The 144179-nt window shown below is 32.6% G+C and overlaps 1 protein-coding gene across 1 annotated transcript; it reads right to left on the bottom strand.

The window, feature by feature from the left end:
• Window positions 1–22934: 22934 nt before the first annotated feature.
• Window positions 22935–106908, bottom strand: LOC137928809 (uncharacterized). Its single transcript, XM_068771793.1, has 7 exons — window positions 106690–106908; window positions 48471–48833; window positions 40078–40195; window positions 31354–31523; window positions 29214–29285; window positions 27818–27913; window positions 22935–24063 (listed from the first exon to the last, which is right to left on the bottom strand). The coding sequence occupies exons 1-6, from the start codon at window positions 106769–106771 to the stop codon at window positions 27840–27842; spliced, it is 879 nt and encodes a 292-aa protein (XP_068627894.1). The 5' UTR covers window positions 106772–106908; the 3' UTR covers window positions 22935–24063; window positions 27818–27839.
• Between the last annotated feature and the right edge of the window lie 37271 nt (window positions 106909–144179).

A 144179-nucleotide genomic window follows, 5' to 3' on the forward strand; every position in this document is an offset into this window, starting at 1 on the left:
TATCCCGACAAAACCTCAAGATTCTAAAATATTATTTGTTTCTTATATTATAAGAAATCTGTGAAATATAATGAAATAAACATCATAGTAAAGTGGATTACAACTTCATCACCATAATCTTGGTCAAAAGTCGTCTCCATAGACTTCTATAAAAGGTTGGAAGCAGTCAGCATCCACGGTTTTTCAATGACGTTCTACGCTGCGCTTGGTGGTCTGTACTCTTCACTTCGAGACCTTAAGGTCTCAGAGCCATCCGTTTTGCGTTCAATGTAGTCTGTCCACTGCCACTCCCATTAGCGAATCCGCTGTGTTATATCAGTAACATTAATTTGCCTACGGACCCTAGAATTAAAAAGCTTTTTTAAATAATAATAATTTTTTAAATAGGATTAAAAAGCTATATCATTGCTAACTTAATTAAAGTAAATTACCAACAGATTGACCTAGTCTGCGTATTATTTTCTTATATTTTTTTGCTTTGTGTGGTTTATTAGCAGCTGTTACAATATTACGCGCTTATCAATAGTTATTACAGTCATATATGAAAATCTATTTATTTATTATGCTCTTTTCATAATCATTTAATATTAACGCGGCTTGCTTAATGTAGAGCGTTTTTTACTAATATATTCATTGTATGAAGTATATAAATACGCTACAAATCCAGTTTAAGTATTGTAATAAAAAAATAATTAAAAAATTATGGTGTATAATCAAGGCTTTTCAAATATGTTTTGTTTATCAATAAAGATTGCTGCGATCAATGCATTTGTTATACAATGCTTTAAAACTTGGATGGTACGTCCCATGAAACTTCTCATTACTGGCTATGATATTTTTTTAATCATAAAAAAATTAAAAAGCATAATTCAATTTTGGAACACATACATCATAGCATTATGTATTACCGCGTTCATCGATCAGGTAATCTCGCATATGCAGCGAACTCATCCCGCGGGTGCTATAATAATAGCATCGCTAATTACAACATGAACCGATGTCATTGTTCGTAATCGTTAAAATGGAATGCCCTGCCCAGGAGAAATGGTACATCGAATTATTTTCATGATTTATATACAGAACGATTTGCTTTTGTTTATCACGAAAACAGAAACCCTTTTTTGCAAGTTTTAGCAGGTTTTTTATGCCTCCCCCCTTTATTGAGGGCCTTTTGTTATCCTATCTTATTTTTAGAACAAGAATATATTTTTAAAATCTTTCCTATTTTCATCTTCTCTCTCTCATCCTTCTTAATTTTTCTCTCTCTTCCTTCTACATCCTTTACGTTTTCTATCATTGTCACTCACTTACATTACATTCACAAATCGCCTACTATAACTACATTTCTTAAAATTTTAATCACATACATTTATTTTTCTTTGGTCCAATTTTATATTTTTTTGCAATTTTATTCGATATTATTATAACTTTTTAATTTTATATTTAACAATTTCTTCTTAATATGTTAAGTAACTATAATAATAATATGTTACAGTGTCCTCTTACACGGTTTCGTTACGTTTAATTACGTTACTTATTACCTTGTAACAATGCCGCAAGAATGTGTGGCGTCTCTCTTCTTCTACCAAAAGGGTAGTGATGCTCCTGCAGGCAAAACTCTTACCCATTTCCATTTCAAGAGCCATTCTAAGCTCTCCATACACGAATTGCAAGTAATTGCGTGGACCGCAGTCTGGTCCACCGCTGGATAACAGATGCACGAGGGACTTCCTATAACGTTTTTAGCAAGTTTGTTTGTTCTCGCACCTTCGTATTTTTGATTTAATTTATTTGATACTGTGATAGAAATTTGTAGGTAAAAATACGGCAGAAAATTTATGCATTGTACCTTAAAATGCGATTTTATAGCAAATGGCGATTTTTAAAGACAATTACAATACAAGTGACTAATTAAAATTAAACTAAGTTATATTTACATTTAATCGCAATTGAAAACTAATAATGTACAATAGAGTTGCTCAGTGGTAGAACACTGAGACTGGCGGTCGTAAGTCGCGGTTTCGATTCCTGTGATACAATCTTATATATTTCACGATTTATGCATTAAATATATAAGATTTCCACTTATCACGAACAAGTTTTCAAGAGATAGGCAGCAGCGTCCGTCGCGTACCATTATAGCACATTTCGATCGCAAACAAATCGACCTAGCGTGGGAATGATAGTATATCCTCCCATAGATATTTTTTGGGAAAAAAGGAGCCTACTGCCTGGGCTGAAATCGTGACGACGATTGTTCAATGTAGACAGATTACATGAAAAGTCTATATGTATTCTTAGTTATACAGGCATGCGTAAATATTTTCGAAGAAATATCTATATGTCCACATTACGCTTCCAATCAATTTTAACTGCTCAATAACTCGAGCATCATAAACTGATTACAATGTACAAGGTTTCGTAATATCGAAGATCTAAGAATGCCGAGCTATATCTCCTTCATCTCATTGTAATGCTCCATAAATCGGATTACACGGGAGAAAATCTGAGCAGTAATAATACTTGAAATAGAATGCTATTTCATAAAGATTCGTTTTGTGATAACGTACTTTAGGTACGGTGTTATTGCTACGCCCGATATGGAATTGCGAGAGATTTGTTTTTGTTTTATGGCAATTGTTATTTTACGTTTAATTTTAATTTTAAACATGATTTACTGAGATAAAAATGTTTGATACTTTTTTTAATAGTTCATGCAAATTTTAATCTTGTCAAATAATTCATTATTATTATGTCTGCTAATATACGCACACTGCAAGGTAAAAACCTTCTCCAAAGATTGCCACGAAGACCGATCTTCCGCTGCCCGCTTCTATCGACTTTCCTCGACCTTGATTATATCTTCGGTCTAACTAGGAGCTTACCCACGCAACGATTACTCGAAGAGTGTAAACGAAAAATAAGGTAAGTATAGTGAGAGGTAAGCAGTGATATCTCTAGAGCCTTCAAAAGGACTTAAGTTTACCAAGAATAAAAATAAGAAGGCTTTGATTCAGAGGAATTAGTAAATTGTTCTGTTTTTAAAATTTTCTTTCACAGGGAAAGAATTTTTAATCGCACAACGCGATGCACTTCGTCTTTCCTACTTGAATCGATGTGATTCTGAGAAGTATGTAGGATGAGAACATTGATAAACATTACGTATAAGTAAGAAAAGGACCAATATTTGGCCACTTCCGCACATGCAGTGGTAGTCGTGCAACAAAGTGCACCGTCCGCCAGCCCGCTGATAAATGCGCAAGCAGCAAACAATGCGAATTACACAACTACCACCGTTAAATCAGTCAACACGTGTTTCACCACTCCACGAGGCATCTTCAGGAGTTATGTTACACCGATTAGAGTCAAACATAGAGTGCACTCTGTGTGTGGTAGTTGTACACTATGTTGCACGACTACCACTGCATGTGCGGAAGTTGCTAAATATTGGTCCTTTTCTTACTTAGGATGGACTTTCACAAAATAATACCTGATTCCATTAAATATTACGTATAAGGTTAAAATGAGATATTAGTGTAAGCTTTTATTTTATAAAACTTGCTTATGATTATTAATAAGTATAACGGCGGAACTAACTGCAAACTGCTTGTTTCAACTCGATAAGCTAAAATTTTTTTTTATAAAAAGAGTATAAATTATTAAATAACATACTACTGAATCTTGGAAATATCATATGTTTGAGAAGCATACAAAACAAAAAAAGTGTTTGATGTCGTACCACTAAAATGAAATTTAATATGTACGACTACAATTACAATCATTCTCATCATCTTCAGTTCTAATTTTACTTAATTGAAATATCTTTATTAATTATGGCATATAAACATCAATGTAATAAATATTAAAAAGAACAACGGTAAGGTTAATTAGGTAACAATAATTAGAATTAATATTGGTACAGAACAAAGGCAGAACTGAAATGCATAAATCAAAAGCTTCTTATTTTAAACAAATTATTTTCAGCCGTTTTTCAGTACGCACAGTTAACACACTGAGCAACATTAATTTCCTTTAAAGGATGCCTTTTCCTCGGCTTAATCAAAAGTAAACAACGACTTTTAGAAAAACGCTGCAATCTCTGGCTTTTTATTCTAGACAATCGGATGGACTCGGGGCTCCGTAAATCCGCTTATAAGAGTGGAAATGTTCAGTTTTAACACTTCGAAGAAAAATTGAACCGTTAGTTTTTATAAAGTAAACTTATTGATTATTAGATTCAAAAACTTCAAATGGGTATAATAATGTTAATGTGTAGATCATTTACTATTAATTAATACATGGTACATCTTATAAATGATTTTTAAATCACCTCGTAATACATCTATAGTCTCTGAAATTACCTACGCAATGACAGTACTGAAATAAAAGAAAATATAGTACACACTAACATATAGTATAAACAGTGTAAAATATTTTTAGTCGCTACCAGCTGCTTAGAGATTTGATTTTCCATTCTATGCAAAGTATAAAATTATGAACGTATAAAATATATTTTTGTTTCTTTGATCCACTCGAATAAATGTTTTCTAAACACTAATTAAAATTTACCACTTATTTTAGAGATTTCCGTATGGGAAGTTAAAAGAAATATTTAGTCGTCATTTCTGCCTATAGACTGCAATGCATAATGTTACCCCGAAGATATTTATAGAGGATATACTATAATCGCCACGCTAGGCAGGCGGGTTGGCGACCGCAGTGTCATATCATGGTACGAAGAGAACGCTACTGCCCGTATTCTGGAAACTTGTTTGCAAATATGGAGAGCCTATGTAATTAATGTACAAAGTGTGAATTGTACAAGATTGTATACCGGGAATCAAACTAGCGGCTTCAAGTCATTTCTCTACCGCTGCGCTACCACTGCTCAATTCAATTCTATTTATTTATGATAATGTCAATATTTTCCTTAGATACTATATGAACTCTATTCTGTAAATAACACAGCAATTACACTAATGCGTTTTAATATTGACGTTTGCTTCTTCAATTAACACGAAGAAGGCCCTCAAATTTACAATTAAAATAAAATACATTTAAAAAACTTTTAAGTTAAACGGTTTTTTGATACCCATATTGTGGTGGTTGTGAAAAAATATGTACCTAGTCCGCCATATTGGAACGGCATCCATCTTGAATTTTAATTTTTGACATAATCATCGTATTGTATCATATTGAGGGGGTTAAGGAAAAATGTGTAATCCGCCATTTTGTATCGGCGGCCATCTTAGATTTATAATGTTATTGATTTTATTATATTGTATTGTCATCTAAATTAAATGTGTGTACCAAATTTCAGATTAATCTGACAACGGAAAGGTGGTTAAATTTCAATTTCTAATTTGGACCCAAACAAATAAATTCCGTACGGGTCGAACTAAATAAAACCGTTAAAAATAGTTGTTTAATATGAAATTTATTTGTAAATTTTGATATGGTTCCTGTTTTAAATATAATTAATTTTTATACATCAGTTATGTAAGACATCCAAAATGCAGAGAAAATTTACTAAAATAAACTTTCGCTTAAATAAGTTTTGCGTATACTTTTATAGTGCGAACAGCCAAGGAGTGGAACAACTTATCACCGTCATTGTTTTCAGACAATTATAACTTCGGAGTCTTTAAGACAAGAGTTAATAGGTTTCTTCTAGACAAGCATGTACCATCGTAGATTTCGTCATCGTTTAAAATCAGGTGAGACAGAGGTCAAATATATTAGGGGAACCGGGAAGTAATGACGTTTCTGTCGACATATTTTAAAGAAAAACCGATTGATTTTTGCATTGATAATTTGTATACTATATGGCAAAAGGTTGTGGATAACAAAAGTTATTATATTTTTGAATATAAGATCGTCACGATGACCTATCTTATGATGACGTATCCACAGACTACACCAGAGTTCCCCAAACTTTTTTGTGTCGTAGACCCCTTGCCATGTTTTTCCGTGTTGGGTAAACCCCCTACTTACCTGATATTGATTTCCTGTAAATTTCTTACTGTAGTGAAGTTTAGTGTTAAAAACTTAAAGTAAAAACACATGTTAATTTATACATTTATTAATTGAATTTAAATTTAAACTACTCAAAATAAAATTTTGTATCTGTTATGTAAAATATACGTAACATAATAATATTTTTTTACTTCATGGGTACTTTTATAAATAATGTAAATGTTTTGATATTATAAGACAGTATGATGTAAGTAAATAGGTACTATCAGTGTATGTGTTGAGATCCACTATCGTGGACCCCCATTTTCATTTCATGGACCCCCAAATTTTTTTTCGCTGACGTAGACCCCTTGCGGTTGTCATCCATGGGGTCGATAAAGACCACTATGGGAAACACTGATCTACACCTTACACTTTTCATATGCGTAAAATAGATTAATATAAACGCAGCAAGCTGTATATTTTATATAACACACATTTCACAAGAGAAGGACAAAAAAAAATATTTCAAATTAGATGTACTACTGTAGTCGCTTATCAAAATGGTGCTGACGGAAGAAAAGCACTGTCACAATGTTTTGTTTAACGCTTGGCAGTAAATGCTAAGCAAGCGCCGTTTTGCTCTACACAGTGTTAGTGTAAAAGTTCGATATCTGCAAGTTTATTTAATACTCTAGTATCGTGTTAGTAAAATAAAGATAAGAATATTTTTAAATCAAGAATATTTATTTTACTGTCGCCAACATAAGAAATTAGAAATCAAACAGTAATTAACGGATTTCTGGTAACAAAAGAGTTAGTCAGGCGTGATTAATATGGGAAATGCGTTGTCATATTCTATAGCTTCAATAGTTTCGCAAAAACTCTAACTAAAGAGCAAAGTCACCTAATACAAGTAAAAACGTTTTGTTTTAGAAGGAACTTTATACCTATATGAAATATTTGTATCAAAATGATATATTTTTATTATATGATTTTCTGTTTGACTATTTTTTAAAACAGTTATAATAATTGTAAATCTGTTGTAGAAAATGAATTATAGAAAATTTAAAATTGGAACAATCAAAGTACTGCGATATTAATATTTCGAAGAATTTTTTTTATTCCAGTCATATTCGGTCTTCTTCGGAGGAAGTACATTGATGCAAGAATTTTTATCTTCCTCTCTGTCGTGAACTCTTGTCAGAGTGGACGTGGTAGTGCCTTGGTTCTGATGCCCCAGCAGCTCTTGCCTTGGAGCTCGTAATATTAGTCAGAAAGAGAACATTCATTTACTGAGTTTTTACAGGAAATTCTTAAAAGATCTGTCCATCTTGTTGCAGAGCATCTACGAGATTATAATATTATACGTCACCATCACGGCAAGACCAATCTTTTTGTGAGGCCTCTGCCATGCAGTGAGAGTTCATCTGCTGAAGAGAGAGAGAGAGAGAGAGAGAAAACGTCATCGACTTTAACAATTTATAGATTATTCTACAAAATTTCAATCATATTAAAATTATAATTAAAGCTTTCCATATATCTAGTTATATGTAAACTATACGCGGACAAAAAAGTGATTGATCAAACATATGTTACGTTTAAGCGAGGTAGATCGTTAGTTGTTTGGATTCACCTTGTGGGTGAACAGTCCACTTTGTTATTATCATCGGAAGATTGTCAATCTTGGCCGCTTCATTCTGGTGTTATTGGAAATATATATGAGAGGCCGAAAGTTTTTCTAGTAACAACCACAAGCCGGTGAATCGACGACACATTCAAGATCGCGGGAAGCGCTGTGTCAATCATCGTGGTGATATTTGTGGGTGGGCTACGCCTTACAGTGGGCGTCCATTGACTGACACCAGGGGTGAGCAACCTTTTTAATCAACAAGATAATTTAATTTTTTTTTGGCGAGCCGCATATAGTGTAACAACATTAGAATAACAAAATATAAATTTTAATACAAGATAATAACGGTAAAACGATCTATATCTAACAGTGGATTTCCAAAAGTAAGGATGACGATACGGGAGTGTACAGTAAAACGATAGATGCCTACAAAAACGTGACTTAATTTAAAGAGCTTAGATAAATGTAACAAAATATATTTATGCAATATATGTAGTCTTAATTATATGTTAATACGATATATAATAATGTATATTTTCAGATGTATAATAGCGTGAATATTTCAATCAATACACTGTCGTGGGTATATCAGATGACCTGCCATTAAACATGTCGATGTAATCATTTGTCTCCAGTCATTCTCCCAGACCGTATATCTCGATCTAATGATGTGGAAGTGATATACACCGTCTCTTGATTCACCCCCTTCCTCCAATTTATCAATCGACGTAGATTTCAAATGTTGCGTGTTTTTTTACATTAATTTTGTAATCCATAGAAATAAATAAAATTGGAGTATCTGTTTGTAATATTAAAATAACAGCTTTTTACTATATGAACATGTTATTTAATATTTATACAGTACAAGTAATTTTTGCCTTTCTGTTGTAATCTCTGAAATAACTAATTTTCACAGGACTTATACTGTCAGGCAGCTGATGTATTAAGGAGTAACTCAAGCTACTTTTATTTGAGAAAAATTAAACAAAAATATCCATAATTTATTTGTTAAACTCCACGCGAACGAAGTCGCGGGTACAACTTGTATTAAGTATACCACTAATAAATGTAAATCATTAAAGAGGAATTGTGTTTTTTTATTTTTTCCAGTAGTGGTAAGAGCTTTTTAATTTTTCTTTTTTTCTACAGTATAATAACCCTTTTTGTGTGTTTATCAAAACATTATAAAGTGTTTCTTTTTTAATTTTCAATCATTTAAACATTCGAATATAAATAAAATTTAAATTGAAATGACCTGATTATGGGAAATGTAAAGTTTACTTGCCATCAAAAAATTTAATTTAAGTTATTAATCTATTTCTAATGATCCTCTATAAAGCGTCCACTTTAAAATATATATTGCACATCAATTTATTTTTCTTTTCAAATTCGGCAGGACAAAAACTCCAGCCAGTACAAAGTCTGCAGAGACAAAAAGAAGAAACCGATTTTTGTTAATACTATATTTTCCTATATTAAAATTATTTATAAATCTTTAAACCATTGATTTTGGATAGTGTGTAAGAATTTTTAATTGACAGTAAATAAATTATACATTCACAACATTAAACCTTTTTTATATATTTCTAATCTACCTGTATAAAATGTAATTTATAAATTTGATTGATAATCTATAATAGAATTAAAATATTGTAATTTTTCAAGAAGGAAAATTCGTACCTTGTCTAATAAAATGTCTAGAAGCTGTTAAATATCGATAAAAAAAAAGTTGAATTCCACAGCACCGTATTACTTACATCTAGTTGATAAATACCAAAGATATAAATCCATTAAAGTCATGTCCAGAATGTGTGATGAATGCGCTTGGCTTGCAAATTTAGCTTCACATGTGTTGCCCACATTATGTGTGGCAACGGCTTCGGTAGTTTGGAACAGTAAATCAACGTTTTTGTGTGCTTTATTAAACTCATATATGTACCCATATACTCAGGTAACGTAAGTGTTATCTAGTAAAAACAGAAGTATTATTATAACATTTAATATATTATTAAGTATTACATCAGAAGATTCAAATTAACATTGTGTTTTGATCAAAATGCATCTCCTTATGAACCTTGTTCACTGGGTATATGACAATTAATTTAATGCTCCCTTATTTTGTCATAATAAAAATTGGCGCATTATTTTTGTTTCTGTTATTGCTAATGATTTCACAAATACAAAGCTCATTTAAACGTATTGTAACGTACTGTGGGTTCTGACTCAAAATGAAACACCACTGGTTCACAAGGAGTCCTTTATTCACAAATCAGAAGAACATTTCGTATCACTTATCGTAGGTCTTAATCTTATAACTCGATAATACTGCTCCGTCGTCATGGGGAGTACACTTCTTTATACTATGGATGAGGTTCTAGTAAGTTCGAGATAGTACTCGGTTAGAATTTTCGAGATTTGTACACAAAAATTTATAAATAACTTCAAGGTCACGTGTGTTTACAATTCTTAGGGTTCAGTGTTTATTGTTAAGAGGGTTCTGTAACTCGTGCTGTGTAACAGTATTAATTGAAGGGAAAGAGGCCATGTGTGGAAAAATCGTGAATGAAAGAAAAGAGTATACAAGAAAATTTAAAGAATGAATGAAAATATAGTAGAAGAACTTTAAAAGAATGACAGAAGAGAACGCTAATGAAAAATGTACAGAAAACAAAAAACGAAAGTCCTGAAATAAATTCAAGATAGAGAAATTGATAAAGAAAGGCTTATCTGATTAACTATAAAGAGTATCAATAGATTTATGTGATACTGTAAGTGCGTAGTAAACAAAGTAATTAAGATACAAAAGTAATTTAATGTAAGTAGTAACATATAATATATTATATTTCATTACAGCTCATAGATACCCACTGCAAGGCATAGAACTCCCCTAAAGGTATAATAGTTAACAATATCAGTGTGATACTATGGTAGGTAGAGAACACTACTCCACGTCTCTTAGAAACTGTTTATTAGATGTGGCAATCTTATATAATTAAATATAGGATTGTATCTCGGGTATCGAACCCACGACATAAGAAATCTTTTATAGAATATAAAGTTTATTTATTAATTTTTGTTTGATGACGTTTATAATTTTATTTTATTATAATTTTGTGGTGCTTGATCCATTTGCATCGGCACTAAGTCCTTCAAGTACTATATTCTTTATTACACATAAATTTATTTCACTTCTTCTTAAGTGCCATCCTCTCACGAAGATCGGCGCCCATTAGGGTAATCTTAATTTTTGTTACCTGGTTCTGAAAAGCGAACAGGTGATCTATCCAAACCACTGGCGTAATTTTTTCAGACCAGATGTTTATCTTCTGCGCACACTTCGCTATTTGTGAATCTTACCATATGCTATAAGTTGCAGTAGTTTTTCTCATCTGTTATTATTGTATATAACACCTGATTTTGTCTTAATACTCCTTACCACTAAGTAAGAAAAGGATCAATATTTAGCCACTTCCGCACAACACGTCAAATCACTCAACACGTGTTTCACCCTTCCACGAGGCATCTTCAGGAGTTATGTTACACCGATTAGTGCCAAACACAGAGTCACTCTGTGTTTGGCACTAATCGGTGTAACACTTGACGGTGGCAGTTGTGTAGTTCGCATTATTTGCCGCATGCGCATTTGTTAGCGGGCTGGCGGGCGGTGCACTTTGTTGCACGACCACCACTGCATGTGCGGAAGTGGCTGAATATTGGTCCTTTTCTTACTTAGGATAGACTGCCGCAAGGTAACGCCTGATTCCAGCAAATACTCCTTACCACTGTTTCATTTTCATTTTTTTTTTAAATTTAGAAATCCTCAGTGCTCTCCTATAAACTCACATTTTGAAGGCTTCGATACTGTAATGGTACACTCATCAACGCTGTACAGGAGAACAGAAAAAAAACGTAATAGCGTGCTATTGACATTCGTAGCTCGATGTTCAAATATGTATTTACTTGCATACAATAAAAGAAAACAGTATAGCAACACATCTTACAACAAATTTATTGTGCCCTAGGAATCTAGGTGATTGTGGAAAGAAAGCTAAACCATAAAAATGTACGACTTAAAATTTAAATTATTACTGTCGATTTAAATGTTGATATAAACATAATGTTCGTGTTAAAGTAAATAAAGTATGTTCTACAAAGAAGCTCGGTAATCTCGATTTTTCGTCTTCATATTTTTACATAAAATTCATATAAAACCAATGTACACACATCAAATATAATCTTGCCAATTTGACATGCGTTTAAGGAGCGAACCATTAATGGCACTCGAACGGGAGGGTAGTCCTACTTTTTCTTTTCAGTTCATTACTCAATTTCGCCGGGTTATATTCTCGCCCGCTGTTTAAGTTTACACGTCACGTGGCGCTGTCAAAATTCTCATACGCTTTGATCGTGTTATTACGTGCGTCGTGCAAAACAAATGAGACATCTCGACGAAGATATGAAATCTTTTCGTACTGGATGGATCTTAGTTACTGATTTCATACGAAAACTTTTTTATAAATAGATATAAAAACGATATTGTTCTAGACTTTTTTATTATTCATTTATTTACAACCAATAAGCATGTCATTTACGACAGACCTAATAAAAAGGCTCAAGGTTGCCAAGAGAGCAATAGAGAAGACTTTGCTCGGTTTTTCGCTGCGAGATCAAATTCATAATGAGGCAATCCGTCAAAGAACCAATATTACCAACGTAGATCGATGCATTGCTCCTAAGTCTCAATAGGCGGGAACATCGCACGTGCAACCGAAGACCGTTGGGGTCGAAAGATTCTCCAGTGGCGATCACAAGCCGCGCAAGCGCAGCGCAAGACTGGTCATCGTGGTGATTTTTGGGAAAGGCCACCTTGTAGTAGGCGCCCACGGTAGACGCGGCGTGAGCAGGATCCCTACTTAGTAGACCAACGACATATTTAAGGTCGCCGGAAGTTGCTTAATGCATGCAGCGCTAGCCCAGTCACTTGAGATCTTTGGGGCAGGCCTAAGCTATACAATGGCTTCCATAGACTGAAAAAAAAGAAAAAGAAGTATGTCATCAGTAATATAAAATAACTGTTTACAGTACTTTTATATAACATGGAATAATATTATATATGTATTTCAAAACGGTGCAGTTTCTTATTCTGTACCATGCACAGGTCCGGCCATGAGGTGAATATTACTGCCAGCTGGGATAGGTTGGCTAAATATCTGCTCGAAACTCTTGATTCGGTAGGATAGCATGCAATTCGATTTTTTATTTTATGATTTATGATAATGAGTTTTAAGAAATTTCTCATCCTTATCCACCGCTGGCGAGTAGCGAGTCTGTTTTGCAAGATTCATTTTGGGCAATGCGTTGCGGAGCTTCACGATTTGATCACACCATCCCCGTTTCGCTATAAGAAGTCGGCCCACTACCACCCTCACACCCTGGAGTTTTCTTCGAGGCGTACCAAGAGTTTCGTATCAACGTTCCTGTTCCACACAGCCCGAGTATGCAAATATCAGCCGGTATCCTTTTTTCCTGAGAATTATAAACCCGGGCTATAATATATATCTTCAGGTTGCTAGTCATTAGCAACCTTCTGAGTCTGCACGTTTCATCTTCGATCATATCGTCACTTTTCATCATGGGAATTGATGGTCAAACGTCGAGAAAAAAGTGTTAAAAATATAATAATACTAGCTTATACCTAAATTTTATAACTATAAAAAAAGTTTTTTTTGTTACATACATTGTTAGGATGTAATAAGAAACATTTTATATTTTTCAATGGGCAAGAAAAACGTTGCCAATGTCCCTTCGAGAATGCATCCTAGGCTATTGTGTGTTATAAACAAAAGCAGTATCATCATTTAAAAACGTACAGGAACTTAGCGTTGATGGAATCTCTCAACTCAAGTCAATATATATGTATAATTAAAAAAATATGACTTTAGAAGTATTTTTTCAACTATTTTATACAAGTAGTATGTAATGATTTATCGTACAGAGAATTTGTTTGATTAAAATCTTAGTACGTCGTCTGGTTGACATTGACGTATATATAATATTTGACAACTAGATACAGGTGTTTAAATCAAATTAGTGGTTTTTATGAGGAGATAGATATAACTTGTACTATTCTTCGCATTTTTTTCATTAACGTCTTTCTATATAAATCTTCTTCGTATCATTACGAAAATATATAAAATAAAATTTGCTGACATAGCAAAAAGCGGTGTCTTTTCTAGAATTTTATTTCCGTGTACAGGTGAGTGCGTAAGCTTCGCTCACGTAGAAGTGGCTACCTCGCATGGAATGACAAATAAAGGGACGTATCACGTCTTGAAATGAAATATATCCATTCATAAACTAGTTTCCTTATATTGGCTCTGAGTTATGAAGATACAGTTTGAGCTATGGGAAGTATGTAAAACCAGATTTTCACTTATACATCAACGGTTTTTTTTTTCAATTGTGTAGCTGGAAGTATGAACAACGTAGCATGGACACTTGCTTGTTTAAAATGGTACATGACGAAAGGCAATGACGAAAGGTTTTAGAGTGGATCACAAGCTAGCTATATAACTTGATAATGATCCTGCAAAAGTACTTTTTTACAAGCTAGTACTACTTTACAAGCTTGTAGACGCGGAGTGGGCTCTACTAGGAGGATCGACAATATAGTCAAAGTCACGGGAAGTCGCTGATGCGAGCATCGCAAGACAGATTATTGTGATGTTCTTTGGAGGAATGTTTTGCAGTGGGTATCTTTGGGCTGACATAACATTGATAATGATGCTGCAAAAGTACTTTTTTACAAGCTAGTACTACTTTACAAACTAGTAGACGCGGAGTGGGCTCTACTAGGAGGATCGACAATATAGTCAAAGTCACGGGAAGTCGCTGATGCGAGCATCGCAAGACAGATTATTGTAATGTTCTTTGGAGGAATGTTTTGCTGTGGGTATATTTGGCCTGACATAACATTGATAATGATCCTGCTAAAGTATTTTTTTACAAGCTAGTACTACTTTACAAGCTAGTAGACGCGGAGTGGGCTCTACTAGGAGGATCGACAATATAGTCAAAGTCACGGGAAGTCGCTGATGCGAGCATCGCAAGACAGATTATTGTAATGTTCTTTGGAGGAATGTTTTGCAGTGGGTGTCTTTGGCCTGACATAACATTGATAATGATCCTGCTAAAGTACTTTTTTTTTTTTTTATTTAAAAGTTTCCATTAAACAAAATCTTTTATAGACACTATTTTAAGACGGTATCTGTAATTTGCAAATATTACGTCATTTTTGCACTTAATAAACTGATATAGCGTGAACTTTAACTTTATGTTACAATGTTTTCAGTGTAAATCGATCGGTTTAACTGGAGAACCAAATTTTATTTTCATCTATACACGAAATCGTTCTCTTCATGTTAAATGATTCATATCGACTAAAAATATATTTAGGAACACGTTTTTGACATAATTTATAGATGTCAAGTCAGATTAATGTTTGTATTTGGCTATAACGATAATTATCTTGTTGATTTATATATTTATTTATTTCAAGCACTGCTTATTATTTACAGATATTTTATAATATAGCACTATTTTAAATATTCGAGGTCATTGTTTATAGATTCAAAACTTTAAAGAGGTGAATGCATAGCTCATTTTCTCTCAATTAATATATGATATACTCTATCCAAAATCATTTTAGAAATAATAAAGAACACATTAATAGAATAATAATAACACGCGTTTTTAAAATTCTGGTGACAAGTTATTATTAATAATTATTGTTTATTCCTAGAAACTGCACGGCTAGAAATATATTGCCAGTTGCTATCCAATACAAATAATAAACTAATATTACTCATTACAGAGAAATCACTTTATACAGGCTGATTGCAAATAAGTGTAAAAGCTTTAAAAAATTTACTTACATATTGAGATAAATGGGCTATACATTCACCTGTTTGAAAAATTTACACCAATTGCCCTGTATTTATTTATTTACCATTTTTATACAATTTATGTATAACGGTAAACTTAATGCCGAAGGCTTTCCCTACAAGTTACCAAGGTAAGTGAAACAAGTAACATCATAAAATATATAAAAGTAAAATGATTAATAAGATAAGAAAAACACTTTGTGTTAATGGCTAATACTTACTATAATTAAAATAAATATACTATATTTTTTAAATATCTACATGTATACGAAATTTATTTTTATTATTATTTTCAACCTACGCCTACTACAAGGCATATTGCTAGGAAATTTAATAATAAATATATACATCTAATATATAAAATTCTCGTGTCACGGTGTTCGAACTTGAACTCCTCTGAAACGGCCTGAGAATCGGCTACTATCTATTTTCTATACCCATAAGTGATAAAGGTTGTTCACACTTAAATTTTATTTTTTTTTACGAAATTTTTTGTCTTTATTTTTTTATGATACAGCATACAAGAATACATACGACCATAAATTTTCACCCCTCTACGATCAACCCTTATTTTTTATTTGTAAATTAAAATATCATTTTTTTTTTGCAAAACAACGTTTGCGGGATCAGCTAGAAATTTATACAAATGTGACCATAAAAATGAAACCATTTTAGAATTTGGAATACGATAACGCGATTGTCTAATAATGTTTAGGGATAGATATAGGTGCAGTGGTACGCGGTGCGCTATAGGTAGAAGGCCACCTGCATGGTACACCAGCGAGCGGTGAAGACATAAATTACAAAGATAAATATCGAGGTAGCGTTATTACCGTGGTCATCAATCAGCTTATCTCGGCCGTGCATCGGTTGAAGTGCTCTCGCGAGAGTGATAACATTAACGACGCTCATTACCATGCGAGCTGGTGCCATTATTGTAATTGCTATAATCACATTTCCGGCGCTCTATGGAAAATTGTTTCTCATAACTAAATTGACTGAACATTTTTACTGAATTGTCTGAGAAGGCGACCCTACCTACGTAATCCAGTTGAAATACATATAACACCAATTCATATCTTATAACGTCCTATAGAAACAATGATACATACTTATATACCTATAATATAGTAACATTTTCTTTGATACGGTCATATTTACTTGCATAACTTTTAACCGAGAGATGTTATTGGATAAAAGAATATAATATGTTTATTACAGTGTCTTGCAGTATATCACAGTTCAGTTCAGCACAGAAAGGTATAGTACAGTACAGTAGAGTACGTTAGTTCAGTAGAGTAGAGTACAGTACAGTGTGGTACAGTGTGGTGCAGTTCATTGCAGTATAGTGACTGCATTTACAGCACAGTGCATTGCAGTACAAAACAATACAATCCAAAGTATTAACATTAAAAAAAAACATTACATTTAACCTAAATTTAACTGTAATTAAAGTTTATATTTGTTAGAAATATACCATCTATAATAGTCTAGCAACAGAACCGGTTGAACCGAAATTCAGATATAATCACGCATACTGAACGCATATTGTGGGACAATTCGTGCTGAGGTCCTTGAGGTGTTTTCACCTAGTGTCTATATGGAACGCCGCTTGTCTGTTTCTATTACTTCTATAGTAATAGAAACAGACAAGCGGCTTTCAAATCTAGTGATATAACACGTATAATATGAAATACCAAATTTAGTTATAAAAAGACCTTTTCTTTAGTACGACTATTATCCTAAGCGTTTAGGTGTAACAAATGGTATTAGCCGTAAATAAATACTGTTATGTAAGTGTAAGAATATACTCACTTTGTTGATAAGAAATAAATGTATGAGCTTAGTATTTAAACAAACAAATAAATATTATAGGACGGAATTTTTTTAGTCAATCTTAAATAAATATGAGATATAAGTTTCAAAAGTAAAGGTGAGGTGAGTAAAGTAAAATTCTCGCTGAGGCGGAGGACTGTACATAATTATAAGAGGAAGGATGAATCGCATTTGGTTGTGAGATATTTTCATTCGCTAGTTTTGTTATATTTTCTGTGAGTTAAGACTTAACTGGTTGCATGATGAATACATTACTAAAGCTCGCTTATATCATGTATTTCAGATTACTATCATGATATTTAGAACGTTTAAAAGTGAATTGTTTTTTAATTATCATTTTGCCGACTACTGTTGGACATAGAACTCTTCATATACAGAACTCTACATAGAACTCTACACAGCAGGATAGGTTTGAAATATCCTGTATCCAACATCTTGCAATGATCTTAACAGGTAGTCTGTGTAACGTTACACGTTAACGTCCCATAAATGTTTGTTAAAATTTTAGTCCAAAATATATACACGAGAAACATCTCATAAATCGCAATACAGCAAAAAATTGTTTAACCCTTCAAAGAACGGTACATCTCAAGTGGCGTGGGGTCGTGAAAGCGCGCTATTGGTTCAGCAGATCTTTGTTTTTATAACAGACATTCCAATGCGCTCGCGCACCAGCCACAGAAGTTTACATCATTGCCCGGGAAAAGGACCCTAGCCTCGGTCACGTTCACTAGCTAGATGACGTCTCACGCACCGACGCACTCTCTTTGTGTCGGTTGCGTTCACCAGCTATGTGACGTCTCCGCGCCGGGGCCAGTTCGAATTTACGTTATAAATTCACGTCCTGGTCCTTTTCATTCTCGGAGCATCATTTTTTTCACGCAAAAGCCTTTACATCGCCACGCATCCCAAAAGGGTGTGAATTTTATTCATAAAAAATAACCTACTATCATTGAGACGCTCCCTGCTCTCGACTTGCTGCCGCCTGACCAGTCCTGGGAGATCGTGCGGCTGGCTACCACCACCATCAGGGAAATACCGAGCTGCGATGTAAAATCAGACCAGCCCTTCTGCCCACTACCCATTTTAATTAAACATATATATTTTTCTACTGTTGCCGAGTTGCTGTTTTCTTTCACCTACCAACAACAGCTATATAAACGGTACATCTGTTCGCCCTTAGCGGTTTCCAATAAAAGCTTAAGATCGGAGAAACCATCTGTTCTGGGTTCTATGTAACCTGCTCACTGCTGCGTCGATTGTCTTGTTTACAAATATTCATGATTTGATCTCGTAAAGAAATCCCGAACATAGCTCTTAACATAGCTCGTTAAGTGACTTCTTCTTTTTAACCGATGCAAGGTATAGGTATCCACTAGGATTGATGGTTCTGCGCTGCCTGTTTCTAGCAACTTCCCCCACAACCTTAACTATGACGTCAGTCCACTTAGTGGAGAGCCTACTCTTTAGCCCCAACGGCTATCTCACTGCCACTTCAGATGTGCAATTCTTCGAGTTACGTCGGTAATTTTGGTTCAACATTTCTGATTCAATATAGCTACGAAACTCCATGTTTAACCCTCTCCATTGCTCTCTGGGTTAAGTGACTGCAAGCTTGCAAATAGGTTTTAGAGTGAAAGACCATTGTTTAATTATTAAAAAATATATAAATAAGGCGCCATGTGTTCATCGTCTATCAATATCATCAGTACCTTGTTTATAGTGTTTCTTATCAAGTCTTGATATTTCTGTAATGATGGATTTTCTTATGTCATAATTTTTTATGATTTGAAGTAGGTGCGATGTTATAGCTTTTTTTTCTTTTATACTTTCCTATTACATACGAACGTCTTTAACTGTAGGTTTATTTGATTGGCGCCGGGCGATGTTAGACTTTTTGGCTTTTATATGTGGATTCTAAATCCACGAGTTAATTTATAATAATAAATTTTTAATAAAAAATGTTAATATAATAATTAATTTATAATAAAAAATGCCAGATGTGACACCTGACGAATAGCATCAGTACTAACTGATATCTACTCACTTATCGGAAAAGGTATGCCTTTTCCCGCAAGACTATTTATCTGAATCGATATCACAATTGGAAGTGGATCGATTCGAGTAGCCTGTGAGTGTAGCACTACGTCGCACACGAGGGCAGCGCATTTTAAAATTGATTCTGTTGTTTTTTTTTAATTTTAATTTTTTTTTTAAATATGTTTATATATCTAGTCTATAAAGAACAATAGTGTCATGGAGCAGCAAAAAAGAAATTACTAAAACAATTTTAATCGTATATATTTTAATGTTGTATCATGGGTAAGCGAGTGTACATCACCGTGGAGTAGTAAGTCTACGAACCGTGAAACAAGTAACGATGCCGATTTATTTCGTATGCCGGCGGTCAGAGGTGGCTTGCTCAATAATTTAGTTGGGCAATTCGTCCAGGGAACGAAGCCAGGGTATATATTATTCAGTGATAAGTCCGAAACACACGGGCGGTGCTAATGCGTCCGAAAATGTTTTCTAATTCCAACGTTATACGGCTCCCGTTTGATTGATTAGCCGTATCCACGGTCGTTATGTTGAATACTTTATTTTTATATATTCAACAAAAGGTTTATTATGCCTGCATTCAACCAAGTATACAAAGAATAGATCTCATTAAAAATTATTGTGTATATTCGGAAATGTGTAGACCATAAATTGTTTCTCTTCCTTATTATGTTTTTCATAAAATAAAAGAAACGAACATAAATAGAAGACCATAGATAGACCATAAATAAATAAAAAAATCATCTTCTCTGTCTTTGATGGTTTCTCGATGAAAGTGATTCTTAATTAATTAAAAACAAAATAACAAGAATGAGTGGATAAAAAGGAAACGTCTATAAAAACTGTGATCTAAAAGTAAAGTGAATATTTAAAAAAAAAGTAAATTATTGGTTTATTCTTTGATATAAATTTCATCCACACTAAATTATTACTCGTCAAATAAAACGCATTTTTTCAATCCTTGAAATAGTTCGAATACTTTTTTTCCGGCTTACCTTACTGTGTCAAAACGGCATCCCCCATTGGCCTTTTCAGTTTTCTGAATGAGCAGAAATTGCACGTAATTAAATCAGGCGTATACAGTGGTTGCGAAACGATATGAGTCAACTTTTCAAATGCTGTTTTTTCCTAAAAATGAGTTACTTTGATACGAATCGAGACGCATCAAAGTTTGAAACACAAAACACCCTACAAAATGATTTTGATTGTGCCTAATATTTGGCTTCGAACTTTTGATAAACAGACGCTTGGAAAATATTGTAGACGGTCCTACCAACCTAGAAAAAAAATTATCTGCCTTCCCAATGTCCAGGTGTTTCTGGGAATTTAACTTCACTTTTGATCACTGTAGCATATAATATTGACTGGTTAAATAGCATTAGTCCGTGATGTATGTTGTATTCATTTTACTTTTAGAGAATATTAAATAACCTCGACTTGTTAGTTATTCTATAGTGCTTTATGAGTTTTGATATATTAATATAGTAGTTGGCTTATTATTTTGTTACATATAATTATTCATGTAACTAACATATTTGGTACTTGAAAAGCTGTTAACAATATACAGTTTTAAACTAGAAATAGTTAAAATTGGAGAGTCTGTTTGTAATATCTAAGTAACCGTGTTTACTACATGCATATGAATACGCTTACATTCGTTTAAAATTTTGTCTGTCTGACAATCTGTTTGTTCCAGCTAATCCCTGAAATGGCTGGATCGATCTTAACGGGACTTATACAGGCAGGTAACTTATGTAATAAGGAGTAATTTAACCTGTTTTTTTTAATTTTAAAAATAACCTTAAACAAAAAAACAAACCAAATATTTTCTGAAAAAAAATAATGCTATTTCCACCTATGTACTGGCTAACCAATATATCTCTAGAATTATACGGTAGAGAGAATTTAAATTAGGTAAACATATTATTTTCACCAAATAAAATATAAAGAATAATATAAAACTCCACTCGTGTGGTGGTTGATAGCATTCATTTAATAAATTAACATTTAAAAAAAATCTTTTAAAACAACCATAGCCAAAATACTTTTTTTGAGATTTTAAATATAACAAAGAATATATTTTAAGATGTAACAACAGAAAGCAACGAGAGACACTTTATGCGAAACGAAAGACGGAAGATTATTATATTTACAGCCTGGTCTATAAAAAGTTCCTGTCCTCAATATGATAGTGGCACGAAAGGTTTCAAAAACAAAGCCACAAAAACGTCTAAGTTATATGTCATACTCCATTCTCCGTCATACTTCTGAATCTTAAGGCTTCAGCGTCCTGTTCTGCTCACTAATACCTACCTGTTGCCACTTAAACTTGCTGATCCTCTGGTCTTTTTTCCAGTCTCTGCTGCCTTCTCAATGCGAGTCATTTGAACAGCCTCTCACTTATTCACAATCATATAATAGCCTTAATACAAATTGGGTTCATATCGAGGTTGGATTTTGCTAATATCGTGAGTCGTAGCCTTACCAGTCCACCAACACAAATTTTAATTTAAGCGTTCAAATGTCAAGATATAAATAGATTGTTGAGACAATTGAGTTTAATATACCAGCTGTTGAACTATTTACGTCTTATTTTTAATTATCATTATATTATTTAATCTTTTGTAATGTACGGTCTTTTTCTATTTTAAATTAATTAGGCGTCAATTCCAAGATCATCATCAACGTCCAGCCGTAGAACCTCCATTATTATACATAGGAGTCTCTGACAGATTTCTTATATAATCTGTTGAAAGTGGCATTCATCTAAAGTCTTTCGATGATCTCAATAAGTTAGTCTGTTGGCCTTGTGAGTGAACATCCTTCAACTGCCCCTGTCAGTCTGTGGTCTCCTCTAGAATACGTGGTCTATGTGATCTGCCTATTGCCACTTCAACCTACAAATATATGATAATAGATGTATTAAATAATAGATGGCAGCATCTATGTTGGTTTGTTGATTATTAAAATTATTAATAATTATCATTTACGTGGTCGATATTATTATCGATATTATTATCGACCACGTAAATGAGTACATATAAAAAATGAGTACATATAAATGTACCCATGATTTTTTTTAATTAAATTAATAAAAACAATTGTTGAATTTCTGGCCGGCTCTTCAACATATCAGCATTACGTGCTGTTAATAGATCACTATTTATAGTGTTAAAATTATTGACGATCAAAAAGCGATTCAATGCCTATATGAATATATTTTGAATTTCGATTTTTTTTTGGTTACTTTCGTTCTTTCGTTCGTTCTTTCGATCTCCGCATTTCTGGTACGATTTCGAATAGTAATGTCAAAAAAAACTCTTTCCTAGACTTTCGATAGCATCTTGTTTCAAAGACAAAGTTTAGATACTAAGAAAACACGATATTATAAAACACAGTACATTCATCATAAAAGTTTACAGTTTTAGCGTTCAACAAAACAACAAAGTATTTTCGTCGATGAGAAAAGTAGCGTTTAAATTTATAAGGATTTAAAATGAAACAAACAATACACAACGTCCGTTTTAATAATGTTAAGAATTTACCACAATAAAGTTTTTATTGGATCGTATCCATAAACGGCGGTATGCGCAGCGGATGCGGTCTTAATTATCTTTTACACAACAAAAATTAAAAAAAAATCTTACAGCTTAATTCATACAAATACGTTACAAATATTTACATGTGCCCTTATTCATAAATGTGGCGATGAAACTACTGTCAATGTATAATGCTCGAAGCGTTATCATATAACATTAAAAACGTAACAGAGCAAGTCAGACGTCGATTTATCGTACACTATAAAGGTCACCGAATAAGGGCATGATGATCCTTAATTTAGATTTACATAATATTGTCGATAAATTCATATAGAACCTTGACGCTTAAATGAAAGAACAAAGTAAATGCGATACCCTGTTAAAAATAGGGAGCATCCCTTTATAAATTATAAAAGAGTTCTTTAGTCTTTGTACATCATACGTATATTGACAGTAAATACTTTTTTTGTAATTAAAAACATACATTTCCTATACATATATATATTTAACGTGAATTTTAAGCTATTGCAAGAAATACGTTTTATAAACAATTTTTTTAATTAACTTTCTCTATAAACACTATATGTTAAATTTTAATAAAAATCATTAAGAATTTATTGCAATCCCTTACATGTAAGTGTTAGGCGTCGTTAAATTAAGAATGTTTTAAAAACGATTCAATAACAATTGTGACAATTTATAACTAATTTAAACACATTTTGCTATTTTATTGATAGTCAACCTTAGGCCAAAATATGCAAATTGTCTACCATATCAACATGCCTGTACACGATAATAAATATAGAGGACCGTATTTACAATTTCAATCTACCGTTAATTTCACGTTAAGAAAAATATTTTGAAATTTTTAAAAAATTCATACGTTAGAGCTGTACATATAAATTATTATATCTCTTAGATCAGATAATCCGCGTTTATTGTTTTTTTTTTTATCTCGTAACACACAGAAAGCCAAATACATCGACTATTTTGCTTCACTTTGTCCACAGGATAGTTCAAGGTGCATGTTAATATAACTTTGGATATTGTGACTAGACGGGATGCGATGCTTCCTCGAACTTCCGCACAGAGCGATGTTCTGTAACAAATAAACCAATTACGTATACATACATACGTGACTATATACTAAAATATGTCTTAGTAAATCAAGGTAATATTATGTATAAATAAAACTAAAAAATAATATTTTTTTCGTCACCTTCTTCCCTTTGATTTTAAAACAAATGTTTAGAGATGTTTCGAGTAAAATATTTGCCTTCTCTATCCAGTAGGTTCTAATTTCTTTTGCCATATTAATTTAAATCTATATACAGTATGAATGAAAATCGACACTAAAAGGTTTATTTGAGTGAATATATTGCTCATTTGCTAAATAATGAAAAATATACTAATTATTCACTTAAATAAACCATTTACGTATACATCTAATCTACTTGTATAAAGTGATCGTTCTGAAATATGCTACATTAGCCTATTTTTTCTATAGAAATGCTACCGAGCTCTAAACTTCTGGAATTAAAAAGCTTCTACACCTCATTCTAATCACTCATTACCAAGTGAACACTCGGAAATATGTTACGTTATTTCGTTTTCTACTGTAATTCAACCGGCCAATAATTTGTGCTAGCACGAATTTTCAAGAAATTTTCGAATAGAGTGAACCATAAAATAACTGATATATTCACTTTTGAAAAACTATTACATGATCAATTACCAATTGTGAGAATAAAACTAAAGAACAAATATTTTTCCACTGCTTCTGCTTTGATTTGCGAACTAATGTTGGGAGATGTTATTTTAGGTATAACTCATTTATCTTTTCAATTCAGTGTGGTTTAGTTTCCTTTGCCATTTTAATTGAATATATATATATATATATATATATATATAGATAAGAATATATATATATATTCTTCGCTTGGGAACGACTTTACCGATTTTATCGCCGCCTTTTTATAACTTTCCTAATACTTTGTTGGAGGTTTTTTTATGGAAAAAAGTTCGTTTGACTTCCAATGCAAATTGCATGCAGTAGTTCGAGCTATAGCTCCCTCGGGAGCAATCGAGCATCGCTACCTTAAAAAAAGATCTAAGACTAGGCGCCCTCTCCGTCTTGCCAGTTCAAACCTGCGGAATCTGCTAATGACATTTGGGCAGCAGTGACAGTCTGGTAAAAAAAGGCGATATATAAATTGCAAAGGCAGTCATCAATCTTAAAACTCTGTGTTCTTCACATAGAATTGTAAGCAGCTATTTATATTACAAAAGCATCAATATTATTTATTAATGCATTATAAAATAATTGAAAGTGTCGTATATAAGAGCATTTATTCATTTTATCTATTCATTCATATTAGTATCAACTTAGTATAATTTATAGTGACCGCTTTTATACCTTATGAGTGAAATGACAGAGGAACCCAATTTAAGATGAACTACAATTAGACTGAACTATCCTACTATGGAATCCTTCAACTTATGGCAGGAGTTCATGTAGAGACGAGTCAAGAGGCTGATTGTTAGTGATGCCTTTGCGAGCGCAAAGCTTCAAAGTTGGAACATCGGCGAATAGTTGCCAGTTTATCGGTACAAACTGCATTTTGGAGTGACAGCCGCGGAATAACACAAAATAATTATCCTATCTGCTTTTTTCTGTCGAACAATTAAATGAACGAATTTACGACATCCATATGCGGTTGAAATTCTTTTCAACCGTACTAAGCGTATTGCTAATACATTTATAGTGGGAACAATCAAGGAGTGGAACATTTTACCGGTGTCATTGTTTTCAGCTAGTGAGAGAGAGAGAGAGTGAGAGAAAGAGTGACAGGTTTTGTTCTAGGCAAGCATGTAACATCGCAGACCTTGCCATCGCTTAACATCAGGCGAGACAGAGGTCGAATTATTCGCCCTTGAAAGATTAAATAAAAAAACTCGGATGTTTATTTTTGTGGTCACTTTTAATTTTTTTATAATATTCATGATACGAGTAAAGCAGAGCAATTCATTTTCAAGCTTACTTACATTATTACCAAGTTAAAAACCCTTCGGACTATAATAGACAAAGTACTATTTAATTATAACAAACTTATCATTATTTATAGAAAAAATAGCTATTATAAATTATATTAATATTATAAATAGCTTATAGCTATTCTATTACCAATAATGTTACGATGAGAAAAATCTTTTTTTTTTTAATTTAAAAGTTAGAATTAATTATTCATATATAAAACATGACAATTCAGTCAGTTGGATGTTTATAAAAATAAAACTTTGCTTTTGTTTCGCACTGAAAATAATTTCTAGTTGAGCTTTAAAGAAGCTGGAGGAAGCTTTTAAAAACTTGCCTTTCGATTTCCTGGTTTTATTCTTGTCGAGAAAAATAAAATCTGTGTCAGCTTTATAAAAGTTTTATACTTTACTGGCTTATTTAGTATGCAAAATTATATTAGATGTTACGATGGCCTGATTCAATTTGAAGTTAATAGATGACATATTAAAGATATTAATGTTGAATATCTACATTATTTCATGATTTACAAATATAGTAAATAAAACCGTTGCAAAATTTTTTTCACTCATTAAGTAAAACAAACAAATTTAGATAATGTTATAGCAATCTTCAATCCTGTTATTCGTCAACCCAACTGGACCTATATACACTATGTTTTAACATTGATAAAATTCAAGCAATGAAAAAATGATAAATTGAGAGATATTATCTATATACAAATACATAACCTACGCAATTTATAGATATATCGATTACAAATATATAATAAATATACCAAATTAGTAAACTCCTACGTAACTTTAATAAATAAGGCCCTACTGGATAGCATTCAAAATTAGAATTAATCATAAAATTGCATCTAACAGCACACAGGAAAATTCAAATTATTAATGCACAAACACAAACGGGTTACGACTTAAGACGTAAATAATCTGAAGTTGGCTCAAGGTTTAATGAAGAAGAACCTGATGGGTGTTGCAATAAGAGAAAGAAAGACAAAACACGGTTTAGAAATAAGAACAAAGTTACAGAGGAGAAGGTTTAAGAGGCACGGAAGGGGACGGCCACGTTGACAGAAAGTTATTCGTGGTAAAAGCGTTTGCCGCAATATCTACCATGGGATCACATACAACAGGATCCTCGTTACACAAAACAGAGAGATGTGTAGAGGGTATTGGAGGAGGCCTAAAGTATCTCTATTGTCGAGGAAAATGTATATATACTATGTGATCACAAAAAGTGAAGTGAAATTGTCACTTAAACCTCACGAGTATTGGTAAAGCAGGTATTTTTTCCTAGGTTAGTAGTACTTACTGCCTATAATATTAACCAATTGTGAAAAGGTTTAATTATGCCCAAGTTACACGTATTTTTGTGAAATGTTTCAATTTTGCGATACACGCCAAGTCTGAATTGGTCAACATCGCAAAATTTTTTTTGGTAAAAAATCGTTACAATTTCTACTGATTAATATTAAAATTATTGTTCCGAAACCACTGTGTTTGCCTGGCACTGTATTTGGCTCCGTGCGACTCCTAGCTATTCAGCAAATTCAGAAGGCCAATACGGGAACGCAGGTTAATCGATTGTTATATATATATATATATATATGTGTGTGTGTGTGTGTGTAAGTGTGTGTGTATATTAATAATTAAGTAATTATTTAAATTTAATATACCAATATGTTAATAGGCTTTGTGAAATATGAACTGTTATAAGTCAAGAAAGGCGGCTGTGAAGAAAGTCATCGTTAGTACAAACAGGAATAAATAAGTACCATCTATATAAATTAAAATAAAACAAGTTAATACTATACCTTGTGAAATCGAACCGCATTCTCACTTGACAGACAATATCGACTGCGCCAAAGCAGGTAACAGAACTAAAGTTAACGCCATGTATGTGCTATGTCCTGAAAGGTGTTTAGAAAGGTAATTAATTTATACAATGTACACTGTGTCTATTGTCCTAATGCTACGTATATTACTACTATTTTTACTAGTTCAATATTCATTTCAAAATTTCATTTTAACTAATAATTCACGACTTTTAATCCATACTGGCTTTACTTTTGTAATTACTTAGTCATAACTTAATTTGTAGTAATACGCGTTAAAGTAATACAATATAAGATGAGACATATGGAAATTACATCCCTCTCTTTTTCTCTCAGGACGCATTCTTCTAACGTCAATTAACAATCTTCACTAGATATGTTCTTTTGTTTAATATATTATAATACTAAGTAAAATAAAATGTATCTCTAGAAAATATAGCTCCAATGTATTTGTGAATAATTCCTTGATCTTTCTCCATTTATTTTCTAATCAGGAAAGCAAGACATGCATTCCAGGTTATTAAAAAAAATGTTATACATTAGGTTAGTCACTGTTCATATTAAAATAAAATAACTCTCTTGTTTTAATATGCCATTATATTTATACATATGTCGTTTATTTTAACCAAAGTTTACTTGCAAAAACAAATTATGTTACTCGTGTTTTATCCGGCAAAATGTTAACAATCGCTTCTCGTTTTTTGATTTAGTTAAGTTTGATTTCTGTGAAGATAAATGAATTCTATATAACCATACAGTATATGTGTTGTAATGAAGATTTTATGTTATTTATTTACAAAATTATGCAGATGAACTTTAAATGCAATTTTTGATAATCATTTCCATTAATTGTAAATTATCTAAAGATATTATTACTTATACACTATTCATTAACGTTTAGATTTAACTTGTGATTACATAGTCATTATTACAATCACTGAACGTCCACCACTGGGCATAGGCTTTCACCATCGATTTCTAATAGGACCAGTGAGATATCACCTGCATCCAAGACCTTCTGAGTAAGTTGTGTCCTCTTTCTTGGTGGAAGTCGTACACTGCGCATGCTGGTCTTTGGTCTATCTGTTCTGCTCGTTATAAATCCCACTGTCATTTCAACTTGCTAATAATAATAACTTAGCGAGTTGTGTTTAGTTATTTACGTCTGACTACGGATTCTTCATTTCTGATTCTATCTCGTAGAGACTTCCAGAGCATAAACATGACTCATTAAGTGATTATTAACTTAGGAAAATGCGTGAATAGCCGGCTGTTAGTTTGTTACGTAAAATATGTTAAACTTAACATGCTGTTATATGAACCTTTTTATGTTTACAATATAATACAAGAATATTTAAGGCTTCAGAGTCCTTACCTTTAGATCCGACAGCCGCCGCCAGCTGCATATCAGCTGCTGTCGGCATCTCAGGTGTTGTGCTTATAGGTCCTAGTATAAAAGTAAAAAAAATTAAAAAAAGGCTTTTTAAGGAATGTAGAGACGGCTGTGTATTTATATATTAATGAATATTTTCACCTATTTTGAATATTTAAAATGCTTGAGATAGAAAATTTAACACACAAACAATAATATAAAGGTTGTTATGGGTTCTACTTAGATTTGGGCGGATTTGGAACTCTCTTAGTATAGTTCAATGATGCCATTATATGGAAGAACGATGCTATCTCATTTTTCTAAGATTTTTTTTTCTCATGACGTAATCGAGTGATCATTGTCAAAAGTCCTGAGTGTAATTAAGTGAATATATAAATAATTCTTAATGATCTATGTGCCAATTAATAGAAAAATAACTAAAATTGGCCATAATTACGATTTAATAGAAATTTTAAGGTGCAATGAACTACAAAAGGCGGCTGATAAAAGAGAATTTTAATTTTTTTTCTGTCTAATACACTGTTATTCGTATAATGTTCCGACATTGAGAAGCGCCGTGAATTATTTTCGAGTTCAAATTCCGCTCGACTAGCCGCCTTGTTGACTTTTCATTAAGGCCAGGAGCTTTGAAAAAGTGTTTGTGTTTTCCCTTACCCACTAATTTTCTATTAGAGGATTTTTTTTCTCTCGCATAAAACGAATTTAACGGAGCATAAAATTATTCAAGGCGGACGCAGCAGGAAATGTTCTATCTCTCCTCCTGTTTAGATAGCTGTGTACACGGCCAACGTTCTGATAAAAAGCTTAAATGGCCTTCGCAAATTATTCAGCAAATTGTTATTCTTGTGCCTTCCGAAAAAAATGTACACCCACCCTTCCCACGTCGCTGCTTTAATAACGCTATTCGACTTATAAAGCGGTTAGATTGCTTGTATTAAATAAATAAACATCTTTCTGTTTACTGTCAACGAGTTTTATCTAACACTCCAACGAATTATTTAACATTAAAAAGAGCGCAAAATTATGTTAACAAAGTGGATACAATTGTTTCATTGGCGAATGTTACACAAATATTCCCTTAACTTTTACAACCGTGGAATTTGAGGGAATTACAAAATGTATTTTTATGTTTTTTAATAGATGAAAAAAAAGTGTCTAAATCTTCACTTTATTCTTTACTGTATATATATTACGATAAAAAAGAGAGACAGTTTATAACGATGCTTAAAACGAAAGAGGTTTCTTTCTGCAGGCCTTTTTGTTAATATTAAACAAATTAATTAATGTAATACTTATTTTCAATAGGTCAAAATAATTTTTCTATTCATGTAAGTAAAGCATTGCTTGTGTCTGGCCAGTTTCAATACGATTAAAGAGGTGAAATTAAATGTAATTTAAATAAAATGAATAAAAATATTTCCCGTCTTTTTCCAACAGATTTTCTATATGTCAAGTTACGTGAATATGTGTCGAAAGAGACTGTAAAATACGGTACATTGTAATGTGTAGACCAACACAACTTCTCTTTATCACAATAACAAAATTTTCCTACCATTGACCGCTTTGACGATATATTTATTCTATATATGTAATGAAAATAAACTTAGAAGTCAAAATAAACTGAACATCAATGTCAGTTTAATATACATTAAGACAGTTAACAAAAAGATGGACATCTGCTCTACTATATTTCTTATGTATAAAAATCAAATGACACACAATATCAGTAGTAATAAATATATAACTATTAAATACATAATGAAATTACTTTTCCAAAAATATTAATTGTGAACACTGTACCACGAAAATCTGTGACAAATTTAAGAACTCAAGAATCATTTAACTTATAAAATAATACAATTTTCAAATGAAAACGTAACATTTTAATATAGTTTATTTATTTTAATCTATATAGAGTATGTATTAAAATATTTTAACTGGCTCCTTTTATTTATATCGGCGTGACCGCGAGGTAAAACCGCGTAATTGTATGTTTAGGTTAAAATTTATATGAATTTGTACTGTCAGTGCACATAACTAATTTTTATGGTTCAATATTTAAAAGGGCTGCATTTTTACGTCATAAATAATTTTAAAAATAAAACTACAATTCTATCCTCACCTGGATAATATATAGCTTCTTTCCTCACTGCGTATTTAGCTAACGGTATTCTAAGTGTACAAATAAATTCCGCAGGTGAAGGCAGATCTGCATCTTGCAGCGTCACCGACGCTACTGTGGAGTATCTTCCGTTTACCAGCTTCAGGTCATGTGTGACGCCATCCAGTCTCCTACAAGAATAAAAAAAATTACATCCACATTATTAGATTTTAATTCGACTTTATTAAATTTGGTACTAAACACGAGATGTAGACCGCATCGTTCTGTACCTATTGTAAATAACTTTAAAAGGTCAATGCCCAGAAGTGGACATCTATAGGCTGAAATCATGATGATGACATAAAATTAATGGTTAGGTTGGGTCAATCGTAGGATAGGCATTAGATTGGACTTCCAGGCTTATGCCCAGCGGTGGACATTCTATGACTGAAACGATAACGATGATAATTCAATTCTTTTGAAGATACTACATTAAAATACATTAATAAACACTATTTTACTCTTTAGACTCTCATTTAAAGTTATTTGTGTAAATGGGGTAATAATGTTTTGTAAGAAGTTCATTCAAAATGATTTTATTAGTTTTAATTTAGTTTCAAATGTTGGCGCCAGTTTTGGTTCGATGTACTCTCTTCCTCAACTTTACGGGGATTGCCCTAACGAAGCATAGGAACAAACCAGATGAGAATCAAGAACCAAATCGATTAGCAGTATTAAATGCAGTGTTTCCTATACGCACGACGAATTTTTACTCAACGATCTATCTCCCACAACTTATAATATTACAGATTGTTTAATGGAAATCAAAATATCATTGTATTTAAAGTATAACTGACCAAACAAATATCTCACATAAATGACAATAAATTATAATTCTGGTTATTTAGATAGGAACTACATGACGGCCAGTCTGCAGTTTTAACTACACTTGATAAGTTAAATAATTTTTGCTTTTAATTCTAATAAATTAAAATCCATATAATTATTCATACCATACAATAAAAATACTCATAGCATAAATTTTCAGACTATGTATATTGACTTACTTTGTATATATTACATTTATAATATACCACATAGATATATATATATATATATATGTAAGTGCCTATGTATGTTAATGTATATACATATATGTTTGTTTTGTACACGTTAACTATCCATTATTTATACCTATACTGCCTCCTTACTATAGTTGACTGTAAGAGATTACCTTGTGTGATAAAACCGCCCATTGTACTTTTTTATTTAAATGTATCTTAGCGTGTACAATAAAGAATATTTAATAGAAACAAAAAAAAAATATTGAATACATACTGTCAGGCCTTTTACATCACGAAACTTTTCTTTAAGAGATCATATAGGACTCGTATATAGTTCACACAAAAACCCCTTTCCGAATATACAAAATTGTATTAAATTACGCTGTTGAAGGTTCAATAAAAATATATGAATAATGTTAAATTGCATTCATATTGAAACTATGTTGTAACATGAAAATGTCCATTCAACTATGCAAAGTTCACTCAACTGTTAACTTCAGAGCAGTGATCTAAAGTGACCGTCGCTCTCTGACCTGATAAGCTACATATTTCTAGACTCTTAGTTTATATAATGGCCGCAAAATATACTATAACAATATGTCACAGTTGATATCCTTTCGTTATTGATAAAGAACTTTCTAGAATTTTTTTATAAAGACTTGCATTTGTTCTATATAAACAAGGCTATCAGGTGTTTTTCTTAAATCTTTGAACCTACTTTAAAGGAAAAGGAATCACGCCATAATGCTTAACATCTGAATCCAACAAAAGTCGCTTTCGTCTACGGTTTTATTGTAATACATTTATTTGCTTTACAAGAAAAAGATATATCCATATATATGATTATAATATAATACAATTTTAAAAACCGAACTGTAGTGTACGATACTATAATACTCTTCCAAGTATAGTCTGTGAATTAAGATATAATTAAATGAAAAAGTTTGTTAAACAAAAAATATTCAAATGTGGTTTTTAAGTCATTAAAAAACTTGGCAATGAATTGCTTTTCTACTCTATGAAGAACAGTGTAAAATCGACTACAAAAAACTGTCCGAGTTTGTTATGGATTATATTATACACACACACACACACACATAAACACACCCACACACATATATATATATATATTAGGGAGCGCGTTTAGAAGTCTAGACCTCTCGTTGAGTTACAAGCTGCTATTATTGCTCAATATGATTTATCATTGATTGTACCAAATTGGGTTATTCTGGTATTCTTTTTAATGATGAACACTGTAAATGACTCTTCCTTGCCTATTATTGAGCGTCAATGCCACTGCAAGGCACAGGTCTTCCCAAAAAATGCACCACGTAACACATAACATAATAATACCACAAGCGCCATACTTGGTATTGTGGAAAGCAGAGGACGCATCACAAAAGAGACAATCAAAATGTGATACATAAGTAAATCAAAGAAAACTAAACTAAGAAAATTGTACTGCATAGAAAAGTGAGAAAAATGAGGGTCGACATTTGAAAGGTATGTGGATAGTGATGAATAGTGTGAAAGAAAATGTGAAGTATTAAAGACGGAATAAAAACTAAAACTTTTAAAAAATAATACTCATAATAATAACGTCCTTGTCTATACTTACAGGACTTGAACGAGAGAAAAAAAAGCAGAGAACGCTTCTGCCCATCCTTTAAAAACTTATTTGTGAGCAGTGGCAATCTCATATAATTAATATACCAAGTGTCAATTAATTAAGTTTGGGTCCCGAGAATCGAAACTACGACCTACGATAGCAAGTCGCAATTCTTAAAGCTACCGCTGCTCAAAAAGAAATATTTACATTTAATATATCAAGTTTCGGAATTTTCATTTTAAACGTACATTAAGCGACGAAACGTACCAGATGGCAGTATTATATCGGATTTAATTTTGCACTGCACAAATGGTGTCGAAATTTCTTTTGAATTTACGAAACAAATGAAGAGTGAAAAGTCAGTTCCATTTCAAAATTCATTACTTATTTCTTTCGGCATTTATTTCTTCTAACGGCAGTAGTGTCTCTGTAACAATTGAGATTTGCGATCGTAGGTTGTGAATTCGATTCCCGGGACGCAATCTTATATAATTCACACTTTGTCCATAAATACACGGAATTGCTACCACTCACAAACAAGTTTTAACATGATGGACAGCGGCGTGCTCTATGTACCATAATACAAAACTAAGAAAAGGACTAATTTATAGCTACTTCCGCTATGTTGCAGTAGTCGTGCAATAAAGTGTACCGCCCGCCAGAACGCTGATAAATGCGCATGTGGCAAACAATGCCAAGATTGGTGTAACATTACTCCTGAAGGTGCCCCGTGGAGGGGTGAAATACGTGTTAAATGATTTAACGGTGGTAGTTGTGTAATTCGCATTGCACGACTACTGCTACATAGCGGAAGTAGCTATATATTAGTCCTTTTCTTACTTAGGATGTATGTTACTTGCAAAGTAACGCCCGATCTATTAGATATAATACAAAACTGCGATTGCTAGTCTTCCTACCAAGCGTAGCGATTATTTTATATTTCCCGAAAACATTTTTTTTATGGCTCCGTTTTTGGAGCCTATCGTACCTGTTCTGTCATGGATGGACAGAGACAATGTTTTCTTAATTATTTATAGACATAACATTCTTTTATTTTTTGGCTCTTTTTTATCAATCTCAATGTCTTTGACTAGTTCTTCTTTCACTCCTTTCGACAAAAGATATCTTAGAGGGAACCCTAAGATTGAAGTGGGTGTCTATGTACTAAACGATGATAGAAGAACAGAAAGATCGCGGTCAGTATAAGATTAAAACATGTACGCATTCTAGAATACTTAATTTTTATTTATAGGATTTCGACTCGGAACATAAATGAGGCAGATAGATATTACATTCCCACTTTTGAGACGTGGTGTTGAAGGAAGATATTGCGTATTACCTTGACGGTACACAAAGTCACTTCTTAGACTTAACCATCGACTTAAAAGAATTGCTCGAGTATTTTAAATATATTGTCAAAAGGATGATGAACTGGCAATGCAGACCAATACGGTTGCACCGCATTTAACACGATTGTATATCACACCATACGATTTCAAAATCGTGATCAGAAGAATGACGTCATGCAAAAACAAGTGACAGTAGTTCAGTAAACCATAAGGAGAGTGATGTAATGAGAAGGAATTTGTAATTGGCATATATCATCATCACTTTGATTTATAGTAAAAACAGTTGTACCCCACGTCTTCCGATGTCTTTACCAAGATTGTCCGTTACTGTATAGGCGGACGTCATACGCTACACTTGCTTGTTCGTAATGTGAAGATCTGAATAGTAAGCATTCTACAACGTAACATGTTTTTATATAAACATTTTACTGTATGCAAGTATAAAATGAAAACATATTTCAATTGAGAGATTTCTCTAGAGGCTAAGAGAAAGTTATTTGTGCAGCTGTTTGTTCTTTTCGCAAAACAAATATCGCTCTAAAGTAGGCAACTTAGCAACAAAGAACCATGTATTTATGCGAAATGTATTTGAGGAAATATTGTAGCGAATGTATTAAAATGCTGTAAGTGCGGTGGAAAATGTTTAAATGTTGTTTCCTCCGCATACAGAACCAGCAATGTAAATAGTGCATATTTTTTTTACATAAATTCATAACATGATAAGTGTTGACGGTAATGCCATTTTTAATGCACCTCGTGAGACTTAATTCTTTGAATACTATATTAAATAATATTTGCTGTTGAATTTAAATGCTATGACAATTATATGAATATATGAATAAATAAACTTTTTAAGTAACTGTGTGCCATGTCAATTGATTAATGTAAAAAAATAACAAAAGAATTCTTTAATATGTAGTTAATAATAATATAGACTCGTAGAATTATTAACGAAATACACAGAAGTATTTATCAAAATGTTTAAATAACTTTTTCTTTTTATCCTTTATAGGCGAAGGATTTGACCTCTGTCTCGACTGATCGATGACAAGGTTTACGACGGTATATGTTTATTCAGAAGAAACCAAATTACTCCTGTTTTGAAGACTCCTAAATTGTAATTGTTTGGAAACAAAGACGCTGGTTGTTTCACTCCTTGGCTGTTCGCACTATAAAAGTATTAGCAAAACGCTTAGTGGGGATGGAAAGAATTTTAAAAAAATTTCAAGGAAATATCTATGATAGAAAGTAATTCTGGATTACTGGAGCGCACTAGATTTTATATAAAAAAACTACTTCAGCCTGTATTTGTAACATTTTTTTGGAACTCACTGCTGCCCAAATGGCATTTGCAGTCTTCCACAGTACGAGGTGGGATCAGAAGGTGCCTAGCCTAAGACATCTTTTTAGGTATCGAAACTCGAAGATTCTCGGAGCCCCGCCTCGAGTCTCTAAATACCCTATTCTATCAGATTCGGAGGTCGCTAAGCTCTCATACCGCTTTGATGAGCGTTTCATTGAGTGACTACCCACAAGGGCCACGACAAGAGGATTATAAATTATGCAGATGCACGATACTGTGGAAAACACTTTTGGTGGGCAAAGCATATTATACTGTTGAGGAATTTTAAATCATACATCATTATTTTAGATTGTGTATTGTGTAATATTATTATTACAATTTTAATTAATTCGATTTTATTATTATGACTATTGCAAATGAAAATTTTAATTTCGACAAAGAACTGAGATTCTTTTTTTTTATTATTTATACATACATAGATAAAATTTGTATCCCGCTAGGCAGAACACATTTGGATTATATATTATTTTAAGCAAGAAAAGGACCAATATTTAGCTACCTCCGCACATGCAATGGTAGTTGTGCAACAAAGTGCACGGCCCGCCAGCCCGCTGATAAATGTGTATGCGGCAATCAATGCGAATCACACAACCGCCACCGTCAAATCACTCAACACGTGTTTCACCCCTCCACGGGGCATCTTCAGGAGTTATGTTGCACCGATTAGTGCCAAACACAGAGCGAGCTCAGTCCGTCGCCGCTTGTTATTTAGTGATTTGAGGCTGGCGGGCGGTGCTCTTTGTTGCACAACTACCACTGAATGTGCGGAGGTGGCTAAATATTGGTCCTTTTTTTGCTTAGGATGGACTTCCGCAAGGTAACGTCTGATTTCATAAAATATATTAATTATCTATTGTTATCAACATATTTGACGTGTGTTTCAGGAAATAAATGATTTGATTACATTTGATTTGATTTGACTGATAAAACAGAAACGTTCGTGAGTGGCGAACATGAGACGGTTGATTTTGCGTGAGCAGACTTTCCTTTAGGAAGACGGATGACACATCTACATCGCGAGAAGTCTAAGTCGAATAACAATACCAGTCGTAGTGACGATCTTTGACGAAGGCCTATGCCACATAGTGTGCGTTTATCGGCTGATACAACCTTTTTAATCAATAGGCCAATTAAAAATTTAATTTTTTTTTGCAGACTGTACACAATGTAACGAAATACATTAGAGTAATAAAATATACAAATTTCAATGCAAAATAAAAATAAACAAGATTAGAATAAGAAAATGAATACACTTGAAATTTTTTTATTAGAAATATGGTACAGTTTTTTCGATACAAGCGTATATATAATGCGTACGCAGCTTTCTAATTGTGTTTCAATCAGTTTTGGTAAGTGGTTAATATTAATTAATTGCAGCACTTTAGCATGTACCGCCAAATTATTATAATTCATTTAATAACAATTTATTTATGAGAGAAAGTCGACAACATAAATTTAATTTTAGAAATGTTTTCCGTTGCTCATTCCTGGGTTGGCCTGTTAATGACGATGAAAGCTAATTTCATTGTTTTTACTTCGCCACAAACAAACAAATGGAATGTTGATCTTACTGTTTATAAACATGAATCAATAAACACGAAATATTGCAAAATCATTTAAAATTTCAAGGCGAATACAAAATTACATTCGCCATAAAACACGTTGCCAATTCGAAGCAATCAACGCAGTAGTGCACGTGCACTTAGAATTGAACTACTAATTTAACTGTAAACGTGAAACCGCATTTGCATCGCGGCAGGCACTTATGTAATCGACACAATAAAGTAAGTAACATCACGCGAGCAACCATGTAGGCCACTAGTGAGTGATAAGTTGCAATTGCTTCATAAGCCGATTGTACACACGTCTTCGATTTTATACGTCCTCGACACATTTGCATTGTTTCATCCACTTGTTAACCTGAATGTTTTAATTGGATCGAAAGTAAAGGTTACAGATTAGTATAAATCTAGTTCAATATAAACTTTTTATTTAAAATTATTGAGACCAATGAAGTACATATATACATATATGTATGTATATGTATATGTACAGGATGATTGGTTATATGTCTGAAGGCTTTAACGGAATGTATAGCTCATGTTAAAACTTCTAAGTGTATACGCAATTTCTCATCGCTCTGTGGTCAGTTTAAAATGGATTCGATTCGCATAGATAATAAATAATAATTAAATTTTAATATCTAGTAATGTTTTGTACACGTTGACTATCCATTATTTATACTTCTACCTATTTGCATTCTATGGTTGTCTGTAAGAGATTGCCTTGTGTAATGACATTACCCATTGTATAATAGTTTTTTGCTAATTATGAAAATATTTAAATATTCCTTACCGTGTAGAATAAAGAATAGTAAATAAGTAAATAAATGATCTGAAATTATAAAACACTTTTTACTATATTATCATTACATTAAAGTATTTATACCTATAACATATCATTTGGTATGCTCACTTACTGAAATCAATTTGGTATATTGTTTGAGAAGCTATTTCGACTCATTGAACGCGAGTTCTAATTATAGCTTGAAAGTTAACTTCCTTGTAAACTCTGCATGGTGTTAATGGAGCCTGTTTATTGATCTAATATAGAGATTATCTAAATTTACCTTAAAATAATGATGAGAACAATTACAAATGATACATTATTTGAAAATAGTAACACAAGACGCAATTTTACTTATCCTAACATTGCTTCTATCCATACACTAGTTTAGTACTCGCTTTTATGTAACTATCATAAGATTATTTCTTTGATAACTATATCTTTGGGACTTTAGTTTCGCAAGCTAAACGAAATTATAAGAGCTTCTGAGTGAATGACACTTATATCGACTGGAACATTCAAAGAAAGATATATCTTTTTTTTTGATAAAAACCACGGGGTATTTGGCAGTGCGGGTCACGCGAAGCAAACGGGGGACAGCTAGTAAACTATATTTATATGAATTACATAAAACGTACTAAGTAGATTTATAATATTGTTATTTTTTTGTACTAGATTCACACTGCTGTGCATATGGTATTTGAAGATTCCAGACATTTAATGGAGGGTGTAAAAGGCGTCTAAACTAAGACCTGTTTTAAAAGAGCAAATCTCGAGGGATCCAAGTTGAACCTATCGGCTTAGACGAACTACTATTTTACCAGGTTATATCGCCGCGAGCTCTTAGATTACTTCGGCGGATGCTCTAACGAGTGGCTAAGCATAAAGGACCCCAACCAGGAGACCTTGCTTTTGGCTACAACTCATCGACAACACCCGCACAACTTTCTGATGAAAAATTAAGTTGAAATGAAAAGTTTAAGACCTGAGATTATAAATAAATAAATGACTTACCTCTCAGGCGTCGCAAGCGTAAGATTGGGTGCAGGAAACGCCCCATCCGCAGCGCATATGACGTTAACAGTGTCATCGTCCGTCTTGTTCTGGATCAGCCGGAAGTTCGTCTCCGGCACTGTAACATTATACTAGTAAGGATATTTCGCAGGAGCAGGTGGGGTTAATGAACTGTAACGATCTTCGCGCGTGCCAAAATGGCCAACTGCTCTCGAGTGATATTAAGTTTCAAAAAGAACTTTTTTTCTTGTCTGCACATTAAGAAAAAAGTTTTGGTCCTTTAGACAAATTTCGAAGTATATTTTACTTTTAGGTTTAATAAAAAATTTTGTAAAACTTACTCTGTTATATTAAAATCAATTGCCAAATATATTTATGAATTTAAGTGAATTATTATAAATCTCCACTAAAAAATTAGATAAAATAATAATAATAACAAACAACAGAAAAAACGAAAGTCATGTAAAACCCTTTTAAAGATAAATAAAAAAAATCTCAAGTCAGATATATAAAGAGTAAGTTGATATTGTCATTTAAAATTCCCGGGCATTAGGAAGGCAAGTAATTTATTTCCTAACTCTGTTTGTCAAAAGTTAAAATATTATTTGGCTCTGTATTTTTTTTGGCATTATATTATATCTCTACCACGGATATTACAAGTTGAAGCCGTGTTAAGTAACATACAGGTTATTGACGATTGCACGGATATCCGCATCCGTTCGGAAACCTCTCCGATTTTTATCTCCGTATTATTCGGCGTATTTGCGATTGTGCGTCGCATATACTGAATCCAAAGTAACTTAATACATATTTATATACCAGTGTAAACTTTAAATATTGTTCGATGGTATTTAACATAGGATATGTTACGTATTTATTTAATATCTTTACCATTTCATTTATATCCTTACGTCAGACTTTTAATATTTATTTCATTTTTGAGGAAGTTTCTTCCTTCTTTCCTAGTGCTTCTTCTTCACAGCTATAATAACTTGCGAATCAGACTAGAGTAAACAATAAAATAGATTAAAAAGAGAGTTTAGTTAAAAGTTCCTCCGTTGTATAAACGTATTTCATATTGTGTATACATTAGGTATACATTTCATATATGGGTTTCTCCATCGATTTTGAATTAGATTGGTTGGAAGCGTCCTGTATCCAGTGTGTTCCAGAGACCTCAACCAGGTCGCCTGTCCAACTGTCTGAGGACGTGCTACGCCTTCTTAAGCCTTCTTTTATTTGCTTAAAATTTTTTCATATAAATTATTTACGATTAATTATTAACCATGTGTAATGTTTAAGTTTAATATCAAAATGAAGCCAATAAAATATTATATAGTTATCTATAGTTATATATCTTCTGTTAGTAAAATTTATTAGTTACTGTAATTAATGTGATGATAGCTCGACTGTCTTATAAAGTAATAAAACCTAAAGTTATGGTAATGTTAGTAAGGTAAAAATTGAGCCAGTTAAGGTTCTATGGAGCCTACATGTGTTGGAGTGCTAATCGAATGTGACATCGGAAGCCTTTACACCAGGTACCTACATGAAGCTTATGCAGGAGTGATCTAAGATGTACTCAGCGGCCTAATAAAACTCTATTTTATAGTAGAATGCAGCGGACAGATCCGAGGTTCAAGTCCTAACATTGTACTTATTTTCTTCTTCGTCTTTTCAGCTGATGGGCACCTATAACAAGACATAGCCTTCGGATGATCGGTTCCGTGCTGCACGCTTCCAGTAACTTCCCGCGAACTTAGCTATGTTATGGTTTACCTAGGGAGGGTCCTATCCACGCCACGTCTACCTGCGCGTGGTCGCCGCTCGAGAACCTTCCATCCCCAACGGCCATTGGTTGAACAATCAATGTGCCGTACCTACTATCACTTCAGACGAATAAATCTTCGAGCTGTCGTTGATATTTGTTTTTGTTAATTATAAAAGAGATTTATTTGAAATTTTATCTGCGTCTATCTTCATTGAACTTTTATCTAGGCACAAATATAGAGTGTTACATTTAAAAAAGGAACATATCTTCAATGTTAGACACTTCCGAGACGAATGTACTGGGGGAACGTCTCTCTAGCATGCTATTCCGAAGTTTAAATCCCGCCACTGTTAAGTATCGCAAGAAAAACGTCTTAAGCTTTATTTGAATGAGTTTTCGGAGTGCAGCACTTATCCAAGTTACTTGGCGCGAAACGTTACAACGTTTCAAGTGTACATTTTAAAAGCCAACATTGCACACGATATATATTTTCAAGGAAGGCTTCGTATGAGGCACAAATTATTAGCCAAAAATCTGAAACATAAGATCATGCTAACGTGTTTTTACTAAGCGGCTTTAAACACCTGTGCGTGATTTAGTGTTTTGATATAAGATAGTACAAGTTACAAATTGTCTGAAACATTATTGTAAAGTAAGTTGTTCGTTAATGAGTGTACGTTAGTTATTTTTTTTTTTGGCCCCTCTTTGAGGAGTAGGCAACTTCCAGCGTATTGAAGAAATCCTGTTTTTTGCATTAGTCACCTGATCCGTTTTGGCGATTTCCGAAAAATCATTTTTCCATCTTTTGTATGGTCGACCAAATCTCTTTTGCCAGTATTGTTTGTATGTTAGTGAATTAGATAACAAAATAATATGTCGGAATTTAATGCTCGTTTTGCAAACATCGGTAATAGGGTACGGGTACGGGTAATGGGTGCAATTACATATAATATATATTTATTTACTAACTCGTACTTTCGTTGATAAATTCCATACCTCAAGACTATTCACACTTCGCAATGCATATATTGACAACCTTTTATCCTCTTACGAAAAAAATAAAAGTCCCAAAGCACTTAAAAATATTTAATAGTACCAATTACGTACAATTAAGTACAAATTTTCAATCTATGATTTTTAACAAATTAAAAAAAAAAATCATTTTTAAAGGACTGTGATGATATATTAAATAAAACAAGAATAAACAAAAGTTACCTAAAAATCTATTAAAAACATTTATAATATATTTGATGTACATTATCATTTCACGGAAAACCGATTTAAATTTTCTTAGTGTATCAAATTTTAATCTTCCTACTTTTAACTACACGTTTTTAAATAATTGCTATAAATCAGTGTTTCCTGACATTGGACTTACGCCCCACAAGGAGTATTTTGATTTTTAAGGGCGGCAATTTGAAAGTGGACTCGACCTGAGTATAATACTTTTGCTTTAATAAAAAATTATGTATGTTACATAGAAATTTTACAAAGGCAAAGGTAGCACAAAAAACGGTTGAAAAATACTGAAATAAGTGGTCAAATACTGTTATTTAAATGTTTGTGTTTTATAAATGTTACAAAATAAAATAAATATTTTGTATAAAATGTATTTTATAACAAAATAGGTATAGCACAACGCCGTTTATTTCCCTTTTAACCCACTGCCAATTCAGTTTAATCACTAGAAATCTTTATCATCTTATTAGGAAAATATACTAACATAATGTCTATGTATGGAACAATGTGGCAAGCAAATTTTTTTACTGTTTTTCTGTACGTTTCAAATGGAAGTAGCAAAATTACCTACGCATCCGACGAATGTCCGCACCAAAAGGATGGAAACCTTATATTAATTTTAAAGTCCGGTGATAAAATCGGAAATGTGGAGTTGGTTTCGTGGGAACTCTTTTGATAATACAATACAGTCCAATGTAATGTCTCTAAATAGTCTTGTAATAAATATAAGTATATAAATTCTTGTAAAAAATACCTTAGAGTGTATAGAATTTTTAAATGGTATATACTGTATTAAATGTATTAAAAAAAAGGAGATAAAAAAAAATTATGGGTTCTTTACAGATTAGAATGCGTTTGGAACCCTCCTTGCTTTATGTTGTAGGGATGTAAGTAATAGGTGAAATCAATCTGATTGTAATTTGTACTTAATTGAGCCCATGGGACATTCTACTAATGACGGACATAAATGATAAATTTTTACTGACCGCTATGCGGCGTAAAAGCGCGGCGTCATTTTATTGCCTCCAAAACTGCGGCGCAGCGCTTTTGCGCTGCACGTTTCAATTGTTTTTGTTAATTTATAGTATATATAGTTAACGCGTATTTGAATTATCCGTTGTGGATACTAAAGTGCATAAATAAATAAAAGAACCGTATAGTACTCATAATACGGTTATTGAGCTATTTCGAAAATATTCGGAATTCCTTAATACTGTAATATTTAAAATGTGAAAATATGGTAAATTTATTTATATTTAAAGTGGATAGTAAGTATCCTTTAGTATATTTGTATAAGGTGTTTATATATCATTAATTGCCTTGATAATTTTATTTTAATTTTTTGTTTCTTTACATTCCTTGATTCAACTACCTTTATTAATTTTTCTTTGCACCACCAAACGGTTAACTGGTAAAGAATGCCTTCAAAAGTATGCCGCTATTTAAAAAATTAGTCAAAAGTTATTTTAAATAAATAAATTCAGCTGTATTATGACCTAATAAATCTTTTGTACTGTTCTTTGAAATTATTAAATAAATCATGATAAATGGTAAAATCGATATCGTTGTCTACAGACGGGAGAAAACATCAGAATCGAAAAACCGAAGGTCGGACGGCCGAAAGGTTCTCGAGCGTCGACCAAGACGGTAGACGTGAAGTAGGTGGTGCCCTCCATCAGGTGGACCAAAAACATAGTTAAGGTTGGGGAAGTCACAGGATGCGGGCAACTAAGACCGGTCATCATGGCGGTCTTCGAGGTCTTTGCCTTGGTTCCAGTGGACATCTATCAGCTGAAAGGAAGAAAAAGGAGAAGTAAAACATATCGCCGCCCCCGGCAAATATAACGATAAGTAAATAATAAAATTTCAAGAGAGGAAAAACTACATCTTAATTATACTTCAAAAATTTTGGCTACGTAAAGTAGTAAAAATATTGATAAGATCATAATTGTATTGGTATATTCTTAGCAAGGCGAACAGGAATATTCTCTTTTGTACTTTATCTTGTTTATTGTAGAGAAAAAAAAGATAACTCTGCCTATCTCCGCCATTTACAGCGAGAAAAGAAAACAAATTGACAAATACATCTTGTATAAGGACTCGTAGAAAGCAAATATTTAAAAACACGATGAAAATAACTATAGTGAATGCCATTTTTTTTCGGTTGGAGCGGTAATATATTAAGTCTTTTCTTTGTTTAGTGATTTTGTGTAAATTTGCTGTTTAAATATATAATTTTTAATGATTCTTTTATTTTTGTTCACCTTGTTTTGAATTAAGAGGTCGCGAATGTTTCATCTCGCGGTCTACCTATTTTAAACTGCGGCATAGTTGTAAAGTGTCCGAATTGTTTCTCTCTCATCACAAAACGATGGCGTCCTGTTTATCTCGAAAGTTCTAACATACCTAAAACTCAAATGTACGAATGAATGGATACAGTAAACTCTGTATAATTCAAAGGCAGACAATTTGCTAAATTACAGTAGGAACAGTTTACCCATATCGGGCCTACAATACGATATGGAGGCGGCGTTAAACCCTTCTCAAGAAATGTGTTATTGGATAACCTCCTGTAACTATTAAATGGATTTTAACTCGGGCTTCCGCAGGATAAATTTTAGTACGATATTGCCTCGCTACTTGCTTAATAACATTAACATAGAAATTGGTACGCATATATTTTGGTACATTTTCTAATTTTAACTTAATTATAATATATTACTTGCTCAGTGTTGTATTAAGGATGTTGGAAGAAGGTGGATGCGACCCACTTCTAACCGATTCTATTGGAAATCTGTGGGGGTAAGTCTATGTCCAGCTGTGGACATTTTACGGCTAAAATGATGCTGATGATGATAAATAAAAATATAGATAGGTAGGTAAAACTTTCTAAACCGACCGTTATAACTTTTTTTTTATTTAGACATTTCTTTTTTTTCTTATTTTCATTCCCCATCTTTGGGAAGGACAGGGTCGATTCTTGTCGTATTAATTTTTTTTCACTGTCCTTTTCATTTTCGTTCTCTACTATCATTCTTCACATAATCTATCGTTCCATTCTTTCTTTCCAAAATTCATTCTATCTTTCTCTTTCGTACTAATTCTCATTCATATACCGGCTTCTTATTTCTCTATTTTACAATTTTGTTTACATTATCTCACATTTTCATTAACAGTTTTATGCTTACACTATTACACTGTTTTCCTTGTTTATTTTTGTAACATGTTTAATTTTTACTTTATAAAAACTGAGGAACGATTCCCTACTTTTGGCATCTTCTAACATAGAGGCGACGTTTCCCTCATTTAATGTTACGCCCAACCGGCATTCGGAGTCGACGCGGAATTCCTCCGGATGCGGGGGGACAGTAGGCTACCAAGTGGACCACGGTCTGATCCAAGCCCGGTTCACAGAAGCACGAGGGGTCCTCCTTCAGCTTAAACCGGTGAAGGAACTCGGAGAACCCTCGTGCCGCGTGAAGAGCTGGACTATTTAGACATTTTAGACGTTGCACGTTCACAGCCGACATAGGCCTTCCACCTGAGGCAGTTTGCATCTTGCGGCGACCTTAACAAGGTCATCCATCCATCTTGTTTTTTGACGGCAGCTCTTGTCGTTCCGTCTATACTATAAACATAAAACCCAGTACCTACCTTTTCTTTGCGTTATGTGATCTATTCAATGCCATTTCGACTTTCAATCCGCTAGGCTTTACCGTTTACTTACATTGTATATAGTATTGTAAGACTTTATATATTTACTAATATGACTTAAGTTAAAATATGCTCGTAAATAGAGTGAGCTTTGTATTGTATTGAGACTAACCTTTACCTCGTATTTTTAAGTAATCAAAATTTAAAAAAAAAGTAATAAAATTGTCATCAAAAATACTTGGACATTAAACGTTTCCTGATATTTATTCTGTACCTTATTTTTGTGTCATTATTAACGTCAGACAAAAGAATTCCGAAATCAAAAATATCCATTATGTCTTTTACCTCGACGAAGTGTAATCAGAAAGTAATTTCTCAACATTCATCGTCAAATATATATTATTTATCCGAGTTTTCTTTTTTCTTTAATACAATAATAAATAAAGACGGTCTCGTTCACATTGATCCTAATTTAAAAACAATCTTGATTGGACAAGCCATCCGTATAGATAAGCCGGGGCAGCTTCATTTCCCCGAAAGCCTTACGAATGCCTTAAGCGGAAAAAGAGATGTGCGTCGGATAGCAGATGTTTCGTATGAATAAACTCCTATAATATTGTAGGGATAATTACTTGGCTACCGCAATCTATTCCAACGTTATAAGGCTTTAAATTCGTTATTCAATAAAGTACCATATTTTAAAATTAATATAGTTACATATTAATTACACATACTATATGTCTCATAGACTTTGCCTTGCCAGAAGTTGCCTGTCGCATAAACAGAACAATCAGAAGAAAGAAACAAAAAAATATTCCAAAGTGTTCACTTTATTCATGTATGAATATAATTTGAAATAAATAGATAGATAAATACTGTAACCGTTAAAGAGACACTTATTAATTTTTATAAACAATTAAAGGAGTGAAGTTATAATAAAAGGCGCTAACTGTCAAATATGCAATTTTCGTATCGTTATTTTGGTTTTCAATTTTTTACTAGTGCTATTCTCTGACTTTTCATTGTAAGATCGTTCTAGAAATGAATTAATTTGTTAAAAATATGAACGAAATATGAAAAGTCGTTTTTAAGTTAATGTGTGATAAAGAGTAAAAGTTATTCATTTTTATATATATAAACACCTCATGCTATATGCAAAAGTAGACATAGTATCGAATGTCTCCTCGACCAGTTAACTTTTTGGAAAGTTCGGTGATGAATAAATGAATAGATGAATTAATGATAAAAAGTTATACAGATGTATTTAGTTTAGCTTTCTTTCATTTTGAAAATAATTATTTTTGTACTTCGCCAATAATTTCAAATTTAATTTTCGCTTAAGTAATAAAAGACTAGAGGCAGCTATTAATGAACTGTGACTATTTTCGAATTGTATTTCCGGTGCTACATTGTCTAAAAATTAATAAAAAAAATTACGAAAATATGAAAAATTACTTCTGTTTGTTGTAAAAATTTTTAACAAAAATTCCTTTCAAAATCAAGCCATTGTATGTTCTTCTATCTTTTACGGGAGATTGTCGCGTTAACATGGAAGGCAAAAAATTAGAAAATTATCAATTTATAGCTAAACAAAACAAGAAAATTATTAGTTTTTGTACTGTAAATAATTTTAAAAACAAATAACATTGATGTTTTGAATGAATTTTCAGACATTCCAACCTGACGTTGATTTATGGGACATACTATGCACGGTACTTAAATAACTTACCAAAAACAATCATTTGCTTAGTCCTCGAATCTTCCTCCATGAATGTGGACACTACGCAAGTGTAGTCACCGGAGATGTCCGTATTGGGCTTCACGATGCGTAGTGCTCTATGCATCTTTAGAGGGTCGTTGGACGCTCTGTAGGTCAAATCCACGCGACCTCGCAGTATGCCCATATCCTGCGGCTTCTGTGATACGATCCATTGGTAGACCGGCCACGCTTTGTTCCTGAAGAACCACTTCACCACTAGCCCGGACGTGTTATTTCCGTACGTGTAATCACAGTCTAAAATAACAGCGTCTTGTACACCGTACTGAATTATTTCGGGCACTACCAATTTCACTATTTTCACAGCGTTTAGTTCTGAAACAAATTTAAATAACTTTAGTGAGTATAAAACTTTCTCTTCATAACTTTTTAAACCTTCTAAAGATAATACAATATTTAAAATAAATAAAAGTGTAGGTTGCTCATTTTAATTTATATTTATTTAGGCTTATGGTTCGGGATTCGAAGAAGGTTCTGATTTGTAAGGACTTAATAAACCAGAAAAATGTACTATAAAACATTACAAATGAAAATATAATCTTTTTATTTATTATACATAGTAAATTTCGTAATAGAAAAGTAATTTTCCAGTAACCTTGGTTTTTTTTATCAAAAAAAAAAAAAACAAACCACTTCGTTGTTTTATATCGGATTGTTATATACTTTTGACAGTAATATATCTCGTAGAATCTGTGGTTTGTAATTTAGATTAGTATACATTTTTCTGTCATAAAAATGATAATGTCCTTATTTATAAGATTTTAAAAGCAAAAACAATATCCTTTGTTGATTTATTACAGTTTGGACGTAAGTAAATAAAAAATATTTCCTCAATGATAACAAAGTAGGCGGAGATGTGAAAAAAGTGTGATTAATTCACTAAAAAAAGTTACTTTTTAATGTAAACAGCGACGGGCCGCTTTGACTGACGGCCCCTTAATGGAGGCGTCAATAATGATCGGAAAATCTAATATTAAAGATAAGCGAACATCAGAATACACTTTTGTAGAAAATAAACGATTAATATTCATAGACGGAGCTGTGATAATTGTTGATGTATTCCATTTAGTTGGGCAAAGGTTCCTGCTTAGCGAGCCGTGACCATCGCTCTGCATTGCGCAGGACATTAATATTTATGCAACTCTCGAGTCGATGTCGTAAGCTGATTTAAATTCATCCTTGCTCCATCTTAAAAGCAGGCTCGACCTAAAAATTTGAGTAGCACTTAAATTTTCATCAACCAACGCGCTTAATAACAAAGTGAGAATAGATTTTGATAACGATTTCATAAAGGCACAGTTTTGAGAGCACTCCGCTCATTCCAGGGCTGTCACCGAATTTCCAAAGTCGTTGAGTGCTTCGCTAATTGAAGAGCCGTACGTGTGCAAGGAATGAGTTCTGTATGAATTGTCTTTGAATTGGAGTAATGATTGTAATTACTCATAAAGCGTTGCCTAATCTCTATTTAACTGTTAACCCAGTACGCGGTGTTTAATGAAGGTTCTATTGTTACCAATTAATAAAAATAGCATGTTAGGATTTTATAAATCTAAGTCCAAAAAATAAAAGAAGTTTAAGTAGTGTATTTTTTTATCCAAGTATAAGTTCTACGAAAGTACATGCTTGCAAGAAGAAACCTATTCACTCTTAACTTAAAGATTCCTAAGTTATAATTATCTGGAAACAATGACCCTGGTAAGATGTTCCAGTACCTGGCTGTTCGCACTATAAAAGTATTAGCAAAACGCTTAGCCCGGTTGGAAGGAACTTCAAACATGTATCCGTACGTTTTTTTGTCCGATGGAAAAAAGGAGATGTGGGTTTTTTTTGGTGTAATTCATACACACACTCTCCAAAATACAGTCTGTAGAATACTGATGAACAGGCAAATTTTCACACCGATCCTAGAGTTACCAATCAGTCTCTTAGCTCGTCTCCATATGGATTCCAAAGCTTCGAGCTGGTATTTTGCTAATCCGTACCACAGATGGCTACAGTATTTTACTCATGAAAGAGTTAAGAGATGTCTTGGTGTAAAATACTGCTGAACTATAGCAGTTATAATGTAACCTTAATCTATATAGAAGCAAAGTAATCTAGGAAAGTACCGAAAAGGCACCATTTATTATTAGTCGTTTTGATGCAAATACTACAAAAAAGTAATTAAGTCATCAGTAGAAGAAGTAGTAATTTAGTGTTTGTTGTATCAATATTGAAATCTCAGGTTTTGAAATGGACAGTTGTATGCCGCCTGTGCTATCGTTAGAAAATTGTTAACATTACGGTATTGTATATAGCAGAAAATAGAATTTACAATTTCGTGCATCAAAATATATTACAATAAACACTAATTTTTAAGTCACTTTTTTATTAAAATTCAAATCGATTATTCATAGCTCAGGCAGGGTAACAACAGTAATAAAGAGTTATTAAAAATAGCTATAAAGCTTTAAAAGAGGTTATATAACTGATTAGTCAGCAAATAGCTTTTACAGCTATTTCCAAATGTTCTGTAAAAAGCGATCATTCGTTTGTTTTAACTATTTTTTTTCTATTGACATGTGAGAAACCAATAACTATTGAAAAAACTAGGTCTGCAGAAGTAAACATTAATTAATTCTATTTAGTAATTCAAATTGAAATAATGCTTTTTCTTACGTTTTCAATTATTATTGAAAGCATTGATTTCAGCCAAAGTTTTGTACATTAAATCTTTTATAGCTTATACACCTATCCGATCTCCCTGTATAAATACAGGTTAAGAAAAGGACCAATATTTAGCCACTTCCGCACATGCAGTGGTAGTCGTGCAATAAAGTGCATCGCCCGCCAGCCCGCTGATAAATGCGTATGCGGTAAACAATGCGAATCACACAACCATAAATCACAAACAATAAATAAATATAGGTTAATTCAAATAACATACAGATTTAGAAGCGACAAATTTGGGAGATAATTGAGAATAGGATACAGAAATTCCGTATAATATTCGTTACAATAAATGTTATGAAAATCCCTACATCATTACATATTCTTTTCAAACGCCGTAGTGCGGGTGGATCCGTTGAAATCGTCCCTGGGTCGCAAATCCCCGGAGAGCACTTGCAGTCTTCGAAATCCTCGCTAACGAGGTGAATATTCCGGCCTGTCACATTTGGATGATGTTACCGGGTCAGCAGAGATGAATAAAGTCTCATTGCTGGGATGTAGTTTGCGACAAGAGGCTATTGTATGATTACGTCGCCGCATCCGTTGAGCTCCGACCTACAAATAGTGTCAGGTGTCGCAAAACAGTAACATTTTTAATTAGGCACCGCGACTGTTTTGTTTTAATTAAGGCGTATTTTGTTGTTTCGTAAACATTGTTACGATTGCGACAATTAATTTTATACGCAGTCGGAAACTCAACACAATAAATTAAAAAATCTAAAAAAAATTAACAATAATAGTATTTGCGAATTACATAAGCATCAATTTAGATATGTTTTCATTTCTGCGTTACGCATGCAATTTGCTTCCTATTAAAACTTGTTTAACATATAATCCACATTTTAATTTTAAAGTGTGAATCTCGTGTAGTTTTTTTTAGTTACAAATGTGTCTGTATTAATATAGAATCAACACAAATATCATCGTTATGGCCATAGGACATTTATTGGATGTGGGTCCCCCCACACCAGAATTGCAAAAAGACCTATAGGGAGAGACGTTCAGACGCTATGGTTCTCCCCTGCACTCCGTAGTCTTAAGGTTCTAACAGCCATTATTTTTATTCACTATGTGGCCTGCTCATTATTACTAACTTGCCAATGAGCTATGATATGTAAGGTAATTTCATTGTTTTCTTTCGTCTACGGATCTCCTTATAGATTCAGTCTCAAAGTGAGAGACCACGTGGAAATGTCGAAAAGTCATGACCCATGTATAAAGATATTTTGCTTTATACTATTTATTTTATCGTAAACGAAAAAAGTATTATTCTATTGTAAAAGAACTATGATTTCAATAATCGCAGATCAATCAACAATCGAAGATGTAAGTAGCGTAATTGGCAAGCGGTAATAGAAAACATTTTGAATAAACCGGCTTTCCACAGATCTAAAAGTTCATAGTTCCTGAGCTTGTGATCTAAGTTTTGAATCTTCTATAAAATGCAGAAATGCGTTTAACGGTTCGAAATAGATTTGAATTTCGAATGCTGACGTGGCAGTAGCCACATGCTACTACAGTAGCCGAAGCAATACACTCCGCCAAAGAACAGTACAAACGGTGAAACATAGTCTACGAAGAACTTTAGAAAAACAGCCATGTTCTATAGTAGTGAATAATAGAACTTAAGAAGGAGAAGGAATGTAAAGAAAATTGTGATTTGATAAAATATTCCAAAGTCGGTTCCATTCACCCCGTCATGACAATTCTAGCAATCCCCTCAAGCACTATTATTTTTTAATTCCATCCCCAGACTGACGGACCCTTAATGTTATTTATATTTAATTTTGTCAAAGCACCTAAGGGTAAGTTAAACGACATGTTAGGGATCACTGTGTACCTTTCCGTCCTTGGCTTTTACACGGTATGCCTTTACGAGTGTGTATTGAAGGATAAAGGAATGAGAAATGTACTTTTTGTTATGATTTTATTATTTACGATGTTAGAGAATATTTTGAAACATTTCTATTACAGACTTCACTGTTAAAAGTACATCCAAGATAATACAGTCCAATAAAAAGATATGACAATTTTGATTTGATAAGGTTTTTTTATATCTTTAATATCACCTAACGGAACCTTAAGTGAAGGCCTCTACCAAGCGCAGAGTAGGATTTTCATTCATTAATAGGACAAATGTCTTTGTTAAGGTCGTCGAAAGACTTTATAGTCCTATGTCCAATATTGGACATCTTACAGCTAAAATTATGATAAATTTATGTGCATTTTAATAAATTTCCACAATTAAATATATTTAAATAAATGACGAGGAGAAATGATACACACCTGCTTCGTAATATAAAGGAACATTGATTGGTCACTATTATGTGATACCACCGTATTGTGTTTGTCAAACTATTTATTTTTAAATTAATTACAGTTTAAGTTAAACGAATCTTTTGCTGAAAAATTGTCATTTAAATTTGCAAATACAAGATATAAAATAATTGCTACAGTAGTTGGTAATTGCACAAGTATTATAAGGAGAACGTTTATGTTAAGTTACTTATAGTTTAATATTTTTGGAATCTGCTGTATATGCAAATATTTTTAACTGAACAGAACCTGGACAGTGAGATTTAACTTTAAATTGACAAATTGCAAATAGCTGTGCTTATTAGAAACATATGGCGGAGTTACATGTGCAACAGTCGACTTCCTATAACTGAAATTATGATAACGATAAAATAGATATAAAAATAATTAGTTTAGATATTTACCAGGATGCCCTGTTTTCATTTAAGCAAAAACATATAGAAAATATTGATGAAAAATCGAACAGAACTTAGCGGTTAGGATTGAGACTTGCAATCATAGTTCGGGAGTTCAAGATGCAATTTTATATAATTCACACTTCATCCGTTAATAATATGGAAATGCTACTGCACATAAACAAGTTTCGAGAGGATAGGCAATAACGTCCTTTGCATACTATAATAACAAACTGCGAACCTGTTAACCCGTGGCGATTATACTATATCCTCCTATAAAAGCATAGGCTTTCCTTTTCGGGAGGTTTATACATTGCAGTGTAGTCTATAGGCTGAAATGACAAAACTACGATTATAAATTAATAATTTTAACTCTTATAAAGTGGTAGGTTGTAGAGTAATATTTATTTACAAAATTCTCAAATCATTGATGTGATATTTTATTTCATGAATTCACTTTTTTATTTTGTGCTGCCTATTGTTTTTTGTTATGATTGTCTGTCACTGAAATTCAATTGTTCTGTATTTTTTATGTGATTTGTATTTACATGTGACATTGTAAATTTTGTTGCCGATATGAAATAAAAACAGAGAATACAACATAAATATGAAATATATTACATGATTGCATTGTTGTTACAGTTATATATATGTATGGGGGATATACCCCAATCGCCACGTTTGGTAGGCGAATAGGCGATCGTAGCGTCGTATTATGGTACGGAATTGATGCAGCTTTATGAGCAGTGGCAACCCTATATAATTAATGCACAAAATGTGAATTATATACGATTGTATCCCAGGAATCTAGCCGGCAATATACTGTCGCAAGTCTCAGTCCTCCACCACTGGGCTACCACATGAATACATAACTTTTAATTTTTCGCATCTGTAATAACAGATTGAAGGTAAGCCAGTAGACTATATCTCCTCATTATTCTTCACCATCATCTCTCTTCATGTGAAGTATAATTGATTTATAGTTTAAACATAATTTCACAAAACTGTTGTTAATTGACCAGTTGTTTGTCACTCGATTTTGGTCAAAAGCTTATTTTTAGAAAGCTATATTTAATTTAATTAAGGCTTGAGTATCGATTGCAGCCTTTAAGCCTCACACCCGTGACGTGAAGGCCGAAATAAACCCGCTGATTTGTCTGAAAAATAGATCCGTGAAGCGTGGCTGACTGAGAATAATATAGCGATTTGAAATCTATTTATCGTAAATTAAAATGAATCACCAGTTTTATTGAAGCACAAGACTCGGGGACGTCGCGATTAGAGAATATTTTATTTCACGTTATTATTAAGACTCTAAGTATGTACTTATGGAGGAAAAATGACATGTTTAATTTTCTCTAATGAGATTATTTTTTAATTACATTTTTTGCTAATTATAAGGGCGAGTAGGAGCTGTAATAGTTTTTTGATCATATCTATGAATAAATATAAAATACCAAATGCTCAGTGTAAAACTCGAAGATCACTAATTCTCCACATTTTTTTAAATTTTTCGTTATTTAACAGAAAAAAAAAATGCAACCAAACGCAGAAATCACAGACTGAATCGAAACATTTACTTAAACTACATTAAAATTTTTGTTTAGCTGTCAAAATATACTGGTGGGTACATATTTAATTAAGAATTAACATTATCACGATAAAAACAAAAATAAATATACGTAGTAATAGTTTTAGCTCATAAATGCCCATTATAAAGCAAAGGCCTCTCTCAAAAAAATCATTGTGAGAATATACTATAATCGCGTACTAAGCGCGGCGTTGGCGAAACTTCTTTATATTAGGTTGACTGAAAAGTAATGACGCTTTCTTAAGATAAATTCACACGACTACATTTTTAACAAGTTTTTATTTCTAATAAATAATATATTCACCTTCGTTATCAACAACCATTTGCCATATAGTATACAAATTTTTAATTCAAAAATCAATCGGTTTTTCTTTAAAATATGTCGACAGATACATTGCTTTCCGGTCCCCCAAATATATTTGACCTCTGTCTCACCTGATTTTAAGCGATGACGAAATCTACGTTGGTACATGCTTATCTAGAAGAAACCTATTAACTCTTGTCTTTAAGAATCCTAACAATACACACAAATTTTCAAGGCCGGAGCAGTAAAAATCAATCGGTTTTTACGTGAAACATGTCGACAGAAACGACATTACTTTCCGGTCCCTTTTGAATTTGAATTTTGATTTGAACTGGACCGCTGTACTACAGCTGCTCAAAGATATGTAAACTTCCTCAGCTACTGCAGGAAGGTGGTGATAAAAGGTAAAAATAAAACACAGTAATAGATTCAAATACACTTGAATATGAATAAAAAAAAAGTAAAGCAAACACTAAAACATAGAAATAAAATAAATAAAGTAGTACCAAAAATAGTGCAATAAACAGTATAATATAATATGATAATTATAAAGAAAATATGTGTTAAATGTTTGAACAATAAATGTAATGTTGCAAAATAAAATAGTAAGGAAACCTAGAATGTAGTGGTTGAGGATGGATGTATGGCTAATGGAATGAAAGAGAAAACTGGGGAAAATTGTAGAATGAAAGAAAAACTACGACAGATAATATGATACATAAAAGAAGAGAATGATAATAATAAAAAATGTGAATCAATTATGAGAAATAAAAAGTCCCTGTCCCACACGAGATAGGGGAACGAGAGGTCCCTAATAGCGGGGACCATTTAAAATAAAAGATATGTAACACAAAAGAAAACCAAAGAGTTAAGAATAAAAAGTCGATTTTAACAAGATTTTTATTCAATTACATTACGGTTGTAATAGTGATGAAATTGTTAATAACATAGTGGAACATGACAATAACCATAATAGAACATTAAGTAGTGTAGGTTGCTAACGAGCCAGCCCAAGTCGCAGGTGTTTCACGTCAAATTATATATGTCATGTAACACTACCTTTAATTAAACACATTAACATATAATCGTTCCACTGTGTATATTCAAACATGACAAGTTTATTGTTATTTACTGATACGAGTAGTGGGTGCATAGCGGTAGTGGACTGTGACTTGTAGCGTAGCTCGCTGGTTCGGTTCCCGGGATACAATCTTATATAATTCACACTATATGCTTTAATTATATAGTTTTGCTATCACTCACAAAGAGACTATGATATATATATATAAATATATATGTATATATGTGTGTATATATATGTATATTTATATATATGTGAAAATGAAAATCCGTTAGACCACTTTAGTTCGTTTTGTTCGTCTGCTCATGTCCTCATTCTTGATTGTAAATAATAGTGAAGGTAGCCCACTATATGGCTGAAGACATTTTTTATATTTTACTTTACTCTGCGTCGCAAAGTATTACAGTTACGGAGAATAATCAGGAAGAATATATATATATATCATAATCCATAATAAATAAATCCATCTCTTTGTGAGTATATAATAGCAAAACTATATAATTAAAGCGTGTGATTTATATATATATATATATATATATATCGATCATAAGAGTTTGTAGACTTTTTGTTAACTTTGAATTGAATTGTTGGCTTTTGAATGCCAGCAGTGATATCTGTTCTTTTGTTTAAGGAAGACCAAATTCTATTAAATTTTAAAATACCAAACGTTCCACAAGATATGATGCAGTGACATGATTTTAATGCAGACGCCATAAACACTACCTAAGCGAGAATGTAGAGTTTCTATGAGAGAGCTTCGCATTTTCGGTACCGTCAGTGCAAAAGGTCACAGTATATTATTTCCCAACGGAAGCCCCGGGCTGCCCCCTCGCTATTAATAACGGGTTTTCTTTGCCAACGGTACATGCATCTGACAGTAACGATCGCACTTCTACTTTGTCATTTATCGTGTCGGCCTCTTTTATCATTTAAATTTTCCTTCTCAGTATTCTCATTTGAAAATTCTCCTCTGCTCCCACAGTTATTTCTTTTTCTTTACCTCAATTAAATGAATTAAGCAAACGAGGGACCTGTTTGTGCACTTCGGAAAAGGTGCTTATACTAACAAATTCCGACGAAGAGTTCTTCTAACAAGTGTCTCTATCAGTACGCAGTAGTTCCGTAATAAAATATCCCTTTTGGAATGTTATTATCTTTTGATGAAACTGGGAAAAGTGGTTCCGTAACATACTAAGAATAAATTTCAGATTTGAAAATCTATTTATTATAAATAAAAATGAAGCTACAGACATGTTGCTTGCTATCTCATTCTTTTTGTCATAATAGCATGTCGTTAAGGCACGGCGAATAATTTTATGTTGAAAAATAATTACAATTACACTAATACCTCGCTTTGCGTCGTTTCGTTTTGAGTTTTTTTTCGAAGTTGCGTCTCTGCTTAATTAGTACTGATTTTCACTGTGCGTCGTTAGATTTTCGAGGTTGCGTTGTTTTGGTTTTTTTTTTAATTTTCTTTTTTTTTCCAAAAGATGGCAAAAATTTGGTTTCTAATTGCGCCATGCCATCAAAACTCGGGGATTCCCTTTCTAACTAAAAATCAACGTAATTTTAATACTGTTTCATTTTCACTTTGTTTTGCTAATTTTTGAGTTCATTTTTAATTGCGTAGTGTGTTGTAATTTAGTGTGTAGTGCTTTTTTTAAAAGAGAAGAATAAATTTATATCAATTTTAACGTGTTGTTTCTGGTTACAAAAAAGGTATATATTTTTCCAATTTATTTATTAGCAGAGTTATATTAGTTATGTTTTTTAAAGGTTTACTTTGTTTAATTTTCTTTTTAAATAGTTGCATTTTCGTAACCTATTTTCGATCTTTACATGGCATCTATAACAAATATAGAAAATCTTAATTCACTTTGCAGCGTTTCAATTGGCGTCGTGTTTTTTCGGAACGTGATCACGACGCAAAGTGAGGTATCGGTGTAGTCAAAAATTTTAAAAATGACACTTTGATTTTTCCATACAAGCTACATAAATATAGCTGTCTCTATCTATCAACCATTTGGCGTCAATCAAAACTCAAAGGCATAGGTGTTCCCCAAAGACATATATGGGAGATATACCATAATCGCCCCGCTTTTCGCTGTGTGTTTGTTCCGGATAATGTTTTAAATGGCTGGACTGATTTTGACGGAACTTATACTGGTAAGTAGCTAATGTAATAAGATGTAACTAGGCTTTTTAACTTTTTTTTTAACTTTTGTTTTAGAAAAATTCTTATAGTATAAAAATATAACGACACCCACAAAAATCAATGTAAGCCACGCGAAGCAGGCGAGGGGCAGCTAGATATAAATAAGCAGAGTTAAATGCAGTGTATACAAATGTTTGAAATTGTATATGGAGATCGCTATAGAACTAATTTGAAAAATTGAATTATAGACATTAATTGTACTCGTATATTAATATTATTATCCATTTTAAATATAATACCCATATGAAATACAGAAAAATTGCAATCAAATTCCTTCAATATTATGGAATTTTTTAACTTCAAATACATAACTATTAGGGGTCTAAACGCGCCATGATGTATCGTTGTTGTAGCCTATAAACGCCCACTGTATGGCATACGCCTCCCCCAGAGAATCTATGGGGAATATACCATAAGCGCCACGCTTGGTACGCAGAGCACGTAGCTTTCCATATTCTGGAAATTCGCTTGTAAGTAATATCAATATTAAAAAAAAATTAATCCAAAAACTGTGAATTATTTATGACTGTATACCGGGAATCAAACCCGCGACCTACAATCGCAAGTCTCAGTTCTTACCGCTAGCCTTAAACGGCCCTGATGTATGGTCACACAAAAACTCTTGTTTATTTTATAATACAAGCTGTCAACCGCTCGTCTCATGGCCCGAACTGCCTTTGTGTTTGTGATTTTATAAAATCCATTCTAGGCATGTCAAAGTAAAAAGTAAATTATGGCAAAATTTAATACCTTTAATTTAATTACACCACTTACTAGTGAGTTTAATTTTATAATATTTATTTTTAGCTAATATCTACTTATCAAAACAATTCATCAATCAATCAAAACATTTTACCAAATTTTATTAGTCTACCTCTAATTATTCCTGCGATATCGTGATGAGTCGGTAAATATTTGAAAATGTCGACTTACAGTATTCTATATATATATATATATATATATATATATATATATATATATATATATATGAAGAATTATTTCAATCTCATCCTTTGTCCGGGTTTATAATCTCTATGCAGCAGTTTGCATTTTTAAAACAAATAAGTTTTTAAATTAGTAAGTGTATGTCATAGAATCGTGACGTCCGACATATGATTCTAATACAGTTCTCAAAACCTCATGCAAAACGGTTTGTTAAGCATTGCTTAAACCCGTGCGTGACTGCTTCCTCACAATGCACGCCTTAATGGCGATGTCATTTGAATATCCGACCGTTTAATAAAACGGTAACTGCTCTGGACTCTATTCCGGACGGTTTAACCGCGCGAAACGTTAATGCAAATTGTTTGAATCCGATAACTTCGTTTCCACTAGTTCTGCAATTCGATAGTTGCCATACCGAGAATAGTTGGTCGAGTTATATTAAAATTTAATGCAGATTCCAACTGAAGGTAATTGTGTTGAATCATTGATGAACGATTTACCAGTTAAAGTTGTTGACCCATGGAATTGTTTATTTAACATGTTTCTATAAGAGTTTTACCGCGACATTTAGCTATCAGTATCTTTAATACGAGGTAACTCAATTACTTATTTATCTATATTTATTAGTACAAAGTTTAATGTGTATTACTAGTTGCCTTGACTTTATACAGGCGGAAGCAATTCGCTTGTCGTTAAAAAAATGTTTGTTATATCTGACTAATCAGTTTATTGAATAACTGTGAAATAAATAAATTAATTTTATGTTACTAACAGGTTACTAACATTAATTACTAATAGGTTAATTTGCTTAACATTTTAAGAAGACATTTAAAAATAATCTCTTTTGTTTGGACTTCAATCTGAACAATTAACTTTATAGTTTATAAACATGTCAAAATATTGTTAATTTGGACAACGTCGATAGATGGCGCTTATAGTATTTTGCCTCGCGTTGTCGTTTGTATCTTAACCCTTAATTAGGCGCATGGGGTCAGGGCCACTTGAAATTCAAAAAATTATGGCTTACAGTCTTCAGAGCGTACTAACGCTCTTTCTAGCTTCCTCACTCCACCCGGGGTACGCGAATTAGTCACATCCAGAACATTAACGCATATGCATGCATCGCTGTCCTTTAGAGAGCTGACCCCATGCGCCCAGTTACGTTACATTTTTTGGCGAAGGTAAGTTTTTACTTTTGTGATTTTTTTTGTGTTTATATTAGTATATTGTTTACTATTTATCTTTGTATGTGTGTATTTTGATACGGTATGATTTCTTTATGTATTTTTGAGTTTTTTCTATGCTTTTTCTTTTTTTTTTTTGAATTGAAATGCCTAACCACAAACTAGTATTGCAATGGCTGGATGAAGTGCTTGATAAAGAGCAAGATGTTGCTGGTTCGGATTCGCAAGACGAAACTTTAAACGATGCTGTTATTGATAGTGCTCATAATTCAGAAAGCGAAATTGAGGACATATTCAAGACGGATTTTCTTGAAGAAAATACTTGCGGCACTTGTGGAAGATCACCAAAAACGTCGCATACAACTACGTGCTGTACCAGCGACAACAAAAAAACGGCTCTATGAAGTTTATAATGTGAACAAGGCGGTTTATCAATCGACAGCTATGCGCGGGCGCTGTTCATCATGTCCTAGAAAGGACGCCAAAAAAGTGCCAACAAAATGTTTCAAGTGTCGTAAATTTATTTGTCAGCAACACTCAAGGATTTACTGCGTCGGATGCAGAACAGAAGATTCCGCTGATGAGACTGAATAAACTTTATTTCTTAAGTTGATCTCGGCTATGCCAAAAAAATTAGTTTAAAGAGAGGTTTACTGTTTTAGTTTTTTTTTAATATTTTTAATGTCATGGTAAGTATTTGTTTCTTAAAGTTAAGTATATTAAAGAACTTTATTAATTACTATAGAAATCCATTAAATTTTATTCCTTTTTGATACTCCTTTCCCAATGTTTTTTTGGGGTCATTTAAGACCCCATGCGCCTAATTGAGTGATTTTCTTAATGCGCCTAATTAAGGGTTAAATTTTAAGCACCGCATGGCTATGACTGAATTATTTTTTTATTCTTTAATATTTATTGTACATGTTAGGATACATTTAAATAGTTTCACAATTATATAGAAAAGTATAAAGGGCGGTCTTATCACACAAGGCAATCTCTAACAGACAACCATAGTAAGTATCAACGGACACCATGACCAATATATGTATGTATTTCAATCTTAATTTACGAAAATTTTTACAAATAAAAATAAAATACGACTTGTGGGTGCTAGTTCCAAAGCGTAAAAATATGGACCAGGTATGGTGCTCAAGGCCGAAGACTCGAATAGCAGGTTTCAGGTCTAATTGCAAGGCATTAGTATTAATTATATGCCGATCAGACTTCTATCACAAGTTTTAAGTGATCCTCACTATGTTACTTGGATGCTCGTTCCACGTGATATTAACTGGCTCATTCGTATTTATTAATAATCTATTATTCGATTATTTAATTCATTTTGTACTTACAACTTGTAACTTAAATATTGTATTTACTTTTCAAATATTGGCAAACCCTTAGGTTAGCGGAATATACTCACTTAATCCTATTTTTGTTATTCAATCCTTGAGAGTACATTAAAGAGTAAAGAATAAAAATATAAAAACATTTTACATTTATTATTATCAAAGGTTCGGCTGCAGACGAGTTATAAGGTGGCAAAAAAATTTCTGGTAAAAAATTGTAAATAAAATTTCGGACTATTATAACTTATATGCTTAGATACTTGAGATTCAAAAATATTATTTATTTAATAGTATATATTTGTACATCGGCAGCAAACTACACATTTTTATGAAATTTTTCATTTGTTCTTTTAAACGGGTAACGGAATTTCTAGTTTTTCATTTCATATTTACTAATTAGTAACATTAAGTTGAATTACTAAGAAAGGGACTAATATATAGCTACTTTCGCTTTGCAGCAGTAGTCGTGCAATGAAATGCACCGCCCCCAGCCCGCTGATAAATGCGTATGCGGCAAACAATGCGAATTACACAACTGCCACCGTTAATTCACTCAACACGTGTTTCACCCCTCCACGGGGCATCCTCAGGAGATGTTACACCGATCAGCGCTAAACACCGGATTAGGATGGACTTCCGCAAGTTATTAAGTTGAATTTCAACATGTTCACACTCATGTGTGTATATTATATATATATATATATATATATATATATATATATATATATATATATATATATATATATGAATGTACGTATTCATAAAGTTATAAAAAACCTTTTCTTAATTTTATTTTGAATTTTAGGTTATTGTTGGGAAAATAAAAATCAGAGTGAGGCACGATTTTAGCATTTCCTTGCGTATTGCAAGTTATATCTCGGAATAAAAGAGAGTAAATATATAAATATATATTTAATAATATATAGGATAAGGTCGAGTATTTTATCTTTATATGCATTTAAGTTCTTTCTTGATTTTTTGTATTTAATCTGTAATACGTTCACTCCTGGATACAAGCATCCCTATATATTTCCTACAAAACCAGTTGAAAGCGGGCTGCATCAAGCGTCGACGACCTCAGCAAAGAAGTCTGTACTCTTATGTATGGTCCGTGGTCTTCACTCCGGATCTGGAGTCTGATATGTAACTTGCCCACTGCCACTCCTACTTCTTAATTCGCTGGGCTATTTCAACATAATATATATATTCTTAACGTTTACATGATTTTAATATATTATTTATTTTCGTAAGTTCTTGCTTGTATATATTTACGATAACTTAGTTTTTGGCTTCAAATGTACATTAATGATGGAATATAAAAATTATTTTGCGGTGTGAAGGGTTATATATTAAAGAGCTATTATATATGTATATATACGCCTATGTATTACAATTATACATTACATAAGTGCTTGGTAATGCATTGTTTTACTTATTGGTTACTCTAAGAAAACTTAGTATATATGACTTGATCAGTGTCATTACCAAAGTCCTTTAAGGCCATAGATGTCTACTGTAAGGCATAGGCATTTCCTAAATATATGTATGCGGGGATGTATCGTAATCGCCACGCTTGGAAGGAGGGTTGGCGATCGCAGTGTGGTATTATGGCACTCGAATGACACTGCCCAACCTTTGGAAACTTGTATATGAGCTTTCGTAATACTTTATGATTAAAGCAAAAGGTATACATTATAAAAGATTGTATAACGGGAAATGAATCCTCGACCCATGAACACAAGTCTCAATTCTTACCGCTGAGCTACCACTGAAATAAAACTAGGCAGCCGTATAAACATGAATTTACTTCTTTGACATACAGAAGGTAGCATTCAGCATGCAAACTATGTCAGTGCCCTGAGGCGAGTTAAAGACAGAACTGTATCTGTGCCGCCATAAATCTACCGGAAGGCGGGCACGAACTTTAGTAATGAAGAACTTAAAGGAGTTATATTCATAAGAAGTTTCTATCTATTCGCAATTTTACCTGGAAAGGATCAGAGAATACAGTTAATACAGTTTTTCTGATATCTCTTGTATCCATCTTTTGATGAGCATACATAATTGTACATAATTCATATACCAAAATTAAAATTTTTAAAAGTCTTTATTGACTAATTATATTTTTTGTAGTGCAGTAGTAACTCAACGTTACAGGACTGAGACTTGCGATCGTAGGCCACGGGTTCGAATCCCAGGATATAGTCTTATATAATTTACACTTTGTGAATTATGTATATTGGATTTTTAATGGAATCTGGCGTTACCTTGCGGAAATCCATCCTAAGTAAGAAAAGGACCAATATTTAGCCACTTCCGCGCATGCAGTGGTAGTCGTGCAACAATGTACACCGCCCGCCAGCCCGCTGACAAATGCGCATGCGGCAAACAATGCGAACTACACTACTGCCTCCGTCAAATCACTCAACACGTGTTTCACCCCTCCACGTGGCATCTTCAGGATTATATTTAATTACCAATGCTTATAAATAAGTTTCCAGATGTTGGACTGCAGCGTTCTTTGCGTACTATAATACCACACCGCATACCATAATAGGCTGTCTGTCCATCGGTATATGCCCTATAGATATCTTTGAGATATACCTGTGCCATGCAGTGTACGTCTGTGTGCTGAAACGAGAACTACGCTAGTTGCTTGACTATTATAGCTACTAATTATGACCACATGTAGTGGATATGCATATATAATGTTTTGTTATATCTTTGTCTACGTTTCAACGTAACGTAACTCTTTTTTGTGCAACTATGGATTGTTTTACAGAAAACTTATTTGTGAGAAGTGGCATCCCTGGATAAATTTAAAACAATTTTTGCTCCATAATAAATAAATACTATTATTACGACAAAAAGTTCTTTGGAAAATTGTTTTCGCTTTCTGTATTATCGCTTAATACTTAAATATGTAAAAATAAAAAAATAACATTGAAATTTCAAAACATAAGTATCGGGATACCAAAAGATCTCATTATGCTAGAACACAGGAGCCACGCTTCACGAAGCGGAGCATTTCAAATAAGCGAAGGAACATTGTCGACGAGTTCCAAGTCACGGCTCTAGAATCGCGCCTCGAGTACGCGATAATAATGTTCACAAATAGTCCCCCGTCTTCGCGTGTACAGCAAACTTCTAAAACATTGCTCCCTGTCGAGTCATTTTAAAGCATTGTTTCTATTCATGCTAGTGATATTTTTCTTTTCACTTTATCTATATATTACATTAGCGAAAAAAAGGTTAAAATAGTTAAGGTAAAAATACTGATAAAATGTCTTTAGTTTGCTAGATAGCATGCTTTATATATCAATGTATCATTCCCATTAATTACGCCATAAATTACGAAAAAAACACACATACAAAAAATTGCACAAAACATAACAAAATAGTGGATAATTTATAATTCCATCAAAAGTTTGCATTTTTGACAGTTCACTATGAACTTCGCGCGTTTGACGGTTTGCTATGAACTTCGCGCGTTTGACGGTTTGCTATGAACTTCGCGCATTTGACGGTTTGCTATGAACTTCGCGCATTTGGCAGTATGCATCGTTCAGTACCTTTGTTTTTGGAATGCGACAAGCTACTAACTTCTGACGGTATATCTGTCGGGACGTAGATGTCCCGACAGATATATCAGATTAAATTTTATTCTCTTGAAAGTTAGACCTTATCGAATATTTATTAAAACGAAATATGTTTAAAAAATACAAAATGTAAAGTTTGAAATATATGTACAATACGATGTTCCAAATATCTCAACTCTAGAGGTTTGCAGCGATTAAAGTCGAATTAACAAAGCTAGCTTTATAAACATCGTTATTTACTTGACAGTTAAGCGTAAGAGTTATTTAAATATAGAACTTTTATTTAATACTTTAATTCTGTAAAGTGAATTTGTTTACGAAAAGGAAATAATTTATTTTTTCTTCTAAATCAATTTTTACCCCTTCAAAGTAATTCCCGTACGATAAAAGGCACTTTTGTCACCGCATTTTCTAGTCCTTTAAATAGTGGGAAAAGTCTTTTTCTGGTACAACCTTCACGACCTTCGGTTCGGTTTTTATCTCCTAAATCGTGTTGAAACGGTGTTTTGAGTTTGCTGAATAACCAGAAGTCCCACGGAGCAAAATCAGGTGAAGACTGTTATTGCGGAACGATGTGGTCGAGGTTTCGTCGATGCTTTTGTTCCAAAAATTGAGCAATTTTGACACCGTTTGAGACTTGTCACGTATGAAAAAACACGTGAAGTCGAAGATAATTAAATATCTTGACAAACAGAAGCTTGGAAAATTTTATAGACAGTTGTACCAACCTAGAAAAAAAAATTACCTCCCTTTCTAATGGCCGGGAGTTTTACATGACAATTCCAGCTTTCTTTTATATCGCATTAGTATATAAGCGTATAAAATGTTTTATTGTTTTTATGATCTCTTTATAATTGACTTGATATAATTGTTAGAGAATTTCATTCCCGAGCTTTAGTATAACTTTTTTGTCCTTTACTTTACACTGAACAACAATTCTCTGCATAACTTCGTCTCTCTTTTGCATAACATGGCTAAAGTATTTCATAATTGGAACGTGAACAATGACCGAGGGACTTTACTTGATATTAATGCAATGGAGAATATCCGCAATATTAAGTAAACTTTCTTGTGATGTCCACCCATGAAATGGTCAAGACCGAAAATGAAATAGATGCACATGTAAACTAACTTATGACATAATAATAGAAAATAAGACAAGTCTAGCAATGCATTAAAAAGTTTAAATCCAAATAAATCTGTGATATCAAAAAAAAAAGATAAAGATTTGTAAATAAAAATGTACCTAGCCACCTAAGAGTAAAAAGATGAGAAAAGGAAGGCGATGAAAGCAAGAAGAAATGAAAGAACAAAAATTGCAAGATATTGTGAAGGATAAAAGGAAAGAATAAAAGAAATTGAGAAGTATGAAAGTAAGTGTCGAATAAAGATAAAACTCTGAAAAAAATATGTGTAAATAAAGTCCCTGTCCCAAACTAGATAGGGGCTACGAGAGGCACCCAATAGTGGGGGCCATTAAAAAATGGTCAAGACGACCTTGATAAAGTCTATTGAAAATTCTGGACGCAGACGATTGTTTTCAACCGGTCCTATTGGAAATCTATGACGGGGGTCTATATACAGCAATGGAAGTCTGTCATACGATTGAAACGATGACGATTTTGATGCAAGTCTTCTTTAGCTATTTACATCATCCTGTGATATAAGTGCTTATATGCTATTGGGTCCGGTTTTTTTCATAATATCGTGTGAGTTGGTATAAGCTGCCAAATCGTATTCCACTTTTAAAAGATGCTTAAATAAAAAAAGTATGAAATGTATTTATATAATCCGTGAGCACGTTTGAAAAATCGTGTTACACAAACCTAAATTGTATCAAAAGTTCGCAGTTTCCCTTTTTTAATTAATTAGCAACGGGAACGCGAATGGGGGCCGAAGTAGCGCTTTGAACAAAAATATCGTTGTTTCGCGAGATGAGCGCGCGAAATGTAGGTCGAACTGACTCGCAAACAGGTAAATGGCTGGTGTGAAGATGCGGGGGAGAGACGTTTATGACTCGCACGCTGCCGACATACGAGCTTTTGAACTTAAAAGAGTCAACACATTCGCTAACCCTGCGAACTATTGTGAGAGATTTTACAAACAGAAACAAAAAAAAAACTCCTAGCATTATTTTTGTTTCGTGTCGTAAACTAAAGCTAATGTGATCGATTTAAATTTCACGTTTACTTTTAAAATTAGTGAATTTACTTTCGGTGTAGTAACTTTGTTTTGGTAAAAAGTATATAATAAATTAGAACTTCAACGTGTAGCTATCTATACATTATTATCGATATAATTGTACTGCAATTAAAACATGTTAATAAAATATAACTATTTTTTTTGGAGTTGGATCTTTCTGCCTATAGGTTACCACTGTAAGGCTATATCCCCCCCTAAACATACCGATGGGGGATATAATATAATCGCCACGTTTTTCAGGCGGATTGTCGATCGAAGTGTGGTATTTTTGTACATAGCTACTGCCCACTCTTTAGTACCTTGTCGTTTATATTATATATAAGACTATGTTCCGGGAATTTAACCCGCCAACTACTCAGTCCACAACCTACCTAGGCTACCACATCACAACAAACGATAATTAGTCAATAAAGAATATTTAAATTTGAATATTTATTACGATACGCAGTTGACGCTTCCCACCTTTAGGAATCCTGTTTGTGAGCAGTGGCAATCCTATGTAAATAACTCTACTGCTACTCTTCTTCTGGGCTACCATTACTCCCACTTATTTTCAAATACATCATTATTATTTAAACTCTTTAATAATTATTTATATAGTATAACATATACGGTTAGATACCTTCTACAGTTCTATTTACTGGGCGCCAACAATACCTAATATAATTGGAAATTTATAAGGTAGATTTATATTGATCTGTGTAAGTTTTATGGCTGAGATGAATAATTCAATGAAATCATAGTTAACATTTTACAATATCGATCGGGTCAGGTAGTATTTTATAAATATCAATTTAGTTTACTTGTATGGCATATATTTTACTTATACACCTTATGAAGATGTAGAAGTGGTGTTTGTGTTTTAAAAAAGTAGTGGATAGTGTTCCTTTTCTAAATAGGAGAGAACACTGTACGCTCGTCTTTTAATTGGTAGAGTAAAGTAAGACTTAATTGAATGTTTTATTTAACTATAAAATAAAATATAGCAAAATAAGACAATGATTTAACAAAATTATGTTTGAAAAATTGATAAATGTATAATAGTAAGAAATGTGACGAAGAATGTAATCGATGCGTGAATGGAATGTAAATGAAGCATTGAAAGTATAGATAACGTAAAGAACTTTTTTTGCAAAAAAGAATTGAAGAAATTGTGACAGAAGAAAGAGGGAGTATGTAATATAAATAAAAAAATGACATATCATATCATAGATAGCCGAGAAATATAATAAAGAGGGCAATAAAAAAAAGTTTTATATGGATTTTACTTAATAATTTTTAAATTAGGGCTAGAAAATAAAGAAAGATATTCTTTGAAATACAAATTACAATGAATAATGTGAATAAAAAAGATCATATTGTGCAACCGTCTCAAGTGTAATAAGTCTGGTACTACCTTGTTTAACAAGATAAATTGTTTAAGTAAAAAAAACATCAAAACAGCAAGGTTTGCTTAATCAATTCGTATTTACATATCGATTCTCAGTTCGTTGTAGATTTGAAATGGAAACATCGAAACCTGATTTACATGATTGCTATTGCCTCCATTTGTTTATGATGAGGGCGGGTGGATACGCTAACGTATTGTGTACACGGAATAGAAATTTCATTGGTGTATATATAGATAGATATTTCGATTGGGTATACGAATTTTGAAACTTTAATTTTAATTTAGAAAGAAACTTTGCTCATGTTTAACTGCCTTTTGATGTTTACATTGTTATACTATTAGCGTGAACGGAGTTCGTGCTACATTCTAATCATCAGGTGGATTCACGGTGGTTCATCATTCAGGAGGTAATATGCCATAATAGCCACGCATAGGAAACTGATTAGTGATCACAGTGTGATTCTATAATACACAAAGCTTCACACAAAGCTTGTCATTCTCTAAAAACTGATCCCTCTTTTACCTCCTGCGACAGCTACGGGGAGAAATGGAAAAGGCCTGTTCTACACTGAATCAACGTAGCATCTTCTACTTTTTTCTTTCAGCCGATGGTTTCTACTGCAAGGTATAGTCCTCCCCCAAAAATCCTTTACCTAGAAATGACCAGCCCTGCGCTGCTCGTTTCTGTCGACTTCCCACGATCGGTCCACGTAGTGGGCATAGTTTGGATTAAATAAAATAGTGGATTACAAAGTTTAATCTATAATTCGTAGAGATACACCTTGTACCACAAACATTTCAGATTTTCTGTGTATTTTATTTTAGCTGACTGTACTTTATTTTGCCAAAGCACGTCCGTAGTTTGCTGTCGAAACGATTTTAAAAATATTTATCGAAGGCACCCGTCCGATGTTAGTTTGCTCTATCAGAAGCGAACAAATTACGTGTTAACATTTTATGAAATAATATTATAAAGTTTGTTTTATAAATATATAAACATATATCTAAACGACACACATGAAAACGTTGATATTATCAATAAATAATACGAAATTTTAGAACTCGAACACATGCAATAAATCTAAGTTTTTTTCAAATGTATATTAGGAAGTCTGTAAAGAGAAGGCAGGATATGGTGGTCGTGACTGACGATCCTTTCTTTAAGATTTTTTATTTATAATTGGAATCTATATTCCGCAGACATTAGCGTCCGTGCCTTTTGTTTTTCAATTACAGGATAGATCATCGTGATAATTTTGGGAGAGCCTATAAGTTGCAGTGTATGTACATCGGTTGAAAAGAAAAACGAAAAAAAGCATAAAATTTCAATGTATAAGGGGAGACCAAATTAGCGATAGTAATTTACGATACTGATTCTTATCAAAGTTACGTAATACGTTGTATTACTCGTGGTTCCGGCTCATTGGAAATGCTTTCACCGCTGCCCCGGGAAATCTGCTGGCTTATCTAATTGACCGTAACAAATGTATGACGGACGTCATAATTTTTCCTTTTGTCACACGTTCGCTTATAGGAGGGTGGGGGGTGTAGTTCTTAGTAATTTTCTCCCCCCAAGGTATAAACCAGCGAGAAAGCTACCTATCAATCTGACCTCGACGGCTGTATCAAATGTCAGAGGCGCGCTTTCAAGAAAATTGGTATGGCCGTACCGTGACATTTATTTTCGCTTGGAAACCGAAATTTACCGATCGTCAAATGCTACAGTTTATTATTGTTATAACATACCTGTTCGTGTACGTTATTTACGTTTTATTAACGAAAATCAGAGACGAAACCTTATACGCGCAGATTTCAAATTAGAAAGACAGTAAAAATGTTGAAATAAATGTCTACAACACTGTAAAACATTTATTACGTTACATACAATATTACCTTTCATGAGATATTTAAAATTACTTAAAGATTCAAGAAAATTAATAATCTTTTCTCTAACAATACATTTTAACTATATTTCTTGTATTTGTGGAATCTTCTTTGTTAATGTGTCGATTCTACGTCTGTATACGATTGGTACTGGGCATTAGCCTTTTTGGCTTTTATAATTAATTCGTACACAGGGTTCACGAATTCAAAATCCTCCAGCTAATAAATTTAAAAAAACCGCTATGCCACTTAGGAAACTACTTGCACCATCTATCGGTTGGTATGTATATGTATAAATACATACACATATATATATATATACACATTTATATATATTTATACATATTAAAATATCAGTATGTAGTCATTTATTTTAATGGTAGTTATTTTTATATAGTATAGTCGTTATATATTATTATATAGTAATTCTACAGGCAATATATTGTAATAAGAAAGATGGAAATCAAAAGGAAAAAAAGGGCATTTTGAAACGGACTCACCGTGAAGGACGGTTAGCTTAACTCTCGATATAATATTTTTTATCTAATGTAAAATAAAGATTAGAATTGAACGTCATATTCTAATTGTAACCATGTAAATATCTAAAAATTTTAGATATATAGGGCGATTGGAAATATATCGATTCTTAAAAAAGTTCCTACCTATGACCAATCAACCTCTGTATTTTTAATTTATGCTTCAAAAATCAAACAACATGAGCGAACAAAATAATTTTAAAAAAGGTTATTCAGTTTAGCAATCCACGGTTCAAAATTTTAGTTAGCCAAACGGTTAAAGGTGTGACATGAGTTGAAAAACACTTTTAGAAAACTGACATACACTGAGTAGCAGGAAATCGAAAGTTTATGACATTCACTAACTGTAGACGACTTTCTAAGCACTTCCATTTCCGACACAAGTCTGCAGTACTGCGATAAGGCAAATAACTTTATATATTCAGCAGTTTTAAAAAATATACGGAAACACCAAACAAAAATCTAAACACATAAACAAATAATTTATTATACAATAATCTATACATATAAGGAACAAACTTTACAAAAAGTAAATTTACTATCTTACTAGGTACTTCTTACTAAGTTACATACTATGAACTTAAGTTGACAACATATCACGTGATCACGAGGTCAGATAGCTAACAAAACCGATCTGCAATAAGTAATTATATGTTGGCTTATAAGTAATTTCATACTACCTATCGTGTGCAATAAAGATATTGCACACTATGGGAAAAAAGTACGTAGTTGCATAATAGTAAAGAAATAGTGCAATGGGTGGTTTCATCACACGAGGCAATTTCTTTCAGAAAACCATAATACTAAAATAGAAGAGGCATAAGTAGCGAGTAAGTACCGTATACATAAAGACAAAACATAAATGTATATAACTTACACACATATATTTATTCATAACAACAAATACAATACAAATAATGACAAATAGAATAATAAACGAAAACATCAAAATAACTTGAATTGCTCTTGCCTCAATTAAAGTTTGAGTAATCAATGATCTAGTAAACATTTTTTAACCATTTTTTAAAAATAATAAACTAATGAACATACCAAAAGATTCAATTATAGCTATCAATCAAGAACACATGACTGCTAGGGTCTTAAATTTCAGGAAAGGAAACACTGAACCATCAAACGCAGCGTTCTACCTCCATTCATAAAGTGGATCGACAGCTTTTTAAGATCTCCAGAAGACAAAAATATGAGGAAACAAATTTATAACAAAGGCCTATATCGTTTGAAATAATGACAATAAATGTATCAAGCTGTGATTCAATTTTTTTTATTCCTTTTAAATCGGTCAAATCGGATGAAAGCTCAAGCCGGAAGTTGTTTAAGGCATCTCCCAAAGGAATTTTACTGTAAAGATTTTGGACACCTTCAAGCCTCTTTTAACTTATATCAGAATTTTTTTTTAAAAAACTAACAGACTAACAGCATTTGTCAAAGGCAAAAAATACTTAAAAATATACGAGTATAATAAAAATATAAATGGTTGAGTAGCGGCAGTTCACCGGTAGAGGAATGAGACTTCTGATCGTAGGTCGCGGGTTCGATTCTGGGAATAAAATCTTTTTAAGGCCCCCGTTATTTGGAACCTCTCGTTCTTCCCTACCATGGTAAAGCAGGTACTAATTATACAATTGATAATTCTTAACTGAATATTATTATTGTCATGTTCCTCTCTCATCCTTCTTAATATCTTCTATTTATTTCTCTTTTTCCCCTTCACAATATCTTGCACTCCTTTTCTTATCTTTCCTTTCATACATCAACTCACTTCAGTCGACTTCTCTGTACTTTCCATTTATGAGCATTAGTTTAATATTAATATTTTTTTGCTCCCTTATTATCTACATCGCACAATAAAATAATATCTTAAATAATTCACACTGTGCAATAATTATTTAGATCTTGATTATCACTGCTCATATACAGATTTTCAGAGGATTGGCAACAGCATCCTTTACGTACAATAATATCGCAATGCCATCGCCAACCCGCCTTCTAAGCGATTTCGAAATACCCCCCCCCCCCTCCAAACATATCTTATATCTTATGCCTTGCAGTAGACGTCTACGAGTTGAAACTTCAAATTATTACGAACTTAATTATATGACATTAAGTTATCAGATATAACGCAATGACATAACATATTGAAAATAATAAAAAAATTTACATACTTTAAAAAAATTAAGGATGATCATAAAAGTTGAGTAAATTCATCAATCATATTTTATTGAAGAAACACCCGCCTGTGAGTGTATGAAGCAAGTCACGTGAAATATCAACTAACTTCAGATTGTGAACTAGATGAAATAAAAAAGTATTTCCATTTTTCATGTCTCTACAGGAAAGTTTTAATGGGTTTCGCACGGTGAGGGTGTAAGAAAATCTAGGTGAATTTTTTTTTAAGATAATAAAACCTTTCGACGTCGTACTGTTAAGCCATCTTGTACGGACAATTGCAGTTGAGAAATAAAACTTGAAAGTTCAATAAGTACATATTAGCTTTGTTACGACGAATATAGTTTACACTTTTTGCTTTCTATAGCTATTTGTTTTTACATTTAAAATGCAGTTGACACATTAATATAGCATTCTATAAACATAGTTCGAAGAATCTGTAAAATCTGCAAGGGATGACAGAATTGAAAGTAAACTGTAATAAATTAAATCCTATATTTCTAATATCAAAATAGTATACCGCAAGCACCATTTTCCGAAGATATACGGATATAAAAATAAGTCGTCTATAAAAGTAAATCAGATGCACATAAAGTAATTGGCTGTAGGCGTAATAGCTTTGAAGCCTTTAAATCTTTTAAAGATCACTCGGTTTAAAGTGATCACATTTAACGATAGTTCTATTTTGGATAAGGTATCATCGTCATCATGTCAGCCGATTGAGGCTTAATACAAGGCATAGGGCTGAACCAATGATCGGTCGAAGACCGGTCTTACCTTAGTAAGAAAAGGATCAATATTTAGCCACTTCCGCACATGCAGTGGTAGTCGTGCAACAAAGTGCACTGCCCGCCAGCCCGCTGATAAATGCGTATGCGGCAAACAATGCGAATTACACAACTACCAACGCTAAATCACTCAACACGTGTTTCACCCCTCCACGGGGCATCTTCAGGAGTTATGTTACGCTGATTAGTGCCAAACACTCTGTGTTGGCACTAATCGGCATATGCTACCACTGCATGTGCAGAAGTGGCTAAATATTGGTCCTTTTCTTACTTAGGATGGACTTCCACAAGGTAACGCCTGATTCCATTAAACGGTCTTACCTTGTCCACATCCAGTGACTGCTTGCGACTTTAATGATGCCGTTGTTCCACCTCACAGGGTATACTATATTACTTTACAACAAGTGAGTTACACGTTTACCCTCTTAAAGCTTTCCCACTGACATAATCCAAAAGCGTGTAGAGCAATCATTTGTCCAATTGCATGTTTCAGAATTTTTAACATCGAATCCTGTTTATTACGTGGGAACTGCACAGCACAGTGACCAATGTTAGATCAATCGTAAATAAATGCTCACTAGACTGTGTCAAAATAAATTAACCCGTTGAATTATTTACCAGTTCAGTATCGTTTGTGTTTAGTTGCGTTCAAACGGCACTTTGTTTAGATTCATATATAGCGTTGGAATTTAATAAACGTACACATGTTTTATTACAATCAATATACACATTTAGAATAGTCTGCAACGTTGGTTTACTGTTTTGATATTTTTAATCATTTTATAAATTTTGTATGCTTCGCATTTACAACTCTGGTGATATATAGGTCGAGCGATGACAACGCTTAGTCTTGATCTTTTAATAGCAATTAAAGTTGTTAGTATTCCTTCTGGTAAAGCTTTAACAAAAGTATTTTCACGGAAACTAATTTCGAATTCTAAATTCAACCAGGCTTTTGAGCTTTTGAGTGACAAGTTGCAAAAGCCTTAAATGGGGGCATTAGGTTTTATTGTCGTCATCGTTTTCGTTTCAGCCCATAGATGCTTATTACAAGACATAGGCCATAAATGCCTTTCGTAGTAGGCGGGATCGCAGTGTGGTATTATGAAACACTGAGAACGCTGCTGCCAATCATATGAAAACTTGTTTCTGAGCAGTGGTAGTACTATATAATTAATGCACAAACTGTGAATAATATATACAGCTGTATACTGTGAATTGAACCTGCGTCCTACAGTTTGTCCTCTATCGCTGAGATAGCTTGCTTTGGTTTTATTGTAGAATTTAAAAAAAAAGTTTAATTCATCAAGATCGCTGAATGCAGCATGGCAATATCGGTCGTTGTGGCGATCTTTGTGTAAGGTTGCTTCTGTGTCTTTAAGTGACCTTCAAGTGACTGATGTGATTTCAGGTGGTATTTTCGTAACTTAAAAAATATATTCAAACTGTCACGTTACCACAAATTTATATATAAACTGTAGTCAATGAATGAGCAGATTTTCTTTATACAAGATAAACAAAATTATTGATTATTTTTTTATTACGATAGTAAGTATAAGTTATCAAATTAATTATGATCAAGATATTTGTTTTAAAGGTCGTGATTATTGGACAATTCGAGAAATAAAAAAAATGGTAAACTGTTTTTTTTATTTAAATAGAGGCAACATTGATTTTTCCGGTGTCCATACTGTAAACAAGTGCGTCACGAAGCTCCGCAAATAAAATATTTAAACCAGTGATAAATAGTTCTTGAACAATTGTGTCGAGTCACAAAAATACCACAGAAACACAAATAACTAATAACTGTAAGTGAACAAAGTGCAATACAAAAGCTTCGGCAAGAAAAAAAAACCAATTCCATTCGGCAAGTTCTAACCTAAAAAGTTATAATCACGATCACAACATAGACAAGAGAACATCTATCATCTGTCATTAAATAGTGACAAACGTATTAAATAGTCACTTGTGGGGTTGCCAGCATAAAAATTTCAAAACCTACCAAAACTAGTGTTGCCACTGCAAAAGTTGAATTTACCCTAAATATGGATATAAACATAGCATTATTATTAGAGAAGATGGAGGAGAAGATGAAACAACAAACTCTGGAAATAACAACAGCAGTGACGAAAAGCGTTATGGAAGGTATAGATAAAAAATTAAAAAACCTCACAGAAGAAAACGAAGCTCTAAAAACTAAAGTAGCAACTTTGGAACAAAAACTTAACTGGATTGAAAAAGATAAGAGGAAGAACAATCTAGTATTCTACGGAATAGACGAAATGGGTAGAACAGAAAACGAGTTAGTAAACTACATTAAAGAAATCATAATAAAAACCGGAACACATATGGATAGCCAAGAGATAAGCAATATATACAGAATAGGCCAAAAGGTCAAAAACAAAAACCGCCCGGTTGTTGTCACCATCACAACTACTTGGAAAAAACACATAATATTGAAAAATAAGTCGAAATTCCCAGCAGGATTATATGTAAATGAGGACTTCCCCAAAGAGGTATTGGAAACGAGGAAGCAACTTCAGGGACAAGTTAAGGAAGAGAGACAGAAAGGAAATATCGCTTACATAAACTATGATAAACTTGTAGTGAGAAAAACAACAGACAAAAACAGAGAAAAAAGAAAGAGGGGTGAGTCGGGCTCCCCAAACACGCCAGCGCAAAAAAAAGCGACCATAGAAAATGAATCTGTACTACCACAAGCAGGCAGCTCAACAAAAGAAATAATGAAACCAAGCATACTTAAATACGTTAACAGTGGGAGATCAGCCTCACCTGGTGAAACAACAAAAAACTAGCGACGGGCATAGGCACCTGGAACCAAAACACTAGAAAAACCACAACTCTGTCAAAACTAACTAACAAAAACAGCATCCCAATCCGGCCGGTCACCGTGGGAGAAGTAGACCGAAACCCTCCAAAAACAAATAACAACAACGACAACATATCATGCAGTTTACAGACACAAACGCAACTAAACACAAATCAAAATGGCCATGTAGAGCCCCCGATTCTCCAAATCAAAAGATGTCAAATATTCAATATAGCTACCCTAAACGTGAGAACCCTCAGGACACATGAAAGCCTGATGGAATTGGAAAAAGCGCTGGAGGAGATAAGATTTGACATACTGGGTATAAGTGAAATGAGAAGGCTAGGAGAAAGAATTGAAGAGCATAAAAATTACATTCTATTTCAAAAGGGAGAAACGGCAGGCCAACGAGGAGTGGGCTTCATAATCAAGAAATCCCTGAAACAATATATACAGGAACTGATCGGGATCTCTGAAAGGCTGGCATTACTGATCATAAAATTCCCAGGTTACAAGAAGCAATGGGCAATAATGCAAGTATATGCGCCTACGGAACAAGCGGAACAATCAGTAGTAGACGCGTTTTACGAGGAAGTTTCACTAACAGTGAAAACTAACACAGATAAGCACATAATCTTGATGGGAGATTTTAACGCTCAGGTGGGTGGCAGGCAAAACAACGAAGAATATGTTCTTGGAAAGTACGGACAAGGAAAAAGAAGTAAAAACGGAGAGAAGTTAATTAGCTTTCTAATGGAACATAACTTAACCTTGATGAACTCAATTTTTAAGAAAAAGAACAAGAATAAGTGGACTTGGATCTCCCCAGATGGAGCATACAAAAACGAGATTGACTTTGTAATAAGTAGCTACCCTAAGGCATTTACAGACACCACAGTCATATCTACCCTCAATTTCAACACAAATCATCGTATGGTAAGAAGCTCTCTCAGAAAATACCCAAATAAAACTTCGCGGAAGCATATTAAAAACTTGGTGACAGAACAGCTCAAAGTAGACTATAGCAGCTGCAACACAAATTATCTAGGAGAGTTGGAAAACGTAGTAAACAGCGACAAGATTGATGTGAGAGAAAAGTATAGTCTCCTTGGAAAACAACTACATAAATATATGACCACTAGTGAAAACCAAACCCACAACAAGTATCAACTTAGCAACCAAACTCTAGAACTAATAAATGAAAGAAAGAAGTTAATATTCAACCAAATAGGGAAAGAAAACATAAAACTGATATCAGAATTAAGCAAGAAAATAAAAGAAAACATTAGGAAAGACCGTAAAATAAAAAGATTACAAACCCTAGAATTCCACATATCAAAAACAGGAGGAGTTAAAAAAGCATTAAATGAATTAAAAGAGAAAGGCAAAGAGTGGATACCAAAACTGAAAAAGAGATCGAAGACCACCGCAAAGAGAAAAACTATTAAAGACATAGCCACAGATTTCTACCGACAGTTATACGCACACCAAGGACCAGAAACACCCAAAAATCGCAACTGTAGTAATACAGACGACGAAGAAACCATCCCCAGTATTCTTCCAAAAGAAGTGGAGAAGGCCATTGCAAGCCAAAAGATGGGCAAGGCACCAGGGCCAGATAAAATAACAAACGAATTAATGAAAGGAACAATGGAAGAGCTAGCACCAGTTTTAACCAAAATATTCTATGAGATCTTGACAAGCGGCTGTATCCCAGAACAATGGACAGAATCCCATATAATATTACTGTACAAAAAGGGAGATAAAGAAGACATTGGAAACTACAGGCCAATAAGCCTAATGTCAAACGTATACAAGGTGTTTGCTAAACTTATACTGAATAGAATCACCCCAATGCTAGATGAGCAGCAACCGATCGAACAGGCGGGCTTTAGAAAAGGGTTTTCGACGATAGACCACATCCACACAGTTAAACAGGTCCTGGAAAAATACAATGAATACAACAAAACCCTATATATCGCCTTTATAGATTATGCCAAGGCCTTCGATAGTATAAAACACGAGTACATATGGGAGGCACTTAAACAACAAGGAGTACCGGCAGTATATATAAATATCATAGCAAATATCTATTCCAACAGTAAAGCTAGAATCCAATTAGAGTCCTTGGGCAGCGAATTTAACATTGAGAAAGGAGTTAGGCAGGGAGACCCACTCTCACCCAAACTGTTCTCCGCAGTTCTTGAGAATATTTTCAGGAAATTGGACTGGGAAAATTATGGTTTAAATATAAACGGGAAAAGATTGAACCACCTCAGGTTTGCAGACGACTTAGTCCTCTTCGAGGAAAAAGCCGATAATTTAGAGATCATGATCCAAGGTCTAAATAAGGAAAGTCAGAAAGTCGGATTAAAAATGAACGCCGCAAAAACGAAAATTATGACTAATAATCAACAGAGGAACATAAAAATTGGACATGAATACCTCGAATATGTTAAAGAATACATATACCTAGGGCAGGTTATCTCTACCGAGGAACAAAATACAAAAGAGATAAATCTGAGGATAGCTATGGGATGGAGAAAGTACTGGGCCCTAAAGGAAATAATGAAGTCTAAAGACCTTGGAATGGCAATAAAAAGAAAAACCTTTAACACATGCATACTACCTTGTCTAACTTATGGATGCGAAACTTGGTCACTAACTAAATCGCTCAGGGAAAAACTAGTCATATGTCAAAGAGCAATGGAGCGAAGTATGACAGGAATACGAAGACAAGATCGGATCAGAAATACCATTGTAAGATCGAAAACTAAACTGACGGATATATTAAAAAGAATAGACCAGCAAAAGTGGCGATGGACCGGTCACATGATTCGTGACAAGAATGGGAAATGGAGCAAGGCCATAACAGAATGGTACCCGAGAGACGGAAATAGAAATCGAGGAAGACAAAAAATAAGATGGGAAGATGATTTAAAACTGACTGCGGGTGTAAAATGGAGAAGGGTTGCAAACGACAGAAGTCAATGGAAGTTTTTGGAGGAGGCCTATGCCAACAGGCACACTGAAATTAGAGACATACTTTAAAAATAAATTTAGTTTTAAAATGTGTAGCAATAGATTATTTTGTAAATACTAATTTCGGAATAAAGGGCTTTATTATTATTATAACATTGATTTTTAAATAACATTTCATTTAAATTTTGAATATATTTATTAACCCTAATCCTATTCGAAACTAATGCAAATCCAAAAATCATAAAACCTTATTATACCGTTCTTGAAATATAAATGGTGTAATTAACATGAATGTGTTTGATATACGTGTAAACTTGTAACAACTTGGCAGTCTTAAATGCTGTTTTACTAATTCAGAAGATTATATTTCTTAAAAAGTTGCAATACTTTTAGCTCAGAAAAATTCTGATTTGGAGAAGAAATTGCAAGGACGCGCTGTGCAAAATCCCCGTCCCGGAGAAACAGCTAGTTAGTTAGCTGGCTTGTTAACTTTTAATAAGGAGCCTGATTGTTATTCATATTCATGAAATCTCTACTTGCAGTTGTACTAAATTAAAAATACATTGATGCTCAAAGATTAACAAGAAAAGATATTTTTATTAAAAATTTATTATTTACCATCTGTCTTGACAGACTTTATACAACCAAAAGTTATTCGCCATTTCCAAATGGAACGATTAACCAACAAACCCATTTTTCCAAGATGTTAGAACGCGGAACAGAAATAGAGATAAAAACATAAATGTAAAATTACAAAAATAAAATTGTTAAACTGAAGATGTGAAAGTGGTGAAAAAAGAGAGGCGATTCGTGTAATAATTATGAATAAAATGAAATAGAATGTCAGAAACTGTAATGTTTGAAATACAGTGCTAATAAAAATAAAATGGTCTAATTATTACACAAGAGTATCAGTTAAAGTTGTAAGAAAGGAGGAACGAAAGGCCTCTAAAAACAGTGTCCATATATTATAAAAAAACGTCTTTTGCGACCTTAACAAAATTGTCTCTCCACCTTATAGCTGTACGTTCTTCGCTGCACTTGCTTCATCGTTGTATTAAATTCTAGAAACTTAAGGCCGCAGCAGTAACTTGTATGCATGATATATATCCTTCCAATAGTCATTTCAACTTACCAATAATCTAGGCTATATCGGTTACTTTTGTTACTTATCAAATATTTGCATAAAAATACTAGTATATGGTTAAAATCATTAACGGTGTTTTTTGTTTAAAAATTAAAAAATAATATGTACTTATTCTTTTTTTTTCTTACAAAGATTAGAGTTATCTGTACGATAGAACAATAATCAATAAAAATCGTTTAAAAGTTATGAAGGTTTCGCGAAGGTTTATGGATATTTTTAGGTCCAAAATATTGGCACCAAAAAAAACATAACAAAAATTGTATAGTCACCGTTTTATATAGAATAAATTCATCAAAGCCAAGGGGTGGTGTGAAAGCTCGTTGTAGCGGAATGAAAGGGAGAGGTCAACTGTGCCGGCGTTCCACTAAAAATTCCCTTTTCCCACCGATCGACGTCCAGATAGTGTGTAAAAATGTGAAGGTGTTTGCTCTTCACAAGCGATATATCACTATTGAACTGTAACTCTTTTTAATTCTTTGCCTTTCACTAAAAACACAACTACCCTCTTTTAAGCATGTACAAAAAAGTCATTAATCTCCTTAAATATAATTTCCGGCTTACACCGTGGCGAAATAAAAACTTATAACGCTTTCAATTTAGTATCGAAGAACCTCGTTGATACTGCAAACAGTTTTCGTAAATTTCACATTATTTATGTAGGTCGCCCGCGTTAAGAATTCTGTCCGTAATAATTGTCCGAAGACCTAGTTACACACGAAAAAGGATCAAATGATTCCTAATCAGTCGTTTCGTTCATAAATATATGAAAGTTAACTTGCCATTTAATTTCTTACTTAAAAATCGATTTAATTCGACGAACAATGATGATCCATTGCATTCTTAACGCAAGCGAACTATACTTTATTATTCATATTCATACACAATTATTTACTGCGCTCATTTACGTACATCTTGAGGAAAATACCACTAGAGATGAATTTGAGAGAAACTACTCCCCTATAATGGCATCTTTTAAAGCTATGAGTATTTAAAACACGCCATTATTCCAAAATAGCCTATAACAAATTACTAGGTTTATTCAAAATTATTATAATAAAAACAGTAGCAAAGCAATTCATACTTGCATGCATGCAAGTTTACAAGTATATTCACTTAAAAATATAACACACTTTAAAAGGACTTTTTGAATTATTTGTTTAAATAGCTTTTTAAATTCGCTACAACTGTACACAGTTACTTACAAAAGAGTTACTTATATTTTAAAGCCTTTAGAAAGGTATAACTAAGTTATTTACATTTCTAATACAAATTGTACATGTTTATGACACACTAGCCTTTATCCCATTGAACAATGGTAGCTCAGTAATAGAGGACTGAGATTTGCGATCGCAGTTTGCGAGTTCGATACCTGAGATGATGTATCAATCTTATATATGATTCACACTTTTGTGCATTAATTATATGGGATTGCCACTGTTCACAAACAAGTTTCTATTGTATGGACAGTAGCGTTCACCGCGTTACATGATATCGCACTGCGACCGTCAACCCTCCTGCCATTGACAGAGGTCTATAAATAAAAAGATATTAAAAAAAAAACACGACGAATTGTTTCTGCTATTTTCAAACAATGTATATCATCCCATTAGTTTATTAATTTTTCTAACTACGCAATCAATCCGATGGCTTATTTAAAGCAAGGACGTGAAATTATATTATATTATTCATATAACGTTGAGGGAATTTTCGCTAACAAGCAGGTATTAAATTTCGTTATAAAGTATTATAAGTTCTTTGTTACGTATATATTGTATCAGGCTACTAAAAACTCCTCAATCGATAGCATAATATATGTAGTTATTGACTTTACCGTGGTAAGTTGAAAAGAACGAAGATAGTCAATAATATGATTTTGTTCTACAGAGAATTGTTGATAATATTTATAATAAAGGCCGTAAAGTAAATTCAACATAAAAATTAAAATATTTGTTTTTGCTTCTTGATATTTGTATGTAATTGTATCGTAGATCCATACGTCGGTAAGCTTAGTGGCGGCCTACCCACGTGGCGTCTCAAGAATCTTTCAGTCTCAACTAAACAAAATATTACTTAACTGTAAATATCTAATAGATTCAGACGTTACTTTGCGGAAGTCCATTCTAAGTAAGAAAACTTAAACTGTAAATGACTCTAAAAGTTACTACACCTTGAAAAATATATGTTCACTTTCAGTATATTTCAATGTGAATTATATACGTAAATATATTAAAAAAAAATACATAGAATCTCTGTTTTTCGTCTAGTTTCGAGTTTGATTTTTAATAATATATGTAATGAATCCTATGTTAAATAAAATTGTTTTCAATATAAATTTTAATTTTAAAGAAAACAACCTTTTGTAGCCCAACTCGTAGACAGCTACGAAAAAATAAATTCGTAGCCAATATCTACGGTCGTAGCAATCATTAATTATGCATAACGGGCTTCTTAAATAAAAGTCTCATCAATATTTAGTCAATATATATAATATTTGATTTATAATCAATTTGATTTATAATTTTAAATGATTTATAATTTTACAATTTATTTATAATTTTAAAATCAAAAACTTAGTTCGAAATTTTGATATCTGACGTTCAGTTTTAACGTCATAACATATCACGAAGAGTATTACCGAATATAACTTATCACTTTGTGTCAAAACCTTTGATCGAACATTATTATTAACGCCTTTTAACGTGTTCCAAATATATCTATTACAGGATATTCTTATTTTTGTGCATTTACCTCGACTACTGAATTTTAAGTATAAGATATATTTCAAACAACACAGATTTCGGAGTAGAATACTTGGTTTTAATTCTCATAAAACAAATACCAGTGTGTATTTTCTACTTTAAATTCAATATATAAAATATCATCCAGACAATTAATACAATTTTATGTAAATTTTGACGTATATTTATATACGTGATCGAAAAATGCGTGACAGTTTTAATACGTGACGTTCATGGTACGTGGGTCAAGCTGACGATCGCTCAAGTGCGGTGTGACTTTTACTTTCTGTACGACAATTAATGAAACCGTTATTCAAACATCTGTTCTCCCTACAATAGGGTCAAACGTACAATACTTTTTTGGCACGATATTTAGGTCAATAATTACGCCAACACTTTGTGTTATTAACATTGGCATTCTTCCTATATGATTTAAAAAGAATTATAAATAATGTATATTACGAGATAACTTTTTAAACATTTAATCAGATCTATTTTAGTATAGTTACTGATGTTTGTATGTTTGTATATGTATGTTTTGTAAACATTACTACCCATTATTTATACTTCTACTGTTTCCATACTATGATTCTCTGGAAGAGATTGCCTCATATGATAAGACCGCTCATTGTAATACTTTGTTTATTATTATGGAACTTTTGATATGTCTTCTAGTGTGTACGCTAAAGAAAATTTAATAAATAAAAAAAAAAAGATTAATATAATCTGTGCAAAACGACTGTATAGCGAGATAGGGAGCAAGCTATAAATACACGCGATACAGGGGTTCCGATCTTTAGCAATATTTGTAAAATCTATGATTCTTTCAAATTAGAAAGACTTTTGTACTAAACCTGTGATTAGAAAACGATTGCTCTATATCTAGTCGACTGTTTAATGCCTTTATAATTTTTAATATTTGGACAATAACTTTATTATTGTAAGCTAGGAAGAAATTTTACTAAAACCTTTTTGTTAAACGTACGAACTTTATTTCTACGAAGCATTATCTTCTTTTCCGCTTTTGCACCAACTCGCCTAAAAATAAGAGACGATGTGGTCGAAGATGAAGCACATATATTGAGTAGGTACCCATTCAGTGTGTCCCTGAAAATACTTGGGTTATATTTCTAGGAAAATAAGAAAGGCGTCAGTTACATACTCGGGCTGTGCGGAACAAAAATAGTAACTCTACAGTATGTATAAATATTACTTACACTTATTATTTTGATTTCGTTTAGGCTATATCTTATAGTGTACATGTATAAATCTACATAAAGCTGTATTAAACGATGTGTTGTTGTGGATTTTGTTCCTACTTCTTCACAACTATAACAACTTGCAACGCAGAAGGGTCAAAAATAAAATGGATTAACAAAAATACAAAATAACGATCAATAAGAGTTCTGTTAAAAGTTCCAATTATGAATAAAAAGAATTTTTTTTCATAAATGCCTAATTTCATTATTATTGACGTTTAAATGCGAGCTATGTAATATAGTTGTAGATATAACTATGGGTTTATATATACGTAGCTGTCGTTAACAAATCCATGAACACAATACGTTATAATACAAGCTCTATCCGTTTGAAACAGGCCTGACTATTTAATCCTTTGACGTAGGGATTGTATCCGTTCTGTTTACTACGAATTTCAAATAATAACTTGCTCTTTCGACTATGCATCAAAGTTTTTCATTAAAATGCGCTAAATAGTTATGTGGTACTAAGATAATCCTTTAGATGAACAGAGCAAAAGGGTAAGAAAGTAGAAATGTTGCATGAAAGATAGATAATAGACCGAAAGAGAAAGTAAAATATGAAAGAAAAGAGAGAAAATTAAAAATCATGTGAAAAATTAAATTGCAAATAAAGTCCCTGTCCCACCATAAATAGGAGTACGAGAGGCCCCTAATAGCGGGGGTCATAAAAAAAAGATAATCCTTTAGTAAATAAATAATTAAGACTGCATTGACTCGATCCGTACACTAACATTACAAAACAGACAACAATAAGTTATTAACCATTAATGAAGATTTAATTTCAACAGATTATCAGTGTTAAAGTTATTTAAATATAATTAAAACTTTTCTAAAATCGACTAAAGACTGTAGGCTGCATCCTGGTTTTATTAGAAAACTATGGGGGGTGACCATTGTCTAGCAGTGATCGTCCTCTGGCTGAAATGAACTTGAAAATAGATTTTTAACAAGTTTTTTTTTTATAAATGTCATTTAGCTTTTTAATAAGTATAGAGAGACATTGAAAAAATAAAACATGACTGAATCAATTTCGCAAAATGACCGACTTATTATATATATATATATATATATATATATATATATATAACAGCACACAATAAATACAAACACTAAAACAAACTAAAAAAACTGTAATAATAATAAATAGAGAGAGATATGAAAACATTTCATAATTGCTATGAATTGAATTGTATCCGTGTTTATGTGTGTATATGAGTGTTACGTTGTTTCGTATGTGTGCAAATATCAAGCTGTGATAGATTCGCTTACCAAATAGGAAAACGTATAATTTAGATAATTAATCAATAAACAAATTTTTTGAATTAACACTGTTAAGAAATTGGATCTGAAATGAATTCAAAGTTCTACATATCACAAAGCCATCGAAGCTTTGTAATATACAGCACCTTACGTGTCAGTGATCCATGTTTGTGGTAACACAAAGTTCTAGAATACCAGCTCTATGTATCTATGTATATAAATGTAGAAACTGGATATAAACGGTTAATATATTACGAATAATATAACAATAAAATACATAGAGTCGTGAACAATTTAACAATAAAAATCACTAGAATTTCAACAATTTCCCCACCCTCTTCAGAGGCGCTTGCGTTAGCGAAAATGACAGCGCATGACTGTGCGATACGATGTTAAGTAATTACATACACGTCAAGTTGTAACGCTGAGCATACTTCGTGTTGGGGTGACCATGCATTTGCGTGGCGTGAGACAGAAAGGAGACAAATTATTCTTACATAATTATTATACGAACTTTATTTAATTACATATATTTTTGTAAACACACGCGCGCACATACATATGAACACACTATTGTGTGTGTGTGTGTTCATATGTATGTGCGCGTAGAAAAAGACGTAATTAATTCTTTTTTAACTTATTTCAATGCTTAAAATCAAATTTGTAATTTATTCATTCAATTAGATATTTTCACGCACTTTTTAATCTTCGATTGTTTTAAAATTACAATAAAAGGACAGTGTGTAAGTAAGATTATAATAGCCTGCTATTTTTAAATAAAATTTAACATTCTTTGGTAGTGCGAGCCTTTCTTCGAAATTTGAAATTTTGGATTTTTAAAACACGCAAAAAATGTTTTTTTTTTTATACAAAAATCATATTTATTGAAATTGTTTAAACAAAAGTACAAAATATGTGTATTGAAGTTATATCACTGAGTCTCTGTGTTTGGCACTAATCAGTGTAATGTAACTCCTGTAGATGCCCCGTAGAGGTGTGGAACACGTGTTGAGTGATTTGGCGGTGGCAGTTGTGTGATTCGCATTGTTTGCCGCATACGCATTTATCAGTGGGCTGGCGGGCGGTGTACTTTGTTGCACGGCTACTACTGCATGTGCGGAAGTGGCTAAATATTAGTCCTTTTCTTACTTAGGATGGACTTCCGCAAGGTAACGCCTGATTCCATTAAATATTACAGTACTCCTAATAATACTTAAGATGCCGATAAATTAATTATGATCGTTATTTGAATTTCGATAATTTTTGGTGGATTAATAATACTACTTATTGTTCACACTAGTAATTAGTTTCGATTTACGAGGATTTGACATAGGTAAAATAAATTTAAATATTGAAACAAATCGATTATCTAAAAAAAAAAAAACAAAAATAATCGTTCAAACAGCCGCATGTGGTTCGAGAACCGCAGTTTGGCCACCCCTGAACTAAAAAATAAACCCTAAAAAAGGGTCAACCAAGTACCACAAATTTCTATAAAAATATTTCGTTAACAATTTAAATTTTTAATTATAATATATTAAGGTATGAATACGATCTTACCCGTTAGTAATATGTCTGCAATAATAATTAAATAATAAGCTATTAATAATACTCTACATACACATATATATATATACACATATACATATATATTTACTGGACCCCTGTTCCATTATTATATTTCTTTCTTTGTTTCTTTATTCACCTTCAGTATGTTCTGTACGAATTTATTTTGTGTATGTATGTGTATGTCTTTTCTTTTCGAAGAGGTTTAAAAATACGTTTACGTATCATAGAGCCTGTTGGTGGTGCCATGTATATCGGACTCGATCTAGGCGTCAATACCGACTAAAAACAATCCTCTCTCTTCGATCCCTGGTCCCCACGGCATGGCCGCTAGGCATTACTTCGCTTTAGCTGCAGCTTTCTCTTATAAAGTGGCTGCTCAGGCCAGCTTCCTCCGCTCATGCTCAATTGTATGTGTATGTGTGTGTGTGCTGTTAGCAGTGGTTGCCCAACAGGTTCAAAGGATTGGCAGCACTGTCCTCTACGTACCATAATATTACACTGCGATCGCCAACCCGTCTGCCAAGTTCAGCGTTTATGGTATATCTATCGATAGATATACGTTTATAGATAAATTTCAATTAACTAATAATTAATTACAAATAATTAAAAATTCCGATAAGCGAATGTCGCAACAAAAGGATGCATTACGTCAATACCGTTCAATTTAAAAAGTAAAGAGTAACACAAAGGGAATCGGTAACAAGAAATATGGCCGATGTAATTGACAATCGATATTCAAAAGGGCGGTTCTGTGTAATTCATCACGGCGGCACCACGACGCTCCGTTCGGTGATTAGCCCTCGTTCCGTTGTTTGTGCTCTTTGTTATTCACTTTCTGTTTATTTTATTTGTTGATTAAGGCTGCAATTTTTGACGGCTCTTTGTGAATAGGTTACCCGTCTGCCTGCACATTTGTAATCCTTAAAGCGTATATTTCGAGTCCGCTCGCAGAATAATATTTTCATGGATTTATCACAATTTTCATTTCGTGTGCCTTTTTTAGATAAGTTACTTCTCTGTATTTTACATTTATTAATAATATATTGTTTGTTGATATATTTCGGTTCATTCAGACTGCAGTTAACGTAAACTTAGTTAAGTGTGACTACTTTAACCAGTAAATATATTTAAGGCAGAAGGTAATTTTATTCTTAATTAAATTAGATGACAAAATAACTGTTAATAACTTTGAAAGTATAAAACATTTCGTTAAAAGACATTTGTGAAGGAATAAAATGTATGACGAAGCGTTCAACATCATCACTCCAACCTCAAAACGTCCTATACTGGACTGCAATTAACAAAGAACTAAGTAATTGAACACTTGAACTCGTGAATATATCGAAGGCAAAAGTAGCGAATTCGTAAAGTAATCTTACTCTCATATTTAATGGAATCAGGCGTTACCTTGCGAAAGTCTATCCTAAATAAGAAAAGGACCAATATTTAGCCACTTCCGCACATGCAGTGGTAGTCGTGCGTGTGCGTGAAACTCTTTGACTCTGTATTTGGCATTAATCGGTGTAACATAACTCCTGAAGATGCACCGTGGAGGGGAGAAACACGTGTTGAGTGATTTGACGGTGGCAGTTGTGTAGTTCTCATTGTTTGCCACATGCGCATTTATCAGCGGGCGGTGCACTTTGTTGCACGACTACCACTGCATGTGCGGAAGTGGCTAAATATTGATCCTTTTCTTGTCTTACTCTCAATTAAAAAGTGTAGAAGATTTCGTTAAAAGACGCTTATTAAGAAAAGGAATCGATGGCATATGGTTTATTATCCTCATTTCTGTAACAGTACGTCCCATTCTGAACTTAGACCTGCGCCTTTGATTTCCAATAGGACTAGTTTTAATCGGCTTTTAAGTAGCGTCTTCCGAAGACTTTAACGAGGTCATCTATCAATCTGATGACAAACGTTCGACACTGTGCTTGTTGGTTCGAAGTCTTCATTCCAGAACTCCTGTTCATATACGACATAATGGTATATAATAATTATACTGAAATTGCTGAATACTACAAGTAAATTACACGGTGCCAAATTTTATGTAGCATTGTAATTAAAATACATCATTAAAATTAATGAAAGTCCATAATTGAACAAAACAATCATGACATTAATAATTTCTCAACTATAAATTTAATCTAATAAAATTCTCGTGTCACGGTGTTCGAACTTGAACTCCTCCGAAACGGCTTGACCGATTTTTACCAAATTTTACATGCGTATTCAGTATGTCTGAGAATCGGCTACTATCTATTTTCCATACCCCTAAGTGAAAAGGGTGGTCCACCCCTAAATTTTATTTTAAATTTTTTAGACAATTTTTTTCGTTTTTATTTTATTATGATACAGCATAAAAAATACATACAAACCTAAATTTTCACCCCTCTACGATCAACCCTTATCTTACATTTGTTAATTAAAAACTTTATTTTTTTTTGCAAAACAACGTTTGCGGGATCAGCTAGTAACAAATAAAAATATGCTTATGTTCCAGACAAAAATGCTACACGTTCACGAATGCGTTAAGCTCACATCGCGTACAAAGTAAAATGGACATTTGTATAAAGGCGAAGCATAAATACATGGGCACATGTAAAATGTGAAACGTACGAAAACCAAAAAGTCCGGAACAGAACACGAACCATCGAAGCGTTAACCGGGAGAGTACCGGACGTGTCCATTCCGAGCGCAACATTAAAAACAGGGCTTCGTTATCTTTGCCGCCGTTTCAGTGCTTCCACCGATGTAAGGGGAAACCCCTTTTTGTATTAATGAGGCTATCAAAATTTACCATGTCGAGATTAGTAGGGTAATAGGGCGATAAAAACTGTTACGCTTATCCAAAAGCTTCAACGGCGTAACGGAATTTGGGCAGAAGTTCGTTAAAATTGATAACTACTTACATATAACGTAGCTAACTCTGGTTTTGTTAATAAAAAATATAGACATTAATAAATATAACATATACCTAAATGCACCTTAAACCATATATCACATGATGTCTCTGAAATAGGCTACATTATTTTTTTTCAGCCTGCAGGCACAAATAGTAGACAATAAATAATTTTGCAACACTGCAAGGCGTAAGTCTCCCCCAAAGATATCTATGGGGGAACATACCATAATCGCCACGCTTGCATAGCGATCGCAGTGTGATACTAAAACTTTTTTGTGAGTAATTGCAATCATATATAATTAATGCGCAAATTGTGAAATACATAAGATTATATCATAGGAATCGACCTGCAGCTGGCTTACTATTGTTTAAACATTATATGTAGCACTATACTAATCAAGCTATGTATTCACGCATTTAAAACTTTTACCCCTATAAACTTTCATTCGTATATTAATTATATAATGGTTTAGGTAGTCAATACCTAACGGCATATAAAGTATTGTATTGTATTTCTTTGCTCTGTAATTGACTCATGTTTTTACTCTGCTTATGAATCTAAATAAATAAAAACAATAGTAGAATGTAGAAATATTCCACAAATGTAAATAATAAATAGATTAAACTAGTAGATAATAAATATGTTATATATGTAAATGAAGGTTTGTCTTTACTTACTCTACTTTTACCCTTTATAGAATAGTAAACTACGCATATGATAATATGATGCCCACGTTGTTTTTGAGGTGGTATGACCAATTTCTGACAGATGGCGCCACTTTCATTCCAAAGAATTTAATATCTTGCCGTGACAGTTCATACCGATGACGTTTCGAGTTATTGGTGACATAAGAATTTATTTAAATTGTGAAATTCATTACCAACTCACATAATTAAAATTAAGACGAAAAAAAATTAAACAAACTTAATTAATTTTTTGTTACATTCGAAATGTACGAAGTTGCGGAACACAGCTAGTTAAGTAATATAGGATATAGGTCACATATAGAATAAAATGAGGACAAAAATTGTATTTAAAAGATTTAGTGATAAACTTATAAAGCTCTAAACTAAAAAAATGTAATTTGCCTATTGGTGGCATAAGACTAGGACAAAAAGTACACACAGTATTAGATCAATTCATTTGCAAGATTCTTTTACAAGATTATGACAATTTTAGACATAAAAAATCTGAAAACAACTGAGAGTCATTGTGAAAAATACTATTTGATAAAATAGTTTTATATACAGCCTTAACGTTGTGTACGAAAAATACTCTAGTGATAGTCTTTTCAGTCCATTTTCAACTGTCCGGTGCTTTTCCGGAAGGACTTTCAGGATGTTGTCCGGTTCGACCCTTCATCTCCATGGCGGCGTACCGCGACGCCGGTCTTATAATAGAGGAAATAAACGTCAAGTCGAGCGCTGTGTGGTATTATGTCGATAGAATTCTTAAATAAGACACTTTTCTACCCTATTTAATAATATTTAACTATATAAATAAAAATATATCAAAAATGCATTTCTAAGCGCTTTGTCTATAGAGTTTTATATGGAGTAATATGTAGCATATACATCTAAAATTATAATAAATAATATAGTATTTATTAACTTTTATGTTAAATTAGTTTTATATATAAACAAGTTTCCAGAGTTTGGTCAACAGCTTCCTTTGCGTACCATATTAACACTCTGCGATCACCATCTTACCATACCATCCCGCCAGACAAGTGTGGCATTATTGTATATCCCCTCATAGATATCTTGGTGACGTCTTTGCCTTATAGTGGTCGATTTTACACTGAAACGACGTCGACTTTTGGACCAAATTTACATGTAATAATGTTCATTTTCTTACTTTTACATCTTAATTAAATAATATTTAAAAAATAAATCTTATTACAGCATTCAAGAGTTTTTGATTAATCTCAATTTGTGAACTTTGTTTCTTGATTTATTTAAATGTTTGATATTATAATGTATATATTAAATATTGTTAAATTTCATTTCAAAAAGAGTAACCCTTGAGTTTCTTGCCGGCTCTTCTTAACAGATTAGCGTTTAGCAGGTAAAAATAATCGACGATTAAAAAGTGCATATGAATGCATATTTGGATAATCATATTTTGAATTTGGAACAGTAAGAATGTAACTAGCATAAAATACCTTTTTACCTTGATCGTTCGTTTTATAGCAAATGTTTTATTATGAATCTTGCCACTCAACACTTACAGATATCGTGTCAATGTGTTTTAGCTCTACAAACATAATTAACAGTAAACGTAAAAGTATGTCAATATTGTATCTTAGGAAGTTCCAATAAATTCGAATTCGTCTGTATGTAAAAAATTTGTTATTAGTTCAATATATACGAAGGCTTGCCCGACCCGTGTGGTCTTCATCAATGTAAACATTTGCAAGCGCTTTAAAATTGTAAGCTCGCGTGTCGACCACGGTTTTTTTTTTAAATTGCAACGACGAACATAAATAAAATTTCTCATTTAATTACTCCAGCCATGACTAGTTGAAATGCTATTGCAATCTAAACGTACTGTATTACAAAGTGTAATAAACTCAATTGCCTTTCATAGAATTATAATAACTTTATGAAACTGTTTTTTAAGTTATAGTACGTACTAATTTTACTTATAATGTCACTTGTGGGGATTTCTATGTGCCATGCCACCTAAGCCTTTCTTACGTCCCCAATGTAACATATATTTATATTAAAACGAAAGGGTTAAAATTACGTCTAGCCCACTTTCGAATTTTCCCCCTGTTGGGCGTATAGGCTATGTTAGGAAACACTACACTAAAGGCCTTAACCAAATCTGTAGTAACTTAACCTAAGAGTTACCTCAAATGACTGGCATTCTTTAGCATTATTTTTTTTCCTCTGTTTTTTTGTCTTTTCGAGGCAGTTCGATCTAAGTTAATTTGATGTTTTTATTTATTATTATGTAATATACTGTATTTATTATGAGTCTATATCCCACATACATATGTCTGTATGTTTTGTATATATACACCTTAACTATCTGTTATTAATGTTTGAGTAATCTATGAAGATTACTTATACATAGATTGAGGCAAGTGTGATCTAAGTTAGTTCGATGTTTTTATTTAATATTGTATTCAAAATTATTTATACAGTATTCATTATAACAATACTTCAATGTATGTGTCTGTATGTTTTGCCTATATATACACGTTAAATACCTCACTCTTCTATTTGCATACTAGAGCTATCTGAAAGATATTGCCTCGATTGATTATACTGTACATTTTTCCTTACTTTAATGCAACTATGTGTTTGTATTTTGTCATGTAAAATAAAGAATATTAACTGTTATTAACTAAATATTAATAAAAAATAGGGTATAGAATGAAATGAGTGCTTGAAGGTTATTTAAAGTATATAAAGAGAAATAAATTCCAAATCGAACGAACCGTAACACTATACTCAACAGACTAATCTATGTCGTTTGCGTAATTTATAAAATGCCTGCCTATACTTAACAAGAGACTGTTTGCCGGTCCAAAATGACCGCACTTAAGCTCAGCGACCATAGAGCAGCGTTACAGTGTTCAGCGGATCTCTCGTCATGTTGCTGGCGTTAATGACCGCTGAGGTCGAATTTATCGCGTCTTTTTTAAACACGCCTTCTGCAAGTAATGACTTTCGGCATTTTTACGTCGTTTATGCTAAAAGAATCGCTTGTATGCGGAATTTTAATACGGTATCAGCTATATCCATTGTTTAATAATAGTACAATATATTAACAAAGAATTTTACGTTTGAATAATATAATACTATGAGGATCAAAATGTAAAAAAGCATAAACAAATATACCAATGTGATATTTGAGTAAAAGGGACAAAGGAAGAGAGGCGATGAATGAAAGGAAATAAGTAAGGAAAAGTATGAAAGAAAATTATAGAATGAAAGAGGAGGAGAGATAGATCTTAATAGGAATGACAGAAGAGCATAAAAATAGAATTAACAGTGGAATTAAAACCCTGTTCCAAAACATGATAGGTGTATGAGAGGTCTCTAATAGCGGTGGCCATAAAATTGTGGAGTGATATGATCAAAGAGTAACGTGATTTTGTTTATACAATGTAAAGTGTTTATTTATTCTTCCAAATCAATTTCATCATCTTCGAAGTAATCCCCGTGCAATAAAACGCACTTTTACAAACGTTCTTTTTGGTCCTCTAAGCAGTCTAGTTTTTTTTAGACATTAGGTTCGGATTTGACCTTCTCAAATGTGTGAAAACGGCGTTCCCGCATAGGATTTTTTGTCTTCAGCCGGAAGTCACATGGAGCCCAACCAGGCCAATACGGTGGTTGCGGAACGATGTGAAGTAGACGATTTTTATTAAAAAAATTCAGAGATTTTGACACCAATTGGAAATTGATGTGTTTGAGACATAAAATACTTTTGAAAATGGTTAGGCTGAGACAAGATGATATTCGAACTTTTGACAAACAGACGCTTGGCAAAAGTTATATATATATATAGTCCTTCCAACCTAGGAAAATAATTGGTCTTTACTAATGTCGGTGAGTTTTAAATAATAATTTCCTTTATTTTTTGGTTACAGAGCTTATAATTATTTTTTGTGAATGTGAATTGCCCCCCTGTGATGGCGTGGGCACCACCTTGGGAGACACGATTGTGAGGTGACATAACTAATTAATTATCGAACTAGGAGGATGTATATTATAGAAATAGCCTCTTCATGTTGAAGTTTAAAAACCATAGTTTTTGTCCGTTTCATTGAGAGGAATATTAAGGAAAGTTTTAGTCGTAAGTGCCTTGGAATAATTTTCAAATAATGCGTGTAAGACGGAAGAGAAAAAAAATATCACTGCGCATAACATGAGGTGCCCGTCCCATACATAACATATGAGATGCGATTTGTTTGATCGATGATTCGCAATTTACCTCGCGGATTCTTTTTGACCGACATTTTATTATTCAACGAAACGGAAAATGCTTTCTATATGAGTAAATCTTGTAATATCATTTCCTCGTTTTATAAAGTATTTGTTTTTCATTAGCATATATGTATATAATATAGAACTGCCTGGAAAGGTAAGTTGCAGTGGCAGTAAACTGGCGACTAAGCGCGCAGAATAGATAGCCGTTGAGTGTTTTTGGAGTGGGCAACCCGGACCGATTAGCACAGCGCTGGGCGTACACCAGTAATGGGATGAAGAAATCCGTACTAAGTTCGTCAGAATAGGCTGAGAGCAGGTTGCTTCCAACAGGTCATATTGGTAATATGGCTGACGGGACTATATACAGCGGTAGACGGTCGAAATAAAGCTCATAATGTTGAATATAACATTCAAAGAGATTATGAATGTATGTAAGTAAAATTCGGCAAGAACGACAAATGTTAAAGTTCAAATAAATCAGTTTTACAAAATAGCTATTCACTTTATTAAATCACGTCACGAATTTAAAATTTTAAAAACCTGAAATGATAAAAATATATAAAAATTCAAATATTTCAATTACTAAAACATTTCGTTTTTAAAATAGTATATTATTTATCATGACATAAACTCACAATTTATTTCTCTCAACATACATCAAATAATTCGTGAGTTTTAAACAACATATCAAAACGGAAATTAATTAAAAATTTGAAAAAATAATATTTCCAGTAAAGAGGTTTAATGTGCGAAAACACGATTTGAAAATATACGCAGAGATCGTAAAGCCTACAACGGGTAAAATTAACTCCCTAAGGGCAAACAAAGCTTCGACTTTATGAGCTTTTTATTTTGCATTAGCCGGCAAATTATTGATGAACCTGAGTCAATTAGCCGGTGATACGTCGCGTTCGTTTTGTTACGAAAATGTATGGTTCTAATTTTTAAATTTGTCCCCTGATGTCGTTAGGTATTTTATAAAATTTAATTAACATTTATTACAATTAGTTTAAAAATATTTTAATACATTTTATAAGGGCAATAATTCATCATAAGAACACATAATTTTTAAATTAAATTCTTGTGTGTAATGACTTATTATTTGTTTCATTTACTTTTTAATTTTTTCTCTTATTTAAAAATGATGATATTTATTTGAATTCGACTGTTATATTTGTACGCTCTACTAAAACATCGCGTTATCATGATTTATGTGTGCCGTAGAACCTCTATTGCTGTATATAAGCCTCCGCGATACATTTCCAAAAGACCCAGTTGAAAGTATCCTGCGTCTGTTCATCTTCTCGATGAAGACTAACCCTAATCATGTCGGTCTGTGCTCTGGAACCTTACGCCCCCAGCAACCTATTGTTCTACGCTCTATCTGGCATGCCCACTGCGAGTTCAATTTACAAACACGCTGGTTTATGTCTGCTACTTTTGTTAAACGAATCTTCTTATTCCTGATTCGATTCAATAAAGAAATCCTTTTCCATTATTGTAGGTAAACAAATCGGATAGGATTTTTATCACTTTCTTCTTGTCAGCCAATGGACACTCACTGCAAGGCATGGGGGTTCTCCGAGTACCTTCACCTGTTTAATCTCAAGGAGGACCCCTCGTGCTTCTGTGAACTGGGCGTGGACCAGACCATAGTCCACCTGGTAGCCCACTGTCCTGCATTCGGAGGACTCCGGGTCGACTCCAAATGCCGGTTGGGCGTAAAAATAAATGACATAAACATCGCCTCTGTGTTAGAAGATGCCATAGGTAGGGAATCGTTTCTCAGTTTTTGTAAAGTAATAGTTAAACATGTTACAAAAATAAACAAGTAAAACAGTATAATAGAGTAAGCATAAAACTGTAAATAAAAAATTGAAATAATGTAAACAAAATTATTAAATAGAGAAATAAGACAGCGATGTATGAATGAGAATTAGAACGAACGAGAAAGATAGAATGATCTGCGAAAAGAAAGAATGGAAAGATAGATTATGTTCAGAATTATAGTAGAGAACGAAAATGAAAAGGACGGTGAAAAAAAATTAATTAGACAAAAAACTACCCTGTCCTTCTCAAAGAAAGGGGAACTAGAATATAAAAAAAAAAACAACAGAATACGGGATTCCCCCAAAGATCACTACGATAATTAGTCCTCCGCTGTTCGTATCCAACGAGTTCCCGCGACGTTAACTATGCCATCGGTCCACTTAGTAGAAGGCCTACTCACCGCGTCTACCGGTTCGTAATCGCCACTCGAAAACCTTTCGGCCACAACAACCATCGGTTGCACGAGCGATATGTCTCGCCCTCTGCCATTTCAGACAAGCAATTCTTCGAGCTAAGTCGGTGATCTTAGTTTTTGAAAATTTCTATCTGGTAGTGCGTTACCGAGCATAGCCCTCTCCATTATAAATAAGAATTGTTATGGCATATTTCACATAAATTTTTGAACGACATCTAAATATAATAAATAATTGGCTATTTGAAACTATCACATTAGATACTTCTCGTAATTGATTTTAAATATATTTTGTTAATTTCTCTTATAGTAATATACACTTTGTTTTCGAGCCCAAGAAATTCTTTTATCTTGTGTAATATAAAGGTTGTAAATACCTCCTATAATCAGGTGCACCATAATTTTTTATATTAATAATCTTTAATTCAAAAACAATTGGTTGTAATGTTCGTTTCTAAATAAATAAAGACGGTTTACAATGTAAATCCATCCTAAAGATAATGGATACAGAGAAACTTGCACGTATCATTGAATTAAAATTTACAACTGAAAAATAATACGATATCATACCAGACGTCGCCGTACATCGCTACACCATAAGCAATAGAGGAACTACACGTGAGTTTATAGCCGTCAATAAATAACACGTTTCGAGATTTAGTCGGCACGTGAAATGTGTTATTTATTCGCTCGAACAGCTTACCTATGTATTCAGATATTAACGCCAACGTATATCTGTGAGCTTGGAGTGATTTATTACTTTTAGTACATTCGGATGGAGGCCGGCGTAATGACTTCGACTAGTTGCGCCGTAAACATTAATTATGTCGTTATCCACTCTGGGCTTACGGGTGTATTGGGAACAGTTTATGACAGTGCGGTAATGATGACTTAGGTCGCGTCTAATTGGAGCATAACTTCCGTTGAGCAAGCGTTCTCCGGGATAATATCTAAGCGAAAGCTTTATAAATCCATTCAACAGTTACAATAAGGATAAACATAATTGCAACACAAATAGTATGATTTATAAATAAAATATTTCTGATTTCTCCCGAGACTGTCATTAAAATTTTAATTTATAATAAAAGTAGCTGTGATCACACCACCGTAATTAATTTAGTTTTTTTTTTCGTTAATCAGTTTTTTTTCCAAATAAACTTAGCTTAAGTTACTCCTTATTATACCAGCTCCCCGCACTTACAAGTCCCGTGAAAATAACAAATAGTATAAAACATAAATAAAACAATTTTTGATTTAACTCATCACTTTATAAAAAATTTAATTTGTGTTAAAATTACCTGTGCCCTCGACGTTACCCGTGTTGATTTTTATTATAAAGGTTATTTAGAATTTTTTTTTTTTCGATAAAGATTTTATAAGAATAAATGTAACCTATGTTACTCCTTATTACATCAGCTACTAAAAATGCCCGAATAAAGTTAATTTACACAAGGTTTTGGTAGTGTTATTTATATTCTTTTTTTCAGCCGATGGAGGTGCATATGCATGTGCATGACGGACGTATATATGAGCATATGCTTCCAATAAAGATCGACACGATCAGCGGACCTTCGCTGTCCGCATCTAGACCTTAACTATATTATCGGTCCCACTAGTGGGATACCTAACCACGCGTCTACCGGCTCGCGGTTGCGAATCGAGAACCTTTCGGTATTATTATCACAACATATATACTGGCATCTAAAACAGATCGAAGCCCTAACATTCGAAGCACTTTCAATGTAAAGATATCCTACTTGACATCTGCGATAAATTTTTTGTCTTCCTACATGTCTGTTATGCAAAAACTACACACTCAACTCCTGCAACTAGACAGACCAGATGTAGAATATTTAATATATTTTTATTAACATAATATTATAAAATTAAAATAACAATACAAAAGTACCATTAGCGGTAAACGATAAATGGCCAATGGTCAATGTCCAACCTTTGATGGATTGAAACTTTAAATAAATTATCCTCAATCAATATACATACATACACACATAACTTAAGATATTTTTTTAGTTATTCAATTATTATTTAAGCGTTTCTGTATACTCAAATTCGCTACAACCTTATTGTGAATAAAAAATAAACATATAAGATACATATTTTAATTTAAGTAAGTTAAGACAATTTTCAAAAATATTTTGAATCGTAACCACTTCAAAGGAACAGTTGGTTATTGAACATTCGATGTTATCTGTGCAAAGAATACATTTGCCACGAGACGTCTGTTTAAAATTGGAAACATGAATCCATTTGAAAAATTTTATTCGAAACACAAATTACATTATCTGATAATCGATAAACCGTACACGGAACGCCAAATGAGCGAGTAGAAATCCTTTACGGCGAAGCACTTTATCTAAACAAGTGATTTATCCAGCAGCCTATCACATACCGGACCGGACGCGGCCCCCACTTCCGGACCGGACCCCAAACAAACATATCGGGTTCGCTTAATCGGCCGAACGCAACCGCCAGGCCTGTTTACGGCCTTCGACACAATAAGTTTAGACGCCATATTCCCATATCACCACCGTACATACGGATCCACCTATTCATTGACTCGAACGCTTTCATACAAAGAGCCAAACTTTAGCAATATTGCTTTGGTGAAATTTTATAATTTCGTACAATATTAATATATGCCCCTATAAGTTAAAACGTACGATTTTCATGAACAAAATAATATATAGAAAATGTCTAGGCGGATGCAAATCCAAGACTACAGACTACACGCCGCTTTAGACGTGTCTTGACAGTCTCTCTCTCTCTTTAACGTTAATTGTACCCATTTGATGGTGGGGTCTGCCTTCTGTTTTCCGCTTCCACTTCGCTCTATCCGACGTATCATTTTCGAAAACATTGCAGAACCGCATGTCTTTTTTGACCATCTCGATTCATCTAGTTTTCGGAAGCCCTCTGAATATGGACCTGGTATGTTGAGATTGGATGCCACGTTGCCTATATATTCTGGGGGTCTTGTATTTACGACTCAATATTTAGATGTGTCTTGCCGCTTGAATACATATTGGTAAATACGCAATCATAGGATAGTAGACGGTAAGGGTGAAAAGGAACGGAAGCACATTATACAATTATACAATATGGTAGATACCATGGAGTCACTAATACCTCCACTTTCCCGGAGCTTAACATCGAGCAACGAATTTCGGAAAAGGTTAAAACTTAAATTTTTATTATGACATGTTATCACAAGTGGTGCAAAAGTAATGTCATAATTAGAACTGGCAGCCATTTTGTTGTAAATTAAAAAGACTGATCTGTTTCGAAAACAAGTATATTATAAAGTGTAAAATTAATGATATTAAAAGTTAAAAATTATATCTTTCAAGTGGTCACCTGCCGAATTAATGTATGTATAATTGCACTCGTTTTATGTAATTTTGAACTATTATTGGCAGAATATTTGGCTCCAAATTGACCAATCTTTAAAGTTAGTTTTTAAGGCTTGTAAGGTGTGTGATTTATTACGGTAAACGCGAGATTTTTTTTAAAAAAACCTTAAACTAAGAAGTCTAGTGCTGTGAGATCTGGTGATCTGGAGAGCCAGTTCAAATATCCAAAACGGAAAATCACTTGCTCTGGAAATAGTTGTCTCAATTGGTGTTATAATATTTTCACTTTCTTGAGGTGTGTATTGCTCCATCCTTTATTAACAACTAATTCTCTATATATCTATATCATAAATATTAAAGTCACAGTGACAATTAGTGCCATTAGTAAAAATTAGGATACGTTCACATTATGAAATTACTTTTGCGCCACGTTACGTAAGAAAGACAGTGCTATAGATAAACTTGTCCTGGGTAAGTCGAATGGATCAAGATGTTTAGGTATTAATCAACAAAAAACCCTTACTCAGTCAAATTATATAAGTTCAAAATATCTCGGTAACAGACATTTAGACCTACAAAGGTAAGCCATAGTAGAGTGTCATAATTACAATTGGTCTGTTATTGGATTGTAAAGGAAATTTAGGCCATGAAAAGTGCTTAAAAGAGGGAAATCTGGCAGGAAAGCAAATGGACTGTGCAACACCCTCCAAAATCATGGTTCAAAATTATAATCTATGTCTTCCTATGATTTGATTAAACAACGAGAGTCTCTATCTTGTGAAGGATGGTTTTTAAAAAACACAAAAGGTCAGTTCTGCAATTAAAACAAATAACTTTAAAATTAATCATATAATGTTTTCACTATTAAGCATTTATTCGAAATGGATCACATAACATTCGTTTCCATTAAAAATGATTTATTCAAAAAATATATATCTACTAATATATTTTAACGATTCGTTGAAAGTCATTAATTATTCTACGAGTGTACTGTATACAATTTTAAATTACTTTCATTGTAATTTATTTCGCTTTATTAGTATTCAATTTATTTATTAATATTACTTTAGCTTTCAAATAAAATGTTTTAATTCCATCACAGATATTCCAATACGAAATCTATATTAAGAATGATTAATAATAAAACTGTGTAATCAGGATTTAGGGGGTTATTTTGAAAGCGCTCGAAAATAATTTTATTCGGAACATCTCGCATGCGAGATTTATCGAACGAAAACATTGATATTTTAGTATAACTTATCCAAATTTCGGTCCATTTTAAAGCTCTCCGCAGTTCATGGCTAATTGACACTCAATTATACACTCAACCGTCCCCGTGGCGAGCCTCTTACGACTTGGGACTAAGTTAAGTCAACGAGAAAGCCCCCTCTTGATGCGGCAAGTGACGCGCAACTTGAGTGTCGTTCGCCGATAGCTTTGTTAACTATCATTAGTTAAATATCTATTTTCAGTTTAGTGCGACTGTTGTGCCCATTATTAACATATATGTGGTACAATTGAATTTGAACTTTGTACTTATACTTTATAGGTCTTTTTTCAGTTATCATCTTGGTGGATACCATCAATTCATTTATTTCTGCGACCAAAGTGAAGGGTATAAATATCACTGAAGATTCAAAATTAACGGTTATTAAACAATTAAATTTTGCCTATATGTTAACACCCAGAGGATTTCTTTTTCAACGTTTTGTTTCGGTACCAACGAACGCACGATCTATATCTGATGCCATATTATTCCAAGTAAGTATTACTGTGTATCAGTTTTAAAATACGATCGTATTTAGAATTGAGGTTTATTATACAATTGAATTTGTACTTTGTATTTTAATAAAGTAAGTCTACTAGTTATAAATGAACTATACATTTACTACTAATACTATTGTATATACTACTAGTAGTGGTGAATCTATATCTCATTTATCAACAAGTATTTTTAAACCTTTTACGCCTATTTCAAATCATTGTGCAACAAAAAAATTAAGAAGTATAATAACAAAATTAATGAAAATGATCAACAACGGTGATAAAAGATGATAGAGTGATATTAGAAATGTATATTACGTGCAATTTAAAAAGTACGAAAATAAATAGAAATTAAAAATAAATAAATTGTTAAACAATAATATAAAATAATAAACGTAAAATTGTAGATCTCTGAAAGAAAGGCGAAGTAAGTAAGGCGATGTATGGAAAAGAATGAAAGATATTGGACGAAAAAAATAAAATTAATTACGCAGATTAATTAAAATTATTGGAAAAATTATAATGTAAATATAGACCCTGTACACTCATGATAGGAATCAAACGAGGGTCCACAAAAACAGGACTTAAAAAAATTAACCGTATAAGAACGATTACTTCGAAATATACGACAGGTAAATAAATTATTAAAGTAAAAAGTCTACAGGGACATATAGTAAAAAAGTAATTAATTTAAAAAAAATTATATTCTGAATTTAGTAAACAATTTTCATAACCGTGTAATATTGATTTTTAGAGCCACTAACATATATTATTTCACGGCAAATGATATATACGTTCACCCTTTTGTAGGTTTTACACCCATTAACAATCGACCTGTATTTTAAAACAGGAAGAATCCAAACGAGTGTAAATGATACGTTCAGTAATTAGTAAATGAATATCCGTGGAAAGGGTGCACTTCTATTGTATATTTTGTAGGTTCATGATTAAATATCTAAATGCAACTAAATAAACCCATAGTCCGCTACAAGACAGTCTTATTGGAAATCTATGGAAAAGGCGCAGGTCCGTCAGTGAACTTTCAATGATTGAAATTATAATATTGATCATAAAACCCACTCAGTTTACAGACATTTATTTAGTTTGAAATATGTTATCCTAATTTCATTATGGATGTATCTGCAACATTTTTTATACTACCAACAGGTCCATAATAGGACTAGTTGGAAAATGCTTAAATATATCTCCTTCCAATGTATTAACAAGGTCATTTTTAAACCTTACATGTGGTCTTCAGAAAGTCAACAATCCAGAGGCACTATAGCTGCCATTTCAACCAGCCATTTCGCTGGGCTACACTAATATGGAACCAATAGTGTTGGTTACATTCGTTCATGTACTGATCCACTCATTCTGAATTCGACCTCATAAAGTAATAGCATTCACAGCCCTCATCGTGGCTTGCTACTGTGAAGTCTCCAATATAAAAGTTGTAATTTTTATATTCCGCTAATCGCTTTCTAGTAATCACTAATTTAATATTTGCCAAAAGATATATTTTATGAACGCTAAGGAAATTTACAAAGATACTATTTCTAAAATATTTTACGTAATCTTATAAAATTAAAAATCAAATCATTTCAACAATTGTCGTGTAATGTTCTTTGTACATTTATTACGTATTAGGTTCGTATATGCCAAGGGTTAACGTCATTAAAAGGTGGCTTCTTCAACCTACGACATTCGAAATTTGAATAATTAAATAACCTGCCCACATATCTACCTATATTTACTCAAAACTTTATACACTCCTGAAATTCGATGAGAAAACTTTTCTAAATGCCAGAAATTTTATTAATTAAAATGGTCGTAAAAAATCTATTGTCTTTAAGATACAGATTAAAAATATTCAATTGTAAAAAAAACTAATTCTACAGCTTTTAAATGGCAATTTTTTTATCAACGTAAAAATAGTACTAATCACTGAATTTTGTAATATACATCTAATATCAAAAAGATTTTTGTATTAAAACATCATAAAACAATTTCATTACACATTTTCCTTAGCCGTTTAATTATTTTTTTATAATCAGCTAAACGACTTGACTCCTCAATATATAAAAAAATCACTTCCATGTAAATTTGGGACTAAATACATTTTTTTTTTAATTATAATGAATAGAATATTCGAATCCCGGGCGTGATTATTTTTAAATTTCTGTCTTATTTGCGAATTTTAAATTTAAATAAGTGTGAAAATATATTTTCAGAATCAAATTTATTTTAAAATTATATTTTTTAATTAAATAATAACTGTAATAACAATGTTAGCACTCAAACATTAAAATACACATTCACGAAATATTTAAATTCGTTAATATAATTTCAACATGATTAAATTTAATGGAAATCAACCCTAAAACAACTGCCGGTCGGAAGTACAGATAAACCGACATACGAGCTCGGTAAAACCGTAACCCTGCCACTTCAATTTGACCCCTATAAACAGTAATAAACTTACCGTTAAAGCAGGTGAGCAACCACAATAAAGCGGTGCACATGTGCGTGAAAGAAACACGCCTGGCTTCCCGCCGCCGCAACATCTCACCAGAACCATCGAACCTCACTGAACCAATATACCACCCCCGAGAGGACACTCAATACAAACGAGTCGAACTCGAGCCTCGGGCTGTCATGTGACGTAACAGAAAGTTCGCAAGCGTCGCGCTGCACGCGTCCGTCCTCGGCGACGAGTCACGTAGAACTAAAGCTCGGGACAGGGTAAAGGCTTTTAGCGCAGGGAGGGGGAGGTTCCAAATGTTTTGGATCTCCTCACAGCCATTTCCCTCCAAGTCCGGACACCACGTGCCGTGTTTAGTCGATTCGTTGTAACTGTTTCTAATTGTATTTTTAAACTTGTCCGTCATTAGCTTCTGTACCTTTGTTAATTGTCCACTACGGTTGATTGTTTGATTGAAGACTTTTTTTACGCGGTCATTTTCGTTTAACTGATATTACAGCGATATCATTAATCAAACTAGTTAAGGAGTTGACAGTTCAAAATAAACTTTCGAGTGGCGGTAAATTGTTAATTTCATTAAAAGCCGGTTGAAATTTAACCATAAATATTTCGATTCATTAAATATTTAAAATATCACTCTTTGATTTATATCACAATGTTTTAAATTTATTTTACTTTAAAATAATAATCGTAAATGAAATGGTAATTTTTGTGTGACTTTAATTTTCATAATTTTATTTTGTTACAAATTAATGTTATAAATAATGCACTTACGCGAATATATTGCCTGTTTATTATTATTAAAGTGTTATTTAATAAGAATCAGGTAAGAGTAGAGTCATAAAATATGTAAGAAATTAAACCGACATGGCCCAGCGAATTGGCAAGTATAAGTGATAGTGGGCAGCCCAATAACACATAAAACATATAGCCATTAAGATTTTAACTTTCTGGTGTTGAGACCACGTGTAGCGTAAGACATATAAGTTGGACAAATGACCTTGTTAAGGGCAACCGAAGTTGCTCGAAGCAGGTCGCTTTCAACTGGCCCAATGGACGCCATACAGCAGAAATGATGATGGTAATAGGATATATAATTATTGTTAATATTTTATGCTTATATATTTCATGTGCGCCAAAAAATATATTGTAAGATAATTGAAGGCAGTTCGCAATAGATTTTAGCTTCTTTTTTATAAAACCTTTTTAGAAAATTTCACGATAAATCGACTGAATAACATATTACACGAAGTCGTCATATCACTGCGTTGTTATATATATATATATATATATATATATATATATATATGTATATATATCTATAGATGTAGGGTATCAAAGTACAGCGTGTGTTTTGTTTTATAACGATAATGTCTTCAACACTACTAAAGTCGCATTAAACTTGTTAGCGTAACCCAAAGTTTAGATCCGGCCATGTTACCCCTTGATATCGAGAATCTCAGCTGAAAGGCATATGGTGTAACCCCGTAGTAAACTTCGAGGATCCCTGAACGATTTGTAAACTTTGCCAGACGCTCGAAACGGAAGATTTACGCTAAATCATGGTACCGAAGTCCATGATGTACATGTGTTTCACACACCTGTAATATATTTCTTAATTCCTTATTATAATCTATAATATTAACTTTTCTGTGCATTAGAATATTGTTTTTTTGTATAAATAAAGTTGTATATTTTTGTAGATTAAGTGATAAGATTGTACATTTTATGTACAATAACCTAATTAAAAATATATCCGATATAATGGACTAAAAATAAAGTACAAAATGCGTCTTCTTTATATGAGTAAAAAGAACACATTCACCTAATAAACTGTTGAATTTATTTTGCGTATTCTCTACAACTATAACACATTGGGGAGCAACTACAAAAATAAAAAGGTAAGGAAAAAGATGTCAATCAAATACAGGTATGTTAAAAGTTCCAATTTTGAATAAATTATATTTGTCTTTTTAAATCTTTTGTTCCCAGATGTAACGAAATTTTAAATATTTATTAAAAACAGTAGAGAAATAAGGCCGTCAAGCTATTATAGTTTACAGACTATAGTTTTTAAAAGAATCTATTTCTAATAAAGTTCCCTGGTTAAAAGATATTTTATGTCTGTATGCGTAAGATACGTTGTTTCGATTTACGACTGCCACTCCTAAAAGCGACACAGAGACCGATAGATGGCGCTATGTGTGTGCATTTCTCGAATGGGAATCGAAACTATTTACTGATATTCATTTTAGTACATTCAATGGTGTCTGATCATGATCTTGGAGCACATGTCAAATAAGAAGCAAATATTGTTCTTTAAAAATAGCGAAATAAAATGTAAGGGCTATTAAAAATAGTGATATCAAATAAAAAAGCCTAAACTAAGAATCTTTTATTATATTATATATAATCATTTTATTATTATATTATAATTATTTTATTCTATATAATAATTATCTTATTATATATAATCATTTCTTCTTTTACTTATTTATAATATAAATAAGTAAAAGTAGAAAATAAGCAGAGGTAGTATTTTTAAAATAAAATGTGGCGTAGTTTAGCGGACATCACTCTTATGTTTTTTTTAATACTACAAAATTTCGTAGAATATGTTCATTCTCCAATATTAGCGCATTATATTGAGAGATTGGAACAAAATGGCGGCACAAGCGACAACTTACAACTAACAGCTGACAGTATTCCATCGTTGAATTGTTATATCAACAAGTTACTTTTTATTTGTCTAACCTCGTTATGTCTATAGTATCAATGGGGGGTATACCATTACCGCTACGGCGGGTTGGCGATCGGAGATTGGTATGTTAATATTCTTTACGCGTGCTATACTTGCGTGTATAACGCTAAAAAACTTAAATATAGTTACATAGTAGTAAAGGAGAAAAGGGTAATGGCCGGTCTTATCACACGAGACAATTTCTTCCAGACAACTATAATATGCAAATAGTAGAATCATAAATATGTTATAGTTAATGTGTACAAAACATACATATATACAGATATACATACGTGAATATACATAGATATGTATATAGCATATATACTTATAATACGGTATAATATGTTTCATAAATACAATAATAAATAAAAGCATTAACAGGAAAAAAAAAAACAGTAAAAAAAATAATTAAAAGATAAAATTTCATTGGTCTAGTAAATATTTATTTCCTAAATATTTTCTTAAATAATTCCACAATAGAATGGCCTGTGTGGTAAAATATTTGGCCATAAACGAAGAAGGATTTGGAGGTATTTTTAATTTTAGATACATATTATGGTTGAGGGCGCTGCTGTCCACCCTCTGTAAATTTATTTATGAGCAGTGGCAACCCTACCTAATTAATGCACAAAGTGGAAATAATATAAGATTTTATCCCGAGAATCCAACCCGCAATAAATACAAATCTCAATAATTACATTTCAATAATCAGATGTTATTTTGTCAACCTTACAACGGTCAATTACAAATCTATTCAATAACTGCTATTTATTAAAAAAAATAGTCACTATTAATATTGTTGCGCACAATATCTAACATAAGTAGATCATTTAATATTAAATAACTTAAATAAATTGACGTTAAAAAATGATTTGTTTATTTGGAGCGTCTGATATTAAAAGAAAAAACTTTTATATCTTCCATCTTATCAATTATACGTAGATACTTAACCCTTCTTTGCATGGTGATGGAAATTTCAATCATAACATTTAGTCAACAAAAAAAGATACTCAAAACCCTTGTAACGTAAATTTGTTGTTGCTCGCAACTTTTTAAGCGACTATTGCGTACAACAAAACGCGGTTGTCGAAAAATAGCAAAGGTCACTGTGAATTACCAGACCTAGAACTTGTTATTCTGCTGTTTGTTGTGACTGGAAGAAAGGAGCGAGATTTTAAATTGTTTTAATGAAATAAACGGAGATATAAAATACAATAAAAAATGAAAATGAGTGGAAAAAAGGTTTGTTTTCATGTTTTTGTTATTTTATGTACAATTTATATCAAAACACTATAAATGAATTTCTCAAAACGTTGTGATAGAAATTTACATCACTATGCAGTAACTTCACTTGTAATGTATGGGAATTTTTTTTTGTAAATGTTTATTTTATGTAGTTTTTTGAGGAAACTTGAATGAAAGAGATATTGCAGATTGTCTTTGTAAGTTATAAGGCGGTTGGCTCTCAGAAGATGGCCTTAATGACCAAGATTACGATGATGAAAACCACGATGCTGATGAAATTATAAGTGTTGCAGGAAGAGAATGATGATGATGATGTGGATGAAACTGCTGACATTGAATCTCCTATTGTAGAACCAGACGATCAAGAACCCTCTCACACATCAAATTTATCTAATTTGCAGTCTTCATCCAGTTTTCCATTTGACAAAAGAAACTTGATTTGGAAAAAAAGGAATCTGGTGTGTGACACAGATAAAATTACTTTCTTGGGGAGTTCTGCTGCTTCAGGTGGTCTATCACACCTAGAAACTCCATATCAATGTTTTAACCATTTTATCACTGAAGATTTTATCAAAACATTAGTAAAGGAGACAAATTTATATAAAAAACAGAGTAATCCCAGTTCATCTATATCATTTACAGAATATGATTTGTATAAGTTCTTTGGTATATTATTATACATGCCAGTAATGAAATTTCCTAGCACAAGATCATACTGGTATACATACTGATATTACTTGTCCGTTTATTGTCTAAGAATACAATAAACATATGGGAGGAGTAGATCGCATGGATAGCTTTTTGGGCAGAAATCATATAAAAATGGGGTCTAAAAAGTGGTATTTGCGTATTTTTTTCATCTATTTGATCTTGCTATTATAGACTCTTGGATTGTTTATAAAAAAAATGCTCAAGAAAGTGATGAACCTAAAAAGAGTCTGCTTACAATGGGCCAATTCAGAAATGAATTTTCCTTTGTGCTACGCAACAAAGCAGCTAAAAGAGGGCGTCCTGGCACCAGTGTACTAGAAGAAGAATTACAATCAAAAAAAGAAAAGGTTCTCCAGCTCCACCACCTCCAAAAGACATAAGAAAAGATGGTGCTGAACATTGACCAAAAGTAGGTGGGTCACCCCGGTGCAAATTTCCGAAATGTAAAGGCTATTCTACAATTTCGTGTAATAAATGTGGCGTCAATTGGTGCTTAAATAAAATAATTATTGTTTTTTGAATTATCACTAAGAATAAAGAAGACTAAGTAAACAACTTTTTTTTATTTATTTAGTACCGGGCTACATATGTGAAAATGCATGATGATGTAAATTTCCATCATATTGTTTTTTACATAATACATATTTTTATTCACACTAGGATTTTTTTAAATATTTTTCCTTTAATCTAGAGCATTAATTACATCACCCTGATTTATTTTAAAAAAATAGTAAAAATCATGCAAAGAAGGGTTAAATTAAAGTTTGAAAATTTAATCTGAAGCTAGACGGGTGGCTTATAATTATATAAAGGACCATCTGGGACGTCTGATATTAATTATATTTAACTTTGTTAAAGCTTCAAAAGATGCAATAGTAATTGACTGTAATGTTCAATCAATCACGTGAATATTATATTATAATGAATGATCCATAAATATTTTCACTGTAAATCTTTCATTCGAATACATGAATACGGGATGTGGGTATACAGGGTGCAATGTATGAACGTTGGAGTGGTCAAGTGGCGACCACGACCACTAGGTTGACCGACGAGATAGTTAAATTAAGTATGTGGGAGTCGAAAGAAATCGCTGAACGCGGGCAGTACAGCACCGGTCGTTGTGGCCTTCCTTGCTGGAGACCCATACCTTGCAGCGTGCCATCGGCTGAACACAAGGAGAAGAATATATGATACTTCTTATCCAAAAATCAATGTACTCCGCGATAACAAACAACGTAACGAAAACGTAACTTGAAACACCGTTTTCAAAATTCGAATTATTTTTTTTTTTTTATTATCTGTGTCCGTTCACTTTGTACTGTCAAAAGTGTGATATATTTTACGATTGATCATATCATACAGTGTCATTAAAATAAGTTTTAAAGCCTTAAAGGTTTTTGCTAATGAGGTATACATTAACCCCAAGCTTTTACACGTAAAACAAAACACTCTGTGTAATATATTGGTAGTATCGTCTATTTGTATCAATGTCAGCTTGTACTTAATTCACTTATACACACTTGAGACTAAAACAATGAGACGCTACGCTTATGTTGACAGTAGTATAACTTGATAACCTATTTTAGAGCGCTTCTCGGATCTTTCTGCCAGTAACATGTCGGCTTTGATATTATCGAAGATGGCGGACTCATCTTTATAAACAAAAGCATTGGATATCATGTGTGATGTAGTCTTAGTTGTGTTTTATCATCACCATCGTCATATCAGCTGATAGACACTTGAATATTGCCCACATTCAGCCAATTCTTGCAACTCTAACTATATCGTAAGTGACACTGTTAATAGAAACAAAACAGTATAGATATGTAGGTGCCTAATAAACTGCACAGACAATAACTAGTCAATTAATAATATGAAAAATAGAATACGAAAAGTGTAGTAATGTATTAAGAAAGCACAACCCAAATAAAACTGTGATAAAAAAAAATAAAATATGTAAATAATAAAATTACGAATAAAAAAAATGAAAACCTAAGAGTAATAAGATGATGGAAGGAAGGCGATGAAAGCAAGAAGGGATGAAATAACAAAATGATAGATATTGTGATGGAAATAAGGTAAGAATAAAAGAAATTGAGAAGTATGACAGTGAGTGAAGAATAAAGATGAAAAATCTGAAAAACTTATTTTTAAACAAAGACCCTGATCCCAACTACGTACGAGAGGCCTCCAATAGCGGGGCCAAAAAAAAAACTATATCGTAGGTTTACCTTCTGCAGCCTTCGGTTGCACGAAAGATGTGACTTTGATTTGATTGAGATTGTGACAAAGTGCCAGTTCATGTCTTTGTTCTTTTGTTTAAAATTAAAACGCTTTTAACAATTTCCTTGCTTGACATCTCTGTATTTGTGGTCGATTGTATATAAAAATATGTAAAAAAACATTTAGATTTATATTATTCGTTTACTTATTATATATAAAGTACATCAAAATTATTTATATGTTCACCTTTTGTATATATATACGTAGACTGGAACTCGACGGCTTTTTTAACCATGGTGGATTTGATTTCATCAAGTATAGGCCAGAAATCTTTAACAGTTTATATTATAGTTTTCATAATAACCTTTCAAAATTAGTTGTTATTATGTGTCTACTCTACAATAATCAATTAAAAAGATCAAAGGATTTCTATTTTTTTTTCAAAAAATCACTGAAATTATTTTTGCACGATGTCTTACACAAGTAGCCTAGTCTTAACGATAAAACGTCTTAAATATCTACATTAAAGAATAATTTATCGGTTGAAAATTTTTTTATCCAAAAAATTAAATAAACATCTTTGATATTATACTTCGTCTTATCAATTATATTTATTCGTAGATACTTTAATTGAGTGTACGAAATTTAAATCTAGTCTAGACGAGTAGTTTAAAATTACGCAAAGTGCCATCTGGGACGTCTAATTTTAATTATATGTAACTTTGTTTACGTCTCGTAATATACTTAAGTGATCGACGTTGAATTTTAAATCAATCACGTGAATATTAAGTTAAATGTTTTATTTTCACCAACTTGTTCTGTTATATTTTATAAAATAGTTTTTATATTGCAACATATCAATGCTTTTAACTTCTATTATGTTTAATAAATAAATAAAAAGTTGATTTTAGATCAAGGTTTTAGTTAAATACGTTTAAAAGTAAGGCTTTGATGGAAAAATTGGTTCTAAACTACCAATCTATACACCAATATGAAAGCTATAATTTCGTTACTGTCATAAATGTAATTTATTGCGATACAATCACAATTTTGATAAAAGAGCTTTTTAAACGGCTCTTTTGTAGTTGAGAATAATAATTTTGATTGTTTCAAATTGATGTAATCGGAGTTAAAGTGATTAAGGCTTAAATATGACAAAAATTGTTTTACAATAAATAACTCTTAAATGTTTGTTTCCAATTAAAGGTTGATTGTATTCTAGAAAAAAAAACAAAAAGAAATAAACGATCAAATTTAAGAAGGCTTTTAAATTCAAAACTAACTTCGTTGAAACAAATTAGAATTTTTTTTTACGTACTTCAAGACCGTCAAATTTTAACCAATTAAAAAAAATATCAAAAAAAAATTTGTTAAATTCAGTATTCCTATTATAATTACAAGGATTGAAAAACTACACCATTTATCATTAGGTGGTGATAAAAGAATCCTTGATAATATATAAGAATTGAACACTTCCGTTGAATGGAATACACTAAATATAATATTAATTTCAGCGCAAAATATGCATTGTTGCTCTTTTTATTTGCGCTCACTTTTGATTGGCCAATAACATGTTCATTCTCTTTCATTGTTTCTTAAAGATAAGAGATAATAAAAGAGAAAGTTATTTTACATATTATTCGATAGATCGTTACTGATCTTAATGTATTTATTTCTTCACGGGGCACGGGGGGTTCTCTGAGTACCTCCACAAGTTCAAGCTCACGGAGGACCCCTCGTGCTTCTGTGAACCGGGCGTGGACCAAACCGTGATCCACCTTGTGGCCCAGTGTCCCGCATTCGGGGAACTCCGGCTCGATTTCGAGTGCCGGTCTAGCGTAAAAATCAGGGAGGAGTCAATAGCCTCCCTGATAAGCGAAATAGATAAAAACTCATTCATAGCCCTCTGCAAAACAATTGCAAAATGTGCCATTGAAAGGAACAAAACGCAAACACAATAAATAAATAGAAAATAGATAAAAAAAGGATAAAATAGAACCAAAGTGATACATAAAACTGTGATAGAGAATAATTATAGGATAAGTAATAATAATTTAAAATAAAAATGTACAATAAAAAATGAAAAATGTTATAACAAAAGAGGAAAGAATGAAAGATTGAACAGAGTAAAAGAGAAAGATGGAAGAACTGTAGCATGAAAGATAGATAATAGACCAAAAGAGACAATAAAGTACGAAAGAAGAAAAAGAAAATAAAAAACTATGTGAAAAAATAAATTGCAAATAAAGTCCCTGTCCCAGCATGAATAGGGGTACGAGAGGCCCCCAATAGCGGGGGTTTAAAAAAAATGTATTTATTTACAATACCTGACATCGATATAACCATTTACATATATTCTATTAACAATGACTATATATTTTTAATTAACTTGAATTTATATTTATAATATATACGTACAAGACGAGATATATTAGGACAATATTTATTTACTCGAAAATAAATTGTGATAAAAAATTAAAATAAAATACTGTTACAATTACAGATATCAGAGAGCAGTGAAATGGACTATTCTAGAAGCTTCGTTCTGAGATTGAATCGAAAATTATTTCCGCAGAAGAATCGACGTAGTTTGAAGAATATGCTCGACTCAAGAGGAAGTGGGTGCTGAACATCTTGTGGAGCTATTGGGGTCGCAAGGCTTTAGAGTTGCTACCACGTGCCGGATGCGGGCGTAGGCAGGGTCCTACTAAGTGATCAGACAATATAGTCAAGCTCGCGACGAATCTCTACACACGGACAGGGCAAAACATTGCGGTGATCTTTGTGCCTCATAGTGTGGTTTTAGTGGCAGATATGGCTATAAAATCGCGCACAATAACAAGTACGTGCGAAATATATTCTACGCAAAATCTTTCTTCAGAATCATATCTGGAAGGAAAGGGCCAATATTTAGCCACTTCCGCACATGCAGTGGTAGTCGTGCAACAAAGTGCACCGCCTGCCAGCCCGCTGATAAATGCGCATGCGGCAAACAATGCGAATTACACAACTGCCACCGTTAAATCACTAAACACGTGTTTCACCCCTCAACGGGGCATCTTCAGGAGTTATGTTACACCGATTAGTGCCAAACACAGAGTTCACATATATAGAGAGTTGCATATCTGGAAAGCAACGAACGAACCTCGATTGGCCTTTTTAATTTGCCGATTCTAAATTCACGTACATTGGAACCTTGACGAATTTTCACCTTTACGTACACAAGTGTAACGTGATGCTATAAATATTACAAAGTGTAAAATGTAATAAAATAAAAATAAAGATATTTATTTCAAACAATATACCTAATAACCGAAAATCTAACCTTAAGCAATAGACTGTTCTAGAAAGATGAGTATACTAATTATTAATTTTATTAGGCCTACAGTTAAAGAGAGATATAAAAGGTTGGCTAGTTATAGTTTTTAATATTTAAATAACTACTTCTGACGTCAACAAACCAAGGCCGCAACGACTTCATTTTGCTCTATATTTTCATGCAGAATAGCTGGAAGGCTCGAAACGAGGGGAACATTCATTTGCATAAGAAGTTGCACAATATAACGCTCCTTTTAACTCGCTCGCGTAAGAAACTGAAGCATTTTGTTCGCCAACAATGCGAGTTTTCTCTTCCTTTTTTTTTTGATGACAAAAATAGTTACATAAGCCACGGCATCGTATTTATTTGTACTGGTCATACGAAAATATCTTATGAAATGAAAAACAAACATAGTTTTCGTGATTGTTTTTTAGTTAATTTTGTGCTTTATTTTAAAACATTACTATGACCTAGTTAATAATAAAACTACGAGTGACATGGAGCTTCGCTACGAGATCGTGAAAGATAACCGTCGTAGTTCGAAGAATTGCTCGCCTGTAGTGGCAGTAGGTAAGGCACATCGCTCGTGCAACCGATGTCCGTTGGGGCCGAAAGGTTTTGGAGTAACTTACATTTTATAAATATATTCACTTTACCTTTTGATCACAGTATTACGTTACTAGACATAACTTTTATTAGACTTATTATTATTAATAATTATTTCTAGAATAAGATATTTAGTGTATATAAGCATTTGAACGCCGTCATCGTCATGTCAACATCTGTAAAAGTGGTGTCAGTTATGAGGCTTAAATAAATATATGAGTATAAATAGAATATGAGGATAAATAGAATATAAAGAATATGAGGTTTAAATAAATAAACTAAAATTATTAAAATAGATAATAATTGTTTCAATACAAGTTATCTATTTTGAGAATATTCATGAAAAATATTATAAAAAAATCTCAACTGTTTGTTGTGAGCCTTCCTCAAATCAGTGCTCCGATGAAACTCATGTAGATACGATTTAAACAAAATATTTTCGTGGGCAGTAGCGCTGTTATAATCTCCACACATAATGCGAGCCATTCGGGATAAACGAAAACTTTTAAATCCTATCTGTCAATAAATAGAAATTGAAAGTAAAACGCCTTTCAAATCGAAAGTAATATCATATTGGGTCATGAATTAACAATTCCATTTTAACCTCTATTGTCAATATCGTGAATATCACAGGGCACTCGGAGACAGTGTCGGTGTTCACCAACTTTGCTACTTGTTTGTTGTTTGTCACTTTCTGTCAAACTTCGAGTGACGCTCTTAGCTTTCGACTCAGCACGTTTCGTGGCCAAAGTTTAACGGATTGTCTTTTTAGGGTATGTCTTACTTGTCACGATCACTGCTGCATAATCGTTTCTGCAATTTTAACATAATTGATACCTTTTATGATTGTTATTATATTTTTATACATTGTCCATATCCGGGATTTCTCTTCGGAGAAAGATTCGTTGACGAAAGAAAGTAACCGAGTGCAGAACAGATAACCGCTGGGATCATTATATCCAGGAGTAAAGACCACAGATGGGCAAGCGTAGCATAGGATGTCCGCCCACAACGTAGACCGACGACATACATGTCAAGGTCATCAGGTATTGTAGGAAGACTTCGAACCATTTCTATATTTTTTGTTCCTCCTGTTTGGCGTGCGACAGGGACGTTACAATTTTTGATAATAAGTTTGTCATTACATTTTTTTTGCCAACAATTGTGCTCTTTCTTCCTCTCCCATCGAAAAGAAGCCTATTTTCTATATTGTATATAAACTTTACACGCCTTTAAAATGAATTAGTATGTTACACTAGTCGTCGTATTATTAACGTTGGATGTTATTGTAAGATTCTCCGGATTAATTAATTTACACGTGTTAGTATAATGAAGAAGAATGAAAAAAAAAACACGAAAAAGTGCAACAAATATTTATCGTCCAGAACAGGCACGGGGAAGTTCTTTAAAGTTTATGAAGCTCGCAAACAACGTCCGTGCTGTACAGAAGTAGCAACAAAGTTCGATTTTCCGAGGCAGATAACGCACGTTGTTAATTACAGTGTGGGCCGAAGTAAACAAATGTTCGTAGTGTCGTCTGTGTGTATTTTTTTATCCGCGCTCTCCACAAAAGAGTCACAAACGGAAAAAAGTAAAAAAAAATTGGTGGGATAAATGGAGATATTCATGTTTTACTTTATGTAGTGCATTCATTACAGATCCTAAAGGTGAACTGAACAACACGGGCATAGATATATGTTACAGACAACATTTTTTTTTAGAAAATTACTTTTACTTACTTTTTCCTGCATACTACTTTGTTTCTTTATAGTTTTTCGTATTAATTATTTTTTTACACGTACTTGCCGGCGAAGAGGTAATGAAAAATTGTTAATTATTCATTTAACGATACTGTTGTAAGTAATGACAACTATATATATATATGTGTATATATACACACACACACATATGTATTATTTGTTAGGCGAGTAATTTATGTGCGTAATTCATTTTACGATAAATGTTGTAAAGGTAAAGATTATAAGGTGTATATATATGGGATTTGAACCCCATTCTATACCTTGACAAAGCCACCGGAAGTCCACTAGATGGTATTCTTAAATAAATCACCTTTTGCGATGAGTCCGTCGTTGTTTTTCGATATCTTTATGTTTATATATAAAAATGTATGTTTTTTCTGTATGTCCCTTACAGAATCCTAAACTATGGATTTTATCATATGATGATCTTTAGCAAAGTTGTTGTGCGTTAGCCTACGAAGGCTTTTAAGTTTAAGATAGGACCAATTTTAGACAGTAGGCGTCACTGTAATTCAAATGAATTTCATATATTTTCGTGACAGTTCACGATGATTTGAATTGAAATGAAAGCGAACGAATGATGACGTTTCGAGTTGTGTGTGACGAATGTGTGTACGTTGTGAAATTCATTTCCAAGATCATATAATTAAAATAAAAACTAAAAAAGCAACTGAAACAAACTGAATCTTTTCTGTTAAATTCCACGCAGACAAAGTCGTGAGTGGTAGGTAGTATATAGTAAATAGGTTGGCGAAGAATTTATTTTCTACTTGAATTGTTATGTAAATTGCTTATCAATGTTGATGTCTTTAGGAATAAAACAGGAATGATATAACTTTATCAATCAAGTTAAGATGAAATATGTTCATTACAAGAATGCAATACAATTTTGTTAGTGATATAAAAATGTAAAAATATTAATAAAATTTTTATAAATTAATCGATTTGGTCATCGATTAAACATGGTTTCAGTGTTGAAATATCATTTTTTATCTAAACAAAGCAGTGTTAAATATAATTGAGTTATTCTGTGAATATGCATTTCCGAAAGAAAATTTTCTATTCAAAGTGAATTCACTTATTCGTCGACTGTTTGCTTACAATTGCATAAGTTAGCCATCACGTGTGGGGTCATGGATCGATCAATTCAGTGCGAATGCAACATACATGGCCGAACGGATGTGGTGTCGAAACTTGTGCAGCTGAGTTCTAATAAATATTAACAACACTATGTCATCTACATTGAGATGTATTACTCTCATCTAGTATCATATACTCAATGATATATTAAAATTTATTGTTCAGATCTAAAGTTTATACTGTTTTTTAAAGACTTGCATTATAATAGTAATATAATCAATAGCTATTTTTTTTAAATTTGTTCGTGTAATTTTTAATTTTGGTATTTATGATTTCGATTTAGAATCGAAGTTGTTAACTTTAAGGTTGTAATCAGCTAAAAATTCCACCATATTTCTATAATATTTATTCATATTTCACTTATGTTCATCAAATGAGTTTCAGGTTGAACTGCTGAGCTATAGTCGAAGTTTCGCTGCGAGATTGAATTATAAATAAAGAGTTCCACATAATAACTAAAGTCACCGTCATAGTTCCAAGAATTGCTCCTTTGAAGTGACATTAGGCGAGACATATAGTATATAGCTTCTTTAGATTTTTACTTTCGAACTATTTAAATTAAATTTAAAAATGTAATTTTTTAATCATATTTACGTATGTGATTTTACATCGCTGCGATCGGTACCTGTTGGGGTCGAAAGGTTCTTGAGTGGGGACCACAAGCCGGTAGACCCCTACTTAGACCCCTACTAGGTAAGCCCACGACATAGTCAAGTTCACGGAAAGTCGCTGAATAAGTGCAGCCAAAGGACCGATCATTGTGATAACCTTTGAGAGAGGCTTTTGCCTTGCAATGGACATATGCGTCCCCCAAATCGGTCGACATTATGATACTGACCAAACTATTAGCCTATCTAATTCCTATCGGCTTCTGAATTTGAATTTAAAAATATTACTTCTTTGTTTGTTTGACATAGTGGCTATATTTGGAGTATTTTCGCTGAATTAAAAGTATTACATTAAACAAATCGCTTAGTCTATTCTTTTTTATATATATTAAAACACGGTGTATGATTATATATTGAAATTCCTATTCCTAGCCTATTTACTACTATAAAATATGTAAGATTAATTTTTTTTTGGTACAGTAATGCGACAAGCCAGTAACATCTGACAATATAAAATCTGCAAATAGTATACAATAATTTATTTTAAAATGTAGTAATTTGAATTTTAATAACTATTTTTCTGTATGATCGTTAATAAAAATGATATTATGTATTTTAAATTTATAATAATATAGACAACTCATTTTAAAACCATCAAACACTCCGATAGACATACGGGATTTAGGATACTTTATTTGAAGCTAAACAACACAATAAATAACACTTGGGGCATTCCACTTCGACCTTCGTTGTTTGTCCGACCCTAATTCGACGTTGCACAGTTTATATAGCGGTGGCCGTGTCTGTTTACGTTTGTAATTAACTGAGCGTCGGCTTATCCAATACTTGACTTGGCTTGAGTTTTGTGTAGCTAATTTCTTGTGTAATTAATTACATTAAGGCTATGAGCCTGTAAAATAACATATAGATATATTGGTAACGCCCGCAACATATACTCTTACCTGGTTTAACTAATTTATGATATACACTATATAAATATAAATTATTTCAAAATAAAACATGTAAATTAAGTGACGAAAAACTTAAACTTAAAAATTAATAATAATTTGTTTACTATCTGTCCTTTTTCATCTCAATAGAAAAATCGATTAAAGTAACATATTCCAGAGTTATCACTTTTTATACTAGAATGTTTGGTCGTAGTCATTTAAACCCATAAGCGTCCACGAATATTTATCTTTTAACTCGAAATATATATTTTTTTATTCACTTCATTCTAACTTATAGAGTTATTTTTTTCTCTACAATAAATAAATGAAATTGTAGTGTGTATGTTGTGTATGTGTATATATATATTAAATTTTTTATCTCTGAAATGTTTGGACTGTTTTTTACTGGACATATACTGGAAAGTAATTGATGTAATAAGGAGTAATTTAGGTTACTTTAATAAACGAAAAAATCTTGATCAAAATTAAAAAAAAACTTAAATTTAAAAACAAAATTCTTAAATTCCATATCGACGAAGAAGTCGCAGCGCAGCTTGTTTTCTATAAAGTTACGTATGGTTTACTTGATAATGTTTATCACTTGAAGTTGAGCACTAACCGGTTGGAATATGAAACATTAATAACAAAGTATTATAGCCTATGATTCCTTTTCGTTTACCTGTTAGTAGCATATGTACATTTCATTAAAATTCAAATAACTGGTATCAATACTAATTTCATGCCAGTCGTCTTTAAAGACTTTTATCAAAATCTAGAAATATTTAATGGAATGGCACTAATCGGTGTAACATAACTCCTGAAGATGCCCCGTGGAGGGGTGAAGCACGTGTTGAGTAAATTGGCGGTGGCGGTTGTGTGATTCGCATTGTTTGCCGCATACGCATTTATCAGCGGGCACTTTGTTGCACGACTACTACTGCATGTGCGGAAGTGGCTAAATATTGGTCCTTATCTTACTTAAAAGCTAGTAACTTCTGATAAAAGCCTTTCAGTGCTTTTCTTTCAAAAGCCTGTTTCAGTGCCATAGAAAAAAAAATCTTATTTTTAGAGTGATCATCTGATTTTTCTAGAATGTTCTTTTTTCAAAATATCTGTATTGTCGTCCGTCTTCTTTTCATATACGTTCACTGCAAGGCATAAACCTGCCATAAAGATATCTATAGGGGGATGTGCAATAATCACCACGCTTGGCTGGTGGAGTAACGATCGCAGAATATTACTATAGTACGAAGATGACGCTATTATTCATCTTCTGGAAGTTACTTTGTGAGCAGTGATAATTCCATATAATTAATGAACAAAGTGTGAATTTTATATAGATTGTATCCCGGAAATCAAACCCGCGACTTACGATCTCAAGCTTTAGTCCTCTACCATTGGACTACATCTCAAGGGTGATTGGTAAAGAGTGTTAAAGATATTTGCTGACAAATGAGGTATACATTTACCACTGTAACGATTAATCCTATATCAGTAAACTTTTATATCTTATCTGAAATACTAAACAGGGCGTTGATGACGAAAATATTTTGTGGTATTTTCTAACTTTGGACTTGACAGCGTTTCATGATAGTAGGCTTGTTTTGTTTGAGAGCGTTAGGTTATACGTTAGACACGAAGGTTCTATTTTCGTGAAAACAATTCCCGTAAAAGCGGTTCTGAGTCCGTAAAGTGTCAAATTTACACAAACGCGGAGTGCATTCCCTGGTGTTCTTCGGTCAATATCTATTTTATTTTTCGACCATAGAATGTTCGGGAAACGTAAATGTGAATTATAGTTCGAAATTTAAAAAAGGTTAACTATTAATAAATCATAAAAAGTTTACTAGCGTTTATGTTTGCGTACCTAGCGAAAATTATTTTAATAATAAAATAACTTGAAAGCGACGGATGGATGAAAAATATTTCAATAGAGTGTATAATAAATTAAATACACATAAATGAAATGAGATATACGTGAGCGCTAGCAGGCGTCTCTTTTTGATTTAGTGTACCGTTTAAGAGAATTTAAGATATATAATAATCATACATAACTGATATAGAGCTCTTCTACCATTAAGAAAAAGGGCAATAAATGTTTCCGTTCAAAATCACAGCGCGATCTCGCAGCGGTTGGGAATGTCCTGTTGAATATTAGAGATGCTTTATGAACCATTTGTGAAATTTATACTAACGTGAAAAACAGTATTATTTTTGTCGTCTTCCATTCATTCCTGTATATAAATCTATTTTTTATGTTGAAGTAGTAAAAAGTACAAAATACGCGACTGTTCTTTTGTAGATTATATAATAATAATAAAATCTTTATTACTATTTATTATCTTACCCTCGTAATTTTACGAACGCGGTAACAGTTTGATAACTCGAATATTTTTACGCCAGATTTCCACTGCTACCTTATTGACACTTGCAGATTTCACGTATCCAAGTTGCGGGGCGTAGACCTTTTAATGTCTTTTAAGATTTGTTTTTATTTTATTTGGTTCACAGCTCGAATTTTGCACTAATCTTATTTAATTTCTAATAAGAACAAAAAAAGATAGTGTTATTTCTAAAATGTAGTATAAACATCTTGCGTTATTAAATTTGAGTATCTGAAATTTTTAAACGGCCGCCTTATTTAAAAATTTTACTAACATTAAATTTAGCAGAAACTAGAGAACTAGAAAATATATCAAATTTTGATCTTATCTCGTTACTATACGAGCAAAATATATAGAGGTGAAAATTGGTGCTCATTATGTCGACAAAATGGCAACCAAAAAAAATTTTTTGTTACGTTACCAGGTTACGGCACCAAGTTGGTGAATCTCTTTTTTAATACGTAAGAGAAGTTCAGGGGAATCCACTAAACCGTGGTTGCACAGACTTATTAAGACTAGGGGCCACTCGGGCAAATCATGAACTGATGGCGGGCCGGCCGCCAGAAGTATAGATAATTAAACACAATAAAGAATTGATGATAATTTATTAAAATTATTCTGGAATAGAATTCAATATTTTTCGAGTGTACGAGAGTATTATTTTTGCTGTCGGCGGGCCACCGGTATTCGACCGGCAGACCGCAGCGGCCCGCGGACCGCAATCTGTGCAATCGTGCACTAAACCGTTAACAGTTTAGTACTATTTATCACACGCCTTACCCCACAAAAGTAAAGAAAATTAGAGAATTTCAGAGATCTAAGATCACTTCAACAGACGTTCCTTGGATTGACTAGGCTGATGTGTCTTCACTAAAATGTAAAATCTTGGTAAATTTTTGGACCGGCACGAGAAAATAACGGCTTGTACCGTCTACAGATGAATCAAGAGCTCAATCAATAAATTCATCATCAGGTTCTGCGAGTCATAAAGACACAGAAAGATTGGGCATTTGGGAAAAATGACCAACACATGGGCTGTTACAACCATGTTCAAGTGGACACAAAAACAAAAAAAGTCTCGGAGAAAGTACCCGGGGTGGCGGGAATGTTTACATGAAGATCTAAGGATTATCGGAAGGAAAACATAAAGAACGGTGAAGGATAGAACGAGTGTAAAGGGAATCTTTAAGGAGGCAGACTAAAAAAGGGTTGAAGCGTCATATGAAGAAAAAGATGGGCCCCTCAAAATGTGTGAAACACTAGCGTATCTGCGCGTGCGCGTGTAGCATTTTGGTTAATTAAATTGATTTTTAGTAAAAAATTTATACAATTGCAATCAAGCTTTAATTATAATCCTACCTTCCAGATTCTTTTAGTATTCTCTATTCTCACGTTCACGGAATATCATTTTAAGTAATACAGAGTTCAAAATGTCATGATATTTGTTTTTTAAGAATATTACTGTGATTATAAAATGAATATTACAACTCGTTTAAAGTGTTGTGCGAAATTTAGTGCTCTAAATCCAGTCCTGATTTAACACTTACCATCTTGTAAATTCTTTTCTCGTGACCATAATTTTTAATTCTAAAATAAAATTTAAATTTAAATTTCGAGGAACACACTTACCTTACTAAAAATTAAAAAAAAATTATTATCACGTTTAAAGTTATTCAATTAGCGAATTTAAATTTGAAAACAGTTTTAAAAGCCAAATAGTTCTACGAAATTTATAGAAGTTTAAATTAAAGTGTCTATTAAAGTCATAAATAGTCTATGTAATTTTCATGAAAATTATGTTTGCATTGCGGAAAATTCTAGTTCAGAAGTAGGTAAATACGCTTGTATAATTTCGAAAACTAAAACATGGAAAAATAATATAACTCTATTTGTATAAACTTTTTTAAACGAGTGGTAAATACTACGCTGCCATTACTGAAAAGCATTGGAGCTTTTTATTTTTTTTACTTTACTTCCTTATATTACTTCTCAAGACTTTTTACTTTTTTTTCGAGTATATATTATTAGAGGTAACGTAAAAAATATGAGACTTTCAGTATCTAAGAAAATGATATTTAATAATGTAACAATTCTTTGTTTTGTCAACACAAGATGTTAAAAGTTCCTAAATGTTTATTGGAATCAGACGTTACCTCGCGGAAGTCCATCCTAAGCAAGAAAAGGACCAATTTTGACCAATTCCACACATGCAGTGGTAGTCATGCAATAAAATGCACCGCCCGCCAGCTTGCTGATAAATCCGCATGCGTTATATAGTAGAGGTCTATTGGCTAATATGACAACGATCGTATATACGCTACGGTAACATAAGATACTTGGACAAATATTAATTTGTTCCAACTCCGAGAAATAATTGTATATATGGGCCTTTTAACTGACACTAGGCTCCACCGGGATCCTTAAAGTTTTGTTAGCTTGAAAACCTCGAACCTGCGGAATCTATTAATATTACTTAGGCAGCGTTTTAAAGCCTATGAAAAAAAACAATTTGTCATTCCTATCAGATAATACAGAAGAATTTAGCGACCTGAACGAAGGCTCCCAAGGGAGGCGTCCATCTTTGCTACCTTAGACCGTGCGTTATATAGCCAGAAGCTTCACACTTGTAAGTCATGTAAAAAAGATTCCTTCATACGAATATCTAGATACATAGGGTTTTACTTTTTAATGATTTGCTCTATGAAAGCCTAACTGATGTTGACCATTTTATAATCCTAAAACCAAATCTTTATGGCATTGGTGTATTAAAAAGGTCAAGTAAAAGTGGAGCTAGTAATTGATTCTCCATTTTATTACAAAATAATTCTCTTCCTAGTATCTCTGACTACATATAATATGTTATCAGATAACGTATGAATAAGTAATAGAGTTTTTTAAAAAAAATCACCTGCAAATAGAGTCAAACTCACAAAGTTTCCGAACATTTGAACTTTGACTCCAACTGACAAACAACAAAGAAGTCACAAAGTTGCACGAAGAGCGATACTCCTTGCTCCAACTCTGTCTTTTGAGATTATCTACGTTGGTCATAGAAAGATGTTTCGTAATATTAAATAACTGTTCCAGCTATGTGTTTACCTGCTTGTAAGATAAAGCAAATTATTTGACCTTCCAGAGAGAATTCATAGCTTTCCTTTGCGTGGAAACCTAATATCTACTAAACCCTCCATATGTATGTTAAGACAATACGTATTGTCAATTATTAATTAATGTTGTTGAAAGATTTGCAAGCGGGTTGACAATCGTAGTAGTGTTAAACTATGGTAAAGAGAGGACGCTACCGATCATCTTTAAGAGATTTGAGCGGCGTCGTCGTTTCAGTCCATAGACGCCCTCTGCAAGACAGAAGTCTTTTCTCTCTCTCTAAATATATCTATAGGAGTTATACCAGAATTATCACGCTTGACAGGCAGGTTGGCGAGAGAGAGAGAGGTTGGTACACCAAGAACGCTGCGACCCATCCTATGGAAACTTGTTTGTGAGCAGTGGCAATCCTATATAATCAATACACAAACTGAGTATCCCGAATATAAGATTGTATCCCGGAAATCAAACCTGCAACAAATTATTAAAAACAGAGTTTCAAAAATTTTTCAATTCTCAATATACTTGCACTAGTTTAATATAATTATTATATTGTTTCCTAATGAATTTATATCACAGTGTACTTTTAGATAACCCTAAAAATTAGCAGTTTATTATCACCTTTTACTTTTTTAATTTTTTAAAATTATTCCATTTCTACCATTTATTTATTGGCTCTTATCGTAAGCCCTATGATCTTTCTGCAGAAGTCTAGGAAGATCTGGTCGGTTATATGTAAAGAAAACAGTTTCTTTAATAATTATACTTAGTATTATGCTGCGCCTATTTAATGACGGTAAAGTGATGGCTGCTTAACCTTGACACTTCATAGATGGCGCTGTTAATAATAGTGTTGTGATGGCGTCCATTGCGGTCGGCGGTCGGTAAAGCAGTTGGTATTTGAGATTTTAAAGTAATAATTTAAACTTTTGCAGAATAAACTTTGAAAAGGAATCGATAGTTTAAATAATAAACTTTAATTGTCATTTCTCTGTTTTCAGAACAACGCAATGTTGTTGAAAATGAAATGTAAATATAAATCTTAATCTCTCTTTGATCTCAATTTTTTCTCTACCAAAAGTGGGTTTATTTAATCTATCTCTGATATTGACCTGTACGCATTGCTTAGTTAAAACAGGAAATCCTTGCCTCAAGTCAAATTTTCTGATGAGTTTTTTTTTTTAACAATGCATTTGTGCATGCAATCGATTTTCTAATTCTTAGTAGTTATTATCAAAGAGTAGAATGTGGTCACCTGAGCCCATAAACTTACAGTTACGAAGTCATAAATAACGATTATGATTTGACCGGCTGTTTACTTATAAAACAACAAAAGAAACCGGTATTTGTTACCAAGACTTAACCCAATTCATCAGCTAAACAATAAACAGGCGGCCATTGTTTGCGAACAAAGTGGCAGCAAATTTTTGCGGTGGCATGTTCAAAGAAACGTCCGCAACTTTCTCTTCAAAATAATTGTTACCCTAATTTCGAGGCGCCGAGTAATTTTTGTTTACTTTGTCTAATTAATTGATAGTATTATTTTTTTCACAAACAAGATTTTCAACTGTTTATTTATGATTTGTGGAAAAATTATTTCTTAATTACAAGAAAAGAAATAACGTTTTTTGTTATGGATGGTCTGTGTCGCTTTACTGCAATTTACAGATACGGCGGTTTTTAGGCGACAAGGCGCGATTATAATTCCAAGGCTTCAGAGCTTCTTCCAAAGCTTCAGCTCGGGCCGCTAGATTAGCATCCAAAAGGCATTCGGGAGGACCGAGCCTTGGCTTGGTCGGTTGGTATTACCTAATTTTGATACCACTTCGGCATTGAACCGAGCGTTAGCAATGGAGAAGAAGTAGTGAAAGAAACACAAGGAACGGTTCTATACATAATGGCTGTAGTCTTTTGTAGTTTACGAGCGGACTTAAATGATATAAGATGATGACGATGATGCTCTAAGGTTACTTGAGATGATTCTGTCTAAATGTTCTCTAGACGTAACTTCGAATTGGACTTTCAATTGTGACGCATTTATCATTCCGGTTTTGGGCTGCCCAAGGGTATACGACCACGATTGATAACTGTGTTCTTTTTATAATTCATTTTATAAAATATGATTTTGTGCGACAAGAATAAGGTAAACCGATGACGTATTCTAAACTTTTCTAGTTCTTCTGTAATTGGGTTGAAATATTTTTTATGACCTCGTTTTTGGGCACTCTCGTAACACCTTTCATATTAGGAATATGTTTTCTTATCACTCTCCTCTTCCATTCTTCACATTTTCTCTCATTCTCTATCTACATTCAACTATCTATCTCTACTTATATTCTATTCACACTTCGTCCCTCTTCCTTTGCCATACCCTTTTGATATATCATAGCACACAATTTTTCAATTTTGATTTTTATTTATGTATTTGATTATAATATTTTGTCACATTTAGAGTTTTTACAATTTTGTTTAATTTAAGAATTCTTACACTTAATTTACATAATTTTTATATTTTGTATATTCTAATTAACAATTTGTTATCTTGTCCTTTTTTTATCTGACCTACGTTGCATTGTTTCTTATTGGCTCCTTTATAGTTTTTCGGCAATACCTTAAAATACGTGGTGACGCTCTTTGTCTCCCATTAAGGAGGCTTTGGTGCCACTCTCCACTCTTCTTTTTAACTCTACCTCTCAATCTGCTCTTGCATATGCAAATACGGAGCAGTACGTGATTACCATGACCTGTGTTGAAAGGTTTTTTGTTTTTTTTTTATTTATTTTTACTATATTTTTAAATATATTATTCAATTTCACTTTCTCTTTTCATCCTTTAACAATTTATGTATATTACATTGAAGTGAAACGTTTATGTATATATCATTGATTCTAATAATTCTAATAATTAAAGAAAGGCATAGGTGTTGATAAAGTTATTCCACTTAAATACGGGAAAACTACAAAAAAGGAAAACTCCTTAAAACACTTTTTAATTGCCGCTTTTTATTAACCCTTTGTTTGAATCCTTTTGTTCCGTTCTTATTGAATTCACTACCGCAGTGATTATTTTCTTATTCAATAAAATCTATTCGGCTTATTTCTATTTATTCTCTATAAAACTATTTATTCCTTACCTGGTAATTCCTTTATTTTCTGTTTTGTACGGATATTGTATTTTTTTAAATAACCGTACTCAAAACTGACAATAAGTTTAGCATCTTAAGTATACGTTATTTAACTTGTTGAAGTTATATTACGAATATATCTTTATATATTTCGAGTTAAAAGATATTTAATATATATTATATATCTTTTAACTAGAAATTTAATTTTCTTTATTCATTTCATTCTAACTCCTGGAGTTATTTTTTACTCTCCAATAAATAAATAAAATTGGACTATGTATGTTGTGTATGTGTATATATATTTTTAAATAGATATTGTATTTTTTTTCTCTGAAATGGTTAGACTGTTTTTAACGGGACATATACTGGCAAGTAATTGATGTAATACGGAGTAATTTAGGTTACTTTTATATACGAAAAAATCTTGAGCAAAATAAAAAACTTTTAAATTTAAAAAGAAATTCTTAAATTCCATACTATAAAATTATGTATGGTTTACTTGATAATGATTATATCACCTGTTTCGTATTATTATTATTCTATTGTTTATCACTTGAAGTTGAGGCTTTACGGGTTGGAATATGAAACATACATCTTCCTCTGGAAATTTATTTGTAAACAATGGCAATCCTATATAATTAATGCACAAAGTGTAAAATATACAAGGTTGTATCATAATCGAACCTTCGACATACGATCACATGTCACAGTCCTTTACCGCGGGGCTATAAGTATACTTTAGCAAAACATTTATGTCATTATGAACGTATTACATTATGTTCGTATTTGCACTTAATTCATAACCCGGTTAACTGAAATGAGCTGCAATAATTAATGTGGACGCTTACATTCTACGTAAACAGTATTAATATCTTAGTAAAATAACATTGCATGCATTTTAAAATTTATTTTCCGGAATATCTTTGCTAATTTGCGTAATGAAAGTCATATCCCGGTATATAACTTTGTATTACAGTTAAGCTGCATAACTGTAACAAGTTAACGTTTATTGCAATTATTAAAATGAATTCTTTGTACGTATAGGTTATTTTATTTTTAAAAATGTATTTCTTTTAGAATGGAAATGGAATGGAAAATCTTCTTTTGTTATTAAATATTAAGGGTGAGAAAGAGAGGAAATGTGTGACAAAGAAAATAGGTAAAATTTTACTTTAAGGCTCTTTTGGTGCCTTCTACCAGAGGTTGACTTACTTAGTGATATCTTTATTCTCTATGCTACATGGTGCTTATTTCGTATCGTATGAAATGTTTTAAGCCAGGAATTGAATTTTCTGCCTTGTTATCAATCTCATTTAATTTTATCCAAGCCACTAAACGCAGAGAATACAAGATTTAAAAAAAATCATTCTTACAATAAAAACTTATGCAATTAACAAGACATTTTAGCATTGTTTCATGTTTCATATTAACGTCATGTACTACATTTTCATGATTATGTCTTTTAAAACGAACCAGGCCTATAAAACTTGAATTAAACTGGCGGTGGAACTTAACGAGTAAAACTTTAATTGTTTTTTTATGTTATCATAACTTAAAATTATTTTTGGATTCATATCAATATTTTAATACCACAGATAAAAAAAATATACACAGTTTTATTTTAAGATTCTAAAAATGTGCAACATCATTATACCACAGAATGTCTAGCGGAATGAATAAACACATTGAGACATTGAGAAGAACGAAAGATAAGTATGGAAAAAGAAATAAAAAATATGTGAAGAAAGACGCTGTACACTCATGGAAAAAAGTAAAAAATCATAGGTCATCCACAGTTCAAAAAAGGTTCTATAGACTTCCAATAGGATGATGCTGAATTCAAGCTACATTCAGCGTCATTTAACGACCTAAGCCAGATCGTCTGAAACCTTGTGAAAGAATGTCCTACGTTTCGCTTATCGCCTCGTGGTGTCCACTACACAACCTTACAGCCCCATCTGTTCTGCGAGCTATGTGATCTGCCCACTGATACTTCAACTTGCCAATTCAGTATACTATGTTTTGTATGTATGTTTTTGTTCAGTATGCATTTGGGTTAAGATTTCGTAAAGATATTTCGAGCATGGCCACATGTACAAGATATATATAACAAAAATATTTTTTTTCTGTGAATCATCTAATGAAAATTGTATACGATATTTGTGTGAATTGAGTTTCATATATATATGCTGTAATGAATCAATGTTACAAATGAAATCCTCATCTCACAGGCGGTGACATTGAGAGTTCGCAATGAGCCGGCACAACATTGCATTATTCAAAGAGCGCTTTTCGTGGAACTTGCAATGCAGATAGTTAGCATGCCTCCTCGTTGCAAAACTGAAACCGCATGCACGCGAGCCAGCGAACTCGGTATTAAGTAACAAACGTAAGACATCTAGGTCACGGTATTACAACTTCTCTAAAGACAGACACGACTACTTGATACAATGAAGAACTAACATACTGCACTACATTCTGATGTCTTCTTTATAAACATTATATATACAATGCCTTGTACGTCGCAGAGTTGTACAAACAAAATGTTTTTGTTTTACAAGACCTGTGTAGTAACATTATGACGTCGTTCAATGATTTTTTTAAAGTAACTTCAGACTTTCCTTATCTGATTAAATAACAACTACTTAACAAAAAAAATATCGAAACATCACCTTTTATAACTTTTATTAAATTTACGTTATAAATGTTCCTTGTATGTTTATCCTTGTGGATGCATTGAACAGATTAAAACCTTCGATGTTCCTCTATCATCGCTATAATGTAAGAATCTGGGAACTTCAAAATGTCATATCATCAAGTCAGCCAGTAGACGCCCATTGTAAGGTATAGGCGTACATTAAAGATCGTCATGATGACACTATCCAGCGACTTACCGTAACCTTGATATTGTGGTCGATCTACCTAATGGGCGCCTGCTCATACATTTACCGGCTCATGATCATATCTCGACAACTTTTTGGTCCATAAGCCGTCGGTACCAACGATGGGCGCTGCCCTCTGACACTTTGGACGAACAATTCTTTGAGCTCCGTCTAGGATTCGGGTGTATCAAAATAATTAAATTTTAAATTACTGTTTATATAAGTGACTTATATGCTAGTTCTGCATAGTATATCGATTGACTTGACATGACTATTTTAACTCGTAGTAATAAACATTGGAATATTCTTACATCATATAACATTTACATACATTTTTTAAGTTACTGTTTAAAACGTGACATATTTATAACGTACATATTGTTAACACTTAGTAATGGGCCCTATATCTAATGAGATGAAATTAATACAGTGTAATGTAAAGAAATAACCTAAACTGAGACTCTTGGTAAAGCCCTCTACCTAAAATACTGTCAATTTATTTAGTCTAAACAAAGCACTTTTCATTCTATTTCCTCAAACCTGGCGAAGCTGTAAATGCCAAAGGACGAACAAAAATTTTCTAAAATAAAAATAGAAATTATTCCTAGGCAGTGAAAACGAAAGTTTCTCTGTTATTTACCCAGAAATATCTTTAAATGGGGAGATCTCTAAAATCTAAAATCAATAACGTGAGTGAAAGATAAACATAAATTTTAAAGATCAAATTACCTCACTCTTATATAGAAAAAGGGCTATGAAATCATACAACGTAATAACTTAAAAAATATTTCCAATGTAATTTTTAAGACTAAATTATTAAATTAAAAAGCAAAATTACACTGAAAATAACTTGTACTTCAAAAATATATTTATAGTTGCATTTTATTTTCGTGCCTGCTATAAAATAATCAGGTAATGCCATTGAAATATGTACCAAGCACTCAAACTGTTATTTAAGTATACAGTGATATTTTACGATAGCGGTAATAAATTAGGTATATTTTGTTTACATATATGTTCACTTTATAATTTTACCTATTGAGGCACAAGCTTTCAAAGAAATGGAGTCAATACTTCGAATATTAAGTGAACAAAATATCTAGCAATATTTTGTTCACTTAATATTCATAGTGAATTTGTATGCGGTGAAAGTCAGATCGGGAGGTACAACAGCAAAATCTCTTTATAACTTACAATAGAAGTATTTAGTCTGAAAATGACTTCTCTGACTCATTTCTGGAACTGCTTCTTTTTAAGCAGCTTAATTAAAAATTAGTACGAAGAAAATTTTGGGTGGTGAAGTCGAACACCAATGCATTGCGAGATTTCCTAAATCTGTTACTCGGGTCGTCAGCCCCGAGAACGGCATTTAGTCACTCCCATTACAACGCAATGAACTTGGAACCTGCACGGTTAATTTATGGAATGCATAAAATTATTATTGGAAAGTTAATCAGATATTGTCCTATATTTAGAATAGCATAAAACAATAATTTAGGTCATATTAATACAAAACGAAATAGAAGGATATGACTCTAGTAAAAATTTTCAAAAGCAACAAGCAGCAATAGTCCTTATCAATCTAGGTACATTAAGAATTTAGTTAGGTGGAAAGAGAAATCTGATCGGTAAAAGTAAACAAAATAGGAGGTCTTCTTAAATCTGCTTCCCCGCTTGTCACGCTTAAATACTGCCCTTCTTGCTACAACACGATGGACTCGATGAAATGCTAATCCATGGAATGCTAAAAACAGCTTTTCAAGTTCCGATATATCTATTGGATCGTATATACCGATCTAAATGTTAAAGTATTTCTTTTTTTATAACTATAGAGGTAGAGTAGTGATTATAATAATTGCGAATAGCAATACAGAGATGCCACGAACTTTCCATCAGACTCCCGAGTGTTGTGCGCTCGCCTAGAATACGAACGGCGCTTTTCATTCGATCAGATATCGCAAGTTAGTGGCGTTCTCCGCATACATTCTCGGGATTGGCCGGTTCGTGACCTCACATACGACTCAAAACTTTGCGCTCGTTGTATAGACTCTGAGTACTAAAAAGCTTGTTGAATACTTGTGGCGGTTTCGATATTGAATAAATCATGCGACTTTGATTTGTTTTTGTGAGTTGATACAAAGTAACGGTTATTTGTGTAAGCGATGATCTATCTGAGCCTAATGTATATTTCATAAAGACTTTTGCCATTTTTGAACAACGGTTTTTACTTAATTTTTTTTGTTACTAAAAATAATCCTTGGCATTTTTAGTGACAATTTTTTTTATCCTTCGGCTTGGGCCGTTTTACTAAATGTATATTAATTTACGTAATTAGGAACACCAGCAGTACGTACACATGAGTTAATAATTCATTAAAAATTTCCGTAGCAATTGTGGTTTAGTTATTTGTTTTTATAATTATTTTATTCTTACTTTTTTATTGCCCTTATATTAATATTATTATTGTTTTTACCATTAAAGTCATCGTCATATTAACCGTCATTATCATTGTTAAAGTCATCATTGCCATCAACGTCATCTTCATCGTTGTCATTATCTTCAACATTATCATCTTCGTTATCGTCATCGCCATCCATTTGGATGTGTTACAGATGATTCCCGGATGAGTCCATTTTTGCCTTTCCAAAAAGCCAAAGTTAGTCTTAGATCAAGAACTTATGAAGTCACATATGAGTTTTCATAATTATCCAGTGACTAAAAAATTAAACTATACTATATACTTGAAGAAATAGAAAAAAGTCATGAGAAATTAGCATTATCGAATATCGATACAATCGTCGTAAGCGGAGACCATTTAATATTAACTTTAGAAACAGATACCGACAAGTCCATAGTCAAATTAAGAACTTTTTGTGATAAAAATAATGACTGTGTATCCACTAAATCTGAGCCGTTTTAGTGAGCCTCGAAAATATTTAATTTTAATGATACATTTTCACTTCATGAAATAAGACAGGTATACCAATTTACTGTGGACTATGGAACAGGTAAATGCACTCAAAATAAGCTTATACATTTGACATTTTACGGACTTTAGACCACTTTATACAGTATTGTTTGTACGAAAATAGAATGGTCACAGAGCAGTGCTGTTTAGTACTCGAGAGACCAACTAATATTAGTTTCAAGAAGTTTGTGAAATACGCTGTAAATTATTACAGCAATATTCAGTGTTAAATTTAAGCCGAAATTTCGGAGTGTCACTTTCGATTAGCCTCTGTCTTATTACATCTACATTGTTAATTAAAACATCGACTAGAGTATTTTCTTTTAATTCATCGTGTCTTCGAGGTAGTGTTATTTTACAATAAACATCACCATCTTCATTAATTAAAATCGTATGTTACTGGATATAGGCCGGTAGAAAGAAGTCTGCCATTCAGGGTCTTCTGACGGTTTTAATAAGGTTGTCTGATCAATTTGTAGGTTAATATGCTTCACGCACTTGCCGGTCCGTGGTCTTTACCCACCTTACTCCACCTTAAGGCCCAAGTGATCCCAATTACAAGAAGCCTTCCATCAAGGGTCTTCCAACGACCTTGTGGGTTAATATGTAACGCTCACTTGCCGATACGTAGGCTTCTCTCCACCTTAAGGCTTTATCGATCATCTGTTCTGCGCGCTTAACTACCCACTGTCACTTCAACTTACTAATTTGTTAGGCTATATTACTAACTATATGATCCCTAATTCCTGATTTAAACTCATATAGAATCAGGATCTAAATGTTTAACAAGTTTTTTGTTGTTAAATTATAACCGTAAGTTGTGCGGAATACTAAAAATAAATTGAGAATATTAAAGAGAAAGAGATATCTCACTCTCTTTCTCGTTTAATCATATAGAAACGGGCAACGGGCGTACAAAACAAACTGCCGAGTCGAACTCACGCAAGGCGAGGCAACTTAACTTATGTAGGTCGCTACGCGGTGGAACAAAATCTTTGTTCCGTAGTCGACTTTTGTAATCATTGTGTGGATCGTTAAACTTTTACTATCGCTGGTTTTTTTACAAGCATTGCTTCAACTAGATAAACAAAAGACAACAGGAATGAATGTAAAATGACGATTCTGTATTTTTTTTTTATGTTTGATCTGAATGTACACGACAGATTTATTCTTTTGTCTGTCGGAACGATTTTTGCCATTAGTATCGCTCTAATAGTCCGTATTTTGAAAAGATTAAGACGAAAACATTTTCAATTTTGCATAATTCATATTGATATCTTGTATAAATAATGATAAGATAGCAAATTTAATAGAAACCTTAAATAAAGTTAGCTCTGGTGTAATGGCACTCAACTTAAAGTAAAAATCTAGAAGAATATCAAACGCACCTCGGTCTGAGATGATCCCGTAATAAATCTACAATTTATATTTAAAGGTATAGTTAGATAAGTATTACAATCAAACGTAAATATGACATAGAAGTAAATATAATTACCATCATTATAAATGCACACAGTAGTTATTGAGTCATAAAAATTAATTAATTTCAAATTATATTATATAATGCATATACAATTCATAAACATAACAACACAATGTCTGATGTTAATAATCGAAATTTAACAAGAAATATTAATTTAAAAAAAATGATTTAAAATTACTAAAAATTCTTTATCGATGTCTACAAAACAAAAAATAGATGATCCACCTATTGGTAAGCTTCCGAGTAGGTAAACATAGATCATAGTAACGGTCCATCTATGGCGGAGACCTATGATTTTCAGTCGACGTTCATCGGTTAAAAATAAAAAGAAGATATAATTTCTGATACCGTATTAAGTAATTAATATAATATCGAATTAATCTTTACATTATAATAGGTACTAGACGCCCACTGCAAATCACAGGCCTACTCCAAAACATTGCCACCAGTCTTGCGCTGCTCGCATTTAGTGGGGAAGGGAAGTCCCTTGACTTTAACTTATATTCGATATTCACCTAATTGGGAACAAACCCACGCCGAGTATACCTGCTCGTGCTCGTCTCGATTTAACGTATATCTTAAATATACATAAAATATGTGTGTATATCTGTATATACATATCATAAACCACAACGTGTATAAACATACTTATTGTTATTATATTTATATATAACGTATAAATAATCACGTCGGGATCACCATTTGTAAGCGTCACTCTTGGAGAAATAATTTAAACTTCTTACTGTGTACAATTAGTATTTATTACTCGTTTATATTTTACAGCTTTATATGTTCGACATTGCTGCATGACCATCTGTACTTTCTTCTTCCTTTCGGTTCTCACACCACTTTCCTGACTTAACTAAATGTTGCTGCTATAAATATTAAACAATATTTATCTTTTAATATTTAATAAGTAATTTCTAATTTCATTATTGCTTATATATAGTAGCTTATTGACAATCATACACAGTTGCCTAGAAATTTCTAATCGAGTTTAATATTTAAATAAATCATTGTAACAAATATCATGGTATTCCTTACCGTAAAACTTTCTAAAGAACGCGCTACCGTGTGAAGCGAAACGAAACGAAATTTTGGCAGTTCTCAAAATTCTAGTTTTCTAGTTCACTTCTTATAAAATTTCACCGCTGAATTCACAACGAGTCGTCACTTGAACTTTTTAACTGCAAATGACAAACGCAAAAAGATGACCAACTTTTTGGTAGCTCTGACACTTCAAAACTCTTGTGATATTCGTATTCAAATATTTCAGTATACGCGACTGGCATTATTCATTTTGTGATCTTCAATAATTTTATATTATACTTAGAATTTAATGACCCATTTTAGTTTGGTCATCTCTCGTATTATACAGAGTGGTATGGGTGTAAAATCTTAAAAGGAATATCTAGCTCATTGTTCAAAAATGTACGGTACACTCTGAATTAAGTAACTATAATTATAATTATTTCCAGCGACTAGTTAATGTAAGCAATATCGTTTATGTTTACAATATTTAATGGAATCAGGCGTTACTTCGCGGAAGTCCATCCTAAGCAAGAAAAGGACCAATATTTAGCCACTTCCGCATATGCAGTGGTAGTCGTGCAATGAAATGCACCTAATGCGAATCACACAACCGCCACCACCAAATTACTCAACACGTGTTTCACCCCTCCACGGGGCACCTTCAGGAGTTATGTTACACCGATTAGTGCCAAACACAGAGTCAGTCTGTGTCAGTCACTCTGTGTCAGTCAGTGGCAGTTGTGTGATTCGCATTAGGTGCATTTCATTGCACGACTACCACTGCATGTGCGGAAGTGGCTAAATATTGGTCCTTTTCTTGCTATGTTTACAATGTTTACAAACTTTTGGTAGTATAGTATTCAGGAAACTCCACTCTTCTGCTAAAAATAGAAATTACTTTTAGCGTGCGTACGCGTTTAAATATATGTGTACACGGGCTTATGTATGGGTGAGTATTCATTATTGTAATATATATCTTTATAACATATACCTTAAAATATTGTATTTCAGGCCACTTTTAAATTCCTATAAAGCCTTAACATAAACATCTAAATGTCTGATTGTAAAACTGAATCGTTACAAAAGAAGTATTAGTTTTTTTTATTATCAATTCTAATTTATATCGCTATGGTTTTTTGTTAACAATGTTTTTCTTCTGCGTTTCATTTGCGCAGACTGTTGATAGACGGATAATAATCTTTCTTCATCCATTTCCGATTCACTACAGCGTTTTATTATTATATACAATTTTTCTTATGGATTTATACATCTAAAATTTAAATACGTTAACAGTGTAATTTAAGACTTACTCAATTATACATTCATTCCTACAATATTTTTTCTATGCTGCCCAAGCGATACCTATCCTCTTAGTGGGGGAGATCTACCGTTAAATACCTTGAGGTTCTTCAGCAGGTCCGGTAAGTTGAACCGAAGGTATATCAAGGTGTTCACATAAGGTCACGTGGTTACGTCATTTGGATTCGAATCCGGAATCCGGAAAGTGTCTAAGTAAATGTTTAAAAATCTGTACTAAGTTACAATATCTCTCAAGATAGCATATCTATAGCAATGAATGATGTACACCATAAACAACAATCTATACTCAATTATTTTACTTGAATATTATTATTTATGCAAACGTTTACGCAACTTATATATACATTCATCATTTCATACAATTTGTAAGATAAGACCTGTACAGTTAATAGAAACGCTTGCCTCGAATATATAGTGCTTATTAAGCAACGCGTAAACGAGACATACGGCCTTATAAATTTTGTGCACGACGTGTTTGTTTATTTTTTTATATGATTAATTTTAGAAGGCTATAAACTTTGTTTACATTCCTCTTTTAAGTTATAAGCTTACTTTGAATTTTTTCAGGTCAAATCGATGATTGGTAATCGATGTAATTTTATTTTTTTGAAATCAATTTTTAGTAAATTTTAACATAACAAGTTTTGTTCTTATCTGTCTGATCTATAGTTAAAAAATAATGAACATTTTTTTAATGAACGTCTAAATCAATACCTTTGCCAGTGGATAAAATGTTCTCTCTACAGAAGGAAAATTCTTACAAAATTTAAAATCTCAAAGCGAAATGGTTCCAGAAATACAGTAATCAATCAGTTCAAAGGTGACAATCTCATATTCAAACGAGTATAAAGGATTATTTGTTATGGTGTAAAAATGTTAAAGATTTTTATTTATTTTCAATCACCTATATATAATTGAGTGATCACTCTGAAATAATTTTACATCATATTAAATTATTTTTTCTATAGGAAAGCTTTTTTTTATAGAATTGCGGCAAATATTAAACAAAAAATAATTTTTAAATTGCTATATTATCATTACGCTATGAATTATTAATAAACATTGATTTTAAGACGAATGTGTATTATACATGATTTTACAGCAAATCGACTATGCATTCACTCCTTTAAAATTTTTACATCTGTTGTTAATAGCTCTGTATATTTCATATATACTTTACTACGTTAAAAGGAATGTTATTTTTTAAAAAAAGTATTATTATTCTGTAGCAGATGCAACTGAGACTTTTCCAAATCTTATTATCCCCGCTCAGAATCCAGCTGCGTCTCGTATAGTAGTCGTCAGCATTTTCAGCACATACCCGTTGGGTCAACCTGTGACCTGAAGTCTGACGTCTGAACTTTGAACGCGAAATCTCCGAGAGTAGATTTTATTTTCTATAACATTTTTCTTGTACTTTATATGCGATGTCGGATTTTATGTTCAAATTAAAATGGCGAAATTGTATATCATTGAGAATTTTTATGTTATATATATGGGAGTAGAAGACAACTAAAAATAAAAGCTTAGTCTTCTAAATAAATCTTTTAATAAATAAATTAAATAATCTCTTGAAAAATATAAATAATTAACATCAATACATAGTTCAATCTATCAATAAATAGCCCACGTGATCGGTCACAAAGCGGTGACGGGCTGAGCTCTAATCGGTGTAACATAACTTCTGAAGATGCCCCGTGGAGGGGTGAAACACGTGTTGAGTGATTTAACGGTAATAGTTGTATAATTCACATTGTTAGCCGCATGCGCATATATCAGCAGGCAGGCGGGCGGTGCACTTTTTTGCACGACTACGACTGCATGTGCGGAAGTGGCTAAATATTGATCCTTTTCTTACTTAGGATGGACTTCCGGAAAATAACGCCTGATTCTATTAAAAATCAATATATAGTTTATTTTTTTGAAAAATAACTGAATATTTAAAATTAATACCATGGTCATAATCATTGTCTAATTAAAAAAAATGATTAGACAATAGAATCTGTATTAAACAAAATTCAAAAAGAAGCGCATAAAAATTGTAACATAAATATTCCAGTAAAGAAGTAATAGTGGATCTGCACCTTTAATATAAGATGTAACGTGGAATACGAAAGAAATATGACGCTTACACACAAATAGGAGTCATAAAAGAAACTTACTGATTATATTTACTTCCATTAAGGAAACACTATCTAATAAACCTACACTACACACATACATAACAACATTCGCAATGAAATTCTTTATGATTTGAAAATAAATGGCTTACACATAAAGGTACGTATTACATAATATATATTATAGTTAATTAATAACTTAGATTATTTAATTACTTTTACGTATGTTCAGAATTTTTTATCCATGGATTATAAAATGTATTGAATTTTTTTTTTGTTTTTTCTGACAAAATAAGACACAAGAAAAAGTGAACAGTGTTTTACTAGTAGTTGAGAGACAGACGAGCTTATTAAAGTTACCGGAAGATACTTTATGCAAACCGGTGAAGACCGATCATATTAGAAATCTATAGGCGAGTCCTATGTCCAGCCGAGGACTTCGTATGGCTAAAATGATAATAATGATGATGACTTCATATCAAGTCATCAAAAATGATTTCAACTCCCTTCACGTTTCAGTCTCGGAAACGAGAGTTCATCATTTGTTATTATCTTTTGTGATATCTTCTTCTTTTCACCCGATGGACGCCAATTACAAGGCATAGGTCTTCCCCGAAAATCGCCTTTATAATCGATTCATCGATTTTTCGCAACCTTAACTGGGTCGTCGGTCCATTTTAATTCTAATAGTTTTATAAATTCCCTTACGACGGTCTAATATAGTATTTAAACACATAAATACATAAATAAAAATACCTATTTATCCACGAAGTATTCCTCTTCCTCCTTCGTTTTAAAGCAGTAATAGTCTAGCAAACATTTTTAATATTTTAAACCTTAAAAGTCGCCTGCAGCTATAAAGGAGCAGTAAGTAACTTATAATGTGAACGACATCGCAAGCGAATGTTTCTTGCCTCGCTAATGGAGTGCTATATTTGGCACCAACTGGCTATATTCACGAACAAACATAACACGTTTTCGACTTTACTGGCGAATTAAACTTAATTAAAGTTTTAATATAGAATTCATATGGTACTTCATTTGACTGTATAAGATGTTACTTTTTATAATAAATTTAAATGAGATTTAATTATCATCTTCATCTAGTTTAATCATCATCGACATTATGTGTAGGGGTACGGAAATTTCGTATTTACGAAATAGATGCGAATAAATGCGAAAATTACACATAAATGCGAATAAATGCGAAATGTATAGTAGTGTTCGTATTGATTAATAAATTATTATCGTATCGCCCGAGTCGCGACTCGCGTCAATTGCAGTTGCAAATTGCAGTTTTATATCTTAATGATTATTTAGATTACATACTTGACTTTTTTGATGAAGTGGAGAATCCAAATTCTAGTATTCTATTTTTGAAAATATGTTACGTTGATATAACTTTTAAGCGAAAACAAAAAATTAAAATAACTTTTATCTCTGAGTTCTGCTCCAAAATAATGAAATTGATTGATGAGTTAGAAGGGACAAGTTTTCTAATTGCACACCTTTATGGAACAAATTAGAGGATTTAAAATCATTTCTTGAACGGCAACGTCAAGGTTATTTTGATGAACAGACGTCACTATGTCTTAAGGACTATGAAGGAATTGACGAGACAATGAAAACTATGTTGAAATCAGCAAGCGACAAAAGTTTCAGTAAGCTTCACATGAAATTAAATAAGACGAACGAGGCTTTCTTTCACATTGGCCAATTGTTTTCTCCACCTGTGGCTGCAAGTTCAACCACATTAAATATAAA

Source organism: Battus philenor, unplaced genomic scaffold (assembly GCF_028537555.1).
Source record: "Battus philenor isolate CCGP_79_NKW_IND1 unplaced genomic scaffold, ilBatPhil1.0.hap1 SCAF_4, whole genome shotgun sequence".
Taxonomy (NCBI): Eukaryota; Metazoa; Arthropoda; class Insecta; order Lepidoptera; family Papilionidae; genus Battus; species Battus philenor.

Bases quoted from the DNA above. Each gene is read 5' to 3' on its own strand.
- LOC137928809 (XM_068771793.1), bottom strand. From the start codon at position 106,771: ATGTTGCGGCGGCGGGAAGCCAGGCGTGTTTCTTTCACGCACATGTGC. The intron at 48,834-106,689 runs GTAAGTTTATTA...AATTTGTTTCAG, and splicing joins GTTGCTCACCTGCTTTAACG to AACTAAACGCTGTGAAAATA. The intron at 29,286-31,353 runs GTGAGGATAGAA...CTTTTATACTAG, and splicing joins AGAAGCTATATATTATCCAG to GACCTATAAGCACAACACCT.